This window comes from Chelmon rostratus, chromosome 15, assembly GCF_017976325.1.
Source record: "Chelmon rostratus isolate fCheRos1 chromosome 15, fCheRos1.pri, whole genome shotgun sequence".
Classification (NCBI taxonomy): Eukaryota; Metazoa; Chordata; class Actinopteri; order Chaetodontiformes; family Chaetodontidae; genus Chelmon; species Chelmon rostratus.
Window position 1 is genome coordinate 4,932,610 of NC_055672.1, and position 132,941 is coordinate 5,065,550.

Here is a 132,941-nt window from a genome sequence, read left to right on the forward strand (position 1 = left end):
GAGGCAGAGTCATCCCCAACTCTTGCTCCACTGACTCCATCCACTGCTGCAACTGACTTTTGCTTTCCTGAAAGCTGGTCCACTGAGCCACTGTCCACTCCAGACGACTGTGGACAGTAATGACATTTTATAAGAAACGAAGAAGTGCATTTAAACCTTGATTATGAACTATGGTGTTATCAGCTCTGCCTGACTGTTTTCCCAGGGCACAGAGGATGACACATATCCTACCTGTGGCAACTCATGGAAGTCATCAACATATTGGCCCAGGCATCCTTCAGGCTCTGTAGCTGGGAACAAATGACCTCCTGCCCTTCCATTCTGTTGTGCTTCAGGACCTGTTCTCCTTTTCCTACAGTCATGTTGAGCTTCACCTCACCTTCACCTTTCATTAGCAGGATATCCTGCATAAAGATGAAGATCATTTTGTGTTTCAAAATGTATCCAGAAAACAACCCAAAGATCCAAGAACAATATTTTTGGATCAGGGCATCATTCACTGACCTGCACGAGACCTAGTCTTTTCTCCAGAGTCTCCTTATTGCCAACTGTGCTGTTGAGTGATACCAGGCGGTCCTGGACTCCGTTAAGCCAGCCCCAAGTAGCCTGCAAAGTCTCTTCAAATGCCTGTTGCTCCTGTAAAGTGAGCTGGCAGCAGCGCAGCCTCTCTCTCACACGCCTCAGTAGAGCCTGGTGCTGTGACTGCAGCTGAGCTGATACCCTTGTCTCACTACCATCGCCTCGCCCACCTTCATTCAGTGCCTGGCCCTCCTGACATAAGCGCTCAAATGAATCCCTGCATGGAAGGAAGCAAAATGTTTAAATAAGCTAAAAAGAGTATTTTGATGTCTTTGGGCACAATTATTAGAGATTCTTTTGGGGACACTTGGAGACAGTGAAAAAACATCCATTTTTCTTTTCTAGGTAAATAAACAGACTTGAGGCAGATTCAGCACCTTTCTTTGAGAACCTCCTGCTGATATTCCTCCACTTGTTCGAGTACAGCCTTTTCAGGACCACGCTGCTTGGCTTCGAGCAGATCTGTGGTCATCCTCTTTTCCATGTGCTCCAACCACCACCTGAGCTTCTTGAGGCGACCCTCAAACCTACAAAGAATTTACAATGCAATGTTGATAAATGGCTGGCTTACAAAGTGCTTTCCGGAACTGGTTTGCGCGAGTCTCTTACCCCTTCATGAGAGATGCACTGTCTTCCAGGATTTGTTGGTTCTGTCTGCACTGCTCCACAAAGCTGTCCCAGTCCTGCTGGATGGAGGACAGGTGCTGCTGGACTTGCCCTGCACTGGCTTTGGGAAGATGGAGTAGGAGCTTCTCTCCTTCCTCACAGACCTGAGTAAGACGTACCTCACCCTCCTCCACACGATCCATGGCACCCTGACAAACAACCCACATCACTTTTAGCTTTGTATTTGTAACTCCCTGTCCCAGATAAGAGCACATTCCACATTCTACTCTCATCTCCATCAAAGACTACAATTTACTGAATCCAGCTATTCAGTTCAGTATCAGTTTTACCTTCAGTTTCTGCAGTTTGCGTTCCACAATTTGAGTGTCTCCAGATCGGTCAGAGCATTCTTTCACTATCTCCCTCTGTTCTGAAAGCCAACGGTGGAACTCCTGAACTAGATCTGAGGAGGCATGTGGAAAAGAGAATTAATATCTGGTGTAGATTCAAACAGAATCAATTTTTTTTTCTTGGTAAAGCAGAGCAAAGTTACTGGCATTGATCACAAGGCATGGCTAAAAAAAAAATTTAGGCTTCACAAAGTACATTTGGTCACAGAAACAGGAGGACAGTTTTATGTTTTGCAGAATTTATTAATTGAACACGTGAGAACCTCAGCATTACAATAGTGTGACATACTGTATAAGATATTACATCACTCTGTTATACTACACATTATATTCAGATTTGTTTTTTGGATTTCTCACCATTGAACTGCTGTTGAAGACAGTTCTGCAGTGATGCCAGCGTCCTGGCAGAAAGCTGGTTCACAGACTCATAAGTCTTGATGAGGTCAGTGAGAGCTGAACCCAAACCAGCCAGCTCCTCCGAGGGATATTTTCTGCACAGGGTGTTGAGGCTCTCCCTGGTAGAGTCAATACTCCCCTGCTGATTCTGTAGCTCTTTCTGGAGGTCCTTTAAAACATGTTCAACAACGTGGATTAGATTAACTTTGTTACATTGCCATTACTGTCTCTTATAAGAAAAGAGGGGTTTCCTAACTGAAACACCAACAAGTCACAAACCAGTGACAGTGGCAAGAGCACTTAGTATCTCAAAGACAAGTTTACACAATGCACACATTTTGAATCAAGCTTCCTCATCCCACCTTTGCAAGAGTTGCACATTACTATGTCATTGTAAATTAGGCTGCACCTTCACTCTGCAGATGTCCTCAGGATCTGATCCAGTGGGAGACGAAACAAGGGAATCCTCCATACTTTTTAGCCATGCAGACATCTGTAAGATGTAGTCTTCCAGCTGCTTCCTTTGGAAAGTGAAGTCCATGAGGTTTCCCCTGGCCTGCTCATGTAGCTTCTGAACTGTGTTGATCTTTTTACGAAGGTCATTCTCCAGAACCTGATGAAAGCAGCATACATTCAATATAATATATACTGTATAAATACAGTATAACCATTAATAAAAACAAAACACACAAGATTATAATTCTCTTTTTTACCTGTAATTTTGCAGGGGTCTCTTGACTTTGACTGCACTTTTTCAGCTCTGATACTTTGCTCTGCAGGGTTTCTAGTTTCTGCTCCTTCTTGCCCATTTCTGCCTGTGGATGTACAAAATGAGAAAAGCATGTAGTACATCCCCTCTCAGTTGCTTTGTTTTGTTTTGAGATACTGTATACTGTGGTTGTGGCTGCAGTGCGTGTGTGTGTGTGTGTGTGTGTGTGTGTCAGACAGTTCGATTGTATTAGCTGTATCTTTGGTGTCTCTGACAAGAAAGGGTAAAGGTATTATAATATTATATATATATATTTTACTATGTCATCAGAAATCATACCTGTAACACAGAGAGCCTTCCCGACACCTTCTGACTGTCATTGAGGTTGTTCAGGCTCTCATTTAGTTCAATCACACAGCTGCTTGTCCAGCTCTCAATGTCCTCGTTGATTTTACGCACATCTTCCCACAGTGCCAAACTCTGGTTCAGTCGATCAATGTTATCATCGATCTTCTCAGACACCTGAGAAGTGGATTAAATCAGATACGAATACTTACTTTTTGTGTGTGCGTCTGGCACTGAACTTTCAAGGTTTATATTCAGTTGCACAGCTAGCACAACATAATATAGATTACACAGCTCTGCAGTACAGTTGTGTTTTGCTGGTTTTGCTTGTTAATGTTTTTAGACCAAATTGTTAACATAAACTGTACTTGGCAATTAAATGTATTCTTATTGTGATTTTGCGAGATGTTAAAGAATAAAACATCACACCTAATCTTTCCTGCCTGAGAACTGTACTGGCCATCTATGTGTCAAAAACTTTCAAGTGCACATCTGACCGCAGTCTTTTGTACTTGTATGGACAGGCAATGCTTTATCAAATTTGACAAGAGGAAATGTAGTATAAACCATGTCTGTAAATATTTTAACCAACCTCAATACCAATATTTTATGTTTTTATTCTCATTAACAAATCCCATTAAAAAATAAAGCCAGCAATGAATTGACCCTATGAACAGCTATTGCTTGTGTAGACAAAGCCTATTATAACGTATTCCTCTGTGTCTCCCCTGTTGTTCAAAAACTATTGAAAGCATTTCATTGAAACATTAAATCAACATATCATGACAGAAGCAACTTCTGAAGTCAGACTTACGTCCAGCCACTGATCAACAAGTGTCTCCATATCCTTTTTCATCATTTGAGCATCACAGTCAGGGATCTTCTTCAGTTCAATCACCAGTTGTTTTCCTTTACTGGAAAACTGGTCCAGTTCATGTTGCTTGCTAGCCATCTCTACCTTTACTGCCTCATGCTACAAATGGAGAAAAGACAGCAAACCTTTTAAGCATTCTGATGAACAATCATAAAAGCATAAATGCAAAATACCTTTTCCTATTTTTATAGATTTGTGTAATTAACAGTTTAATTACAAGAAAAAGAGCTGAGGCACATCTATAAAAAGACTAAAAACAATTTCTCCTGACCTTAGTTAGTGCCCTCCTGGTTTCCTCGTGGTCCTTCAGAACAGAACTTATCTCAACCAGAGGTTCAGTGTTCTCAATGATGCTGCCAAGGGAGGTTTTCAGGATTTGGTATTCTCTCATAAGATCAGCAAGGACATTGCACTGCTCCTGTCTAAGAAAGAGAAAACATATTACCCATAGCCCAAGATTATATGTAAATTAACATTAAACAGAACATGCAAAAAATAGACAATACACTCGATAACAGAGAAAATAAATGTGAAAAAAAGAAAAAAGCCAACAAGACAGTTACGAGTTAATGTATCACATCATAGAAGTGCTGTAATATTTTAGAATGGCATCATTTCGGTATCTGCAATAAACTAAACATGCAACCCACAGAGGTCAGTGTAATTGTATTGTAATTGTATTTTCCTGCCAAAAAAGACTTTCTAATCCTTTCTTTAGTGTATGTGAGAACAAAGTACTACCACAGAGAGTTCAAATTTTTAAAAGCTGGTTTTTGACTCATTTATATATGCAACAATGACAAAAAATGAAAAGAAAAAAAGAAAACACCTATGCATCAACTCTTTCTCCAAGTTTTTTGGAGTGTTGCATTTCAGTATTGATTAGTAGCCTTTGTTTTCAGTATTGTCTGGCTTTTACCATGCACCTTTTGACAATACAAGAGTCATGGGCATGGAGAACCCCCTTCCACTGCTTCAGTACCTCTCTGTGATGAGCCTCTTGGTGTCCTCCCATGTGGTCTCCAGCAGACTGATTTCCCTCAGTACCTCCCCAGCTAACTCAGCATCTCTCTGGGCCAGCTGGTTGCCCTTATCCCTCAGCCACTGCTCCTCATGCTGGTGTGACTGTAGCTCATCTTCCATCTGATTAAAGAACCTTAGCCTGACAAACAGAGGGATAATTGCACCACTAACTCAACTTTTGACCAAATATAGACATGATCTGATTACACTCTTGTAATGCTTTACCTCTGCTGTAGAGCATGTAGGCTGGGCTCTTTGAAGCTCTGGTGGTCGGCTTTTTCTTCAATGTCCTCCACAGCTTTGAGCAGCTGTTCTTTCCGCTGTCTAAATGAGGTCCAGAGAGCTCCCAGGGCCTCTGCTTCACTCTGCTTAGTACCAAGCAAGTTCCTCACTGCATCCAGCTCAGCACTGAGGGAATCAGACAGCATGCGGCATGACTTACGGGAACCCTTGTCAGCACCAATGTGGAGATGGCTTTTACAGAGACTGCTGTCCAAATTGACGGCTAGTGTCTCGAGCTGGCTGATGTCTGGCACAATAGTGGCAAGCTCCTGCTGCAGCTCCTCTACTTTTCCCCGGTCCCAGCTCCCAGCACTCTCCACAGTCTGCTTCAGACCCCGCAAGACTCCTGCAGCCACACTGTGGGTCTGCAGAAAAGCCTCTAGCCTTTCAAGGCACTCTAGCTGAAGCTCAGCAATGTGCTGGGCCTCCAGGTAGGGTTGCAGACAGCTGTCTGCTCTGCTGCGGAGAAGCTGTGCATCACTAGGCTCACAGAACTGACAGAGCTTCTCAGTCTGCTGCTCCAAGCTCTGTCTCACACCAGACTGCTTCTGTAAGGCCACCTGGGTCTCCTGTCAAAGGCGAAAATAGAGGATCAGTCGTTGCTCCGAAGCCCACCGCTATTCATGTGTCAACTGACTAAGTGGCGGTGGAAGGAGCAGCATCCTGCATGCAGATGAACAATGACTCTGTGTGGTTCTTACCTTTACTTGTATGGTGGCAGACTGCAGGTTGCTGGTGTTGATTTCAGAAGCTGAGTGCAGATTTGAGAGCATGGTCTCACTCCACTGCGAGAATCTGAGTAGGGCCTGGTCAAACTGCTCCACCAGCGAGAGGTGGCTCTGAAGCTCTTTGATTCTGGGGGACAAAATGGTAACATAGTGAGGCAAATCAGTAAGACAAGAAATGCTTTGACTAGTAGTTCTACTGTGTACTACTCAGTATTTCATTACATGCACTTCTTCAGACACAAGCAGGTGTATGTGTGACCTATGAAGAAAATTGCAATACAGAAAAAAATGTGTATTAGATCTTACCTTTTAGGAATGACTTCATTTTGAACATGCAATCTCCTCTGCAGGGTCTCCAGCTCATCTTTCAGCTGCCTCACTCTCTCTTCTGGCGCGGTCGGACACAAGGACGTCCCCAAAGATGTCAATTCAACATGAGCAGGCTGAAGGGACTGGACCTCGGAGTGTAAGGCCTGCAAGAAAAACACACTTTTATTACAAACTCAATATATTTTCTCTTTTAAAGTTACTATTGTATTAATGTGTATATGTGTGTGTACTATTTATTCATCATATTGTGGAGGTAAAAGTCTGTTCACATCGTAACAAATGTGGACAAAAATCTGATCCCCTCCAAGGACTACTTGATTTTAGCTATTCGTTCATCTATTTATTTGCAAAATATTTCAGGTGTAACGCTTGGTTTTAGATGTATTTTGGAGAACTATGAGAGTATGCAAGTATGTATTATACCTGCAAATCTTGTAGCTCAGTGCGGAGCTTGGTTTTATCAGCTGACAGACACTGACTCTCTGGTTTGGATGCAGATTCACTCCTCTCCAAGGAGGAAACAAAGTTTGAATGCTGTTTCTCATACCTGAAACAAATCAGTAGAAACATTGGTCTCTCAAAGAGTAAAAATTATTCAGTTTAAACTGTTGGCTGTACTTTACTGCAGTTGGAGAAATGTGTTATTGTATCTATCTGTCCAGGACAAACCAGTGATCCAATTTAACCATTAACATTGCTTTTATTTATAATAAGATTATAAATTATAGCTCCTACTTTTGCCAAAGGGAAAGCAGGTTTTCCAAAGAGGTCTGTTTGTCCTTTGCCTCCTGTATGTTTTGGTCATAGCTGATGTTTAGCTCTGTCACAGTTTTCCCTGCTTCCTCTTTTTCACTGAGTCTTCGCGCACCAGCTGCCAGGGACAGCAAGGTTCCCTTCAGCTTTTCCAGCTGCTGGTAGACATCCTGGGGAACAAGAACACAAGACAGTGACCTACACAGCATTACCTGTAATCTGGAAGACTAGCACTGAAAAGAACAGTCGTGTAGCATTGTATAATTTTTTTTTTATCAATAGATAAAAATACCATGTGGTTTTGAAGAGCTTTGTAAGTCTCTGATGAGGAGGTACAGGATTTGATAGGATGCTCCAGTTTTGTGTGTAGCTCACTGAGAGATGCTTGCACCTTGGAGAGAATAAAGAACAAAACTAACTGTATGCCCATATCTTCCCTAAACACTCTCTGTACACTGTAACGATAATTCAAAAGTATCAATAAGCCATTGTACCTCTTCGAGGCTAATTTTGAACTTCTGTTGATGAGAGGAGCTTTCCTCCAGCTGTCCATCAAGGTGTTGTACACTCTCCTTGAGCTCCTCCCAGTACCTGCCAATTTGAGTCAGACGGGCCTTGATGCGAGCTGCCTCCCCTGAAGATACAAACTGGGCTAGTGCCTGGGAATCTGCTTCCAGCTGAGAAGGAACCTCAGCACGCTCCTGAAGCTCTGCACCAACAACCTGGATGCAAAACAATAAAAACTTGCAGTTATATGGCTCTGCCAACCAGTCAAATTGCAGTTTGCATCCACATCTGCAAAGGCTAATATAATATAGTGAAGACTCTGAAGGAAGTGAATATAAGGTATTAAATGTTTTTTTTTTTTTTTTTTTTTTGTCAAATGGAGGTTATCATTATATTGACATGTATGATCTCAGTGAATTATTTCCAGTGAGAAACATACTGTCTTCACTCAGACAAGGATCCACTCTAAAACATCAATGCATACATCTTCAACCCAGCAGCACAAAAGATCTATACAATCACTCCAGTGTCAAGGTGGCCACCCAAGATTAGTGTCACCAATTCAGTATCAGACCAAATGTGAATATGGTCACAATCTCTGCTTCTGTTCCTGAGTTGGCCGGAAAAGTGTTTTTGCAGAACATTATGATGTCACAGTGAAGCTGAGCTTTGACCTTTTGGATATAAAATGTCATCACTTTATCATTTTATCTGATGAAACACTTACGTGAAATTTTGGATTCTTAAGTTACGGCCAAAAATGTGTTTTGTGAGGTCACAGTGACTTTTGACTACCAAAATCAAATCAGTTCATCATTGAGTCCAAATGGACATCTGCGTCATTTTTGAAGGCGTTCCTGAGATATCACGTTCACGAGAATGGGACAGATGTGAGATCACAGTGACAGACATTCCGGACCACCCAAGAACATAAAGCTTCTAGCCACAGCTGTCACAGAGTCATAAAAATCAAGCGACTGAGATAATCACTGACTCTTCTGTTGGGCATTGGGGAGCAGTGATTAGTGTGGTATTGAGGTTGGTGGCGAATAACAGTGCGTGGGTCGGTGCCTATTATTGAAGTTACCCAAAATGGTGGCCATTTACAACGCAAATCACTTCGAGAATACATAAAAAACATATAATTGGTGTATGTTTCACTGAATAGAGAAAATAACGTAATTATCAAAAATGCCTGAGTACTTTTATACAGGTTTACTAAAGAATTACAACTCATCCTAAGAGCAAAAATGCATCTCACTAGCATGTCGCAACAGCTTCAGCACAGACTTCATGAACAGTTACTACTCTCCATTTGTGAAGAAGACAGAGGATTCATGTGGGTGTCCAAACCAGACAGTGCTGTGGTAAAGAAGGCCTGTATTGTTGCTTTCTAACACCAATGGCTTAAGACAGCCATATTGATTGGCTAAGATTACTGTTTGACATAGTGTAAGAGGGTTGTAGATTTATAACACACAATACTGTACCTTTACTGCGTTGATCTGTTGCTCGAGAGGCAAAGTAGAAGATTTCAGTACATCCAGCTGCTTTTCCTTGTCAGATATCCACAATGAAAAGGTTTCAAAACCAGCTCCAAACTGATCCCACTGAGTTTTCATTTCTTCTAGAGTCTTGACACTGTGAAACCAGGGTATAAATGGCTTAGTAGTAGTTGCAAATAAACCTTGACAATCGCGTAAGATACAGAGTACTAGATAATTGGGTTTACTTCATCTGAGTCCTTGAGATTGTGTCTAATTTAGCACACAAATCTTCTAATTTAATATAGTAATTACTATCAATTACATGCTACTATGTCAATTTTGATGTATTGCTCTTTGTGACAACCTCTGCTCATCTGGCACGGTATCATATCAGGCTAAAAACACGACAGATCACTTAGACAGCTAAAACATTAAAAGCAATAACACTGATATCGAAATCTTACTCTTTTTTGAGCCCAGCCTCTACTTTGTCCACCTGCTCACTGAGGGAACGAGCTTGTTGCAAAAGCAGAGTCTTGTTCTTTGGGCCAAGCTGGATTTCTGTTGCTCTCTTCAGCAAAGTGTTCATATGTGAGGCCTCTGCTTCACACTGCTTCAACAACACCTGTTTACAAAATAAAAAATATTGGTAACGTTTTCCATTTAGCTGCTATACTTCCAGTTGCAAAAACATGTGTTAACTACTCACTCTGGCCTGGTCAAGCTCAACAGCCAGGCTCTCTGGGCTGCTGAAGTTCAGATCTCGCTCCATTGTTGACCGTGCCTTGTTAACAAACTCGTGCACTGCCTCCTGCTGGCTGTCAAACTCCTGCCAAGCTGCCAGTGTGACCTGGGGGTGATCAGTGATATCAAATCAAGATTATTCATATGACACTTTAACTATAAAACACACACACTGCACATCCAAAAGGGATAGAAGAGACTAATAATGATCTATGTTTCTCAAATGCAATGCTGTTTGGCAGCAAACCTGGATATTGCCTATACTGAACCCTCTGACTATCAATGTCACTTCAATGTATTATAGAAGTTACAGCAGGAAGAAAATCATTTTCTAATGGCAGTTATCCCAGATCAAGACTACTATCAAAAGAACACATTGACATATGATAGATGATGCATCAATCCAGCTCAAACCACCTCATTAAGTATGCAGTGTGTTTGGCTTTTTCAGCAGGGGTGATGAGTCAGCACACTGACAGCGGTAGTACAGCTTATATTCTGCAAGCGCCTCGCCCCAGTGGTGCTGCAGCAGTGGTTCTGCCGCAGAGCCTGGAGCATCAGGTTTAAGGGTGCGCACCTTACCGAGAATCTTTTTTTCTTTTCTTTTTTTTTACATGAATCCATAGTGCATACTAACACAGCACAGCCCAACAAGTTTCCATTTAACAGCCCCTACCTCCATCCTGTCTACATTATATGAAAGCACCATCAAGGGTGTGATGACTGACTCACTGCACCACTATCTTCTAAGGGAACTGTAAAGCCTCAGAGGGCAAGTACTTCTAGCAGAAACATCAATCAGACCTGTCTACCCTCCATTCAGGACAATTTTCCACAAATGCTGCATCTCCAAAGTTTACTGCATTAACAGGAGTCCCTCTCCTCCTTCTTATGGCCAAGCTCTTTTCACTTCAAAACAATGTCCTTTACTTACTTGACTTCATTATTTAATAGCAAGGGACAACACACATTAACTAACATCAATATGATGTAAATGTGTCTGAGCTAGTCAAATTGAAATTTTCAATTACAGTCCCTGGGCAGGTTGAGGTTATACACTATAAGAAACACATACAACAAGGATACAGCATAAATGAAAGGAAGCCTGGTAAAACCTGTTGCAGAAGAGACACATACAAGCACATATGACAATTATAGCAGATGTGAAATAAACAGTGTTTTGGTGAAAGTCAACTTTACCCTTCAGAAGACAAGAGCAGAGGCACTATATTTTATATTGTTGTATTTAGAGAATGAGGAAATTCTAAATGTTGCTATTCAATGACTAAATTGATCACGAGACGAGATGTGTCAGGATTCAGCTCAGAGGCTGACAGTGATTGACTGATCACATGGTATGTTCACTTCACAGTAATTAATTCTCGAAGCACATTGTAAAAAAGACATGACCGTCTGAGTTTTTGGAAGTTAGGAAAAGTGAAATGAAAGTGAAAACAAAAAGTTAGCCAACATCTCAGCTTTTCATCAATATTAATAAATTTCTAGGGCAAAACCCTTTCTGTTCATGACATTTTATAGCAAAACTATAAAATGTCATGAACAGCCTATGACTATAGCAAAATCATCCTTCATTCTATATTTGTCGTTGCTGGTTCTTATCCAATGCAACCGTGTTGTTTTAATCCACTGTGACATGTTATTCACTAACGGTGTCCCAAAAGCTTCCCAACTCACTGCCCGAGTAACATTGCTCACCTCAAGACTTTGCTCCTGCGAATCCATATTCTGCTCCATTTTGCTGAGTGTGTTCTCTAAACTCTGCAGGTCCTGCTGCAGGGTCTCTCCCAAACCCTCCTCAGCCTGGAGCTGCTGGCCTCTGGTGATCAGCTGCTGGACATCCTTCCTCTTCAGCTTTAGGCGTTTTGACAGTTGCTATGAGACACATTAAAAGTGTCAATCAATTGAAATGAATGTACAGTTAAACCTATAAGTCAACTCCGCCTTCAAAATAATCAAAATAAAAAAGTCAACCCAATTATATAATCTATTTATGAATGTCTGACAGCACCTGGTGAATGAGAAGTAGTTGCTGGGCTTCTCTAACAGTTGGACAGTCCAGTACTTTGGTGACCTCAGCCTGAGCCTCTTTCTGCCCCTGTATGAGATCATCCAAAGTAGTTTGTACCTCTTCCCTGAACTGCACACAATCCCCAATAGCCAGCACCATCTTCTCAGCCTGGAAGATATAACAGAGAATATACAGTGTGAGAACAAAACATGACAAATTGATGTTAATCTAATGATGATGCCCTAAAATGAGCAATGACCTGCTCCATTTGAGTATAGATTATTGTAATAGTTTTTTATCTGTATGTGCCTTGAATAAGGTTAAAATGCTTAATAGATTCCCAGAATGGATAGGATGCACCTACCTCTACGAGAGAAGCAAGAAGACCCTTAAAATCAGTGGAGAGCTTGCTCAGTGCACTTCCTTGCCTCTGGGCATCGCTGTCAGCGGCAATATCAATAAGTACAGCCATACGGGCTTTCAGCCAGCCAAGATTCCCCTCCTGTAGCTCTGCATCATTCCTCAGCTCCTGCACACAACAAAAGAGATACAGCCCATGTGGTCATAAGAGTCGCCAGACGTGAAGTATTTTTACACTCTTTTCTGCTCAGCATTGACACTGACAAGTCAGTAGCACATCACAAGTGACACATCATAGTAGAGGCGAGGAGAAGACTGTCAGTGGAAAGCTGGGCTGTGGGTTATATGGACTGACTCACCGTGATGGTAGCCTTCACCTGGCCATACTTTCTGGGGTCACTGGCTCTGTTTCTCAGCAGCCTCAGTTGGCTTTCCTTAGATATAAGCCAGCAGGACAGTTCAGCGTACCTGTTTCACACAGCAAGGGGAAAACTTCACTTCAAATTCAAGCAGAATGGCTTGTGAAAGAAAATATTGCCTTCCTCCACAGTCAGCGCTGTTTTTATTAGAGGCCCACTGTTTTAGTGCGATATGCCATATCTCAAATTAACAATTATTGACAATGTGGGGAATTTCCAACTTTTTCACATGATTACACATACTAATAAAATAATTACAAAATCATATTAGTGTTTAAAAATATCATTTTTTTTCTACTGACATCTGCAGTACCTACATTCAAATACTAAGGAGCTACAAGGGTTTGCTGTTGCTAATGTTCCCCTCTCCAAGATTACATTATGTGGTGACCACAAAAAGTGTGAACAGACTCCTTTGTGTTGCCTGTGTTTACTTTATCTGCAGTCTGTGATGACAATGACGACAACATGGAGCAGAAGAAAGAATCAGAACCATGTGCATCGCTAACCTTGTTGTCACGCTAACTCTGTCTCTCCTTATCTCAAAGGAATGAAAGAATTTAAACAGGATTACTTTGGGTATGTGACAAATGCAGGACACTGCCTAGGTCATGAGCAACACAATCACTTCTATTGTTGCAACAGTGCTACAGTATTCAAAGGGTTAAAGCCTATGCTGGACTTCAACTCAGTCCTTATGCAGCATGTATGTACAATGTAACCACTGCAACCCCTTGAGTGCATTAAAAGAGGACTTCACCAAAATCAGTAGTGACTGCACCTTGCATTGTACTCCTTCCATTTATCTGGGTGCTGCATTAGCTTCTGATGGGTATTCTCGATTTCCTCTTGGACCTCAGAGAAGTCCTTTCTTGCTGATTCCAGGGTCTGGTGGACAGGGTCACCCTCAGGGAGCTTTTGACAAAGTTCTTCCATCAGCTGCAGCCTTTTCTCACAGATGGACTGCGGACCCTTTTCTCTAAAGAAGGCCTAAAGGAAAAAAACGCGATAATTTAATTGTGTTAGAAGGGAACACCATGAACAAAGGGGAGCATAGATTTTACTCCTGTTAATCTTGAAGCAAGTGTGCTAGTGCCTTACAAACACTACAGAAAAATTTAACATGTATATGTATGTGAATGCCAACAAAACACTGCTGACTAAGGATGGTATTGGCTCAATACTAGAAGAGCCTCACTTCTGTTGGATCAAGTTAATCAAAATCTTCTCACGCCACTACACAGCAGTGAATCTGCACTGAATTATTACACTGTGTTAATCAATACATGAATCTCAGCCAGCTGGCCAGCCACTTTGTGCTCACCCTGTGCTCCTTGATGAGTCTCTCGCTCCCCATGCTAGCCAGGTGTCGGTTCTCCCTGGTCACTTCTGCCTGGCACTCCTGCAGCAACACCATCAGCTTGCTCCTCTCTACCTCCACTTTAAGATTCAGGAGGTGAAAGGGGGCATCTGTCTGAATATCCTGCGAAATGAGAAATATTGTATATGTTGTACAAACAGATTCAGAGCAATCCGTGCAGATGTTTAAAGGTGCCATGCAAATTCTTGTTTAGTTGTATTAGTAAAGAAAAAAAAAGAGACTGCCAATATACATTTTTAGAAATCACTAATACTAATTACTATAAGTTTACAACTTAAATGTGCATTTCAGTACGATTCAGAAGAAATATAGTCGGCTGCTAAGCTTTGACCCAAAGTGTGGGTATTTGACGACTTGAGAATGAGACTCAACAGTTATCTGCAATGACCTGTGATTGGACAAAGTCTCCCATCACGGGCTAGATTTTCTAAAGCCTGAAAACAGAGTAGGGAGGTGGTGCAGAAGTCAAGAGTCTCTCAGATCATTTGAAGTATAAAATGCTGAAATGTTATTCTGGAATTTGTGTCCAGTGACACCAAAAATAAAATGCCTACCACAGTTTAAAGTCATAAATGCGAGGCTGCAATACAAACAGATTAAACAGTATGCCATAGCTAAAGAAGCTCTGTAAGAGGTCGGGACTGAGTTAAAAGCATAGCAAGGACAATATCCAATTACAAATATATTGTTATATGACAACTAAATACAAATCACATATTAGTATAGTACTTGCCTCCCGTTCTGCAGGAGATCAAACTACATGTGTAAAACGAAAGCTACGCTAATTATTAAATAATAACCATTAATCTCGTCAACAAAACATACATTTGTACAACATATATATATAATTTTACCTGGAGCTGTGTTCTTGCACGTGAAAAATTACACTAGTCAAGGCACTAACCTTCCAGTGTTTGTGCAGCTTCCTGACGGTTTCCTGTAGCGACTGCTGCTCCTGCTCTGGCAAAATGTCCGTGAGCTCATCACAAGCCTTGAGGAATGTATTTAGAACCCGCTGATCCAGCTGACCAAAGAAATCCTATAAAAAATCAAGACCTCATCATGTCTCACACTTTGTACAGGATAGGTCATGTTGTATTTACATGCGTCATTCTTATTCACTGTTCCAGTTACATCTATTATCGCATTTTTTCTGTTGCAATGTTTCATGCATGCAAGATAAACTCTATTCACAGCTATATTTGAAATCATCAACCTAAAAATGAGGATGTTTTGGGTGCACCATCAGCAAAATTTAAGCGTACTCAGACAATACACAAACTGTGACGTAACCATGACGGTTAAACTGTACTGTCCTGAATCTTGCATAAGCCCTTTTTTCTTACTGTGTGCTTCTTGAGCAGCTCCTCTGGGTTGCCTCTCTCTGTCAGACAGGTCTGTGCCATTTTAAGAACCTTCTCCAGCTCCACCCGTGACTCATCAAACCTCTTCATGAGGCTGCTGTTGGCCTCCACATGCTTCCGCCATTCTGTAGATTCCTTAATCATGGCCTAAACACACAAACAAGTATTCTTTAAATGTTGAAGCACTTCGAAAAGCTGAGAAAAATGAAATAGTCCTTGAGGTTCACTTTACCTGCGAGGACGCCTGCAAGTCTGCTACTCTTTTCTGCAGAAGGCTCATGTCCATGTGCTGGAGGGTTTTACTGCTGTTCATTATTTTCTGGATGGTCTGGTGGTTTCTCTCTATCACTGTCAAACACTTCTTACAACTATGTGTGAAGGTCACCAGCTCCTGCAGTATTCGGTGACAAGGCAGGGTGTTAGCCATTTATTCATATCTTGAGGTTATGCTTTTCAGTCTAAAACACGGTTCTCCAATAGAGGACAAATGACATTGGGTATTATAAGTAATTTCTTTCTCTACATATACAGAAAGTCATTCAATTAAACTGTCGTTACCTGGCATTTCTGTTTAAAGTCTACCGGTCCCTCAGAGTCGGTGGTGCTGGTGATATGGCTGGCCTTCTCCAGAGCCTGGTAGAAGCCTGTGATGTTCTTCTCCATTTCTTCCAGTGGAGGTAATAGAGACTGAGACTCCCTCAGCAAAGGCAAACATCTCTCCCTTACCTACAGTGATTGGAGGAAAGCATGCTGATGATATGTTCTTAAATCAACAACATCGAAAAGTGAACATTTTTTTCAGGGAAGATTTGTCTGTCTTTTTTTTCTTTTTCATTATAGATCACAGCACTGTGTGTTGCTAATTACTTTCATTGTATTTATGTTGTAAATATAGCAGTATTCATTAAATTAACAAAATATCAACTTCTAGAGAGCATCTAGATTGCGACTAGAAAACAATGTCCTGATGCATCTTTTTAGAAGATGTGCCGCCTCAAGAGTTTGCTGTCAAAGATGGACTCTGATGGGTGCATACCACCACACACTCACACGACAACTGTTAGTCAGATGGTGCATCAGGTAAACTTAGCTTAGATTATCTATTTTTGCTTACTTTTGTAAATTTCTCTTTGGAGATTAATAAAGTATCTATCTATCTATCTATCTATCTATCTATCTATCTACTTTTATGTAAAAAACCACCCTAGTTTAGTCCATATCTTCTAGTATGCTGCATACATGAAAAAAAAAGTCCAAAATCTTTGGATACATAAGTATTGATTTCTCATGACATCAGGATGAAATCATAATTGCTGGCAAAAGTTATTAGGACCTTCAGTACAAACTAGCATCACTTGCTTTGAAAAACACAGCAGTTTAACTATAATCAACACACACATATATAGACAGACACACTCATAAAAAGAGAAAGAAGAGTGGATGACATATTATATAATGACATGCACAGACCTTGCTCAGCTGCTCTTTGATTGAGGCCATCACAGCCATCATCTGTGAAACTTCTTCCTGTGGAGTGTCTTTGGTCAACAGCTGAGCAGTACGGCTTGCTGCCTTACAGGCGGCTTCCATGGCTGGCACTTTGTGCTTGATTTCCTACAGTAAGTTGGGAAATACGGCACAGTGACTTTTTCGAAAAGGAAAAAGATCTTGAAAAATCGGTCTAAAACGAAGAAAAAGATGAGCATATCTGCTATTTACCTCAACATCTTGGACAAAGGCTCTGACATTCAGGAAAGATACTTGGACAGGAGCATTCATCTTCTCATTGGTTGCATCCATGAACATTTTCAAGGTATTAATCCCATCTTGGTAGTCTTGCCTCAGTTTATCTACTTCGTCTGCTCTTGCATACTGCCAATCAAACAGAGGAAGACAGTAAATGTATATTTTTTTTCATTTTTAAACTTTAACTGATGAGACAGAAGATATAATTGTATAATTTTTTCATTGCATTTTATTTACATGTTTGACTTTGACAAACAGCTCCCTCCATCTGCCATTGAGAAGGAGAAGCTGCTGCTTCAGATCTCGTGAGACTGTTTCATCACAGGTCTCAATAAGGAAGTTCCCAGCATCGTTCATGTCCATGTGCTGCTGCATCCAGTGAGAGAGGTTTCTGAAGAAATCCTAGAAGAGAGGAAAACAAAACCATTAATGTTTATTACAGTAGACACACACCCTCCAGCCAATCACAGTCTTAAATGCTTTGTGAACATTTTACATTACAGTTAAGGAGCAGAAATATAAGATATAATAATACTATCAATCATCACTATTATCTGTAAGTGTACTTACACGTTTGGCATTCTCTGACTGATTGAGCATCTGCTCAGCATCCTCTAGCCAGGCCTGCAGAGCTGCCACTGTGCTGCTGTACTTCTCCCAGTTAGAGATCACCTCCTCCAGCATGCTGCGAACGCTCCGCACCTCCAAAGCCAGGTTCTTCCACTGAGCTGTGGCATCACTGAGGAATTTACTTATCCCCTCTGCCTCATCAACTGGAAGTAAAATATGGAATTAGTTCAGTTTAGTTCAAGCCAAGATGAGTATCAATTGCACAGGTGTAAAAAATGGCATTTGATTATGTCTACTGATTATTTGGCCATTTGGTTGATGCAGCAGTATGTTAGGTCAGAAGGATTGTGCTAAAACAGCATTCCAACTAATGCAACTGTTATTACTTTGTCATGCATAATGCAATATCATGATTTTTTTTCAGGCTTACTGGTTAAAAGTATGTTAGAAAAGAAAAGTGCAGCCCCACATTTACAGAAACAAACAGCTCATGAGACAGGCAAAATTAAGGTTTTAAAGATTGTCAGACTGTTTTTGGACTTACCTTTGTTACAGGTCTTAGACCCTGTAACATGAAATCAATAGTAAAACTGTTTACCATGAGCCCATACACATTTATATTTATATATATGTAATATATATATAAATAACAAACAAAGTGGTGATAAAACAGAAAAGAGTCTTACTTGAACTGTCAGACTTTACATAAACTTCTGCAGATTGCTTGAGGGCTGTGAAGATTATCTCATACTGTTCAAAAAACCTGTGGCCTTCAACAAAAGTCTGGAATGGAAAGACAAACATGACAATACAGGTTAAATACTTTGATAGACACAGTGGCATTCAAATACTGCAACTACAACACCAATAATTTCCACTTACAAGATAGGTTTGCAACAGGAGTTCAACAGAGTCCCGTCTGCCATATTTAATGATCCAGGACTTGAGCTTCGACTCCGCCAACATAAGAAATGCCATCAGTCGATACTTCATTTCCCAGAATTCCAGTTTAATCAAGTGAGCGTGTGATGATGTAGACACAAAATTGAACCTGCAAATGAAAGAGATGTTCAATAATTGTTTATATTTTGCTTTGATTTTATAAGAGGCACAGAGGAGGAAGCACAGAAAATATTTCAGTTAATTACAAACAGGCCTGGTGAACATCAAGTTGATGTGGATATTCAGCTAAATATTATTTTTACACGAAACTGTACATAACATTACCTCACGAGACAGGTCTTACCGTTCAGCCATATCTTGGAGCTGCTCAGGTGGGACGGGAACCCCATTCACTGATCTGTCCCTGTGGATCTGGTGAAAGGTTTGCCTGTGCGATTCCAAGTTTTTTAATACCTCCTGCAAAATGTAATCACAAATAATCCACAATGGCCTTCCTGTGTACAGTACATGCATAAAACACTATGGCACTTAAACTTAGAGGTCTGCTGTGTTACCTTATGCTGCTCTAGTTTTCTGTGCAGAACATTGGCTGTCTCTTCATGAGCATGTTGGATGGGAATGTCCTCTCTCAGAGCCATCTCTGCCCTGTGAAGCCAGGCTCCAATCACTCCCAGAGGACCAGGCAGGGACTTGTCCAGATGGATATGCCAGTCCAGCAGCTGCAATTGACATCCATTAAAAAAACCCACTCCACCAAAGCAAGATCCCACCATAGAGGAGGCTATGCTGATCACAACATTTCAACATGTTCACAAGCATTCACACTACAAAAGAGTTTTATGCCAGTCTAGACAAGCTGAGGATGACCAGAGAAGCAGACTGCCCAATGAACAAAACCTCCTCTGTTCCCGTCTCCTCCCCTCTGAACAAACTCTTTATTCAAATGCTTGCACCCCACTGAACTTTCACTGGCAGCCAGTGAAGAGAGGCCTGAGTCCTGAGTTGTGTTTCTCTCATTATGATAACCTTCACTATGGTAATGCAATGTTCAAGCAAAGAAAAGCATAATGAAAAATAGCAAATGGACAATCTATTATTTATTATCAGGTTTTGTTTAATTTACTGTAAGTATGATAGATTATCATAATTAATCCTGTTTTCCTTGTGGTTTGACTATAAATTATTCATGTTGTGCAAAAGAATGCAGTATAATTACCCTGGCAGACACTCGGTCCCAGGCCTGTTTGACCAGAGCTTGGTCCACGGACAGCTTGCCATCTCTGTGCACTGGCTGAAGCAGCGGGTCTGTCTGCTTTTTCTTCATTTCATACTGTACACGGAAGCTCTTGAATGCCTGCAAAAAATAAAAAGGGATAAAATGAGAAAGATGTGGTGAGGGCTGATAAATGTCTGTTATGTAACAATGCTCTTTGTCTTTCCAGGCCTGACTCACCTGATATTTGTCAGTGAGGTTTCCCTCTGCTCCCTGAGCCCGGAGCACATCTCTCTCCAGCTGATCTAGAAACACCTTCAGCTCTCTCAGCATCTTCCGCTCCTCTCTCTGTCACAATCAAGAATATTCAGCTCAGACTCACAGGAACAGACTGACTTTAATTGTTTGTTTGTTTGTTTGTTTTTCAGATCAGCATGCCAATATGTTGAGCAACTCACACCAAACTGACATTCCAGAAACACCTCATCAATTCAGATTAAAGAGAAAAAACACACAGTTAAGGACTACAAAATAGAGTTAAGGCTACACAAGGCTACACAAAGCCAACCTCTACAGTTTGGCACAGGTTAGTTTTAGAAGTCATGGTAGAGGGAAAGGGGTATATTCAAACCTCTGATTTAGTCTGTTAATTTAGTGAAACATACCTCAAGCATTTGCTCTATGTCTTGGGGACCAAACTATCCAGGAAAGCAGCAAGGCACACAAAGAGATGCAAACACACCAGATGCATTAGATGCATTATTGAAAAGAAGCAAAGAGGATGGGAAATGGGATGAGGGCGAAGAGGGAATATACTCCAAACAGAAAACATGCAGTGCTATGACCTAACTCTCACCTGGAGTACTGGCACTGACAGTGCAAAAGTTGGAATTGAGCCAAGAAGCAGCTTAATGTGCACAAAAACAAAATAATAATGGAAATGATGATGATGGAAAACAGAATTGTGATGATTACAGTATAAAATCCTGATTCCAAAAAGGTTGGGGCGCTGTGTTAAACATAAATAAAACAGAATGTAATAACTTGCTTTTTACAAATATCTGTTTATTCTGAAGTCGATGCAGCAACACGTTTCAAACAAGTTGGGACAGGAGCAGCAAAAGACTGGAAAAGTAGTGGAATGCTCCAGAAACACCTGTCTACAGGTACACAGGTTGATAAGTAACAGATGATAGTATCATGATTGGTGATGAAAGGAGCATCCTGGAAAGGCTCAGTCATTCACAAGCAGGGATGGAGCGAGGTTCACCACTTTGTGAACACATGACACACATTCATCTCAATGAAGGATGTTACTACATGGGTTCGGGAACACTTCGTGAAGCCGTTGTTGAGCACAGCTCGTTTGCATTCTGCTTTTATTCACACACTGTGCCAACTTGTTTGGAATCAGGGTTGTATTACTACTGTGTTCATGCTACGATTATTTTGATTCGTGTGATATATGTGACAAATGTGACAAAATGACAAATGTGGAAAAATTGCAGCACAGGTTTACAACAGTTAAGCTCAGCAGCAGTTAAAGCATCTTTTGATCAAACATATGCTGCTGTTGTGATCTCTGCATGTGGACATTATCTATGATTGATGATATACAAGGTGATTCTTGTGGATGGCAACAATACATACATATAATAATATTACAGATAATGGAGTTAAATATCTATTCTAAGAGAGTATTTAGCAGTAACACGATAATATTTCTTCTCCAGCCGCACGTATCACTCCTTCATATAAACTTAATATATTGTTTTAAACAAAGTACCTCATCTTGCTGTCCATCAGTCTCAGAGTGGTGGGGGTTTGGGTAGTGCTTGAGAAACTGAGCCACATATGTCATGATGGATTTCTCATCTGGCTTGTCTACATCCACATCTACAGAGCAACACAAACATTATCTGATGCACATCCGATGAAACTTTACACTGAAAATTAGCTGATGTAAACATAGGCAGCAGGCCTGTAAAAATCATGTCGGTATTTAACTTAAGACATGATCTCATTCCTGTAGAACTAAAGATGACACAGCCATTACATTTGGTATGAAATCAATATGATATTCTAAAAAAAAACACATTTTACATCCTCAAGAGGATAAATCTCCTCAGGCTGACAGCTAATTATATATGTCTAGTTTCATCTCCATCCTTGGCCTGATGTTTCTTGAAATTAGGGTCAAGCTCTCGTAAAAGCAGAGACATTTCAGTGCAGCTCTTTATGTAATAAAGCATCACGACTCTGCTAGTGAAGACAAAACTGCAGAGCCACTGCAGACTGCTTCTCTTCCACAGACTCTAAAACTAAGACACACATGTAAACTCAGAATTTTAAATCTTCTGGTGGGTTTCACTGATCTTTTCAGCAGAAAGTTTATCAAAAACATTCATGCAGAGTGCAATGTCAGGGTAACGCAATTCCATTAATGTAATAAATATGGCATATTTGCTGATTTATGTCTAAAATACTGGCAAACTTTAAAAGGCTTCACTATTCAATGGTAGCTTGTCTGAATAGTCTACTACACTGGAATCTTTAGTGCAAACAGCGGAAAGGTCTCAGGCACCTTCTGGATCCAGCAGACGGGGAATACCCAGTTCATTTTCTGCAAGTGCAAAGGCTTCCTCCAAATTCTCCCTGTTGCTCCTCCTCCGCACCACCTCCATGTCCACCAGGTCTGGCCTGATGGCATGCACCACCGACTGGAATGCAACACCATCACGCCAACTGGGACCAAAGTCCTTCACCTCAATTCCATGATACCTGAAAAACACCAGCATAACTACTTACTGTATCTTATACAGTACATATAAAATGTATTTACATCCACATTTACAATATATTGCAACATGTCATTTGAAAGTGACATACTTGGCTGCTGTGCACTGCACCCATCTGAGCAGGGCCTTCTTGGCATTGCCCTGAAATTTGTTAACCACCTTTCTCTTCATGGGAGGGCTTCCTGTTTCAGAGCTGGGTATACTCTCCACAGAAGAGTTGCTGTTAGACAGGGCCTGGAGGGCTGGCAGGTTGCTGGTTAACTCCTCAATCTAATTGAAGAACAAGAACGTCAGGAACCATATAACCATAGTAACATGAAAAGCAAATGGCAGTATTTCTCGGCCTCCACGTGGATCTGCAGCTTTATGCAAAAAATACACCATGGTTCCAAACCTTTTTTCTTAACCTGCCCCCTTTCTATTATTAATTAAACTGACGACCCCATACATACATTCATATTATATTCAATGCATAACAATACCAGTACAGAGCAAGTGATAAACAGCTCAGTTAACCCAGATAGTGAACGCAATGACTGCAGGATGTTTGTGTAATATGGGCAATTCGGTAGAATTTTGATCAGATGATTTCCTGTGAATCTTGTATCGTTACTATCTAAACAATTCTGTTTGTATTATGCATTTTTTCTATTTCTAACAATTAAACATACTTAATAGGCTAACTGTGTACTTTTCCAATGCAGAAGGAAGCTTTTTAGCATAGGGTGAAAGCTCTGCGGCTGTAGCTTGTGTTCAGGTATTCACCATGCCCCTATCCTCTGAGATTTTAGTTTATATATCAAAAAATTATCTAAACACTAAAAATAACAATTACTTCCCACAAACGAAAGAAAGGCTGCAATACAGGCCTACTGTATATTCTTAAAAATCATTAAAATTAAGAAGGCTTGCAACGCCCAGGTAAGATTTGGTGATCCCTAGTGGGGGTTGGGACCATCATCAAGACAACAATTTACATAGCATCAAAACACTGAGCCACTAGTTTTATTCGTAGTGCCAGTTTTATTCGTAGGGCATCAACTCACCTTGAAGTGAACACAGTTATTAAACTCTGATCTCTCAGAGTTTAATAACTGAATGAAGTATTACCTGGAAGTAGAGGATAATGGTCCATATCAACCCAAGGACAATTGATGGTCGTCCATCTGCGATGTCGGTGGCATGAATGTTAACAAGTTTGATCTAAACAAAAGCAAAGCAGAGGATTATTCAGGAAAGAAAGTCGCATGCAGACAGTCTTGTAGTGAGATTTTTTTGCATTTTTGTCCACAGATGCCCGTTGGGTTTCATTCTCTCCAAAAGAATACTGCAAGCTTTTTTTTTGCTCAAAGTCATCAAAGTCAGGTCTTTGATGCAGGTAAGTACTTTAATATAGCCAGACCAGAAAGCCAGAAACAGCCACAAGGAGTGAAGGAGAAGAAACAAAAGAAAAGACAATTGTGTTCAACCAGGTAGTAAAGGAAAAGCAGTTACCACAGCATTGCAAACCTTGCACTGGAAAACTGCCACAATCTGCCATGTTTACATCTCTATATTTTGAGTAGCTCAGAATTGTAGGGAGCCACACAGTAACCAGCGTTTGAGTCAAAATGCATCAAAATGCATGTCACAAGAAAAGCATAATGACTACATTTCAAGACACAGAATGGCTGTATCCAAGCATTGCTTAGTACACATCGTGCATCAAATGAAAATAATGCATACAGTATAGGATCACACAGGGCGTTTAATGGCGACTGACCGGAGATCCTCGATACACAGACTGAAGGCACACATGATGGGAGAGAGATCACAACAATGTAAGTCTCAGTCCTCAGGGAACTCAGATAAAAGTGGGACACAGGCTCCATAGAGCCAAGGGATTTAGAGATGGGTTATGTAATCAAGAAGTCCTGTTTCTATCTGCTGTGTCTCTGAACATAGTGCGTGTAGTACAGCAAGAGACACCTTACGTGGACTAATAAATTCTAAACAACATCTTTTTCCAATCGATCTCTTAACCATATCCCGAACTTCTTTAAGAAATGTCACTGTTTATTTCTAGTGTGCTATTTAGTTGTGGAAAAAATGGCATTTAAAAGAGGAAACTGCTGTTAGGACTGAACGCTTACCTTTCTGCCTTCAAGGAATTTGAGCGCAGTGCCGATGTTGGAAACCCAGTGGATCCTCTTCAGCTGGCGGCCTTGCTCACGTGGCTTAAGACAGAGAGGGCAGAAAGTGAAAATCAAGCTTGCCAAGAAGGCTATACCATACAAAGCTGAGAAAATCTTCATTCATCCATCTGCTGACTTGAAACATGGTAAGAAATGAACCACAGAAGAAAAGAAATTACTGCTGTACCAACCACTCACTTTGGTTGGAAAAACCATTATGATAGTTGCACAGTAAGACAGTGAAAGTGGCGTGGGAGTAGGATTTTAGCAGGACTTTTCTTACATAAATGAACTGGTGAGAGCTGTAAGAGAAAAAGTATAATCCTGTGCTCTAAAGCATGAGCTACAACCAGCTTCAATGACATCTGTCCATGTTAAAATTTTTTTGGCTGATATGAACCGGCAGGGGTGCACTCTTGAAAGCATTAAGTGAAAGCATCAGGCAGTGCTCACCATGACGTGCAACTGACTCACTTGCCAAGTAACACACAAGTGTGTGTGTGTGTGTGTGTGTGTGTGTGTGTGTGTGTGTGTGTGTGTGTGTGTGTGTGTGTGTGTGTGTGTGTGTGTGTAAAAGCAAGAAACAGTGAGATACAGACACCGGTAAGCCAACAGCTTCTCACAGTGGGGAGGCTCAGATCTAAATTAGGGCCATGCAGTTTGTGTGCAGTGATCCAACGCTTAACGTGAGCAACAACAATTTTATCCAAACTTAGATTCACAATCTTTATTTAGGTTTTGGTTGCATCCTGACTCAACTGCGTTGTCACTGCCGAAGTTGAGTAAGTATTCATATAATTTTAGGAAATTGTTTATGCATTTGACTGAGTGGATTTCTATGAGTTTACAGTGTTTAGAAGGATATATTAACCATTTCAGACTGAATATATATTTAAACAACATTTAAAGGTCCAGTGTGTGACATCTAGTGGTGAGGTTGCAGACTGCAACCAAAAAAATACCCCTCACTTTATACAAAAACAAGAAAAATGTGAGAGGCACTCTTAAAAGCCAGTGTTTGGTTTGTCCATTCTGGACTACTGTAGCTACTGCAACACAGCATACTCCATGGAAGGCGACCTGCTGCCTCTGTGCATATAAAGAGCTTATTCTTAAGTAACGAAGACACAACGATTCTTATTGTCAGGTGATTATATACTAAGGAAAACATAATTATGAATATTCTATTACATTTCTGCCAACTGATCCTCCTAAATCCTACTGAAGCTTTAAGGACTGAATAATTTATTTTGTGAATTATGTTAAGTAAATCGGTTGCATTCACCTTCACCTCCTATAACAAAGCAGATAACTATCGGGCAATATCCTTACTGCAAGGTGCGGAGAAATGGCTTTGAAAAGTATTTCATTGCTTTAAACTAAATATAAACAGCACGGCCCAGAATTGTGTTAAGTGTTAAACTCTGCCTTAAAATGCTGTGACTCAGCAGTTAATGTAAGTGATGTAGGGGAGTAGAGTGTAGCAGATTTCTCGTTTTACACCATGAAATAAATGGGACCACGAGGCATTATATAATGTAGGGAAAGCACACATACAAGTACAAGCTGACTTGTTGTGATGTGAAGGTGCCTTGATTTACATATTAATTATGTGAAATGGATATCACACAGGCTGGCTCTTTGCCTTTAGTAAATCCACACTTCATCAAAGGTATGAGTCAGGCCCAACATGTCTTTGCAGTTCATGTTTAAATCCTGTGCAAAAATAATCCAGAAGTGCTACTTACTAGTCTTTGGCCAGACAGCACCTCCAGCAAAGCCAAGAGTTTCACCCCATCTTTGATGTCCTCAAAAAGGTCGTTAACCTCTAGTGGTGGTTTATACTGGAAGAGAGAAAACACAGCGTTAACAACACTGATAACTAATCATTTCAACAAATGCAACTTTGAACTTAGAAATTAATCAGACTTGAGAACCAACATATTCATAGAACCAGTCATGTTGCATCTTTAATCCTATATTGCAAAAGGATATTGGTATTCTAAGCCATTAGCAGGGATGAAGAGAAACCAAATGCTGTTTGTGAGAAACAGGCTTGTTAGCAACAACCACAGAGCCTCCCTGCAGCTGAAAAGATGGTGCCTTTTCCTCAGCAGTGGCTTGGTGCCCAGCCCTGAGGCGATGGTACTCATTTAACCCTAGTTGGGTACTGTCTCTTGATATCATATCCACACATTTACAGAGCTGTACAATCTCCAAGATGAATGACAGTGTTATAAAGTGCTGCGTTTACTTGCTGTACAAGTAAATGAAACAGATGTGTATTCATTCGGCAGAGGGAAGCATTAATTAAAAGGCAAGCTCAACATGGGAATTCTTTGTTTGGCACCATATACAGGTCATTTCACAACTCAACATATTCCATGACAGGATGCAGTTGGCTGCCTATCTGGGGCAAAGCAGTGTGAAGAGGCAAGCGTCTGTCCTGTTATTCTATTATTCTGTGTATGCACACTTCTCTCCTTCCTGTGACTAAAGTACAGTAAAAGAATCAATATATAAATAATAATGTTTAGTTGTTAGATATTTCTATGAACAATACTGGAGTTGTCAAGTAAATATACCATTCGACTACAAGAATCTATAACTATTCCTTGATGCTAGTGGTAATAAAACAATAAAACAAAAAATAATTTTCCAATTACACTGCTACTATGTACAGGGATGCAAAAATAGCTTCTGAAATTTGGGTCTCCTTCCCACCCTGGAAAATTAATTCACTGAGCAAGAGAGTCACATGAGACCTAACAGTGGGAAAACTGTGAAAATCACTGGAAAGGTGTTCTAGTAATACAATATCAGAGGAAGCGGACACAAAGGCGGAAGGGAAAGTGTGACAACTGGAGGAAGTTCAAGCTTAGATAACAGACACTTTCACCCATAAAAAAGAGATTCCATTGAGGCTAATACTCATCATTAAATCACACACAAAACTATTGCAAATTATTGCAAGAAACTGTTTGTGCACTGATGAGTCATTGTAAACTTTCTGTTAAATAAGCCAATCTTGCTCATACAGCAGCTGAAGAGAGTGTCAATATGACTGAGCTCTTCCATGATGTGGCTGATGCCACATTAGTCCTATTGGTATGCACAACGAGTGAGCTTGAGCGCAGTGCATGAATAATGAAGAATAGACCAACAGAGGGTCTCTGCGTTGGCCCGCCACATAACTGAGATTCTTCTAAAGTTTTAGAAGCCACGCTTTGAACTAATGTGGGCAGATCAGGCTCAACAAAAGACCCCTCTAAACTAAATCTCTTTGCCAGGTTCCAGACTTAAACCCTGTAGCTGTGTCCGACTAGTTGAACATTCTGCTGTGTCATCAATGATGACAGTTACAGAGAGATCACTCACTACTTACTCTGAATTCTAAACAATTCTTCAGGAAATAGTAAAATTCTGATATTTTATAGTCCTGAGATTCACTTAATTCAGCGTGCATAATCTAATATCGTTTGTTATTTTAGGGTCACAGTGTGACACAGCATGTGTTGTTGTGCACTCCTTATAATTTACATGCATGAGCCTTAGAAGCAGACAACTGCCTGCAGGGAACTGTCCTCACCCTCTTGCTCTCCATCTGCACACCTCATCACTGTCCCTGCCAATCCTATCCATAAATAGACACACTCACATGAATAACAAAACACCCACATACACACCATACCTACACACTCACACACAGCGGACACCACAGACACCTAACACATAGCAAATACATACCCCACACACTAGTTTCTGAATAATTCCATTATACCTCCTACATGTCCTCATAAACACAGTCTACTAGTGGGACAAGAGCTCAAAAAAGGATAAATGCCCCTAATGAGCTTCTTTAAAACAGAAGATGCCTCTGAGCTCTGTCATGTCCATGTCATCTTTCCTGCAAAGCAACAAGCAGCATGACCTTTTAACAGGTTCTCCTCTCGGGAAAACAGAAGAATCACAGGCATACTATACAGAGGGTGTGTTCCTTTCCTCCATTAGAGCCAGCAAACTGTAACTATGAACAAACCCTGTTCCATTAAACATGATTCAGTTTTAAATGGTTACAAAATAAGGTAAATTATGTCATTATTTAAAGTTAACTGGATAAATTCAATAATCTTGTTTAGCATTGTTATGGGCCATTATTGTTGCAATGCAAAGCTCATCTTGCAGTCAGCTCCGTCCATGCGTGTGATTGGTCAGTAGCCTGAAATACCACTGACCAAAGAGAAGCCACATTATCATGACGAGCAATAAAACACCACGAGTCTCACGAGCTTATAAAATCTCCAAATCCTGTCAAGTGATTTATGATGCAGCGTAGAACATGGATGGAAATTCACACTTACCTTTGCCAAATGAGAATTGATCCATTTTGTGAAGGTTCTCTTCTGCACTGCCTCTTGCTCATCTGAAAATTAAAGAAACAAACAGCATGTCAGTTCATGATAGACACCACATACTCTGGGTTGACTTTGAGCCTAAGCCTCATACGTCAGACCAGAGGAGCTGGTGATATCCGTGGAGGACACACAACCAAATGGGAAGAATGCATGCGGCAGGGCTTAATGACCAGGGATTACAGATTTTTTCTTGCAAAGAAGTGGCTGTTAAGTGATTCTACATATGGATATGGTTGACTTTATAGCTACCACAGACACATAAAACGCATAAAATATTAATCCCCAACTATGACTTTTCATTAGTCATACCCTTTGAAGGACTCATCAGGTCAGAATCCTACTTCATCCAATCTCATGCTACATAATTTTACACTGCTTCAGGGATATTACAGCTGGCCTGTACGGAACATGTTACAAAGTATGACTTCTGCAATGGTTAGATATGTGCAGTGTGAATAACATAAGCCAGTGCTAGTATAAAAGATGCTCCTGCGAAGTCCTCTCAAAAATAGGTCATATGAGGAGATTAGAGAATGAGTAGACAGAAATTTTCTGCCAAGCCACCTCTGTGTTCAGTAATAACATGCGTGACTGTTTGGGCCACCCCCAGCCTCTTTTGTGTTCTATTAATATATTCAGCCACAATGCCTCATGCATTATGCAGCATGTATAACAAAACAACTGATTTCTTTGCCATAGTGGTGCTGCTGTTTCGTCGAGGACCGGTTTCTATCACCCTGTCACGCATGCCGATAGGTTAGTGCTGCACACTGCACAGAGTGGCCATTTTTAAACATCCACCCTTAGAGATATATAGACAGCGGTCACGTGCTTAAGGAAGCAATGCGAACACTATACAGGGAGCAAAGACGCTATGTTGACCCACAGGCAAATGCTTCATCACTGATGCACAGGGGATGCCCACTGAAGCATAGCACACACATGCAGATGCACACATAAACACACACACAGACACAACACACGTACAGCTGTTTGTGGAGCATTATACGGTTACTAGTTCGTGTAGCAGGCAATCAACTACAAACCATTAGCATATGTTATTTTTCTCTATCCCAGATTAGCTACACATGTGTACACAGATGAGAGATGAAGGGCGCTGCTGCCCTACTTACCACGTAAATACTGAAAAAATCCAGTCACCAGATTTAAAGAAGTCTTCCTGACAGATACATCCTTAAAGTGAGCCATTCTACAACCCACTCTCCTGCTCTCTCCCTTTGCCTTTCATGAGTTCCACGGCACATATATGTATTTGTGAGAATAAGATCCACAGTGGAAAAACTGGCATAAAAACACACAGCAGTCCTTTTCCTTTTCTTTCCAGCAGGAAGCAAAACAGATCTGGCTGCCCGGTTTCCCCGATGAAAGCAAAAGCTGCTGGAGGCTGTGATGAAAACGTCCCCTCCTCCCTGACACTCTCACACACATACACACTGACACGCACGCACACACACAGACACACACACACACAGACGGCAGAGGCGAAAACTCTAACAGAAAGGGTCATTTACAATCCCGTCCGTCCACCTTCCTGTGTTTTTCCCATCCAGAGGAGCCATAGCTGTGTGGATGTGCACAGCCCCCGCTGCACTGCCTCGCTGTACCATCGTACCGTCTCAGGCTGGAGAGAGATCAGCTAGAAGCATGGCTCCACCAATCAGCATGCGTGAGGTGGTGATGTCACAGCCCTGGCAGCATTATCCAGATTTATGTGTGTGTATATGTGTGTGTGGGGGGCCTGTATTTGCCTCTCAGACTTGTCTAATCTTCTGTGAGACTGACACAGTTAAAAAAAACACTACAGTAAAGTGTCCAAGGCAATCATGAAACAAATCCCTTTGATTTTTTTTTTTGTTGGTTTTGTTTTGTGAAAATTTTGGCTGTAAAATCAAATGAAGTCCCTGTAGGCTTATTGATTAAACAGCCCAGAACAAAATTAAAAGACTGCTACACAAAGCTCAGCGTGGTGCAACAAATCTTAATAATTAATGCTGAGGCTGAATGACATCTACCACCTGCTCTCTCTCACTGTCAATGCTATTGTGACGACAAAGCAGACACACCCACCCCGGGATTCCCACTGCACACACAGTATCATGTAAAAGCTCTACGGCACATCCATTTTTGTCCTGTAAGACCTAGCAGAACCACTTCAGCTTTGACCAGTATGTTTTTCTGCTAGACTACTACTCCACTCCTTTGAATATAACATACAATACTGAATAATTAGGGTACTTGTTAGTTTATCATCTCCTGCAGAAAAATCCCTTTATTCTTTCAAGACCACCAGCATACTAAAAGCTTTTCTGACATACTAAAAATAGTCCTCAGCTTGTGATTCTATTATTACTGCTCTGTAGACTGCTGGTGGAACTGGCCCAGAAAAGCTATTTGGGTGAAATAGATTTTTTTTCTCTTTTATGTCAAAACAGCAAAAGGTTAGAAGTAGCAGCATTAAAATATGTTGACAGCTGCATGCACTGACAACAATGAGCTTTTAGAAATACTACATTTAAATTACTCACATTTATTTGCTACTAGAAAAGTCTCAAACAAAAAAAAGGTTAGGTACTCAAACTGGTATGTCAATGAGTACAAATTAAAAATAAAAATATTAACTTAACTGTAATGAAATAATTGGAAAATTTTAGAGCGTTTGTTCAACCCGCCAACATCGACCCTCATGGACATAACACATTTTATTGGCTTATTAACACAAGCAGAGCAGTAGCTGGTAAAAGGCTATCATAAAAATCTTTGCTTTGCTTCTCTGTTTAGAGTAGTAAATATCCTTAAAACTATTACATTGCCAGATAGGTCAAACCCAGGAAAAATATGTAACATTATGAAACACAGCTCAATGAGAGATGTAAAAAAGGGTGGACTCTATAATAAGGCTATCTTATAAAGATGAGCTTTTAGTAGCTGCTTAAAAAGATTCAGAGCCTTACATGTAATCAACAGGATTTTGTCCTTTATTCTGAATTTTACAGGAGGCCAATTGAGGGAAGCAAGGCCAGGGGTAATGTGAATCGCCCTCTGCTGCAAAGGAAGTCATGTGTTTTTGTTTCCATCAGAGCCGACCAGGATAAATATCATCGTAAATGCTTCATTACTAGTGCTTACTAGTTTCTGATACTCCGTGCTGCAGACACAAAAAAAAAAAAGAGCACACAAAAAAGCAAACTTGTAAATGATAACTTGAAGATTTCCTGATATTCCAGCTGCTTAGTCTCAAATCCAGCTATTAAGGAGCTGTCCAGAGTTCTGAACTCATCCACACGGTCCACTTTTTTGTAGTGAGATGTACATATGTAGGTCAGGTCTAGATATGCAAAGTCTGACAAGCATGAAATCCTTATAGAAAACAGCTCCCCATCATTGAGTGATTATGTCTTAGTCAACTGATTTAATTAAGCCTGATGTAGTACTAGCAGCTAAGTGGCAATTAAAAGTGGATAGCCCAGCAACAAACACCACACGGAGCATCAAACCACTGAAGCATCTGCAATTCACATGAGTAATGGAGTACTTAAGGTGATCTTAGGACAGATGATACCTTTGGCAATACCGCACTGTAGGTGCTTGGATTCATCAGCTGGTGTTGATCAACTGGGACCACTGTAAAAGCCCACTCACTCTGTTGTTGTTCCATTTAGTCGACAGCAGCCCTACTTTAGCTTCGCCAGGACAGCAACAATCAGGCGAGACAAGAAATTACTCTGTAGCTGTTCATTCAGAGATGCTTGACACTGAGTATTTATCACTTGCTGAAAGGTTTTCTGGTCATCAAAACAATATGACAATACTGTAATCTAATGTTCAAAAACAAAGATAACAAATTAAAGCAGTATTCCAAAAGTATTCAAAATGTCTAAGGCAGCTTGGCTTAGTGCGAATAGGGAATTAGGCTCTCTGTTCATGAGATCATATCAGTGTGATGGCTGTGTGTCTCTGGCAGCTGTTACTGACACTGTAGAGTAGGAGCATCTCTTACAGCTGACAACATGCACGCTTGTCTTTCATGTACTTGTTTTTACTCCAACTCTGATGTAACTACTCCACCCCCTCGGTGAAACAATGGGTGTGCTCCACCACAGTGGTTCTTAGTGTTTTAGCTTGTGACCTTTTACAACAAAGCTGCAATCCTGTGTTACTGGCTGAATATTCACTGTAGGAAGGCGTTTCACCAAAAAGAATGATTTTAAGGGCTGAAATAAATAGTAGTAGTTTCAGTTATTTTCCAAGTAGAAAATAATGTTGATTTTATTCATCACACTATGAGACGTCACCAAAAAGCCTCCGCCAGCTGTGTTTCTTCATATCCTGTTTGACACGCAGTCCCAACAAGAGTGAAACCCACAAGAAACCCACAAGTGGCCAGACGTAATGAGAGCAACTTGCTTGTCATGCACACCCCAACAGGAAAGTGGCAGTTATAAATTTTACCCCGAAGGCATTTAAGGTCGCAGGGTGTTGCTAAGCAATGCTCTTATCACTGAAATCAAGCAGGCATACACAACTATAGCATGATGACAGAAACATGCTGAAGGTGTTTTCCCTAAGATGGTTGTTCAAAAGTTCAGGAGGTTTCTTCACAAATTTCCTTTTAATACTCAATATAGACAACTACACTCAACACTAGCAAGATAGTGTGTATTCAAAAAACAACATATCTGCTGGTGTCAATAATTCATCCAACCAGATCGACCGTTGCTCAAGCCAAAGTGTGTCTGAAGTAACCCTCTCTGCAGGATACCTTTAATGACAGGAAGCTGTGTGTGATTACCAGCAACAAAAAAAAAGGCCAGACTACCTTGCTGCATCTACAGAGCACCTAAAACAACTGGCACCATAATGCCTTCCAGATGTGACCTGACACTAAATTTCACTTCCTGACATGAAACAGGCAACAGCAACCGGCACTTTGCATTGCAGATCATGCCATTTGTGCACTGTTCAGGGGAATTTCCTAGACACCGTATTAAAGGCACCTAATTTTACTGATTTTGTATGGATGCTCAGAAAGATACATTTAAAAATGACATCTCTGTGTGTTTCTCTTATTATCTTAAAATTATATATCGAATTCTGCTCGTTTTTTTCAGCAGCAGCTGAAAAGAGGTTTAGTTTCTGTTTGTTACTCGCAAAATATAACTACTCAGACAGACTTTCATACAGTATGCTGTGATTTACTCTGATCAAACCTATATAGTTCTTTCTGTCAGGGCATAACACCCGACTTGCAGCTGTTCTCTGTCATGACACATTTCACTGTCTTTGTGCTAGAATATAAATTGATAACAGCCAACTGAAAATAGCTTTGCAGTGCACATGAAATCAAGCCTCTCTAGAGCAGGAACTGGGCAGTATTGGCAAAACCACAGTTGCTGTGGTAACAAGCCAGAATTTGCTGGTATACTGTACATGTAGAAATACATCTAAACAGAACCGAAACAGATGCCAGAATCGACTAGACTTGTGTAGTGATGGTAGTGGCCTAATGCCCTTGTAACAAAAGGGGGACTTCAACAAAGAGAGACTCCTGCCATCGATCTATTCTCTTACCAAGGGCAGAAAAGGTGTCAGGTTTTAGTCTCGTTCAGTGCATTGTCTGTGCATTCATGAAGCCACAGTTGTTGTGACTTAGTATCCCATGTCAGGACTCAGACCAGATTAAATGTTCTCGATGATCCCTTGCCTGCCTCAAAAAGAAAGAATGAAATTAAGCTAACATTTAACCCGAGACTCAGATGAAAACTAATTTTCTCAGAAGCGATCAAACAAAGGGTAATGATGAGCCTATTTCTGGAAAAAATCATATGTGTCCAGGAGGCATTGACTTGATACTTCTTGCATAATGACATGATGTGAAAATGCATGCCTCTTTGCAACAAACTTGTTTTACTAATCTCTACAGAACATCTTATTAAAAGAAGTGAAGACAAACAGATCAGAGGAGAGCTCTGAGCCATGCGTTGAGATCAGCAGTTACACAGTATTTGCTGAATGAAACCAATCCAGTTCCTCTAAATAACTTCTTAATTAGCCTATCTAGGCCGCCATACAATGTAGTACGCCCTTTTGTGGTGTGGTCACAAGATGTCACAGGAAATTAACATTAATTTTCTTATTATTCCAAATAAGATTATGCACTATCTTGGAAAAATATAGCTGCTGACAAAAGAGACTATGTTACGTTAACTCAAATTACCAAAATTATGTAAAATGTAATTGTATTATGCACTCAAATGCTATAAATGCTCTAGAACAGCCAAGTTCAGTTTAAAAAAAAAACTGTCATTGAATTTTATGTGCATGTTATCAATCTTTCAGTCCTTTCCAGCAACACAGAATGCAGAGGGACAAAAAACGAGGTACACAAGGACCTAATAGCACAATCCTAGTAAGCAATAAGAGAAATAGTTTAGTGTTTTCAAACTGTATGCCTAAATACTCCTATGTGAGTAAGTGTGTGTGTGGGTGTGTGTGTAAGCATGTGTATATGAGCATCCTGCCTTGCAAAAGCTGGCAAACTTCAGATGGGCATGCAGCCCAGTCATTGAATCAGCACAATATTACTGTGCAGCAGTGCAGGAGGAGGGAATGTTTTGTCCGTAAGCCAGCTAAGCAAAAGAATGACACTTACCCTGCAGTTTTTGCATCACATTAGCAATGTCCACAGACGCTCGACCAAGGTGCCTTGGAGAGGCCATGTCGTCTCGCCGCAGCTTTAATGGAAAGGTGGGTCACTGATGCTGCGAGCAGAAGATCCTTCAAAACTGTCCTGAGTGGGACATCCCCTCTGGCCCTCCCTCTCTCTGCTCCTCTCTCCCTCTCTTTCTAATTTCACTGCAGGACCAGGTCCAATTGAATCTCAGGTTTCATGCAGGGACAAGCAGGTTTACTGTCCAATAGAAGCACTTCTTCCATTCACTGCCTGCAAAAGAGATGTATGTTAAGAGGGTTCCACATGAGGCCACAAGTATTGGCAAGCAATTATTTTACTACACCAGTTTGTTGTATTAACTTATCAAAGGTTTATAGGCCTCCTTTTCTGGTTAATGTGTTAAAAGTCTATATTGAGGCCGCCCTAGGGAACTCAGCTATTTGTAACTTTGTACCTTCGAAGAGAAAGTCTAAGACTCACTCATGAGTTTCTTGCATCTTTCCTCAATCACTTAAGACTACCACCATCTGCATGTGACTGTTTTAATTTCTATTTTATGCTTTCACATTACTTAATTGAATTCCATTCAACTGCTTCAGGTTCTGGGTCCTGCTGCTGTGCATGCTGGCTCACACGATATGTTATTTGCAGCGCTTTTCCTCCTGTGACAAAATGACAAAAGTCTGATCCTCTTATGCTCTCAAAGACTACAAAGAACAGGCAAATTACACTATTTAAGACTATAAATGATCACATTTCCTGTGCAAATAAATTCATTGCTTCATTCATTCATTCAATCAATCATCTGACTTGAGCTCTCTATTGGCGCCAAGAAGAAATTAACAGGAAGACACAAATATAGACGTAGAGCTACGCATGGATGACAAAAATGAACAGACATAAACAAAAAGCTGTTATAAAGAGGCAAACAGCTGGACAACAACCATGCATAATATACAAGTTAAATAGTTAGTGACTATCTATGTCAAAATGCAGTACTTCTTGTTTTTTTTTATACATTAGCACTTTAAGGACAGTGAAAAAGGAAGTTAAATAGGAGAGAGTGGAAATGTCATAATTAGCCCAAATAAACGTCAACGTTAGCTAGCTGGGCGCAACCGTTTGCCTCCAGCGATTTCACCTCATTTACGCCGGCACATATATCATCACAAAGTTAACATTTAACCAGAATTTATCAGACGAAGTTGGATACCTGTGTTTTGAATGGCGTGGAAGCATGAGCGTAACTGTTATCAGCGCCAGCTCAACTGCGAGAGGAAGTTACCTGAACAGCTCAAACTCGAAGAAGAGCTAGTTTGAGAGCGTCATCGCTCACAAAAATAAACGTCCACGCTTTGGTAAACAGGAGCCTAACAACCGACGGGCAAACATTAAAGTTTATCTTACCATCTCACTGCAGAGCGTGATAACTTCACGAAGGAAGTGTCTGTGTGTGTTTCCTTGTTGCCAATGGTAACGGTGGAAATTAAACATGGTTGCGTGAAGTTTGTGACCACAAAAAAGAAAAGAAGAAGAAGAAGAAGAAGAAGAAGAAGAAGAAGAAGAAGAAGAAGAAGAAATAGAGGAGCCGCGGCGGCGGCAACAAGCTGCGCAAAGTGGAGGAGGAGGGCTCGGGGAATGTGTGGTCCGGGTCCTGTCCTGCTCATTTTTAGGGACAAAGGGGTTCATTCTGTGGCTGAGCAGAGAGGAATTCCGGGTGCCCCTGCGTGACTTGAGGCACATTACTGAGGGTTTGTCGTGACACTTACAGATAGTAGTGTGCAATAGTAATATCCTAAAATGATGACTGGATGCTAACAGAGGAGACTTAGAGGCACATAAAAAAGCTTTACCACGTTCAAATAAGGTACACTTTATATAGGATTTATAAGATGTGAATAATGGCTTTACTAATAGTTTGTCAATGATTTACGAATACTTTATTTATCAGGTATAAGCCATTAATGAGAACATATTTTGGAGAGTCTCCTCCTCCAGCATTACATTTTCTTTGTCTTTTTTTGCTCGGTTTAATCGAATTGAATCAATATGCAATACATTTCTTAAGGAATTAATTAAGGGTCATATGTTTCTTTCCGTTTTGAAACACAGGCCAGTAGGTCTGTAGTTATAAATGTAAGCTTTTGATAAAGGGTTTCTCGTTTTCTAATATGCAAAAGACAGTCAGTAAAGTGTAATAATAAATACCAACAAAAAATGTTGGGAGGTTATTCTCAAGATATCAAAATTAGTTTGAAATTGTGATTTTTTTGCAGCCTTTATTTGTTTATGTACTTTTTACATGGCGCTGATACTCCTGTTTTCAGCAGATAACAGACAAGTAAGATACAACACTTATTGCACAAATTCCACATTAGCAGTATGAAATCTGTAATATTTGAGGGGAAAACAAGGATTCAGTGTGGGCAGCAGACTCACAGCAGACTTGAAGTTAATCCTCTGTTCCTGTCTAAAAACCTGTGGTAGAGACCTTTACAGACGAGCACGTGAAAGCACACAGCACTGAATAACTTCCAGGTTATTATAGAAAACCAAGAAGTTTTACTGAGAACTACATTAACTTCCTTGTTAGTTTCAAACAAACCTGATGTATAAAACTCAAATGTGACTAACTGTAAGTTTCAAAGCTGCTAGCCCACACTTGAATTGTGAGTTAGAAAACTTAAATAACCCAACTGAAATGCAACCCAGTTAAGTCTGCAGCTGGATCGATAGAGCATAAACCTCCTGGCTGATGTGTCATGCTCTTATGCAGGACTGACTGTGACAGTGCTCACAGCTGCAGTTTCCCCAAATGAATCTTCATTGAAAGTGCTTCAGCGCCACCTGCTGGACTTTGTCATCACATGAACATCTTAACTAAATTTCCTCATATAGAACCCCTCTCTATGGCCTGTTTCTTCTGAATTTGTTGAGAGGTCAATAATGGAAAAGAGCTTATGTTTATGAAGATGTATAACTATTTGATTAGTTTATGGAAAAGGAATAGTTGTATTTTGCATCAGCTGTTGAGTTGCAGTAGGCTGGTTTGTGGAAACGTCAGGCCAGAGACTCTGAGGGCCGAAGTGAAGTGGGAACAGTGCAACAATTGAAGGAAATCCCCACAGAGACTGTGAGCTTGATAGCTTGTAGATGGTTAAGTTTTCATACTTGAGCTTATCCAGAACCTTGTTAGCACACTTGGAAACACTGCCAACACCTTTTACGTCAGAAGTGAGGTTGAATTTTTAATGGTTATGATTTCTCTTCATTTAAACACACAGTATCAACAACCTGTGTATAGCAACAAAAAAAAAATCTTAAGGAGCAAGAGAACACAATAAACATGCCTTTACTCAAGCCAATAAAGCCATTGTTGAGAAGTATTGATCCTAAGGAAATGATGCAAAAGGAAACAACCCTGTTTCCCAGTGTTATGTCCCACACAGATAAGCAATGCACTTGCTAATTTTAAAGCCAGAGAGGGAAGGAAGCATGACAGCAAAGTTTCCGCCAAACACTGCAGAGGAAAAAAGGCAAAAAGCCTGTCTTGGAAAAAGATTAGTGTTCGTCTGTCTGCTCGCAGTCAGTGTGGAGTCTAACATCAGCATATGGTGGAATTATGGCACATAATGAAACACATCCCTTTTTGGAGATACTAAAATCATTTAATCTCGGTGAGTGTATCTGTGTTTGTTTCTTGTGAAGATCGAGGAAGCATTTCCCAAAGCTTCTTGTCAGAGTAACATGTATTATTGTAAAATGCAGACATAATAGTTCTTCAATTGATACAACAACTTCTGTTTTCTCTTAAAACTCTGTTTTGCCTCTGAAACTGGCCTCCCCAAGACTTCTGACACTCATTATTTTCAGACTGATGTCTCTGCATTTTGAAAATCGACAAATGAGTTCTGCATAAGCAAGTTTAGGTCGAAAATATATTAAATTGAAATGATAAAATACACCATCCTGTCAAAACAGTTTGTATGACTCACATATTTGGAACAAATTTCCAGAAAACCACTTACTTACTCTTTCAAATCATAGCTTAAAACCCTCCTGTTTGATTGCTATTAAGTTAAATTTGAAGCTTTTCATTTATATTCATCATTGCACTGTAACCTTTTCTCCCCCTGTGACTTCTGTTTTACGCTGTTTAGCAATTTTTTTATTTTCTATTTAATTTTCTTATCAAAAAATCCTTTTTTTCTTTTGATATCTTTCTATTTACGTAAAGCCTTGTTGTAAAAAGGTGAACATAAACATGTCTTGACCAACTTTTCGTGCCGAAATCAGGAAACTTTTATGGTCATTGTCCATTCACAGTACAGTACGACAACATTTCAGCAACAACGTGTCAATCGAATGATAAAAAGTTATTTTTTTTATGCCTCAAACCAACGATCTTGCCAGTTTGTGCTTCAACTCAGTGATACATAGACAGCAAACCCACACGCAGGTATGATGTAAGATTTTATATAACATTGTGCCCAGTATAGCAGCGTCCAGCAATAAAAAATCAATAGACAGAACAAAACTCCCTGAAACAAATCTGCCACTTATGAGATCTACTTCAGCTGATGCAACTGCTCCTTCTCTATGCTAATAACATTTTGTTTCTAACTTGAAATGCAGCTGAATCCTGGGAAATAACCTCCCCCATTTTTAGAACGACACAGTGCATCCTGCCTCACATTCTACTAAACATTTCCAACCTTTATTTTGATCCCTCAGTACTTCCCCTTTTCTGACAGTCCGCATTGATATTTTTTTCCTTTGCAGGCGATATGATTCTCGCCTTCTGTTTATCTGTGCTTGTGGGCCTGCTGCTGGGTGCTTTGGTCTACGTCCTTTTGACCTGGGCATCCAGGCGCACAGCCACCGCCAGGATCACCAGGCGCTCTAAAAAGAGATCTGGCACTTCACAAGCAAACAACCCCATGAGCAGCCAGCTGGGCCTCTACAGAAGCACTTTTCTCAGCGTCTACAGGCAGCCCTCTCTGGAGCCGGTGGGCCCTCTGGGGAGTAAGCCTGCCGTAGAGGCCTCCACCTTTCGCCCACTGCCCAAGAGAAACAGGGCCGGCCTGGACATGGGCGAGGACACTCAGGTCACCACACCTGAGGACACGGCAGCTTCAAAGTCATCGGACTCAGCATGCCTCGTGCCAAACAAGAGACATTCCTTCTGGTTGGGCAGCAATGGACTTAAGGGTTTCCTGCCCTCGCAGACACCCCCTCCTGCATACGACAGTGTCATCCACGCCTTTGAAGAGACTTGCACATGAATCTGTCTTCATAAATACCACAACAACTGAAAAAGGAGAACATTGTGGGATTGGACGGGACTTTTCTGCCTGTGTTGCGCTCTTAATGAGCGTTTCCTGCCTATTGAGGGACAAGAACTTCTGTGACACTTTTCAGTCTAAAGCAGCGTTTCCTTAACTGCATCTCTGTTAATCGATTAGTGTTTTATCTATAGAATGTCACAAAATAAGTCTTGTTCTGTCCAAAACCCAACGTATTCAATGTACAATGATATAAAATAGAGGCAAGCAGTAAAAATGCTAATGCTGCAGAAGATGGAACAAGCAAGCGTTTGGCATTTTTTCATGAAAAATTACTCAAACGATTAATCGACTAATTATTGCAGCTCTAATACAGTTGTTTGTGACCATTGCCGAGCATCTCATGAGCCATGATGTAGTCCACCAGTAATGAGAGGCTGGTGGTAAAGAGAGTCTGACGGTGGATTTCACTCTGATGACATGAAGCTGAGGGAAACACTGTGTGCTAGATAGTTATATTATCCAGTATCACAATAAAGATTTAATCATGATTTTAATCCAGTTCTTGTGGCTTTGTGTAAAAAAAGAAGAAGCAGAAATCAGTTTATTTATATAACATGAGTTAATCTAATGTCATAGGCTACTTATGTGAAATGGAGGAAAGTTATTGGGCAATCAGCTATCTAATTAATAATAATTAACACTCTGGCAGGAAGGTAGGACAGCCGGTCAACACATTAAGGTCTTGTGTCAAGAATGTCTCTTCAACTTGCTGTGCAAAGATGGGGTGCGCCGTGTGAGGTTGCCATTATGAAAGAAACCCCCTTTTGAGGTGCAGCAATAATTCCGATACTGATTACAGTAGCCGGTGGACCAGACTCGATGTGAAAATGAAGAGATTTTTGCTTAAACTGTACATACTTATCTCCAGTGATTTTTGACAGGCCTATTAGCTCTACTGGTGCTGTCTTTTTAGCCGGAATTGAAGTTCGGGGTCCATTTTCCGTGCTACCTGCCTCATGGCAACCCGCTTTAAAGCCACAACCCCGAAGTGCGCCAGCGGAAAAGCGCCTGGCAACACGACCGCACTGTGCGCCGACTGCCTCCGGATTAACGTTGTCACAGTCGTGTCAGGTACGTACAGCTGCATCATCTTTGTCCATATAACCTCTCTGATGAGAGCATTTCTTCATCCTCCACCGCTGCCCATTGCTCTCGTCAGCAGTGTTTAATTCGGACTGCTGCATGCGGTCAGATGCGCTACAAGCCGCGTTTGAATGAAAGATGGAATTGATGGAATATGTAATATAGTGAGAGACCTTCACAGAGACGGTGATCCATCTTTTTTACTTCGACTTTAATTGGATGCTGTTAATCTACATTCTTCAAAGCAAGAGGCAAACTGTTTTTAACCGCTGTTTTATTGAAATCTTGCTGTTTTATCCTTATTATCTGCATTGGAATAGGTTAATGGTGTGTTTTTTCAGGTGGAAATTGGAATATAAGAGTTCACATCCTTGCCTGGCTGCTCCGGTGTTTGACGTAAAATAGGAAGAAAGGACAGTATCAGTACCCATGGAGACTGCCTAGTGCACTGATCTCCAATGCAGTGTTGCTGTTGCATAGAGACTGAGAAAACTGTGAATTTCAAGGTTGATGCACTGAATGACAACGCGGCTATTTTAAGCAAGAGCCCCCTCTCTCTAGCTCTCCCTTACATTATCTTACTTGTTGAATGAAGCTGGTTTTATTCGCCTTTTTCTTCTTCATTACAACAGGATTACACAACTCTCCAGAGCCACACGAGGAAGGCATGGGGTGGGCCACTGCCATCAAAGAACCCTCACACCATCTCACGGACAACTCTGAAGTGCAGAGCTGCTCGATTTAAGTGAATGCAGGGCTGGACAGTATCTGGCTGTATGATGCATTTCACTTCCCCTTAGATTTTGTTGCAAGCACGAAGAGCAGAGCAGCCATTACCCTTCAGTGCATCCTCTGAATGGAAATATGGACACCTTCAATGGAGGAATTTTGACTCAACATGCCCAGGAACTATGAGGTATGTCGAATTTCAGTCATATTAGACACTAATCTTGCAGCCATTGGCCATTTTCTAAAATATTGCTGTACAATCTACTTCCCAGTGTGCCGGCCAGTATAAACTCATTCTGTGCAGCAAAATATCATTCAGATTCACAAAAGGTGATTTTAAATTGTAGAGGAGATCCCACAGTTTCCAAAGATACCAAGTAAGTCATGCTAATATTTGTGAAATGTGTTACACAAGACATGAAGAATGTATTTTATGGAATTGTGCAGCTGAAACATGGAGTCCTGGGTTTGGCCATTTTACTCAGTGTAATCATGATGTAGCTGCAATGAAGAGATGAAACAGTGAGACAGAGAATATGACATTTTAACGACCATAAAACTCCTAAAGCTGTATGTTAAAGGGTTAAGTGTAAGTGGACAAACCCTTACAGTCAGTACTTTGGCCACACCTGATTTTAAGGTGCACACAATTACCAGTCGCTTCTTTTTAGTAGCATATTGGCTCCTTTTCAGTCATTATTATTAATGCCTTATTCTGGGGTTTGGATAACAGTTTTTGAGATTGTAATTCACGTGTAACAACTTCCCTACTTACCATCAATTAGCAGTAATTAGGAGGTTATTGAGGAAAAAGTCTTATTAGTTAATGGTTAATGTCTTAGTAGTTGTAGAATATGATAATTCAGAATAAGGCATTTATAAGTGCTTTTTAGTGACTAATAAAGAGTCAATATGCTTCTAATATGCATGCTGATAAACAGCTAGCTAATGGTGAATATGTGTGTACTATTTTTGTTGGGAAATTCACCTTTTTTCCACTGTAAAATATACATGTGAGCCCTTTAGGACAGTCCAGGAAGTCCAGTCTCAGTAGATTTTGGACAAGGTTGGAAATGGGTGCGCTCAGTCGCGGCTGTAACTAACCTAAGTGAACAAAGCCAGCACTGGGGAAACCGACTTTAAAATGTTGCCAACAATCTGAAAAGTTCTCCAAATAGAATATCCAGAATAATTCAGTAATGTGGTTTGTGAATGGTTTGCGAATCTGTACCGTGGACTGTTTAAATTAGATTCAGTCAGTGATCTGCACAAATAGAAGACAGACTGTAGGTATGATGTCATCTGGAGCCGCTCCATACACAGTGAATAATAGAACAACAGCTAGAACACTATGAGCAGCAGCCATGGTGATTGCACTGCTTTAAGGGCACATTTAGTGATTCACTGCTGCGAGCTCTGTCCACTCAAAAGGAAGCTCATTTGGATGGAGCATCTTAAACTTGTTTCAGCCACAAATTTGATGCCTGTGAAGTAGCTCAGTAAGGTGACACCAACTGGTGTGGGCACTGTAGGTGTTGCCTATGTTTTATATGTGATTGATGGGTCTTCTTTTATGGTGGGGTGTTCTGTAACTGTTACACCTTTAGGCAGCAGAGTTTTAATGTTAAAGCCCTTCACCTGATCAATTTCATTCGTCTTAATGAGCCTTGTCTTGCTAACCTGTGTATGGAAAGCTATACGTTTCATTTATTGACAAAACAGTCTCACCACAAGGTTCATTTAGTGGCTGAGAGTTTGTCTACATGGAATTGTAGATGTTTCTGTCTCTTTTTTTGCATTTTAAAGGCTTTTTGTTGCTAAAATAGCTGAACATGAAAGTTCCCTCTTGACCTTGGACACAGAATAATCTCACCACAGCCAAAAAATGAACTTTCAATCCCAGCTTTTTCATGGTTTGCTTTACTGCACATCTCGTAAAACTTGTCCGCATTGTTGGCGCTAATGGATTCCCTGAGTAACCACAACCCAGCTTCCTGATGACCATTTCCACAGTACACCACCCAAAATGTCCTGAACATCAACAGAAGCCTGGTTTAAGTAAATGTGTGCTCTCAGAGGGACACAAACTGATAATGCGCATTGATTCTGGCTTTATGATGAGATGAAAAAGTTGTGCATTGAAGCTTCAACTTGCCTCTTCCTCTGCTTTACCAGCCTGGTCACTCAGTAGGGATGTTGGCTGCCGTGGAACATGGTCCCATCCTCTGCAGCGACTCCAACATCCTCTGCCTTTCGTGGAAAGGCCGGGTCCCCAAGAGCGAAAAAGACAAGCCGGTGTGCCGGAGACGGTACTATGAGGAGGGCTGGCTCGCCACAGGGAACGGGAGAGGAGTTGTTGGCGTGACGTTTACATCGAGTCACTGCAGGAGGGACAGAACTACACCTCAGAGAATCAATTTTAACCTGCGAGGACACAACAGCGAGGTGTGGTCTTTACTATACCACTATAACTTTTCTTTCATTCCATCATTTTTCAAGTAAGTAAGTACTTTAATTGTTGCTGCAGCAAAGAGTGCTCCAGGTAGGCTGAATCAAGAGTTCAGCGTATCAATAACTGTAGAGCAAACAAAGGTAAAATAGAAATACGGCTAACAATTGCAACTATTTAATACAAAACTGGAAACATAATGGAAAGTATGCAATAGTCTGGCATACCATGGACACAAAGGCGCATTTACGTGCTGAGAAAAAAAATATGCATGCAATATTAAAATGTGGTGTAGAAAATATGCACTAAACGATATTTATTTGCTTCTGTTGTATGCAGTATAAATCAGCTGAGAAAAATAAGACACAAAGAAAAGAAATTAATTCAGAGCATATGTAGATGAGTAAAATACGCAAAACATCCACTGTAATACGTTCTGTCTTGGCATTCTTTTAGCTCATCAAATACATCCAATTGGTAGCTTCAGATAACATCAGTGTTATGTCTGTATATTCTCTGCATGCTGACTTTCCTTCCAACTGCAGTGGACAAAAATACTTTTTTAAGCATTGTGCTCGCGCTGTGTATTAATCATGAATGCTTCTCTGTGTGGAAGGCCACCTGTGTTGGCAAAAAATAGTAATAGTGCTCTCGGGCGTTTGCAGGTTGTCTTGGTGCGTTGGAATGAACCCTTTCAGAAGCTCGCCACCTGTGATATGGAAGGAGGTATTTTTGTATGGATCCAGTATGAAGGAAGATGGTCTGTAGAATTAGTGAACGACAGAGGAGCACAGGTAGACACTTCTCCTGCTATCTCCTAACATTATACACATAAGATTATACAGGACATCTGATGTAGAACTGATGACAGAGCAAGCACTAAAGCTGTATTTTGATGGCCGTGTCCTGAAAATGTCTTGAAGGTGATCATATCTTTCCTCCAGGTGAGTGACTTCACTTGGTCGCACGATGGCACTCAAGCGCTCATCGCGTACCGGGATGGCTTCGTGCTGGTCGGCTCGGTCAGCGGACAAAGACACTGGTCCTCCGAGATTAACCTGGAGAGTCAAATCACCTGTGGCATCTGGACTCCCGATGATCAACAGGTGCACGTTGTCTTTTTGCATTGTTGAAAGTTTATTTCTGTCATCAAACATTAAAAAAAGCTGTCTTTAGTAAGAAAAATTACATCTGGGGTGAAGTAATGTCCTCTGGCTTCAAGTGCTATGTTGTATAATGTGTTTTTTTTAGAGCACTTTCTGCCAAGTAGAGCATTTTCAAACATTTCGTCTCTAAAAGTTTAATGCACAATGCCCCCTCAGGTCTTGTTTGGTACGGCAGACGGTCAGGTGATAGTGATGGACTGTCACGGACGAATGCTTGCCCACGTTCTCTTACACGAGTCCGATGGGATCGTGAGCATGTCCTGGAACTGCCCCGACTTCCTGGTCGAGGACAGCACAGAGAGCGACACAGACTCCGATGACAATATTCTGCCTTTAGGTACAAACTCCCACTGCTCGTATGACAGCTTGTTGCCTTCTGTTGGCCGCGGAAAGCTGATGTACTTACTTTGCTTTGCTCCTCCAAGTGCGCAGAGTCAAGCCTCTGTTGACCGTCACCTTCTTATCAGGAGACATCAGTTTAATGAACAACTACGATGACCTCTCTCCTGCTGTAATTCGCTCAGGGCTGAAAGGTACAAAAATCCGTGTTCCACTGTGACATTTAAAAGTACATTCAATGCTCATTTGACCCATTACACATGAGGCGTTTGCACCCCTTCCGTCCACAGACGTTGAGGCGCAGTGGTGCTCGCAGGGAGACCTCCTGGCTGTGGCCGGCATGGAGAGACACGGGCTTCCCGCCGAGTCGGCCTGCGCGTCCATCATGAGGAACGCCCTTGTTAAGTTCTATAATGTCCAAGGAGAACACATCTACACCTTGGAAACACCGGCACAGGTTAGTCCCATATGCGCTGAGGGATACAGGAAAACAAATGGATAAAATATTTAATAACCAAAAGACCTTCAGTTTTTTTTTAAGCATTAAAATATTATATTAATTTATCTAATTTGTGTCAATTAAACTGGACTGCAAGGCAATGAGAAGTCAGTCTTTCTTTGAGAAACCTGACTCATTATTTGTATGTTATGCCTATTAATTAAAAATTAAATTGTAATGTGACCACAAAAAGTAGATAATACATATATTGTTTATCATGCACTATATTTCTCAGCGCTGGAACAGCTTTAACATTGTCATTGTTAGAGGCCTGGGTCCCATTTGAGTCACTGCTACTTAAAATACACTTGTGGCACTGCAGTGAGAAACAATGGTAAAAAGGTCCTTCAGATGTTAACCTTTCCAAAAGAGTCTTCAGGCTTTATTCAGAACAGTTTTGCCGAGACGGAGAGTTGCACTTTGCAGTGTGTGCGTGTTTTTCAGTCACTAATCGGTGATTCATTTCTACTGCACTTTTCAAAACAAAAGCACTTCACAGTTAAGCGCTTGAATATAACGGGTAAATAATAGCAGAACAGATAAAGAAATGAGAGAAATGAGTGCAACAACTGACTGAAAATTGAGAATCCCGTAGATAGATAGGGTACTTCATAGTCTCAAAGGGAAACTGCAGCATTAAAGCAGCAACTACACATGAACAAATTACAAGATAGAGTAAATTAAATCTAAAGATAAAAAGTACAATAAGATAAACAAACCCCCTGAGAACTCTAACTGTAATATGTACTGATTATATATTATACAATGATAGTAACAGACTGTAATATCAATGGATATCGAATATTGATATTGCCTAAACGTATATACAGTAAGGTGCAGAACTGTTCTTCAATGTATTAACTGTGCACTTAATAATAACAGTATGTGAATTTTACACTGTAAATGCAATGTATAAAGGTTGTTATTTTGAGCATCTCAAGTGCAAATGAAAGATTAACAGCAGTCATGTAAGAGATGTGATGAAGTGTCCTTGTTATGAGTGAGCGAATGCTTCACTGCCAGTGTTAATTGTGGACTGCTGTAGAAATTGATGGTGGATAACTGTTTTGCAGAGGCCCATCACCACCATCTGTTGGGGTCACAGAGACTCTCGTCTGTTCCTTGCATGTGGACCGGCACTGTACGTGGTGCGCGTGGAGCACAGGGTGGCCAGCCTCCAACTTTTATGCCAGCAGGGCATCGCCAGCGCCCTGCGAGAGGAGAAAGACGTGGGCAAGCTGAACATGCCCTCGCTGCTCTGCTCTTATGTCACCACTGCTTTCATTCCCACCATCAAGGTGCATTGATCCTTAATGAATTGCTGTGCAGAAACAGTCGTAAGGCAGCTTCTTTTGCACTGTGATAATGCAAAACTGCTGACTGAAACATGTTTTTGCGTTTGAGCGTCCAGCAGTTATACAGCCCTTTCCTCTCTTTGTTCTAGCCCCCAATCCCTGACCCCAACAACATCCGTGACTTTGTCAGCTATCCCACAGCTGGGAATGAGAGGCTCCACTGCACCATGAAGAGGGCAGAGGACAGCCCTGAGGCAGGCGGACCCTGCTACACTCTGTACCTGGAATATTTAGGAGGGCTGGTGCCTATTCTCAAAGGAAGGCGCATCAGTAAACTGCGGCCCGAGTTCGTCATCATGGATCCGAAAACGGACAGCAAAGCAGGTGGGCTTTTGACTATATAGAATATGGTCAGTGTCAGTGGCTCCGGCTGTCGCCTCCTTGGCAGCGTCTGACTCCGCCAAACTTCCTGCTAATCCAAAAAAGGGTAAAGAGGTGGAGCGTGGGTGGAGGTATGAAGTCTGGTTGCTGAAATCTAGCAGCTAGCTAGCACTCAGAGCAACCATGCTTGTAATTTTGCAGAACTTAACTTAATATGATTTAAATGAGTGAGTTCAATTCAGAAAGTTGTGTCATGAACGAGGACGTTAACTATAGAGACCAAAACCATTTTTGTACCATTTTGTAAGCATGTTTATTTTTGCTGTGAATTTGGCCATATGGGGGTCTATGGGGAGTGACTCGCTTTTGGTGCCAGTAGACAAAAAATTAAATCACCTCTAAATATGACTAATTAACATGTTGTATCTTGTGTGTTTAGTCTGTCCACAAACAGAAATGTAAAAAACGACAAGCTGGCGGAGCTGCCATGACAACAAGATTCAGATTCAGGAAAACTTTATTGATCCCCACAGGGAAATTGCATAACAAGAGAGGGATTTCAATGCAGAAATACTCTTAGACACTAGAAAATGTTTTACATATTTGACAGACACCAAGAGACACGTCTTGATAAATGCAGTTTTGTATCTGTGTGCGTTTAATTTTGGACAGAGCCATGCTAGCTGTTCCCCCTGCTTCTCACTAATTGGCTGCTAGCTGTAGCTGTAATATCTAATGGACAGACATTAGAGTGTTATCTGTCTTTTCATCTAACTAATGGCAAAAAAAGTGGCTATTTTAATTGACTTGGCGTATTTCCCAGAATGTTCTTTAAAATGGATTATGAGCCTTGAAATACTGATGAAGCGAGCAGCTGAAGAAAAAAACAGCAGACTTAGCAGATGGGCCAAAAGGTCAGAAATGTTTGTTCTTTGTCATCTTGAAATGAAAATCTGCACCTGCTTCATTTCTTTAAACTTGTGCTCTGTTTTAAAATGCTTTGCATATTCATGTGGTGTGCCATCATTCACCTTGAGTCAGAACAAATGCAGACTCTGGTGATGACTGCTCATCTCTGATGTAACATAGTCTGAGGCTTGCTACGGGAATATCGTGTACTATGACCTGGCTGCTCTCGGGTTGCATGTAGCCTGTGGTCCCACCAAAAGTTTACTAATGTTCTTTTTGCAGGGTTAGTTTAATGCCATGTTAGTACATATGAGGAGTCAGTTCAAACTGGCCTTTTCATTCTGTTTTGTTTTTTCCAGAGGAGGTGTGTGTTAATCCCATGATCTCATACACTGACAGCTGCAACTGCTCTGACTCCAGTGACATTGAGTTAAGCGATGAGTGGGTCGGGAAGAAGTCACCAAAGTTATCCCGAGGAAACAGGTCACCCAAACTCTACATGTCAGAAATTACATAAATGAGCTCCTTTTTTCCACAAGCTACGCAGGCCTGAGCCACAGAGCGTTTGCAGATACTTTTTGTAGCCTTTGTTTCACCGTGCTAACCGAGTTCATGACTGGAATTAATCACAAAAACTGAAAATGTCACGTTTCAAAAAGATCATTTACCCTTTTATTTCAAAGGATGAACATGGAATTGAGAAAATCTCCCAAACTGTCACGCGCCAATCAGGAAGGCCAACGGTCGCCACGGTTACCAACAAAGAAGCCTCCAGTTCGCTCTCCCAGTCTGACACGGCGAGAGTTCTCAATGGATGGGATCACTGAGGTATGAATCTGCATTAACCACTAATGGTCCTGTAGCACTGGCATTTGTCTTTAAATGATGAATCTGGGAAAAAAAGGGAAATACTGTTTGTACTCAAATTATCTCACCTAGAATGTTCCTCTATTTGTAACTTCTTTAACATCAAAAACAAAAGAAATGGAAAGAAAAACATTCTATTATATTAATGCAATTTTCTGTCTTACTACCTGATGTATCACACCTGTAGGCCGCTCCTATGTCATTTCTTTGTCGCTCTCGTTTTTATTTCCATATCTTCTCCCTCAAAGCACAACTACCTCGCTCAAGTCACATCCAACATTTGGGGGACAAAATTCAAAATTGTTGGCCTCGCCTCTTTCCTCCCCGCCAATCTCGGTGCAGGTAAATGTCCCAAAAGCAAGTCATAAGCATCATGTTGACCCTTCCGCTGAATTTAACAGTCACCATGACTTTCTTCTGTGTTTCAGTGATCTATAAGACAAGTTTGCTTCATCTGCAGCCGAGACAGATGACGATCTACCTTCCAGAAGTGCGAAAGATTTCTCATGACTTTATGAGCCTGCCTGTGTTTAACCCCAATGTGTTCAGTGAGGATGAGGATGACTTACCAGGTGTGTATGAATTAATTAAAGCATAATGTTATCAGTTCAGAACATTAAGTTAATTGCATTCAGTTTTAATGCACCTGACTCAGTTTTTGCATGTATCTCTCCTCTCTCCTTTTTTTTTTTTTGAAGTAATGGGGCCTTCTGGAGTGGCAGGAGAAAATCCTCCCTGTACAGTCAACATTCCCATTGCTCCCATCCACAGTCCAGCTCAGGCCATGTCTCCAACTCAGAGTATTGGCCTGGTCCAGTCTCTTCTGGCCAATCAGAATATTCAGCTTGATGTCCTGACCAACCCTACAGCCACTGCAGCAGCTGCAGCTGCAGCTGCAGCAGCTTCTGTCCCTGTTAGTGATCACGGGCAGGATGCAGTTGCAACACCGTACCCAGTGCCAACTCGGTACTCAAACCCTGGTCAGGTGATTTTCAACGGGCTGGAGATGGGTCCTCTTCTTCCTGGTACTCTTCCTCCCCCACCTCCACCTCACCATCTCCCACCGCAGCCTCACCCGCAGCGCTCTCATTCACAGCAGCCTCGCCAACAGCAGTCCAAGCAGTCACAACAAATGCAGACACAGCAGCAGCAGAAAATTCATCATCATCAACAACAGCAGCAACAGCAGCAGCAGCAGCAGGTGCAGCAGCAGCAGCACCATCATCAGTCCCAATCACAGCAGCAACAACAGCAGCAATTACAGCAGCAACATCAACAGCTACAGCAGCTTCACCACCAGCAGGCGCTCCATCAACAGCAGCAGCAACATCAACAACACCAGGTGCAGCAGCACCAACAAATACCACAAAATCAACAGCAGGTGACTCCCCAACAATTTCAGCAGCATCAAATCCAGCAGCAGCAGCAGCAGATGCAGCTGCAGCATGAGCAGATGCAGCAGCAGCAGCAGCAGATGCAGCAGCAACAGCAGCAAATCCGGCAACAGATCCAGGAGATGAGGCAGCAGCAGCAGCAGCTCCAGCAGCAGCACCAGCAGATCCAGCAACAACATCAGCAGATGCAGAGGCAGCACCAACAAATGCAGCAGCAGCTGAAGATGCAGATGACGCTGCCTCCTCCTCCAACTGGCTATCCAACCATTTCTTTACAACAGATTCATCTCCTGCCTCAGATTCTTCCTCCTACCACTGAGCCTGGCCTCAGCAGGGGGGAGCATGGGCACACTCTCAAGCCAAGTCTGCCGCGGACTTTGCCTCCCTTCACTGACATGGATGGATCTGTGGAGATCCAGATGAGGAAGGTTAACCCTCCTCCTCCATACCCAGGCACCGTAGTGTCTGCAGCTGCAGCTACGGCCGCCACTGCGCCTCAAACTCTTGTCACAAACTGTGACAGCCCAAGCGTCCTGGCACCAGACCCCTGCCTCAAGAAGGATGAATTTTTGCTTCACCCTGTCACTTTGCAGTACCCAACGCCTCTGGGGTACGAAAGGATCACGACCTTTGACAGCAGTGGCAACGTGGAGGAGGTTTGTCGGCCACGCAGGCGCCTCATCCGCAATCAAAATGCATACGCTGTCCATGGCTCCGCCACGCTCAAAGTCACTTCCTCTGAGAATAAAAAAATTCAGCTTCCCTACAGCTCAGCAACATTGAGTCGTCTCTCTGTCCCTCGATACTCAATACCTAGCGGGGACCCTCCTCCTTACCCCGATCCAGCCAATCAAGTAAATTCCACACTTCCTCCTCCCCAGAGAATTGATAGCAGTCTGATTCATGCCACTCTGCGTCGTGACCGCAGGGATGTGGGACTGAAAGTGCCACAGATGATGGAAAGCTCAAGAACCCTTCCCTCCAAGGCTAAAATAAACAGTGCACTAGCACTTACCTACCAGCAGAGGGTGCCCACTGCATTGTACACATGCACACAGTGCAGCAGCAACAGCAGCAGCACCAGCGTCAGTGTCAGTGGTGGCGGAACTACAAGTAGTGGCATTGCAGGTGGGACGGTGGTGAGGCAGGACTTCCCACCAGGGAAAGGAGCACATCACAGCACCATTATTGTGCACTCCAAAGGTGCCTCACCCCTGGCCTCTCAGTCATCTTACAGTCTGCTGGGTGCTGTTGATAACAGCAGGGACAGAACGGTGTATGTAAACTCTGCCTTTACCGAAGATGAGACTTTAAATCAGCAGTGTCACCTCGAAAAATCCGTACGTCAGCTGACTCTTGGCGACGTCAGCTTGACAGTTAAACGCCCTCCGCCTTACCAGTGGGACGCCTCCACCACAGAGGAGTTCTGGCTCACCCCAGAACAAACCATGTTAGGTCCTCCACCAGGACCTCACAAACCACCTCCTCTCATCATCGGTCAAGCTCAGCACTTGGACATGACTCAGCTACCGTTTGTCCTCACGACTAAACCTCCAACCAGTCCGAGCACGAGCACACTCACTTTCCCATCAGGTTACCAGATATCCCTCTCGCCTTTTCCTCCAGGTGTGGCTCACAGCGGCCCTCCTCTTCAGACCTTACAGAACCCTCCACCACAGTGCTCTCCAAACGAAGTGGTTGCTTCAGTCCCTTTTGCTCAGCAGGACTCCAACTTGGTCTTGCCACCTGGCTATCCTCCAAATCTAGCTAACTTGGCCTGCTGCCAGCTCCCTCCAATGTATCCAGGAGCCAGCTCATGTGCCGGACTTCAGCTGCACCCTGTCAACCTTCACCCCTGGAACCCTTACCCCTGTCCCCCGCCCATGCAAGACCCTCCAGCACCTCCCCTCCCTACCAAAACTCATCAGATTTTAGAGAAGCCAATTCTATCACCACCTCCTCCTACTGCACCACCTCCACCGCCCCCTCTCCCTCCTCCTCCCCCACCTACTGAGCTGCCACCCTCCAAAAGTGCCACAGAGGATCTAGCAGAGTCTGCCAACAACTTTCCAGAGCCATCTTCCCTGAATGAAAGCCCTGTGCCACAGGAGTCAGAGCGCTTCAACAAGAAAAGCCGCAAAAGACTGGACAGCAGAGCCGAGGAGGCCAACATGCCGACCGTCTCTGAGGGCAAATCCAGAAAGGAAGGGCGCGCGCTCTCCGACTTCAACACTCTCATTTCCAGCCCAAGACTTGGCAGCAGAGAGAAGAAGAAACCCAAGGGCCAAAGAGAGCAGCTCAATAAAACAAAGAAGATGAGCAGGACCACAAATGAGTTCCAGGACAGCTCGGAGAGTGAGCCGGAGCTGTTCATTAGCGGCGATGAGCTCATGAACCAGAACCAGAGTAGTAAGAAGAGCTGGAAGAACAAGCGCAGCATGCGCATGGCGAGTGAGCTGGAGGAGATAAAGTGCCGCAAGGCAAATGAAAGAGAGGACCGTAGTCTGGGAAGCCAAGGATTTGTCTACGTTATGGCCAATAAGCAGCCACTGTGGAACGAAGCCACCCAAGTCTACCAGCTTGACTTTGGAGGACGAGTCACGCAGGAGTCAGCAAAGAACTTTCAAATTGAGCTGGATGGTAGACAGGTAGTGTGATAAGAGCTGATCAGTTAATCCATCTTTTTGTTGATGCGTGCAAAATGCAAATGTAAATGCAAGCTATTTTTACTCTCAAATATTCATTGTTTCCAGATTTTCAAATGTAATGATTGGCTTTAATCTGTAATGAAAATAATTGTTGGAAAAAGTTGTTGATATGTTGGTTATTACATGCTTTCTTCCTCTTTTCTTTCATTTGTAGGTGATGCAGTTTGGGCGAATTGACGGGAATGCCTATATCTTGGATTTCCAGTATCCTTTCTCAGCTGTGCAGGCATTCGCTGTGGCCTTGGCCAATGTCACTCAAAGGCTGAAGTGAAGTGGCTCTTTTGTGCTGCTGTAGACGAATTCGAAGAAAGAAGCCACAATGGCCTCACAGTCCAGCGTGTGAGCCTATAGCTGGGAAAATGTCGATGTGGTGGGGGCTCATTTTTTTAAAGAGGAGATAAATATACAAGTTGGTCTTGCACGTGCAGATTATTTACAGTCTGTTGAAGGCGAGGTCAGTCTAGGTCAGTGGTTATGGAGGCTAAACTAGTTCCTCCACCATTTCTAGTTCATATGTTGAATGTACTCAAGTTAATTTTATTTATTATTCAGATGTTATTTAGTGAAGTAACATAAATCATCAACCTTGCCTGGATAAACACAAGGTAAACTAAGTACATGCTGGATTGGATTTTAAAAGCAGTTTTGGTTTAGTACGAAATGTGGTGCCAAAGACTTCCCTCTCTAAATAATGGCTAATTCAATTAATACATATTTCATAAATGTTTATAATGACTGGTTGACTACATTATGAGGTATAATGGCATTCAAAATTGCCAATAAATTCTGACCAAGCCATACCATGTCTGATATGAACACTGCACTATTTTAATGCAGTTGTAAGTACATAGATAAGATTTTATCATGAATATGAAGCTGATTGTTCTTGGGTACCTTTAGTCATCATTCAAACCCCATTTGTTCCAGAGAATGATTGGATTTTTAGTCAGTTTCATTTGTTGAATGTCCTCTACATTACGTTCAGACTGCTGAACATGCAATCGAAGGATGTATTAATTCTGTAACTGCGACATGAAGAGTTGAGCACATAGTTTGTATTTTTTCTACTCATGATACTTCTATGAAGTGGTGCAATGAACATAAGCATAAATGCAAATCACATTCTTTTGGCCACAGTAGAGTAAATCATTATTCAGCCGTTAAGATCTGACATTTTTCATTTTTTCATGTGTAAATTTACACTTTTTTTTGCTTTTTTTCCCCTAAAAAACTCCTCTCAATGGTCACTTGTGGTCAACAGTAACTTAATGTGTACCAAATACAGCCAAGTAGCCAAATGCATTTGGCTGACAGGAAGCTAGTGGGGAAGATGGTAGAAAATGGTCCCATCCCCACAAAGAAAGACCTGCATAAACACTGAGGTCCTCTCCGTGAATCTCTAACTTGGTTGGCTCTGTGTTGTTTTCAGTGAGTGTTTATGATGCTACTACATCAGTAGTTTGCCTCGTTGGAAATCAGTGCTGCTTTAGATAGATAGAGCTTGTGTGCAATAATGCTACTACATAGACCTGATGTTGTACCTGCAAAAAGAAAATACAAAGCTGCTTGCACTGTGTATTTAGGAAATGACTTAACATCATTAAATGCTTAGAAAATTGTGCTTATATGTTGCTAATTTCAGTAATTTTGTATTTCACCTTTGCTTTAACATGGTACCAAGAGTTATTTTGATGTTACACTTGTAGAAAAAAAAGAGTGAGAGCAAAAAAACTTGCAACATATTAAGTTGTTAAGATTAACCGTTAGTAGGAGTGAATTTCATGTAGATTTGGTGCTAATGTATAAAGAAACAAATGTGGAAATGTCTGGACATGTGTCATTTGCTAATAGAGGGTTATTTTAAAGTATATGAATAGAGTATTTTGAGAGAGGTTACAGGAAATTGAGTGCAGAGAGTTTCCATCTAACAGCTTTTTATTTAATGCTGCTTCAGAGACTTCAGCGACAGCGTGCGCCAGTTATCAGCAATGCTGCTGAATGAATAGTTGGTTGCCTGATTTTTTTTTCTCTTACTTTGTGAAGGAAACAAATATGATATGACCATAGGTTTACATGGACCTATAGGCTGGCCAAAATCTAATAAAAACACATTGTTCCAAATGTTTTTGCTGTTATGTTTAATTTCCAGTTTGGCTCTTTCACCCCTGTTGCAAAGTTATTGATCCTGGGAGCCCACACCATATATAATTAGTATTATTAGTATATACTATGTAAGTATGACGTAAATTAACCACTTATTTAATAATATTGACAGTTTGACACTTGAAGGCTGTTCTCACATCCATTGATGAAAGTATGCATTTTCTCTGAAAGTCTGATTAAGCTTATTTATGACATTACAGAATGTGGAAGCCAGTCCTGGTCCAATATTCATTGTCCACAAGCATGACATGGAAACCTGAAGCCTCCAGTGCACGTAGACCGAGACTGGACTTTACAGTGAGGTCGGATATATCTTATGTCCAACAGTGTAACTTGTGAAATGAAATATACTGGCGTATTCATATTTTCTGGAATTGGGAAAAGCCATTTCAGTCACACAGTAGACAGTTTTTATGTACCCCTTAATACATGTTTGGAGGTGATATTTGATTTTCATTTGATTATTTTTATAGATATTAAATTAATCTCTTGTCAAATTTGCAAACATAAGTGGTAATTTGTAGTCATGATTAGTGTTGTGTAATATAAAACATGTGTTTCCTAAACCATTATTATTTCATTAAAACTCCCATACCAATGAAAACCATATCATTATGATAAAAAACCCATAGAAAACTAATGATAATACTGAGATATTGATACTGATGCTAACAATAGTATAGATAATTGTAATTTCAGGTGAATTAATGTTGGTCTATTATATCAAAACTGCAGCATACATTTTGTTGAGGACATGTCTGTAAAAATCTCTCTGGTCCTCTGGGTTCTTTTAATGAAGCAATAGGAGAAGATGTTGAGTCCAAAAAATCAGTTTTATTCTAACTTCAATAGAATGTGCAAGGTTACAGAGCTCTGGGTTTCGACTTAACCTTTCCCTGATCCACAACAGAGTTGGGTCAGTTCATGAAGTCTGACACACTACCTCTCCCTGACCCAGTTTTTTATAGACAGAACATGAGGAAATGCTGAAACAGTCGTCTGCTCCTCCTTGTTGCCGTCGGGCGCTCTCTCTCCTCTGCTTGGTCATCTTCGAGAATCCAACGTCACCAGCCCAGCAACCTGTTTGCAAGGACAAATCTAGAGAGACAACCTTATCCCTGACGCCAACCTGTTCTATCTTAAGTCAAGGGCCCCAAGATGTCTCCCATGCCAGCTGCTATCTGCTGCTATCTCAAAACCTCCTGTTCTAGGTCACACTGGCCTTAGATATATTTTGCACACACAGAATCACTCCTCATCTAAATCACTTCTATGAATAATAAAGGAAAAACTTAACCAGGAGAAGTAGAATTTCTGTTGATTATTCAGTCACACAATGCATCAGCAGAAAATATTAATAAGATCAACATATCAGGATCCAACTATGATAAGCATATGCATGTACTCTAACTATTAGCAGAATATATGTGTGTAATCAAACATATCAAAGTATAGGAATATGACCCAAATATCCATCAATTTATTACATAAATGTAATATATTGGGAGGATCCCGCTGTCCCTCTCACACAGGCGTTGCTTTCACTTTCTCAGCCTCTGAGCATCTAGATTCAAGGTAGGTAGTTTCAAGAAGTCGCCCCATGCAGTATAATCCAAAATTGAGTTTGTATTTATAGTATTGATTCTTGATTGTTTCTCTTGACAGACTGTGTCTACCAGATATATAATGATGCTCCTTCATATCTGATGATGATGATGAATATCATTCATTCATCATCAATATCATCATTTTCTTATTGAATAATAAGAAAAGTGTGGCTTGTTGTATTTTGGTTCCTTACAGCTCACATGCAGGGCAAATAATCCCAAATGTGCAAAGAATGAAGATACACAGTAATAGTGAAAGCAAAATAAAAGCAAATTAGTCTGCAAATTAAAGGTTAGTTACTAACATTACAATCAAAAACAGAAAACAGGCTTAACAAAAGAACATGCCTTAATTCAAACTACAGAAATAACTCAAATTTTAAATCATCCATTAAATCATAAAAATTGGCGTATTTAGCTTGTGTATTTAGTGTTAGTGCTGATTTGCATAAGATGCGTTCCGGTGCTTTTATTTTGAAAGCCGTAGAAAGGAAGCCGTGCTGTGCGCGTGTTTTGGCGCTTGGCGCTTGAGGAAATGCTCGCGGTGAGCGTGTCGCTGTCTCGCGGTCGCGCGGAGTCAACACTGTGCGGACAGTTTGGAGCTGACTGACAGTTTGTGGTCGAAGTTGTTTGGAGCCGTCTTCTCCTCTGTGTGTCGGTATGTGACCGTGTGACTTTCTGCCCGGTACCGGTAGCTGGCTCCGAAACCACTGAAAATAAAAAGATGGATCCGCACGTTGATCTTCAGCAAACAGGTTGGTATATATATATTTTTAACTGTGTGTTCAATCTCATGTCAATTCATGGCAGCGAATTAGCTTGTTTTAAATGAATCAACCATTTGCGTTTGAACGCGATTGACTGCGTCTTGAACTTTATGCCATTTACGTTCAAACGCTGTCGAGTCTCATTATCCCAATTTCTGTTCCTGTAGTTCTTTCGTTTCCGTTTTTTTTTCGTAACAGATAACAGCGCTCCAGAGGAGGCAACAGATCCTCCCCCGAAGATGACGAGACAGCATATTCTCACCTTAGTGTCAATCGCATCTGTCAACTTCAGTTCAATGATCTGCTACTCAATATTAGGCCCGTTTTTCCCCAATGAGGTGAGCTAACACAAGCCCACAGCAGAGGGTACACATGAGGTGTTCAGGTGCACGAGTGTAGGGTACGCATGAGGTGTTCAGGTGCACGAGTGTAGGGTACGCATGAGATGTTCAGGTGCACGAGTGTAGGGTACACATGAGGTGTTGAGGTACAAGAATGTAGGGTTCACATGAGGTGTTGAGGTACAAGAGTGTAGGCTACACATGAGGTGTTCAGGTACAAGAGTGAAGGGGTTTGGCTTCCACTTAAAGCACCCCACTTTTTATTTAGAGGTGTTTTTGTTATATATACAACTGCTAAAAGAAAACAAGCATCGAGGGTCCATCTGTGCCAGAAGTGTGTTGATGTATAATTTTTTGAGAACCGACACCACATATCCCTCCTCCCCCTCCTCACTGTTTACACGTATACTTGCTGTTGAACGTCATTGCTGTGTAAACTGAGTTTGTCTTGCGCCCCTAAAGTTCAGTTTGTGCCAAAATATTGTTCTTGATTTGTAACCTGCGTTTTAAACTGAGCATTTTAATGTAGGTTCAGCTCCACAGCCCGCTTCTGTGTGTATTTACAAAGACGGACCTTTAATGCTGGGAAAAGATGTAAAACAACAGATGATAACTGTCCAATAATTAGTTTGATGATTAATGAATATATGGAGGTGCAGATAGCTACAAACGCTTTTAGCTCTTAGCCTTGAGAGTAGTGAAAGACAGTGAAAAAGGTGGTCAAGCGTCCCCATCCTGTGCATAGAGCCCTTCATTTGAAGGTCATTGTAAAGCTCACAGATCAGCCAGCAATCAGCAGCTCCCTTTAACATCTCGACACTGGCATCCTCTCAGTGGAATGAGTGAGCTATCATGCGCTCGCCTCCCTGGAGGCCAGTGAATGACTGGCTCTGTTGTACTTATTGGACAGAAGGTCTCAGGTAGGATCAGCTGACATCATGTGTGATAAGTGCAAAGGTCAAGGCACAGTGGAGCAATGCATATGGCAACGTATCAATACATACACATGAATGCTTTAAATGTGTGGATGTTTCTACACAGGCAGTGAAGAAGGGAGCCAGTCAGACTATCATTGGTCTCATATTTGGCTGCTATGCTATCTTCAATTTAATTGGTTCGTTGATACTGGGAAAATATGTAAGTATGTGGCATTATTCCTCATCAGCTCATGCTGTCTGAAGTGTGACTTGCTGCGCAGTAACTTCCTCTCTTTTTGCCGTTGCATTAGATCACCCAAATAGGTGCAAAGTTTATGCTGGTGATGGGGCTATTTGTGTCGTCAGGCTGCACCATTCTGTTTGGGTAAGTGTGTTTGGGTGCTGCACGCCACTGTGTGCCACGCAAATAGATTTTGTGCAGTTGTAACTCGCATTTCAATTCAGTACTTGCAGCATATTTTCAGAGCCTTTGCAAGCACCCAGGGAGCAACTCTGATGCTGAATTAAAGTTCCAATAGAATTTGTCACAAAAAAGCAGATATGCTCACTTAAAAAGGCTTTTCTTTCTCACTGTTTTCATTTAGCAGACGTTGAACTTTTAGGTGTTTGGCTGCACATCAGTTAAGTCTTTAAAGAATAAGGCTGTTATAAGACTATTGTCTGTGAGGTCAAAGCCTGATACAACTTATTTCTCCGAGCCACAGAGCTCGATCGTTGTGCAAAAACACATCAAAGAGCCACGCTGTTGCCCTGGGTGACATGTTCCTACAATACACTCTGCAAGCCCTGCTGCTGTGAATACTCACTACTGCAGAGCACCGTGTGTGTAGTAATCTGCAAATGAAAACAGTGCCCCCTTTTATTCCTGTTTGCTAAAAACTACAGTGTCCATTATTGTTTTTGCACATGTATCTCTTCATTAGGAAGGAATGGAATTGGGGCTGAGAGCCACAGACAGGCTGGGAAAGTTAGTATTGAGAGACAGACTAACGCAGACATTGCTGCCCTTTTCATGGGATTTGTTGACAGTAGGAAGAATATAAAATGACACCAGCCTCACCTTTAAGATAACGGTGAAAAAAAACTGTATGTAATCTGGCAAATTGTATGACTGCAGGTCCATAACCTGACAGAACGTGCACAGTATTGTATTGAACTTGTACATGGCTCTTAGTGAATTTATTGTTATTCTTTATTTGAACATGGATAAATGTGGATTTGTGATCTAACTACGTTGAGACCAAGCTACCAGCCCATTCGGCCTGTTTCAGTTTCATTCCTATTTGACGTGAACTGACTGTTTTTGTTTACTTTTCTTGCAGATTACTCAACCGGGTTCCCGCCGGACAGCCTTTCATTGTTCTGTGCTTCATCGTGAGGTCCATCGACGCAGTGGGCTTCGCGGCTGCGATGAACTCCTCATTTGCCATAGCAGCAAAAGTATTCCCAAACAATCTGGCAACTGTTATGGTGAGCGCAGACACGTCTCGTGCAAGGGGCATGTTGTTTAAACATTAGAATCACGAGCAAACAAAAAAAGCATTATAGTTTGGGTTGTTTTGTGTGTCCCAAGCCTCCGAGTGCCATGGGAAGTATGTTAGTACGTATTTATAGCACTGTTTGTGTACATGCATATTTCAATGTGCTGCCATTCTCTCTCTTTAGGGCAGCTTGGAGCTTTTCACAGGACTTGGTCTTATTCTGGGTCCACCGGTCGGAGGGTGGTTCTACCAGTCATTTGGATATGAAGTCCCATTTATGATTCTTGGATGTTTCCTGCTTATCATGGTTCCTTTCAACATATACGTCTTGCCGTCCATCGGTAGCAATTCAGCGATTTCAGCATATGATTTGTTCATTTTCGTTCAGTCTTTCTTTCCCTGATTGTAACTGTGAGCTAAAGTGACTTTGGTGCTTTTGTCCACTCAGAGGCAAATCCCTCGAAGGACTCATTCTTCCGTCTTCTCACCAACGTGAAAATAGTCCTGCTCTGCTACATGACATTCACCCTTAGTGCGGGTCTGGCCTTCTTGGATGCCACGCTGTCCCTGTTTGCTATGGAGACGGTAATTTCCTTTCTTCTGATAAAGTCAACTTTCTCCAGAAAAAACGTCATTGTTCTTTGCGCGAATACATTTTTTTGTCCCCTCTCTGCTGTGTCTAGTTTGGTCTCTCAGCTGGCTACGTGGGAATCATCATGCTTGGTTTGTCTTTACCGTACTGCCTGGGGTCCCCGCTGCTCGGGTTCGTTACTGATAAATATCCCGTGAGTATGAAAGCAAAAGTGGATTATTCTTTCAGAATAGCACGTTTGTCATTTTGAACGTGTTCATCAGTCCATCAGGAGCTGGTTCATGGTGATCGGAGGAATCGCCACGGGGACTGGCTTCTGCATGCTTGGTCCCGTCCCTTTCCTTCACATCCCGAGGTGAGCCCCACTTTTTGGAGATTCGCTCATTCGCTTTCTTCCTGGGAGTTGGTGAAGGATTTTGTGGCGTCCAGCAGTGAGGTTGCAGATTGCAGCCAGCTGAATGCCGCTCGCCTCACCCTCCCCCAAGGTGGCTGCTAAAAACATGAAAAATGCAAAAGGTCCTCAGGAGGGCCAGTGTTTGGTTTGTCCGTTCTGGGCTACTGTATAAACATGGTGGTGCAACATAGCGGACTCTCCTTTAATATCGAGCTACAGCCTGTTAGCTTAGCTTAGCGCAAAGACTGGAAACAGGGGGAAACAGTTAGCCTGGCTCTGTGTTGAGGTACCAAAATCTCCGCCCGGGTCAGAAATGGTTGACACACGTAGCCCCGAGTAAAACCACTAAGTCAACTGACTAAACACACAAGATATAACTGATTAGTGTGTTTTAGAGTTGCCTTTGCGCTAAGCTAAGATAAGTAGCTGCCGGCTGTGCTGTCATGTTTAATGGCCAAACATAAGAGTGAGTGAGTCATTTAACTCCTGACAATAATATACATATTTCCCAAAATGTCAAATCATGGCTTTAACTACAGACTACAGTATATGAACTAAGGAAAGATAAGATTAGATAAGATAAGATAAGAATTTATTAACTCCCAGCTGGGGAAATATGGGTGTTCCAGGCAGCAGGTAATAGCAGTTGGAAAAAAATAACAGAATAGAGAAATACAAAATACTGTACTTTTAGCATTTACATTTTACATTCATCATAAGATAAATATTGCTGTTGTCGGCTTATGAAATACCCAACTTCTTCACTATAAATGCTGTTGTTTTTAATATTCCGAGTATTAACGTATATTTGTTTCTGCTGTGTGTGTGTCTGCTCGTGTAGTCAGCTGTGGCTGATGATCCTCATGCTTGCTGTAATTGGGTTTTCTCTGGGCATGACTGCAATCCCGACATTCCCTGAGATCATCACATGTGCATAGTGAGTGGCTTCACACGTTGTGCCCCAACATTCGTGCCCTGCGGTGTGTTTTTATATGCATCATGCAAGGTGAACACACGCTATTTTCCTATTTGTAGTGAGCAAGGATACGAAGAGGGACTGAGCACTCTTGGAATGGTGTCTGGACTGTTCGGGGCAGTTTGGTCCATGGGGTGAGTCCTGCTGGATCCATCATCCAAACGCCTTTTGCTTTTCTTAATATATATCTGAGTGAAAAGAGACGTGAAATATCTGAAAATGAAATCAGTTGATGTGGTTTATAATGTTTCAATCTGTATTTTAAAGTGGAAACGTTTCTTTTTTTTTTTTTCTAAAGGATGTTTTATGGCCCAGTGGTGGGGGGTGTTATCACGCAGCATCTGAGCTTCAGGTGGGCAGCTGCAGTCCAGGGCAGCCTGCCGTTTCTTGGTGTAAGTATCAGCTTGCCCAGCGTTCAGGTATCTGCATGACGAAGCTGTAAAAATCTCATGGGCGCCCTGACTTGCTGGCAGATTTGCGTTTTTTTATTTTCTTCTTGTGATGTGACAGATCCCATTTTACGGTTGATGGCTCCATCATCCAGAATAAATGATTAGGTGCTCAGCCTTGTGCTATATACAGAGGTTGCACGGCTGATTCTCAGGGCTTGAAATATTGCCAGTGTGACAGAGGCAGCGACAGATTGTGAAAACTGTATCTTTTTTTTTTTTTTGCTCAAAGTATTTTTATTGGCATATTAAATTTATACAGAATGACACTTCAAAGACAGAACTGCATGAATACAATATACAGACAACAGAGCCCCATCCCTACAAACAATATTACTGTACCATTAAGTAATTAAGTAATGATCTTCTTAAGAATTACTTATACATACAAATAGAAAAATAGATGTTTATAGAAATCAAAAATAAGCAAATGAGAAAAAATTAATAAATCATTAAAATAAAATAAATAAGATAGCAATCGAGATTAACAAAATAATATTCGAGTATCCAAAAAAATAATAAAAGAAAGGAAAGGAATTTAAATTAAATAAGTGGGCTATTGATTATATACATATAGGATCAATTTTATAAATTTTAAGTGTTAGCGTTATCTATTTTTCCTATGTATGTCAAAAAACGTTGCCATACAGCATAAAATTTTCAAGCACACCCTCTCGTGGAATAGCAAATTTTCTCTAATACTAAGTGATGTAGGAGGTCTTTAATCAACGTTCTAAAGGTTGGTGGAAACTTCTCCTTCCACTTGACGAGTATAAGTCGTCTGGCTAGAAGGGATGTGAAGGCTGAAAGCTGTATCTTTACTTGGCATTTATTTAAGGATGGAGAAATGGGATTTCAAGCCTGTCGATCATTCAGGGGTTAAACGCACCATGAAGACTGATAGAGAGAGAAGCGTGTCATTCTCGTTTCTCAGCAGTTACACACATGAAACTCAATGGCCGCTCTGTCCTCAGGCCTTTCTCCTGGCTGTGTGCTATCTCTATCAACGCTCAGGACAACAAAGGTAATCATTAACTTCAATATTTACACGCCTCATATATCTACATGCACAGTGTGTTACACCTGAGGTAATTTAGGTTTTGTTTGTGCAGTTTCCAAGAACACGCTGGGTGCAGCACTCACTTTTGAATTGTGTGTGTGTGTGTGTGTGTGAATTTAAGCGTTCGAGAAAGAAGTCCGCAAACGGATGAAAGCACTCCTCTCCTGATTGAGTGAAGCCTCAGCAACACGTGGAAGGACGCCGCAGAGCACAGGACAGGATCTCAGTGTTTCCAGCCTCCAAGTTACACAAGTTTTTTAAATTGTTAATTGCCTTTTAATATGTTTGAATGATACATTTTTTGGATGTTTGGGTTGGTTTGGAGAAAATGATTTTTACTTGAGTCGTGGCAACATTTTTTTTGCTTGTATTTTCATGTGATCAGATTATGTTTTTATCAATGTTTTAGTGTTCTTAGTGGGTACTACCTGACGACCTGAACACAAAGCAGGACAGCTGCGTTGCTGATTTTAAATAGGTACATTAGGATTTAAATAGATTGTGTCATACTGTGCAGCAACTCTCAGGTTGCAGTTTTGATGAATGTAACATGAATGACTATAGTCAACCACTGGAAATCAAAGTCCAGATCCCAAACTAAATGTGCCTTTTGTTCTGCTGTATTAACAATCTCATTTTTCTACATCACATGAGTTGGATTTCATGTTGACGTGTCACACGTTGAAGCTGCCGACCGCACTCACAGTAACATGAAGGAAATAAGCATGTTAAGCGGTACGTTTGTATAGTTCATAGCAAACCTCTTATATAGTATAATTCAGTTTAGCCAAGAACGAGTCACATTTCACTGTGGTTGATCTTTCTCTTTTCTGAACAAGATTTTTGCTCTGACAGTAAATATATAGCATAAAGCACTTAATTAACTCTGTCCATATTCAAGTGCACTGCCTCCATTTTATTTGACAGACTAAACTAATCCAATGAAACATCGGCTATATTCTCAGATAATTTCCATGTGTTTCACACTAAAAACTAATCAATCAATAATCCTGGAAGGAGACTTAAATGTCCACAAGTTAGATACACAATCATCAAGCCAATGCTAATGAATGTCAGACATAAATGTTATTGTACAGGTAATTCCACTTGATTGGCTCAAATAATTATTTTAAATAATTTTTAATTATAGTAGAATTTGCAATGAGCAGAATACTTTTATCATCATATTAGCATCGTTTCACAAATAGCCCATAATAGTGCATCAATTACATCAAAAGTGTGACTTGCATTTGATTAATAAAAACACTTTACAAAACATTTGAAAAAAAACTTTTAATCTGTTAGAGGCTAATAGAACTACAATATTACAGAAATGTTTCCTATATCATCTGTAAAAATGTACACAATGTTCAGTTTATGCTTAGGTCAATAAATATGTAAAACAACGTAAACCCCTGGATTTGTACAGTTCTTCATGTTTTGTTTTTAATTAACAAATTGTAACATTTCATTGGTCGATCTGTATTAAATAAAATACAGAATATGACCATACTGACTTTTCTCATATAAAAACATAAACAGTAAAAATACAACGCACCAGCAAGATTTATTGTTATTACAAAAATAGATTTCATGTGGAAAAAAGAGTAAAGAGTTGAAAACAATCGTGTGTCCATGAGTTTATGTATCAGGCTCGAAGGCACTGTTAGTCCGGCCTGTCGGCCTCTTTGGGAGAGGCCTGTCCGCTGATGTGCCTCTCCTCCTGGTGCTCGTCGACTCTGAAGCATCCGCGTCTGAAAATGTGGCTTGAGAAGAAGGTGCAGGGACTCCTGGCTTTTTCACCTTCTTTTTCCTTCTAGCTCTGTGGGAAAACCATAGTTCACAATCAGTATTCACTATTTCTAAACCATAATATAACATGTGGGTCATAAACCTGTGTCATCTTGGTTTTCCTAAAGAAAAGCAACACCTGTGAGAGGATTTAAGCAAAGTGAGCCATTTACCTGACATCAGTCAGCTCAGGTTCGGTGTCAGAAAGGGTCGGCTCGGACAGAAACCTGAGCTCCCCGGAAGAACTAATTGCAGCAGATACCTTGGAAAAGGGAGGAAGGAGGAAAAAATACCATGACAACCAGAAGAAAGGCAGGAAAAGACTTTGTAACACACAGATGATGGAAGATTTTTTGATGCACCAAAAAGTATCCAGTAAATGATACTCCTCCCAAAGTCTTAGCTGTGACTAGCAGCTCTGTAGCTCGCTCTGTTGGTCAGTCAGCTGGTCTACTAAAATTTCCCCACATTTGGTGGTGATTAAGGTGTGTGATTATGTTCATGCCGACTGGCTAACAGTGGGAGCAGCCTACGACAAAAAGGCCAAAACTTCCAAGTAGATACACAGACATTGACAGAATTTTGTGAAAAAGGTTGGCCATGAGCTGAAGGGCAGCTGATTAACCGTTCATGCCAGGTGAGGTTGTGTGTGATTGTGAATGCATAAACACGTGGGTGCATGCACGCATGTGGTAGCAGCTATTGGAAATTTGCACATGTTTGTTGTATGTTGACTACAGCTGCAGTTCCTCCTAAAGGTGCCAACAGCAAACTTCTTAAAGCCACCTTTCAACCCCCAGAGGGCCTGAAACGTGGCTTTTGATGATCAAAAGAAAGATTAAAGTGAAGGATCATTTTACCAAACAGAATCAGAGGCACCATGGACACAAGAGAAAGAAAACCAGCATCTGGAGAGTGGATGTATACTCCACCTTAAAGCCACACCCTTCGACTCCTCTTAGCCCACATTCTATTCTGTCTCCTTACCCTGGTTGGTGTTGACCTCTCAGCAGCCCCCTCAGACAGGGCTGTGTGTGCAGCTGCAGACTGAGTCACCTCGTCACTGAAATCTCCTGCAAGATAAAATAACTGAGCATCTTGCACCTCACTTGGACGTTTTATGTACATATAACTCATCAGGTGTCTACCACAAGATTTTATAATCCACTTACTCTGATCTGCTACATAAGAAGCAAGAAAATATCCCTGCTGCCCATTGTTCAGACGACCAAACCACCAGTTGTCATTGTCTTTGTACAGCACTTGGATGACATCACCGCGGCGTACGGTCAGTTCATCTGATCGATTAGCTCTGTAGTCGTAGAGCGAGACGACCTAGAAGAGGAACACAAAGGGTGGAGGGATTGCATATGAGAGGGGGAAGGTTGCATGTGGCTGAGCTCACAGCTATGGTGGATACTTACTACTTGCTGCACGGGAGCAGAGTCTGTTTCCACATTGATACCTGAGGAAATGTGGTCAGGAAGGGTCTGATGGAGAAAAAGAACATTACTTGATATTTTTGAATACAGTAAATGAGGAAATATACTTAAAAACTGTTAACAGCCTCACCGACTGCAGCCTGAAAGATGAAGCTCCTTTTACCCGCCGACCGACTGGACTGAACCCGCCTGTAATGATAAGAAAACAACAGACAGCATGCATAAATATGCATAAACCGAGATCTCTACAGACACAAGTGAAAACCACGAGCAGTCCATCTTTGTCTGTCTATGGCGTACATGCTTGAGGAGACTTTATGCAACAATGCTTCCAGCATTTGTTCACAGTCACCACATGCTATACTTTTCATTGTGCAGTTATAATCTTCGAAAATATTTGATCTCAAATTATCTTAGAGCCGCAGTAAAACCATTCATTGGTTATAGACACATAACAGTGTGATTAACTGTACAAGGCACTCACGGTTTTGGGTGCTCAGAGCTGCCTGGGGGATAAGCTGCTCCGCCAGGGAACCAGACAGCTGCAGCTTGGAGTGCGGCGACAGGAGAGACGGAGGTGGTAACGGAGCATTTAATCCTGTCTGAAAAGAAAAAGCTGGACTTTAGTTGCACAGCAATTTGTTTCACTTCGAAATAGCAGTAACTTAAGAACTGCTTACTATTTCATGTACATCTGCTCAGGCTTCCTAATGCAATTTTCTGGTCAGTTACCTTATTCTGGGGGTTAGGTTATTAAGACTGTGATTCATGTACATTAACCTCTTTCTTACTTTTTGTCAGTAAGCAGTAATTAGGAGGTTATTGAGGGAAAACTCTTAGCTAATGGCCTAGGCATTAATAAGTGCTTTATAATGACTAATAAAGAGCCTGTATGCTACTAATAAGGATGCTAATAAGCAACTAGTTAATGGTGAATATGTAAGTATGTATTGTGATGTAAAGTGTTTCCCAAAATTTGAGTTAATCATTAAAAACACACTATAACTTTACAGACTTATTTTTTCCTTCCTTAGCGTTGGAGAGGAAACCCAAAAACAAACAGGGTCAGACAGATTAGAGGAAAAGAACAATGTTGGCATGAAGGGCCCAACAGGTTACAACACCATCTATGACCTGAATAACGACCCCTTTAGCACACAAAGGTGTGTGTAAGGAGTACGGATCAAAAACTCACTGTGCCAGAATCTGATGTCAAACTCCTCCCTGTGTGAGAAGCCCCCATTTTATCTGCAAACCACACACACAACAGACAGATCATTTCAGTCTAAATAAAAAGAGACAGCACGCTTGCACAACACAGGTTAGTCCAGATGGAACACGCCACAGCATGTTCGTTCTATCAACTGTACAACAGAAAAAACACATACAGTACCATGCTCATAAATGTATCCAGACGTTGAAGACCTCTGATGTGGTTCCTGAAAATGGTTTGAAAGGGTTAGATTTGGTGTGCACAGACTTTCATTATTTGTATATACAATGCACTTATTTTAAAGTAATAGAGTATTTACAAGTACGGAGTCCAGTTGCTCCTTCACACACTGCATTTTCAATGCGAGTCTTGTTGCTTGAGCAAACTGGTCTATGGCTGAAGCAGTAGATGTGTCCTGTAACGCTGGGGGGTCAGGAGTGTGTCTGATGGTTTTGGTGTCTGCAGAAGCTGATCTGCTCGTGGCTGACGCTGCTTTCATGTTGTGCACCTCCAGCTGGGACACTGTGTGATGCAGCACAACACAGTCTTAGCTTACTTTGTATTTAAATGAAGAAGTGAGCACAGTTGATGGGAGATTCTGGGGCTGGATCAACGGGAAAAAAAGGCACTTGTCAGGTGTTTTCACAAACCTTTGCGATCGTACAGGTACACATGCACAGGCTGACTCTGACCGAAGGCACAGAAAGCAACCATGTTTTCATGAGGGTGGAATGCCACGCCGTGGAGAGCGGTGGGGTAACAGAGCTCGGAGTAGACTGCAACTTGGTCACCTGAGAAGATAAAACGGGTGACAGCTGGAGCCACTGTGCAGAATACTGTTAAGAACCAACTGGCTTCGTTATTACAGAAAAACAAACATGATCCTCACCTGTGTCGGTATTCCAGACATACGCCATCCCATCCTCGCTACCGGAGAAGACGAAGTTCCCACATGGCGTGAAAGTGCTGTAGATCCTCTCTCTGTAGTTTGTGGCTCCAGTGTATTTCTTCACAGCCAGGCTGAAAGGGCCGAGTGAATAGTTGAAAAGTTATAAATGGATATTTGGATGGGTTCACTGTTTTCTGTAATTACGGATAATACTAAAGTATATATAATAAAGTTTTGTTTTGGCTGATTTACATTCTCAAGTCCATCATCCTCAGGACGCTGTCTTTGGCATGGATGAGCAGGCACCGCCCGTTTGGATGGAGCTGCAGCATGTTGATGGGGATACCGTTGAGGTCACTTTCATTAATTTTCTGCAGAGAAAACATGCCGAATTTCACATTTCATTTCTACTGCACAGCTGCTGGAGTGTGCTCGCCAATGATCTAATCTGACATATCAAAAGTGTACAGTCCTGTACCTTTTCTACACACCAGCGATGACATGGCGGGCGCTGCTTGCTGTCACTGACAGAAGTTTTCCACACAATGATGAGGCCTGTATTGTCTGCAGAGAACATTCTCCTTCCTAATTCCAACAAAAGGAACATCAGCTGTAAGAGGGGACAAGTACAATCTTCTTCATTTGCATTACATAACAAGACAATCTGCACATTTCATAAACAGAGCAGCTCAACCAAAACTTTCTGTAGCATGTTTCAAGGAGTGTCTGTGAATGAGAGGCAGCAATTTATGATCATGAGATAAACTTTAGTATATATGGCTTAGTACTGGGGGACATCTCAGGCCCTCGGAAGCAGATAGAGTCCATTGTAAATGGACTTTGGATTATGATTATGAATCGTATAATACAAAACAAAAAGCAACAGCAACTATCAGGTAAATATTGAAGCCAGGACAAAAATAAACCCATTGACAAATTTCTTATCATTCAATATTTCTTATAGACAGTGGATCTGCTTTATTGTCAAGGTGTCACTGAAGCCCTACTTCATGTAGCAGTCTTCATAAGCACAATAACTCACTCGAAGTCATATGAGGGGAAATAAATAGTTGATACACAGTAATTATTCATCTTGTGCTGGGTAGCCGGTGGCTGTGGACCTGTGGACTGTGGTCTGAGCATGCACTGGGTGAGAGGTACACACCATGTGATAGGGTTTATACACTTAAAGACACGAATACCACAATACCTTCAGAGTCAAAACAAACTGTGTTGATGAAACTGCTGTGACCCTCAAACTCCTGCAGCAGCTGACCGTTCACATCCTCGACATCAAGCCTCCACACCCGTACCAGAGAGTCGTAGCCCCCCGTCACCACCAGGTTCTGGGCTGTGGGATGGTACTGAGCACAGTACACAAAGGATGGATGAGGGAGTACCTTCTGGGCCGTTCCCAGTAGCCTCTCCACGTTCCACTCTCTGAGGGAAGGGAGCAAGAAAAACTGAATAATGCAAACACTTTTTTTAAGGCAAAGAATGTGTGCTCTTTAAATAAGACTCATGAGTCAGACTATGACCACATTAGCCCCAAACATGCTGTGTCACTGGTAATATAACGACATAGTGAGCTGCTCACCACAAGGAGTACTTACTCCACCTAGAGGTGCTACAAAAAATTGCTGTTGCAGCAATTCTTTCACCAGCAGGGACACCACATAGACGGCTGTTCATTCACTGCTAATCTGTTCTTTTTTTAGGTAACAAACAGAAACGTACCTGACAGTTCCATCAGAGGAGGCAGACAAAAGGCTCCGATCGTCTCTGGACCAGCAGAGATCATACACTATTTTCAGGTGTCCACTGAAGGCTGCCAAAACCTTGCCAGAGGGAATCTCATACACTGAAAATGTACATTAATAGGTTATTTTTTTTTATGTATTTTTCCTTTTTTTTTTGTATATGCTTGGCATCTCCTCCTGAGTTCATCTCCAGAGCTGTTCATGACTACTGTGTGTAAACAGCGAGTTAATTAGCTGAAGAGCTGCTGAGGTGTCAGGAGGAGCGTTCAGCAGGGGGAGTTTTACACATACAAGGTGTTGCTTACCTACAACAGGGAACGCATCTCTGTCAGCACATGCAGCAGCCAGTATTGTCCCAGCATGAGAGAAGAGCACTGTGAAACAGCCCATCTGACCACCACGGAATGACAGCATGGGCTTGTTAGGAATCCGACAGACCTTCAACAGAAACACACTGCTAATAGTCGTGTGGTCAACCATGTTTCAAGGATAGGTTCACATTTGTTCTAGTCTGTGTCTTCTTTATATTTCCCCATCTAAACCATATCATGGTGCATGCAGGTTAAAAAAACCCACAACAGTGATTTGTAATTCTACTGATCAAAGAATGTTATTATAGCCAGAAAATAAAAATATTCTCTTCACATCTGTTGTATCAAATAAAATTAGTATTCCACCAACCTGTCCAGGCAGCCTGCTCCATCTCAAGGCTGGCGGCTTGCTGTCCAGTGGCTGTGTCAGGCTTCTCTTAGTGACCTCATTCTGTAGTTCGCTGTAGGAGGTGCTGCCCCTCTCCTCCTGCAGCGCCATCATAGACCGAATACTGGGGTCCACCTGCAGAACAAAAACCATCTAAGTTAGACCATATGAATGATTTAACCTGTTGCTTGATTTCAGCTTCAAACCAAAATAACTGAAACAACATTGCCTACAGATTTACTAATATGTAACATGTCAAATATAATAGAACTGTGTGACAGAAGTATTCATTATAAAGATAAACAAGAAATAATTATTAGCAGCTATAAAGTAGCAACTAACTTACATGCTCAGGAAGTTTAATGCCTTTCACCGTAACATAAAGGGTGGATGCGTATTTGTTTCGGGGGTACTTCCTCCACCACTCGACCACCTCGATTGCTTTAGGCTGTCTCTTTGCCCGAGGTGGAGGACAGAAGAGCTGGAGGCGAAGCTTACTGTCGATGTTCAGCACACCATTCGTACCGACAAGCTAAATGATGAAAATGTGAAATTAGTATTGAAAAGAACAAATTTTCTCTCTAAACTTTTCTTCATAAATGACCAGACCAGGCAGAGTACCTTGAGGAATGCCCACGCAATCTTTCTGAATCCGCCCTCATGCTTGTTAACATCAACGTTTGCTCTTGCTTCTTCCATGGTTATGAAGTCCAGGATCTTAACAAAACATTTAAACAAAAACAGTTACTGACAGCTACATTGGAATTGGCCAAATATGTCTAAATGTACTGTCTCTTACTTCAAAGAAGAGTAAAACTTCAGGGCCTTCATCATTTTGTTGAACAAAGTAACCAAAGCGCTCATTGAAGATGATCTGTTCCTGCCACTCAGGGATGATTGACTTGTTCTTCTTGAAGTCAAAAGGTTGAGTCATGATGGGGAGAATGTGGTCAACGTTCTCTTGCTCATAAAATGAGGACACTGGACGATGGCTATGAGAAACAACACAAAGACGTTTAATTTTCAAGCAAATACATAAAAATACTAAAACTGAAGCCATACAGTTGGTATGGTCCAAACGTTACAATTAAGTCTCCAAAACAATGCCAATGTGAAAACACAATTTAACATTGATCACTGAAATGCTATGATGTAAGTGTCTGATAGTGTCTGTTCTCACCAGTCCTCTTTCTTCACATACTGTCCAGTGATTTCATCCACAACATGGATCTTCACCATGGGGTGTGAGATCAGCAGGTTGTTCTTCAGGCGATCTGTTCTGTGGATGTACACTCCCAGCACGAGGCTATCGTCAAATGTCGGTTGCTGTGGTACTTCTGCCTCAGTTTCACCCTCTTCTTGGACAACTGAAAATGGGAAATTAAAAATCATGAAAGTCATCATCATATGTTGTACCGACTTCTTAATGGAACTTTGCAAATGATTTCCTGATTATATCCACTCACCGTGTTTTTTCTTCTTCTTTTTCTTCTTTCCCTTGGTTTCTGTTTCATTTTCCACATCAGCATCCTGGTCAGCATCTTCATCTTTATCTCTGCTGGACCAAAAAGTATTAGTCAAGTATCATTCATATTAAAAAATAAATAAATCTATATCATATTAGTAGATATACACACCCTACTTCCGACTGTACAGATTTCAGCTTTTTCTTTTTCTTCTTTCCAACATCATTATTCAGTGAAACATTTTGGGAGACAACACTCTCGTCCTCAGTCTTGACTCTTGTCTTCTTTAAAGTCCTCTCCTCCTCCCGTGCAATCTGCTGCTGGTATTCATGCAGCAGCTTGTCCTCTTTGTCCTCCACCTCACTCTCTGCCTTGGCCTCTGTAGCTCCTCTGCTTTTCCCCTTCTTACTTTTTCGCTTTGGTTCCTTTTCACCACCTCCATCATCCGGCTCCAAAGCTATCTCAGACTTGGAAGCATCAGCATCCTCCTGGATGTAACTTGAGGTGTCCTCAGGCACAGGGAGGGAGGGAAGCTCCCTCTTACTTTTCCTCTTGATTTTGGAAGTCTGACTCTCCTCTTGGTTTCTGCTGTTGTTGATATTAGCCTTTTCCACCGTTTCCCTCTCTCTTCGCTTATTCTTGGTGTAGCGAGGGCTGCCCTGTTCGGGCTGATATGTGTTCTGGAGGATGGTCTCATCATCTTCCGTGTCCTTCTCAAGGTTGAGATTCTTTTTTAGATTCTGAAGCTAAAAGAAAAAGGAGGAATGAAGCGCAAAACAATGTCAGCATGTAAATATTTCATCACTAAACTATCAAATCTTTAAACTTAGATTTGATTTTCTTCACAACTGAAGGAAAAACTGCACATGTTAGAGCACACACCACAATGGTCTCCTGCGTCTCAGTGTTTTTCTTCTTCGTCTTTTTCTTCTCTGATTCAGTGTATTTCTTGAACACTTCGTTGAATCTTTCCCGGGTCTTTGCCCGATCTTCACTCTCACCTGTAAAAAGGTTACACTATCATTAACATGCACATTGGATATGAGCTGGCTACAATGTAATCCATTAGTACTATGTGATCAAAGTGGCATGTTGCTGTGGTAAAGGGTAAATATTGTTAATTATTGTACTTCTGTACAATTTTGAGGTACTTGTCTTTCCCTTTCATTTCTACTCCACCACATACCAGATTTAAATAAGTTTTTTTTACTTCACTACTTTTATTTATATACATACAAAACAAGATCAATAAGTAAACAAATGATGTATTTTAATAGATTAAACTACCATAGAGCACATAAAACAGTTGAAATTAACCCCACCTCCATCAGCTACGGCAATAATTGCTGCTTAAACAATAATAATCCACTCATATGAATAGATTGAGTATTAAAATACTATATTCTGCATTTAAGAACTTAGACTTCTGACACCTCAAGTATATTTTGCTGATAACTTACTTTATTACTAATTTAACTTAATACAGTTGAATTTTTATCGCAAGAATCCTACCTGTAAAAGGGTATTTTTACACTGTAGCATTACTACTTTTATAGAGGAAAAGATCGGAGTATTTCTTCTACGACTGGTGTGTTGAAGGGACCGCAGGACACTCACCTGCTGGCATTCTCAGGCACCGTAATGTCTCTCATTCTGAGTGCAAAGGGAGAGTGATCCAGGGAGGAAGGTTGCCATCCTAAAATATCAAAACAGGCATAAGGCTAACACGACACAACAAAATCTCTGCTGGATCAAACTTCGCTGGATTGTAATATGCGCGATTAGTTTAGCTAACCGTTAAGTGTTTCACGCAAGTTTGGCAATTTGGATGAAAACACTGGAACAAAACCGCAACGTATTTTATGTGATATCTGCTTAGCTGAGGCTGAAGCAATCTTGGGAAAAAGCAATCTTTGTGAGAAGCTAAGTAACGTTAGCTGCGTTTGTTAGCTTGCTAAGTGCTAACGTCAGCTAACACAAGTGCCACTGTTAACTTACTACGCCTGGCACTGTAAGATTTACTTTTTTCCTCAAGCAGTCAGAGCTTCAAAATAAGCCAAATTCCACACCAACGTATTTAAAGGCTGGAAAGGAGTTAGCTAAGGGTAGCTGCGTGTATCTACCCTGCAGTGATTGCGCTGTCCTCCAACTTCACCAGCAACGCTTAGTCGGTTACCAAGTCAACCACAACAAGGGTGAACATGAGGGCGGAGCGTGGCGCCATGTTTGTGACGCACTGACGAAAACAACAAATACACCAATGAACTTTGAAAACAGAAGAATCGAAATTACGTAACTACTACGTAGCGTACGTACGTACAAATATTATTTACACTTTGGTTTTTTTTGCAATTAAAAAAAACACTACCCAATTGTGAGACAATACAAAACAGTTAATAAAATACAATACAATCACACATAATGTAGAGGAGGCTGTAACCCACAAAGGAAGAGCATAAATGTACAATTATAACACCGATAAAATGTTGTAAAACTATGAAATATACAATTAATATAGGTACATATTTTTCACAAACATAGATACATCAATTTCTTTTGTGTAAAGCAACCCAACATAAAGTGATCAAGTCCACTTGAGCGACCAACATTTAAATATTGTAAAATACATGTAGAATTCTACACTTTAAATAGAGGCCAGCTGTTAAACCAACTTACCTTGGTTTCATTTTAAACCCTGCATTCCGGACTTTTGTCATTTAATTAGAGTTGTACAAATGGTCTAAACAACGTAATGCACTGTAGCGATGACCTTACAGTCACGTGACGTTCCAGGAGGCGTGTCTGTGCAGGTTGAGAGAAGCGGGCAGGCAGGTGCAGTTCCTCGCTCGTGAGGATGTAGTCATGGCCTCTGGATTTTGTGAGAACTGCATCCAACTGCTCAGAGAGTTTGCTGCTCATTTGAGGAAGGTTTGCAAAGAGTTTGAGGAAAAAATAAGAGACGTCTTCAGAGAACTTGGTCTGTGCACCTGCTGCTGGAGTACACCTGAGAGGAGTTTCCTGAGGAGGACCTATCAAGAGTTAAATTCTTTACACCTCCTGCGTGGTAGGAGCATTGTAGCTGTTCATTTTCTTTGTTGTACAGACATGTGGACGGGAAACACACTTCTACAGACTCTACCTGTCTCTTTTATTTGTGAGACCAAGTTTACAGCTGATATAGATGTGTTATTTAAATCTAGAAGATCAGTGTCTTTGTAATTAAAGAATTTCTAAGTTTGGGAATATTCATCCTTGTTCATCTCTTTTTTCTCTTAGATGCTGAAACTAAACTACTCGATCAGGGAAGTCTACAGGCGCTGAGCAGACTTGCAACCTCAGAAAACACTGATCTGCAAAGGACTGCAGCCATGTATTATTTACATCTGAGTCATCATTGTGAGTAAAGGAGTCAGACAGATTTTTATGTTGCTTCTGACAGTCTTCACGATAGCAATGACTTGCAGATCAGTGGCTCATGAAATGAAACTATTGTTTGCTCTTCAGGTTTCTCATATCAGCCATTGTAGAGATAAGCTCCCTAACGGGTACGACCAGTATCATGCAAATTTTCAACTGTACTTTTTTTCCAGCATTGGCAGATCATTTCCAACATGTGTGGGCTGTAGTGTTATTATAAGGAAAACAGCAAATTAACTTTACTTTGAAATCCCACAGTATGATATCCTTTATTCTAATTAACTGGCAGCTGCAGGAGAAGTGGCTCCTATAAAGTCACTGTATTACTTTCAGTTCAGTTTTCTCGTCAGATCATCGTATCGATAAGATAAGTACAGGTTATGCTCGTTAGTGTGCAAATGTGTACGCACATACTGTATTTTGCATATACACAGCAGCTGACAGATTCCAGTGTTTACTTGGTTGAGGTTAATACAACTGTAGGAAGCCTCTTGTTGGATTTGAATTTAAAGCCAACCACCAGTCACATATGTAATGTCATATTGTGACGCTGATAGCTACGTTTATTTATTTACGTTGTTTTCAACTTGTACATCATCCTTATTCTAAAAATACTTTCGCCATCAAGAAATGTAACAAACTTATAAAATTCTGCTTTTCAACCGCAATAATAGTTGTCTTTTTATAAATAATTTCTTTCCCTTTCTAACTGCGTTACAGTGAAATCTCCCTTACCAGATGCCTTCATGGAGCCAGTCATGGCCTTACTTTTATCAGCTGACCTGGATGTGCAAAAGACCATCTCGCTCTCCTTGGTAAATCTGTTAGTAAAGAATTATGGTAAGAGATAAGAACCACCAAGTATTTCCATTTGTTCTTTCACAATCCAAACTCCGCCTTTGCATTTAAAGTGTTTTAACAGGTCAAATCAATAATGTCGCACAGATTCCACCTGACCCCACCAAGTATGTGTGGGTCAGAGAGTCATAATTACTGTCCATTGTGAAATCTGATTTCAGTGTGCAAAGAGTTGGTGATTGAAATGGGGATGCTGGTGCCCATACTGGAGCTGTTCCAGTCTGGTGATGCCACAGCTCAGTGTCACTCATGTGCCTGCGTCACCATGCTGGCCTGCTCAGGTCTGCGCCGACAAGTTTTGTTTTGTTATCATCTTGACAGTACATAATTTACATTTGGTGAATTTTTTTAAGGACTGCAGAAGAAACAATAGAAATAATGTATCGAAAACATAGCAAGCAATAATACATTTGAGTGTTGCCAATTTGACCTGCTCGTGTGGTGCAACAGTAGGCTTTGTCAATGTGAGTGTTTTTGTTTTTCTATTGTATTTCTGTGACAATAGCATTATATTGTATATGTAAAACTATATACTGCCACATATGCTGTATAAGCTTGTCAGTAATAATAATAATAGTGACATGACATACATACATATTGTAGATCTGTCTAGATCAGCTGAGCGTATATTTGGAGGTTTTCCTTTCTTTTCATACAGAATTAAACAGGGAAGCTGTCTTAGTGGATGGAATCATACCACTGTTGGCTTTAGCAAGATCCTACGATCCACAGGTGCAACAGAACGCAACATGGGCTCTGTTACATCTCACACAGTCGGGTTGGATCATTTCCTTTAAATCTCAGTGTTCACATATTTTTCAGAAAACCAGATTCTGCTGTGGTCATGTTCCTTCCAATGTGTTGCTTTGCTCGGATATAACATAGAAACTTCATCCAAATCTTTTCCAGATTGTTCAACCAGGATCTTATGTCAGGCAGGAGCCATCCCTGTGCTGGTGCTTCTGCTGCAGTCGTCAGATTCAGTGCTTCAGTTTTACAGCTGCACCGCCCTGTGTAACATCGCTGCTGTCCCGGAGCACCACCCACAGTTGCTTGGCATTGGGGGTCATTTTTTGTTAAAGTCTCTTCTGACCCTCGTGTCTTCCTCTGTGCGTAAGGTAAATGGGACCTTTGGCTGACAGATGAATTTGAAGGTAAATCAGCAACAGTATTCAGTAAACATGTTTTTAACCTTTTTCAGAATTCAACCCAAGCCTGCAGATGCCTACAAACTCTCTCAAAGAATGGTAATTATAAACAATGAAGCAAGAAATTAACACCGAACCCAAAGCAGGTGCTGTTTGTGATTTTTCTGTGTAGTTCTGATCCAGGAGCAGCTGATGGAGCTGGACTGTGTGTTGCCTCTGAAAGCGCTGTTGAAAACCTCTTCTCCTGAGTCAGCCGTGACACTACTGTGTGCCCTGTCTGCACACCCACCGAACAATGTACGATGTCCTACACAAATTGTTCACTATCTGTGGTGTATTACAGCTGTGAAGTGGCTGAGAAGTGTTTATTAATCTACTGGGACTTTCTATTTTATTTGCACAAGTAATCACTGAGCAACTGCAGATTAGAGGCAATTATTCTGTTTAAATCCCAGTATTGATGATATGTCTGTGGTTTGATTCCAGGACGTCCTGGTGAGTGAAGGACTGCTGGATGAAATCGGTCAGCTGCTTCATCGTCACAGATCCAGCTCTGTTATAATCACACAAAGCTGCAAGATAATCACTGACCTGCAAAGCTCCTGCATGAGTCAGCAGGTACACCAAGGCTGCAAGTTATGATTTCACGTCACATGTGTGTAGTAAATGCATGATTTGTTGGTGTATGGTGCCTGAGATAGATAAAGTCAGGTTGAATCTTATCATCATCTAGGCCGTGATGGAGAGCCCGTGTCTATCAGGGCTCCTCCAGGCCCTCGTGTCTCCCGCCCTATCAGGTGAGACCTTGCTGCATGTGACATCCTGCTTGCATCACCTGATGACCTGGGGTAAGATACCTGGAAATGTTGCTGCTCAAATATATACTGTTCTGCTGATCCTTTTTGGTATGAATAATTTTCATAATCCTCCACCATTTCAGATCCACTCAAGTCTAACTTGTCGGTGACAGTAACATCAGAGCAAGTTTCAAGGCTAGTGACGTTGGCAGGACAAACACAAAATCCTCAGTTGTCGTACAACAGCGCAGCCATCATCTGCAAACTAGACATGACTGGTAATGTTATGTGCAAGTATTATTTGCTGATAAAAAAAAAACCATCAAATACTTAGTCTGGTTTATATTCTGCATGTTAAATATTGTTATCTTCTGTGTGTTTTCACTGTATTAACACAGGCGAGGTGGTCCAGCTGCTGAGACCTCACTACGTTACCATGTTGGACTACCTGTTAGCATTTCTCCAAAAGAAAGATGTTAAATTCCAGCAGCTTGGCATAGTTACCATATTGAACCTCAAGAAAGGTTTGTATTCATTGTCCACCTGCGGATTTATCATAGCAAAAGTAAAGTGATGAGGCATTGTAATTCAGAAGTTCTTGGCTACTTTGTGCTGTCTTCCTCGGTAGATGCAGAGTTTTCATCCCTGTTGGCTGGTAGTGAGTTGGAGGTTCAGCTCAGGACGGTGCATGTGCAGACGGAGGAAACCAGGCGGCTCCTGCAAATGATTCAGCCCCTGTCCCCATCTTCTGTTCACCCTTGATTTTGTCAGTACAGAAGGATGAAGGATGTGCCCAGTGTAGACTGCAGGAAGCGTTTACATTCATTCACAGTACGGACAAGCAGCATTTTTATATTGTGTTTTAATGTGTTTATTTTACATTATGGTTCTTATGTGTTTATTTTACATCAGAGTTTTTATGTTTACTCTCAACAAATGAAGTGAAAAACAAGGCAGGGATGCGGCATAGTATCAACTTTAATTAAATATGGCATATATTTGAGTTTTTAACAGCTTAACAAGTGACAGGTATCAGCAATACATAAACTATAAGATCAAATGATGATCAGATACATTTGTTTTTATATGCTTTTATTATAATAAACTCACCTAACCTCTACGCCTCAAACGTTGCTTTGCAAAGTGATTGCGCAATAATCAAACAAAGCTGTCAGTGCAATAAACGCTTTGTGCATTGTATTCTCTAAAACAACACCCACAAAACTGAAGCAAACTCTTTGGAAACTAAGTTCCTTAGCAGCTTTGAAATATGTGATTGCTATACTTCACAAACTCAAAGGGTAAGATAGGAATTCATGGAGGAAGTGAACTTTCACCAGCAACCTAAACTCTTGTGTTCTTAGCGCGAACAGCCACTAAAGCTAGTCTAATTCCACAGCGACACAACTGAGGAAGGAAAAGTGCTTCGATTGCAAGAAAATGTCAGGAATAAGCAAAAAGCATATGGCTAACATGTGTTGTGATTGTTAGAATGGCTATTCCTAGTATTTCACAGAGGCAGCTCTATCCAGGAAACTATCAGTACCACTGTCTACATCTACTGTTTTTTTTGGATAGTCATTGTTAGTTCAGAAGCCAGCTGTATTGAAGAAATTAATAACTTGCCCATTATTTGTGCCACCAGTTACACACGGAAAAGTGACTGAATGCTGACGCCCTCAGTGAGAGGCAAGGCTGTAGTTTTACATGCTGTTTCACAAGAGGCAGCACAATGGCTGTTCCTGTGTTTCGCAGGGAAATCACTGCTCTCCAACAAAGTCTTTGAACGTCTGCCCACTCTGCAGGTTCTCAGATGACCTCTGAAGTGTTGCACAACAGGGAGACAAAAAAAAGATATCAAATAAAATGGTTCAGAGCAGCTGAAGAGATGAGTACAACATTTGTGATGCATTTTTAGAGTTTTCATTATGAAATACTGTGTTTACAGGAAAAGGAGAGGCAGCTGAGATTTGCAAGCTCCCATCTTATTAATGTAACGTTCTGACCTGAAAGGTCTTCGTCAGGCAAAACCCGACCTTCTTGCTTCGAACGCTGTCAGGTTTTGCCTGACAAAGACATGGTTGGTGCTTGGATTTAATTTCCCACCCTGAGGACAAGCGCTCTGAAGTGATGTGACGGTCGTGTCTCACCTGCTCGTTGGTGGGTCTGGATTTCCTCCAGGCCTGTGAGAGTCCTCAGAGACCTGCGTTCTTTGAAGGCCACAACAGGTACCATGTCCTCCTCATTATTCAGCCCCAGCTGTGAGGTCTTAGTCCCCCCTGGCAGCTTGACGGCATTCTCTATAGTGCCATTGTGCACAGGCTCTGTGTTCTCCTTTGGTTGGGTTTCATTTGTCAAGGTCCTCACTGGTACAGATTTCTGTAAAAAAGCATTACCAATTTAGTCAAGGACAAGCTGTTTGGCTTTTAGAAGCAGAGCTGGTTGGTCATTAGTGGATGCTGGATGTGCGTCATCAGAGCCCAGGGGCAATGTTTTCAGAAACTACACAACAGTAAACCTCACCGTATCTGGAGAATCTGTCCTTCTGGTTCTCCGCATGATCTCCTCAAGTCGCTGGAAAAAGAAAGCAGCTTTGTGAAAACATTCGGTTCCTTAAGTAAGACAGAACTTTTTATTTTAATTTAATGATTTAACTTAATCAAATGTTTTCAGATATCACCTTTTTTCTTGCTTGGCGTGCTGCCTCCTCTTTCTGTGCGAGTATTTCTCGCTCTTGTTTGATCTGCTCTGCTTTTGCCCTCTCTTTGGCTTGTTCCTCCTCTCTCTATATAAGACAAAACCACACAAAACAGGAAAACAGTGATGGTCCTTTAAAAATAAATGAGTAAAAAACAAATAAACGTATCCACAAGGACACCTGTAGGCAGATGTGGTTCCTTTTGCACTGAGGAATGTTTGTGTTTCCAACCTGTTTTTGCAAAAGGGCAGCTTCCCTCATAGCCTGAGCTCTTTCTTCCTCAGCTCGTCTCTGCTCCTCTTCCTCCCTTCTCCTCTTCTCCTCTATGAGACGCTGAGCCTCGGCCTGCTGTCGTGCTCGCTCCTCTGCCCTCCTGCGCTCCAGTTCTTCACGACACCGCCTGGACATGTCATAAATTGTAATACAACCGTCTTAACGACCTGCCACTACAGAGTTTCCGTCTCGTAGGTGGACATGCTTGTTACCTTTCGGCCTCCTCTCTTTGCAGACGCTCCTGCTCCTCTCTCTCCCGTTGTAGTCGGGCCTCTCTCCTCTTTTCAGCCAGGAGGCGTGAGGCCTCCTCTGGGTCTGTGGTCCCGGCCGAAGGCCTGCACGGGATTTCAGGAGGCTGTGGAGCTGGACGAGTAGGCTCTTGGGGAAGACCTGAAGAGAAATAACTTCAATATATATCTGAAACACGTTAAGTACCGCTTAAAATACTGCGCTTTTTAAGCATTTCTCTAGCTTACTTCCATCTCCTGCTGTTCTGGTTATAGCTTCTGTCTTTGTGTCGGGCAGGTTCGAACATGGAGCCTCTGGTGGATTTTCATTCCTCATTTTCTCTTTCTGACCTTCAGCTGATGTCCTGACAGGCCTTGAGTTACCAGGAGAGAGGGCAGAACTACAAATGGCAGCATCTTCCTCAGGGACCGAGGGGAGCTCGAGCTGCAGCGGGGTTGAGTGTCTGCTGATTGATCTTCGGGGGGTCCTTTAAGATCCAGTTGAGAGCAGATGTACCACTTTGTTCAGATTACTGTTACTATGTCATGCATGTGCAGTGGACAAACATTTCACCTACCGTTCAGGTGAGGGAGAAGCTGTCCTGCTTTTTGTAACTGCGGCTGGTTTGACCGCGGTCTTGACGGCAGGTGATCTAGTATTTAACCCAGTGGTTGAGCTCTTCTTTGTCGTGTCTTTCTGTCTTGCTGATCTAGTCTAAACAGAAAAGAAAAATGATGAGTTATTAGAATTCATCTTTTATATAATCTATCCCCTTTCAGCCAAAAAATGTGTCTGAAAAAGGAAAGGCAGAAAAAAACGAGACAGCTAGGTGATTCCAAAAATAATAATTGATACAAACACTAATATTCAGCAGCAAAGCACGTTTGTGAGGAGCAGCTAGGATTACCTGTGCCAGACTGGTGCTTCTATGCTGGCTGTTGTTGGGACTGGGGGAGGCAGACGGCCTCTTCTGGACTGAACCAGAGTGTTGCTGGGGCTTGTGAGGGGTGGTAGTAGTGGTGGTGGTGGTGGTAGTCATGGAGTGAAATGAAACTGCACGGCGACAAATATGGACAACTGAACCAGTGATTTGTGACATAATGATGGGAAATTAAAGGAAATATGGACAAATGGTGGAAACAGAGATGGAAACGTGAAGCAATATGTAAACGGAGAGGAAAACAAGCAGCGTCAGTAATCAAAGTGCCTGGACAGGTTAGTTGAAGTATTATCCACAAACCACTGGCATTGCATTGCTCTAATATCAAAGCAAATGGGTGCATTCGGTTAACATGAGCGAGAGTACCTTCTCCTCCTGACTGACAACCAGCACTCTTGCTCCTGGCCAGATAAGAGCATGTGGGGGTAAGCAGGCGACTGACCAAGTTCTTCTCCCATGTTGTCAGTGGTGAGCGACGTGGAACTAGCGTATTGATCAGTATAAAGTTTTAAGTGCAGCAAAAAACAGAAGATAAGGCACTCCGAGAATTGTTGTGTTAAGATATGTTAACAGATACTGTTAAGAATGGTGTTGTGAGTTTAAAAAGGTCATGTTAAAAGAGAGAGAAGAAAAGAAAGAGCAGTCATCTCTACTCACCGTTCTTGGAGAGTTTCCTTCCTCTGGAGTTTTGACTGAGGTTCTGCTGGGCCCTTTGGCTCTTCTCCAGTGTCTTACGCACTGCAGATTCATAACGCTCCTTTATTCAGGAAAACAAGCTTCAGTGTTGGTGTTACTCAGTCCAGAGCTGTGAAAGCATCAGCCCAACTAACAACAAAAGTTCTCTGATTTCCGCCGTCAGAACTCACTTTCTCCTCCTTCAGCCTCTGCTTGCGCTTCTCTTCCACAGCGGCTCGCCTCCTCTCCTCTTTGAGCCTCTGCTCCAGGAGTTTCTTCTTGCGCTGCTGCAGTTGTTGCTCATAGTATTGCAAAGCCCGCTGCTCCCGCTCCGCCCTGCTCAGCTCCCGAGAGGCTGAGGAAATATAGTTAGGCAATATAAATAGATTAATAAGCCGTGTATGTTAATCTTGGAAGAAATTGAGGACTAACGAAATTGAGGAGCATTAACAGTGTCCTGTGAATTATACCATCGTAGAAACTCTCATACCAAGCAACTTCTGGTGCTCTTCTCTTCTTTCCTGTGCTGCCCTCAGCCTCTCATCAACATTTGGTCCACTGGCCACTAGAACAGCAAAATAATACTTCATAGTGATGCCACAAATGACATGAAGGGCAACTACTAGTTATATGGTATGTTAAAAACAAAATCAGAGCTGTCTGTAACAGAAAGCCATGCAGAAAGTCATCGTCCAATACAGGGTGAGTGTGAGAGCTGTATCAAACCTGCATTTGGCCGTGGCAAGGCTGTGTTGCAGATTTGGGCAGGCTTGTTGACAGAGCAGGCTGTTTTCCTTGTCTGTGAATTTTGTTTGGGTTTGTCTAAAAGTGAGGAAAAAACATTATGTTACTTAGTAAAAGAAATAGCAATACCTCTGACCTGTTCAAGGTTTTATTCTCAATATTCTCGTAACATTTGGATTTTCTATTATATGTAACTTACAGGATTCTAGTCCTAAACAGAGATTTTAGTACGCAAACAGATGATGTGAAGGGGCTGTTGCACGTAAACCGAAAAACAAACCAGCTTGAAAAATCCATCCCTAATAGTAGCTGTTACAGACTGGGATGGCCTGAGGGTCATCTGCAAACAAAACAGCCATTATAAACAGCCTACGTATAAGAGGCGAGGAGAACATGTTAGCACCTGACCAGTCCTCAGGAAGATGACTGAAACAGCCAAAGAAAAAAGGCACAAGCACAAGACTATATATGTGTATAATTAAGCACCAGACAGAAAAAAAATCACATGTATGTCTTCCTTTAGGGTTAAGCAATATCAGGATGCTGATTATTCTATGTGTATTATATAATCTGGGTTCACAGATGCCCCCTGATTTCCTCATGTTCATGGTAGCCATGCTCAATTAAAAAATGTTAAATGATTTCTCAGTGGGAATGTACAATCTATATATTATATTAATGCGTCATCTGTATGGACAGATGATCCTGTATTTAGGATCTACAGTCATGTTGGCTTTGCTTCAACAAAAGGCTTGTTTTGATCAGATACTATACAAATCCTTCTTAGACAAGAGCATGGGTAAAAGCTACTGACCTCCTGTTCTCTCAGATCCATTCCTCTTCCTTTGGTTCTCGATGGTACGTGTAGAAAGTGGTCCCTGCGATGGAGGGACGACACTCTGTTTCTTCTGCACAGCCATGCTAGGTATTGAGCCTGGCATACCAACGCTCTCACTCAAAACCCCCCTCCTTTCTCTCCTCCTCCTTTTCCTCCTCCTCCTTTGAATTTCTATTTCAAGATGCCTTCGGGTCCTCGCCTTCCAAGTGCGCTGTGCAAGGCACTGCCCTTTGCATCAGCTGCTTGTCCATCTGTGCCTCACAAACCAGCAGAGAAAAAAAGCATGAAACAAAGCATCCAGTTATACCCCGAGCCTATGGGTTAGAGATCAATTAAAGGCAGGTTATCCACAGAGGAAAATTACTCCTGGCTCTTTTAAGGTTAGGGAAGTATGGAGAGATTCTGATCCTGAATGAGTCTCATCTATAAAAAGGCTACTCTCCCTTTAAAGATCTCACCCTTGTGAGCTGCTCTGCTTTACTTTCAAGATAATATAGCTGTGTCACTTTAATTCCCCCACCACACTGCCTGCTTGCTGGATGGAAGTGGCCAAAGGGATGCAGCGTTTCCTGGAAACAGAAAAAAAAAAAAAAGGAAGCAAAGCCTGTTCTCATGAATAATTACCATGACAACGGTGGTATAATGTTCACCGACATACATTGCTTGGACATTAACTCTCTGATGGAGTCAGTGTCCTCAATAGATCAGGCAAAAAAAAAAAAAAGAGTTTTTTTTTATACCCATGATTCCTCCTGGATGAATGAAACGGTATGACCACTAGATGGTGGTCTTTCTTTCCAGAGAACAAGTGATGTTTGAGGATTAATATCACTGTTGCATAAACGTGTATGTTGCATTTGACAGTAGATGTTTATGGTTGCTCTAATTCTGCCGAAAACTCTTGGATCTACAGAAATGGATCATAATCTATTAAATCATTATATATTGATAGTGTCGCTGTAAGAACCACATATTTCTAAAAAGTGAACTTTTTGATCTTACAAAAACTTTATTTTCAAGTGAATCCAAGAGTGCTTTTAAATAGTAGATTCAGTATAAGAAGTAGGAGAACTTTCTCAGCCACTAAAGAACAGTTTATCAGAGAAATTTAAATTTAGAATCACCAAATTTAGCGAGCACGGGTATGACAAACTGTAATCTGTGAAGTAACTAATAATATAATAAGTGTCACACAAATGTAACATAGTGCAGTAAAAGTACAGCATCTTCTGCTGAAATGTAGCGTAGCAAAAGTTTTTTGAAACGGAAATACTCAAGTAAGGCACAATTCCTTATAGGATTTGAAAATGTATCGTTAAATTAATCTTAGTCAGATTACACCACTGAACGTTGGCCCAGGAGGATCTAACATTAATTAGCTGACTTTACCGCCATCCAGTCTGCAGCGATGGTGCCTGTAAACTAAAACAAACAGTATGTGGGTACATTTTATGAGATACATTAGCTCGCTATCCTTAGCCACATTAAAACACTACAGTTTGTAGCTTTAATGTTTGTTTTTTCCCGTGATGTTTTGTTAACAAAATCCACGCGCGCCGGACTACTAACGACAACAGCTAACCACTGGTTGATATCAGCTAATTAAGCTAACTGCTACACTACAAGGTTGACACAGATTTTTCTGGAGTCTAACTCATTATCACAGACTATCAGCAGCTTCTGTACAAGTCAGATGCTAAATTATGGCACGTTAGCTCGCTATCGTTAGCCACATTAAAACACTACAGTTTGTAGCTTTAATGTTTGTTTTTTCCTGTGATGTTTTGTTAACAAAATCCACGCGCGCCGGACTACTAACGACAACAGCTAACCACTGGTCACATATAATTGATATGAGCTAATTAAGCTAACTGCTACACTACAAGGTTGACACAGATTTTTCTGGAGTCTAACTCATTATCACAGACTATCAGCAGCTTCTGTCCAAGTCAGATGCTAAATTATGGCACGATAAATAACTTCGGCAACCGAAGAAGTTACTTTAGCGCTAGTCGCAGCCATAGCTAGCACTTGACCAGTCTGTAGGGCTAGCTTATGTTAGAGAATACAGGTCAATTTCCATTGCCTTCCAGCTAACATTGCCTTCCAGCTAATTTATTATTGTTATAATGATAATTGCCTATAATCTGAAATACAGTTGAATCAATGGAAAAAAATGAGAAATAAGTTAGCGCAACCTCCAGCAATGATGCACCTGTGGCCACCAGATGGTGCTTCCATTCATGACTGTGGCCGCAACTGGTAGTTCCCGTAAGGTAAGTATACTAAGAGTAGGTAACATTATACCGTATATATTGACTGTGTTTTTACTAGCGGCTGGCCGATCCATGGTCATCATAATGGCATTGGATTAAAGAGTAGATGTATGTTACTGAATAAGCACTGTCTTGTAATATGCTGCTACGATAATAGCGTTGAAATTGAGCGACAAATAGGTTTAACCGTTTTAGTCCATTTAAGTAACAATGATTTGTTGATATAGAAGACATTACAAACAAGAATAAAGAGACCGATCATTCACGTTTTGGGCAGTTAATTTTAAGTAAGTGTCTGGGGTCATTTGAGGTCAGATCCACCTGGGCCCTACGTGCTTGCTGCCGAGTACAGTGCCTCCCATACCAACAAAAACAATGCCCTCTGGCTGTGTTTCACTGATGAAGCTTGCCAATATCCCCCATCCGAGAGTCTGAAATGTGTCATAAGGATACACTACACCACAGTCAGGTGGTGTGCCCATGGAGTCACTGGAGCACAAACAAGATGGTGATAACCAGCCTACAACCAACAGCCAAAAAAGGCCTTTGGACACTGGACTGACATCGGATAAGATTGCACAGTTGGTATCAAGTCATTCTGTGGCTCACCCTAGACGGCATTGTCAAAGGTGTCAATTTAAGGGCTTGGTTGCTTCTGCATGCATGTTCATTAGTGTTTCCTAATTATTCATCCAAATTCCAAATAATAGCTTTTTTTTTTTACTGAACAGATGATAGTTGTTTGTGTTTTTTAAAGATGACTACTAAGAGAATCTCTAATGTACAGTAATGTTAATTGTTTATGTAATAATTGTTTTTTAATCAAGTTAAATACTTTTTGTTGTGTTATCAGACCAGAAAAGTCAACCATAGTAGATTGTTTTGGTGGCTGACGTCAGCTTCAAAGTGTTTAACAGTGCATTTGATGACAACACCCATCAGAGAACGAGGTTAGTATATTAGACTACAGGGGCAGCCAGTAACTTTGCACGATTGGTGACATGGTTACCGGCCATCCTGGAGAAACTAGGACATCTCCTAGCCGTTATTGAATCATGTAATTAAGGGCAGAATCCCTCAACAGAGTGGTCAGGTTGGAGTCACTGAGAGTATCACAGACAGGTAAGGAGGCAGGAAGAGGATGCACCTGTTACAGTTCTAGGTAGAGACATGAGACAAGGAAAGTAGTTGCATAAAGTTAAGCATGATGTTTTGTTTAATACACATCTGCTAAATATCGGTTTATATACTGTATCTATCCTTGAGCACAGAATGCTATCATTTCCCAAAGTCAGTAAAACATAAAGATATGTACCCAATTTGATAATAATGTTCATGTGTTTCCCTGTTATTCACTCTGAACAAAAAATATTTCTTTTGTTGTGAACAGTGATACCTTCACATAATGAGGATACCACATGCAACACTGACTCGAGCGCTTAAATAATTTAGAGACTTGTTTCATCGGATACCAGCAACTTTAGACTTTGACGTATGGCTTACAGACTGGCTGCATGTGTAATTGATGAGACGATGAGTTGTACTTCAGCATTCAAGTTGCATTGAATAGAAGTTGCTAAAGCATGCCTCAACTCAGTGAAATAATGCAACATAATCAGTGCTTTTAACACGGCTCTTTTCAGTTAGTGGGAATCACATCATACCACGTTTTCCTTATTTGATCCTTATTCATTCAAGTAAATAGCTACATGCTATTTAGCACATATGTCATTCAAAACTGATGTCAGTTTTTAACCCTCAAGGCTCAAACCTGAATGAAGTGGAAACACAAGGCATTGCAAATAGGATTTGACACCAGTTGGTGATTCCATGACAAAAGACAGTGTGTCTGCACCAAGGCCCATTTTGGAGCAGCATCCTATTAAAGATTAAAAGGGAGCATTCTTCCAACTAGGCTGGGCTGACATTTTGTTTACTTCCATGAAATTCTATCACCAGTGACATGGCAATATGCTGATTACCTCATCCTTACACATTTTGAGGCTTTTTCAGTGAAGCACTGTTTTGATATTGTAATTGCAGATAGCTGCACAGTGCCAGATTATTGTTGTGAATATAACCTGCGCAAGCCACAAAAGGCACTATGTTATACTTTTTGAGTATTCATTACTTTAGTTAGAATGAGGCTTTTTTTAATTCCTTTATACGGAAATGATGTACAATTACAATTCATCAGTTGGACTAATTCAATGGCCTGTTGGCCCAAATGCAAATGTCACTGCTTGGCTTTTCAGCAACCATCTGAGTATATGATTTAGGATTCAGGAAATAATATAAATAATACTTTCTTTTGCTTTGTGCACAGCCTATGTGGATTGGCAGACTGCTAATTGTGACGTCTCTCAGCAGACCCTAGTTATAGTTACCAGTCTCAGGTTCTACACTCATGCACTATTCATTGGTGTATCACATCACTCCTGCTCAACTTCAGACTTGGACAAACCCAATTCTTTTCTGTACAACTTTGTTGCCTTATTGCTACTGCTGTGTAAATGTCTAAAATGTTTATGTAGTGTTGCCTCCATCTCAGAGAAAAAACAAGAAGCTGCTGTTTTCCCTTGAAGGAAACATCTTGGAGCTACTCAGAGGAGGGAGACTAGAGCATCATTTTCTTGTATGGTATGTATTATAACATGATATTATTTGATCCTCTACATCATGTTAAGCAAAGGTCAGATTTAACAAGCAACACATTGGCATTTCTCCATCAGTGTTTTGCAGAATGCTTGAAAGACAGTTTTTTTTAGACTGATTTTTGTTCTGCTAAGTTGCCGAGCATGTTTTTTTCATTTGGATACTGCAGAAATATTTTGCATTCTAGGCCTGTTGCAGTTGTTTTTGCTTGCATGATTTTTGGTGATTCTATACTTTGTGAGTTTTTCTGTGCAACACGCAGCTCATATGGGTGTTTCATTATATTGCAGAGCTCCTGGTTTTGACAAAGCTTCAAGCATTGTGAAATATAATTATATTATGGCACACAGTTTTGATGTGTTCCACTTTGTTTTAGGTTTTTGACTGTTACAACTCTGAAAATATAAAGAAAATATTAAAAAATGTAAACCCATTTAGCAAATGAGTGTCAGCCCTTCATTAAAGGCTGTAGGTCATTTATGTGTATCTTTGAAAATGCCCGTCTTCGAAATAATTAGCATGCTTGATCACATCAAGAAATGACTATTTTTTTTTAGATTAAAACTGTGCAAAGGGCACTTTGCTGATTAATTACAGCAGATTAATTATTTTAAGTGTATTATTTTTCACAGTGCATGTGAAATGTATCCTCTTTAATTGATGTATTAAGGTCAGCTGATTTGAATAATTGAAAGGCCCTTTTGAAGGCTAAACCAGGGTGTGGTGGCACACAGGCACCCCTCTTAAAATGACAGCATACATGCTGTACTTTAGTCCTGTCATGACACTGACATACTTGTCCTCTTAAGTCATATGTTTTGGATTAGAATAAATATACAGTACATTCAATGTTTTAGACACTGTTTCATAATTGAGGTGATATTCAGTTGCTCTCTGACTTGATAGCAGTTAGTTCTTGGCTTCCTTCTCACATCTGTTGTAGTTTTACTCGCCTGTTTTTAAGGTTTTGTGACTTTTCAGACAGAAGCAGTGTGGCTCTGGCTGCAGAACATGCATAGAATATGCGATTAACACGCACAAAACAGTAGTTCGCTTAATTGTTTTTACTGAATTAAAAGTGGGTGATAATACAGATGTGTAAGTAATTGCGTTTATGCCAATGTTTTCTTCCTAAAGCTGCAAAGTTATTGTCTATGAAATAGTGAATCTCTTAAATTTTCTTTCACAGGGCACACAAAGAATTGTTTTGAACCATGAAGCGCAGTAAGCACCGTGGACACAAGGAGGAGAGAAACGGAGGTATCAGTAGCTTAGATGGATGATGGATGATGAGGTCAAATAAGATAGGAAATCCTGTCTGACATTACAAACTGCTATTGGTTTACAGCTACTTTCAGCCTGCTTCAGGCCACTAAAGAACATTTCGTCAAACCAAAGTGCCAAAGATTTCTTGAAAAATGCAAATGCAGCACTTACTTTCCGTACTTTGAGCTCGTTTTTTTCCTTTTTTTTCTTTTTTGACCTTTATTAAGCGGTAGACTAAAATGCATTCAGCATTAGTGCAAGTACTCCACCCTCTTCCTGCTTTTAAATGTTGGTAAATGTATGGTCATTTTTCACTTGTCATACCTTTTCACTGACTATTATAAAAAAAAATCCCAGGATGACTTGTGGAATACAATAACACACAATAAAACAGCGTTTGAGCAACACTGGTGGTGAAAAAATGCACGAGCTTTTGCACTCACCATGTTTAAGTACAGCAGCTGTGCTTTTAGTACAAGTTGCAGTTATTTTGTGTTTTTCATGTGATCCCCAGATGAGCCGGCTATTCTGGAGACAGAGAACCTGGATCGTCAGGGCATGTTCATGGGAGGAGGCCCTGATCCCGACACCGTCTCACTGGCCTCCGTCACAGCCGTCACCACTAATGTATCAAATAAGAGGCAAGCGAGGTTCTGTTGTGCATACGGCTGCCTTTTGACAATCTGTATTGCTCTTAATAGTTATTCTGTTATTCTGTCTGAAGATTCTTCATAGCGTGTGATACCTCATTGTCTTGCAGATCAAAGCCAGACATCAAGATGGAGCCCAGTTCTGGAAGACCAGTCGATTACCAAGTAAGAGATATCTAACCCATCACTTTTTTGGCCCAATTCTTTAATTTTTCAGTTTGTCAGTCAGTCTGTCTTACTTGATAATTTGATTTCAGGTCAGTGTGACTGTGATTGAAGCCAGGCAGCTGGTGGGACTGAACATGGATCCAATGGTCTGTGTGGAAATTGGAGAAGATAAGAAGTACACCTCAATGAAGGAATCAACCAACTGCCCATACTACAATGAAGTCAGTCACTACAACATCTAATATCTATATTAATTTCTGTCAGGGAAAAAGCTCATTATATATCTAAAAACAGGGTTGAAGCTCACAATATTGCCAGTAACTCTTTTCTCTTTCCAGTATTTTGTGTTCGACTTCCACGTCCCTCCTGATGTAATGTTCGACAAAATCCTGAAGTTGTCCGTGAGTTGTTTAAGTCATAGCAGTGTAAATTATTATCAATTCATATGATTCCTCATTTAGACAAGACAGCTTTTTTTTAATATTGCAACGTTTGTTTCCCTGAACCAACCCATCAGGTAATTCACTCCAAAAATCTTCTGCGTAGTGGAACACTGGTTGGAACTTTCAAACTGGATGTTGGCACAATCTACTTCCAGCCTGGTAAAGAATCAATGAAAGTCAGCGTTGCTATTATGGATTGATAATACGGATATTTGAATGAATGTGTCTTCTTCTTTGTGTTGCAGAACATCAGTTTTACCACAAGTGGGCTTTGTTGTCTGACCCTGATGACATCTCAGCAGGCTGTAAAGGCTACATTAAGTGTGATATAGCCGTTGTGGCCAAAGGAGACACTATAAAGACTCCACATAAGGCTAATGAATCAGATGAAGATGACATAGAGGGGTAATTAAATTGCACAAAATTCTTGATTCTTCTAGAAATACAAAATGTTAAGAAGGACTCTGGATAGACTTCAAATAGTGATCACTGAGCTGTTTGAAGAATTTGACAAAGTTTAAGAAACATTTGTGTTATGGAGTATAATGACTTTTGATTTAAGCATTTAAACTTAATGCAGAAACAAATTTTTTTGGTCTGCTCCGATGTTAACTTGTTTTCTCATTACACCCTATCCCATGTCTGTTTCAGCAATCTTTTATTGCCAGAGGGGGTGCCTGCAGAGCGACAGTGGGCTCGTTATTATCTGAAGATCTACAGAGCCGAGGGACTCCCCAGAATGAACACCAGCATCATGGCCAACGTCAAAAAGGCCTTCATAGGAGAAAATAAGGACCTGGTTGATCCCTATGTCCAGGTCCAGTTTGCTGGGCAGAAGGTAATTAATACTACAGATCCCAAACATTCATTGGCATTTTTGTTGGATGTGTTTCAGCTCAGCCGGGTCAAAATATAAATTACAGTGACAGCATAATCCCTGGGCTGATCCACATAGTCTTATGATTGTAATGTGTGATTACAGGGGAAAACATCAGTTCAGAAGAGCTGCTATGAGCCTATCTGGAATGAGCAAGTTGTTTTCACTGAGATGTTTCCACCACTGTGCAAGCGCATGAAGATCCAGATCCGCGACTCAGATAAAGTGAATGATGTTGCTATAGGAACACACTTCCTGGACCTACGGAAGATTTCCAATGATGGGGACAAAGGTGATATATCATTTGCTCTTTCAAGTTCCTGAATTTGTGCAACATTGTTTTGACCTGGACAGAAGCTTTTGGGGCTATACATGGAAGCAACTTCCAGGCTAATTGTTATCTCATTTATCTGCAGAAGATTTGATTTGGATGTAGATTCAGATTTTTTTAAATATTTTATTTCGTTTTCAGTTTCACAAAGACTAAATATATTGACAGGACATACAAAACAGTGCAAAGAAAATACAACACCAAGTGGAACACACACAGAACGAAAGGCTGCCAGACAGTTTACAAAATAACATAAATAGTCTCAGGAATGTTGTTACGATATTAACGTCTTGGCAGCAAAGTAAAGAAATTTAAATAAATGAATCAAATTAATCATCACACCTAATCATGTAGCCAGGCAGGTCAGAGCCAAGAAAGGTCCTTCTTCATCTTTCCATTTCTATGATAGATAACATCAGAGCTAATGCACAAAGCAAGATGGAGTGGTGTACTTCCAAGTTCCATCCACCATTGCTAGGTGTACTGCAGTCTGCATGTCATACAGCTGCTTAAAAGTCTCTGCAGATCATCCCACAATGGCATCCATAATTTGCTCATTATCAAATGCAAATTATATTTATTCTTTATCTCTCAGGCTTTCTTCCCACGCTGGGACCTGCCTGGGTTAACATGTACGGCTCCACTCGTACCTACACCCTGATGGACGAATACCAGGAGTTAAACGAAGGGCTCGGAGAAGGAGTGTCCTTCAGGGCCCGTCTGCTCATCAGCCTGGGTGTGGAGATCTTGGACCCCTCCTCGCCTGACATTACCAGCTCCACAGAGGTGCAGCTGGAGGGAGTACCCAACATCTCAGAGGTGGGTCCCTGCTTGGATGGGCAGCCATGCAGAGGAAGCCAATTGTTTCTCCTGCTGACAGGTCATTGTGCTGTGGTTATTGTGAATTATTAATTATCTTTATTTAGCCCACCTGGTGCATTATTAACATGCTGTTTGCATTCATGTGGCCTCTTTTTGTTGGTGGACAATGTAAGTCACACAGCAAATTCAATTGAGCACAGTGGGGCCGTAATCCCAAATCATCAGGGATCCCGCCCCACTGTCTGTCCACATCTTGTATCACAGGGCTGTCACAACCACTACATTACTGTACATGTGTCAAAAGTATCTTGTTTAGTTTCTTACTTTTATTTCATAAAGAAAAACTGAAGCAAATGAGACAGTGTTTACCCACATTTACTCACACTTATTTGTCTATTTCACAGAGTGCTACCGGGAAGGTTGAGGAGTTCTTCCTCTTTGGGTCCTTCCTGGAGGCCACAATGATTGACAGAAAGATTGGTGATAAGCCCATCAACTTTGAGGTCACCATAGGTATTTTCCATTATATACTCATCATCTATTTTTCCTAATGTCTCATTCTGAGACTGAAATTTAATCCTTAGACAATTTTCCTACTGCTAAACTGAAATTGTGTAAGAGGAGTCCCAACATGTAAATGTTTTACAATTTACCAGAAGTTATCAACATGATTGATGAGCAGTTTTGGATGCTTATCATCGTGAGTTTCAGCACATTTAAAGGTGTGACTAGTAACATAGCTGCTGTGCGCCAGGTTACTATGGGAACGAAATTGATGGGGTTGCCCAGCCAAAAACGAAGGGGAAGAAGGGGGGAGGAGATGGTGACGAGGAGGAAACTGAACTGATCCACAACTCCAGTGAGGAGGAGATGGACGATGATGGGGACCTGACTTCAGTGGCGACTACTCCTCCCATGAAACCTGTCATCACTGACCGGTCAGAGCAAACATATCATCTTCATAAGAGTGATGGTGCAAATAACAACAAATAACTAAGCTTATGCCCGGGCATCTTGTGTTGTGATTTTAAGTTTAAAGTAATTAAAATAGTCCTAAATAGTATTATGTAACTGTGCAGAATCTTACCAGATGTCTTTTGAGTTTTACATGACTGCATCTTTTTGGGCTCAATACCCCTCATTCAGCATCACAGTTTAACCAGCCAGGTTTTTATTTTTGCCATTTTGATGAAATGTATCCCTTGTTTACATCCGCAGAAACTACTTTCACCTGCCGTATTTTGAGAGGAAGCCATGTATCTACATAAAGAGTTGGTGGCAGGACCAGAGAAGGAGGCTGTACAATGCCAACATCATAGACAAGATTGCAGATAAACTGGCAAGTCATACACTTTACCAATAACTTGATGAGCATTGTATTAAAAATCTTTGCACATATTGTTAATTGGTGGTTGAATACGGTTTCTGAGGTTTGCTGAGTGAGCCTAAACATCTTCTGTTGCTACAGGAGGATGGACTGAATGATGTGCAAGAGATCATTAAGACAGAGAAAGCCTATCCTGAGCGCAGACTGAGAGGCGTCCTTGAGGAACTCAGCCAGGGCTGCAGGTCTGTAGTCACAAACTTAAACTAAACATTGTAAAAACTAGCTGTTTTGAACGCTAAATTTTATAGATTAATGCAGACTTTGACACTGACTGAGCTCCACTTCTTTCAGTCAGTTCCTTTCGTTGGCAAACAAGGACCAGAACCAGTCTGGCAAAACCAAACTTGACCGGGAGAGACTGAAGCTGTGCATGTCAGAAGTGGTATGTCCGCTAAAGTCGAGCTATGTTTTTTTTTCTTCCACTTGCCGATTGTTAATATTTGTACCGTCTTGCTAAATGCTGTGCTTTCGCTGGGTTTAGGAGGCCATCGGGCAGCAAGGTAAAGCCATGAGGTCACAGGTGAAGAAAAGCACAGTGAGAGATAAAATCAAGCTGGCTCAGAACTTCCTCACAAAGCTGCGCTTCCTGGCTGATGAAGTAAGATCTACAACATCATGCCTGCTTTTTACAAACTTGCTTGTTTCTTTGTGGTCATTTCATGTTTAACCTGAGCGTTCTTTCTTGCTGCAGCCTCAACACAGCGTTCCTGATGTTTTCATATGGATGATAAGCAATGGGAAGCGCATTGCTTATGCTCGTGTTCCTTCCAAAGACATCCTTTATTCCAGTATAGAGGAGGAGACAGGGAAGGACTGTGGCAAAGTCAAGACACTCTTCCTGAGGGTGGGTTCAAATATAGATAGTAAAATAATCAAATCTGCTATGTCTTTTAAAGTTTCCTTTCTGCTCCTTCTGTGCTGTTTTGCCATGATTAAATTATGTGTTTTTTCCCCCCTCATTACTTAAGATTCCTGGTAAGAAAGGTTTTGGGCCTGCTGGATGGACAGTCCAGTCCAAGATAGAGATTTATCTGTGGCTGGGCCTGAATAGACAACGCAAAGACTACCTGAGCGGCCTGCCAAATGGATTTGAGGAAAATAAGTTATCCAAAGGACCTGGTCTGCCATGCTCACCTCCTATCAGCCTCACCTACATGAGTAAGACCACCCACCAATTCAGCATATCTTCCATACTAACTTCAAGTTCACAGTCTGAAATAAAGGCTTTACTAATAAAATTATATACCCATGATTTAAAAAAGAATTTTACAATATGTTAATTAGCTCATCGATTGACAAAGCAGTGATATTTTAGATCCTTTGTCCACCATGTTTTAGAAATATAGAATTAAGATCATTCTGATATAATCTTTATTCTGGACTTATTGATACATGAGTGTCTTTATCTGTCTACAGTGAAACAGATCTTCCAGCTGAGGGTCCACATGTACCAAGCTCGCAGCCTGTTTGCTGCTGATAGCACAGGTCTGTCTGATCCCTTTGCAAGAGTCTTCTTCTCGACACAAAGCCAGGTCACTGAGGTGAGCACACTCATAAAGCTTTTTAAGAAGTCAGGCTAAGATTTGATTCATTGCATAGCAGATCCTGCATATTTAACTAATGTTTTCTCCAGGTGCTGGCTGAGACCCTGTGCCCGACATGGGACCAGCTGCTGGTCTTTGAGAATGTGGAGTTGTTTGGAGAGGCCACTGAACTGAGAGACGACCCTCCTATTATCGTCATTGAAATCTATGATCAAGACACAGTGGTAAGGGTTTTGAAATCGAGACGCCTGTCTGTTTCCATTTGTGTCAATGTGAGCAAACAGCCTGCTTTCACACAGCTCGAATTTCCAGATAACAAGCGTCCATCCTTATCATCCTAATAATTTAAGAGTCTGCCTGTCTTTCACTTGAAATGCAAAACTAAACACGTCAGTTGATGAGTATAAAATCAGTGTGTGATATGCTGTAAATAATGGCTGATTTGACTGAATGAATATTTGAGATGTAACACTTTTCTTAGTCTCAGTAGCGACCTGAATTATATTTGAAAGAATGCTTTTGCTGACTGACAATTCTATATTTGCTCCTGGCAATAACACCATTCTTTTGGATGACCCTGTGGATAAGTAGAGTGTGGATTCTGATGGCTTGATACTGTAGAAGCACTGTAATGTGTGCGGAGTAGATTGTATTGAAAGGCATGCAAGAGGAATAAGATATGTCCACGAGGATAGATGGACCCTTCTTGATCAGCTTATACCTGTTGCATTCCTTTAAGTGAAATTTTGTGCTTTTTCTATGTGGCCAGCAGAGGATTTGGACTCTTCATAACCACTAACTGCAAAGGAGATTTAATGTTATGTGTTTTTTAAAAAAGCATTAAGTAATCATTCAGTGATCATTTGACATGTAAATACACATCTGTTTTGCAGTTCACTGGTTATTTTAGGTATGCTGCTTTTGTTTACTTTTATCTTTAATGTTTTTTTATGTAGTCTTGACTAGAAACATGTGCATCTCAAGCCATGTTTCTTCCTGCTCATAGGACAAATCAAGTAATTAATGATCACACCAAAAGCAACCTTGTAATATGAACTGATGGATTGTATACGGTAGGCTAAAAAGACCATTCTTTCAAATATTCCAACCGTAATTCATGTCTTATGGTGAGGTATATTTTAGGTTTCATTTACCAATGTGCTTCCAGGGCAAAGCTGACTTCATGGGCAGAACATTTGCCAAACCTGTGGTCAAGATGGCGGACGAGCACTACGGTCCACCACGCTTCCCTCCCCAGCTGGAGTACTATCAGATCTACCGCGGGAACTGCAGCGCGGGAGAAATGCTAGCAGCGTTTGAACTGCTGCAGGTTAGGCTGTCAGATCCAGAGGCTGCTGTTTGTCGGACTAAAGTTGTCAGATCATATTGAAAAACAAATTATTCATTGCATCATCTGTTAGATTGGCCCCAATGGGAAAGCTGACCTGCCGCCCATAGACGGCCCCACAGATATGGACCGCGGCCCGATCCTGCCTGTACCACTGGGGATCAGACCAGTGCTCAGCAAATACAGGATTGAGGTATTTATTAGCAGCTAAATTTTGTTTGAGTAAGAAAAGGAAAGTGAAACAACAGTAAACCCCCTTGTCCCTCAGGTTTTGTTCTGGGGCTTGAGGGACCTGAAGAGGGTGAATCTGGCCCAGGTGGATCGGCCTCGTGTGGACATTGAATGCGCTGGAAAGGGAGTACAGTCTGCCCTCATCCCCAACTACAAGAAAAACCCCAACTTCAGCGCCCTTGTCAAGTGGTTTGAAGTGGTATTTTATCATTTAAATTACTCCATTAATATTTAATAGTTCATATTTATATTCCAAGCAAATTGGAAAAGAAGGATTGAATGTATTGCTTACATTCAAAAACAAATTCCTTCAAAATGTATCTCATCAAATTAATTCTGGCTTTTCTGTGTCAGGATTTGCCTGAGAATGAGTTGCTTCACCCGCCGCTGAACATCCGAGTGGTGGACTGCAGGGCTTTTGGCCGCTACACTCTGGTTGGCTCCAATGCCGTCACCAGCCTGCGGAAGTTCATCTACAGATCAACAGACAAGCAGGCCAACAACTGGTCCACTACAGGTATACAGTAAAACCCGGAGACACATTTCACCGTCACATTATTGTGACTTAGGAACAACACACAGTCATCCAAACTGAAAAGTGACAAGCCCAGGGGCACGAGGTTTCAGGACTCAGAATGCAAACCACAGACAACTCAGCGAGGTTTCAAAATAAAGGAAATTTATTAACTCAAAGCGCTCAGGATAAATGACAAAATGCAAACTAAGTAATGTAACAAAGTACAACAGAAAACGCTAAGGATAAATTTGACTAGATAAAGAACAAAACTATCAAAGGCTCAAAGATGGCTCGATAACAAAGTAGCAAACAAAAGGTAGAAGACTGGACTAATCACTAAAGCTAGATACAAAGTAGCAAACAAAAGACTCAAGGTTGGACTGATAACTAGACTTACAGGGACACAGAAGACAAGGATCATGGAACGCTAGATAGCAAGGCAAATACAGGACAAGGCACGAGACAATCTGGCACAGGACAAAGGGAGACGCAGGCTATATATACACGAGGTAACAATGAACAGGTGGAGACAATTAGGGCGGGGTAGACAATCAGACAGGCGGGAAACACACCGGGAAGTCAAGGGCCTGAAACTAGAGGAGAGTTAGGTTTCACAATAAAACAGGAAGTGCAAGACAACAAAACAACAATTACACATTAACACATCTGATGAGACATGACAAAAAGATAAATTACTATATGTGTTTGCCTGTATCTGTTTATTTTTCAGAAGAAATTATTGTTGTCAACATGGAAACTGAGCCTGGTTTTAAGAAGATGGACACTGTGGTCAAACTAGACTCTGTAAGTTTCAATAATAAGTCTAGTAATTAAGACACAGCGTTTGTTTAGAACATTTCAGATAATGAGTCTGAAAGATATTTTGTAATTGCACAGAAGAATATTGTCACGTTGCTTGACATTGTGCCATCTGGTTTCCTACCTAGTGCTCTGATGCTGTGGTCAAAGTTGAGGTAGGCAAAATGTTTTGCATTTAATTAATTAAATTTGGTAGTTTTATGCTTCAGCAAGAAACCCTGAAGCTTTACTGACAACATGTGTAATGCATCTTTTGTAAAAAGGATGACGATAAGGATGGAAAGGGGAAAAAGAGGAAGAGGAAGAAGGGCGATGAGATTGAAGAGGAGGAACTTGATGAGAGCATGTTGGACTGGTGGTCCAAGTATTTTGCCTCCATTGAAACTTTGACAGAGGTGAGTAACAGGAAGACACCGTAACCATTCTGGGTCTTGAGTCAACTTAGATCTTAACCTACTGCTAGTATGTTGGGAGAAGTTTGTTTGTTTTGGGGTTTTTTTTTTGGTCTTGATAAATCCAGTTGAGATATCTCCTTCTGTTCCTGCAGGCGCTCAAGGCTCAAGAAGCTGCTCTGTCAGATTCAGAGGACAAAGACGACATGGACATTGCAGATGGTGGAGGTAAAACCAGATAACTAGACTTCTGTTTTGTTTATGTCACCAGTTTCAAAGTTTTATGTAATGCAGAAACTTTCATGTACTTCTGTGTCAGCCTTAAACAAAATACTAGCTACGAGTACTCCTTGTCTTATTGTGGCGGAGGAACAAATATGTGATGTTTTAAGTGCCATTTAAGATTATAAAACAGAGGGAAAACTACAAAAACACACTCAGATGCTTTCTTTGTTGTTATACATATTCATCTTTTTACTAACTCTGATTGTTGTCTCCTTCTACAGTGCAGTAGTGAACCTCTTAGATCCTCGTAGCCCAAGAATGCCTCCATGTAGATGCTGACATGAATCCAAATTTCCATGCGTGGGACCAATCGCTTTTTCTCTCCCTTAAATGCATATTAGTCGTATGCTTACCATGAAAGTTGTCAATGAAAAATGACAGTGAATCAAAAAAACACAGGCAATGCAATTTAATAACATGATGAGCATTTATTTTAGTGATATACAATAATGCATTTGAAACATATTTGATTCTTTGCCAACCAGGTTGCACAGAATCAACTATTTATATACACTGGTGCATATTAGTGCAACTTTTTTTAGTGCACTTTTCATACATGACTTGACTGTGGAACCAGTCAAGTTGTGAGCTTGTCTTTAATGAGCTTTGCAGAGACTGCACTGCCTGGAGGATCCTGTCACACCACCAAGTATCCCTACTGAACTGTATACTTGACTAGTGTGCAATTCAATGGTATGCTTGTTGTGTACAGCAACTACTGATTTTGGCAACTTTCATGTGGAATTCATGTCTCGAGTGCTCTGCTCCTCCACCCCCCGCCCCGCTCCCCCCTCTTCGTTCCGTCCTCACTGCTAACCTGTACTCAGATATCAAACCTGATGACTCTCCTGTGAAAGGCACCAAGAAAGGAAAAGGGAAGAAGGAAAAGAAGAAGTTGGCAGATCCGTTCGAGAAGAAAAAGCCGAGGCTGGATGAGCTGAAGGTAATTTTGTTCATTGCATATATATATGCTTGTTGGTTGTACATGACAAGATGGTGCAGATTGAAGTGTCGCCTGGAAAAAGTGTGAAATGCTTAGAAAAAGAGGATCATTCAGAACTGAATTTAGGTTTTGATCATTTTTGTGTTCTCAAACAAGGTTTACCCAAAGGAACTGGAGAAAGAATTTGACAACTTTGAGGACTGGCTCCACAGTTTCAACCTGTTCAGGGGAAAAGGTGGCGATGATGACGACCAAAACGTGACTGATGAGGACAGAATTGTTGGAAAATTCAAAGTAAGAAGAGAACATTATTCTTTCCTTAGTTATATCAGTTGTATGTAACATTTGCCATTTATTGAAAGCTTGTCGTAGATTTTGTTTCGCTAACATAAGACAGTTGCAGAAAGTGCGGAATGCTTTACATGTTATGTAGCAATTTTTAGGTTTTCCAATATTTTATTTTGCAATATAACCGTTAATTTGTGTAACTGCCTCCCGTCAGGGCTCACTGTGCATGTACAAAGTGTCGGATGACATGCCCAGAGACATGAGCTTTGACTCCAACATGGGAATGTTCCAGAACATTCCTCACAACGATCCCATTAATGTCCTCGTCCGCATCTATGTTATCAGGGTACGTGTTCTGAATTTTCCCGCATTTTTAGTGAGTGCTGTGTCTCAGGAGATGATTCTTAAGTTCTCCTATTTTTTGGCAGGCAACTGATCTGCATCCAGCTGACATCAATGGGAAAGCTGATCCATACATTGCAATCAGACTGGGAAAGACGGAGATCAAAGACAAAGAGAACTACATCTCAAAACAGCTGAACCCTTTGTTTGGCAAGTAAGTAGAAGCATTTTACTTCTGATCAAAGTGTCACTAGTTATATGACGTTTCAAAAATATGCATTAAACCTGACAATGCCCTGTTTCTCATCAGATCCTTTGACGTGGAGGCCACATTCCCAATGGATTCCACACTCACTGTCTCAATCTATGACTGGGACCTGGTGGGAACTGATGATCTGATTGGAGAAACCAAAATTGATCTTGAGAACCGTTTTTACAGCAAACACAGAGCCACATGTGGTGTCGCATGTAACTACGCCATGTAAGAGCCTGAGCCCATGTAGTAACATCCTTTATACAATCATGTGTTCACAAAGCAATGAACCTCGCTCCATCCTTCCTCTGAACCACTGAGCCTTTCCAGGATGCTCCTTTCACACCAAATCATGATACTATCACCTGTTACCAATCAACCTGTTTACCTGTGGAATGTTCCAAACAGGTGTTTTTTGGAGCGTTCCACAACTTTTGAAGTTTTTGTTGCTCCTGTTCCAACTTGTTTGAAACGTGTTGCTTCATCAAATTCAGAATAAGCCGATATTTACAAAAATCAATGAAGCTGATGAGGTCTAACATTAAATATATTGTCTATGTGCTTTTTTCAAATGAGTATATGTCAAAGTAAATTAGCAAATGATTTTATATATCATAGATATTTTATCAAAGATTTACCTTATTTAATGCATTGTTTTTCATGTAAGTGCAACTGCGTTTGCTCTTTTCTCTAGTCACGGTTACAATGTGTGGCGGGACCCAATGAAGCCCACACAAATCCTGGCTAAGCTGTGTAAGGACGGCAAGCTGGATGGGCCCCACTACGGCCCGGGAGGAAGAGTGAAGGTGGAGAACCGTGTCTTCATGGCACCGACTGAGATAGAGGATGAAAATGGTATGTGTTCATTTCCCTCAAACCATTTTGGATGGAGCTAACTGCCTGAATAATATTAATCCACGTGGTTTGCTTGATGTTTCTCAGGTTTAAAGAAGCAGACAGATGAACATCTGGCACTGACCGTGTTGAAGCACTGGGAGGAAATCCCACGGGTCGGCTGCAAACTTATCCCAGAACACGTGGAAACCAGACCACTGCTCCACCCTGACAAAGCAGGGATTGAACAAGTATGTTGTTCAGTGTACTCGTGCTGCCTCACCTCCATCCAACACACCTTTTAATCATCACTCTTTGTACTATTAGGTTTTATTTGCATACGTAAAGCCCGTATTTCCTTGTGTTTACTTGCTTTTAGGGGCGAATTGAGATGTGGGTGGATATGTTCCCTAAGGACATGACTGCACCTGGCCCCGCCCTTGACATTTCACCAAGGAAACCAAAGAAGTATGTGCTCTGTATACAATATATAATCCAACAGCTATTTATCTGAATAAATGTTAAGGTTTAATTATTGATTATTGATGAGTGTTTGATCATATGTCTTGTATTGTAACTTGTGTCCAGGTTCGAATTGAGGGTGATCGTCTGGAACACAGATGAGGTCGTTCTGGAGGATGATGATATCTTCACTGGCGAGAAATCGAGTGACATATTTGTGCGAGGGTAATTTTTAGCTTTATATATTTTTGGATGGTCTTTTTGGTCATTTATCTTTATCTTTTCATTTCATTTGTGGGCCCAACTAGAACAAGATAAATTAATAATACATGGACACATAAAATGATTTGATTCTGATTACAGTTACAACAGTTATTTTAAAAAATGCTTTTTTTGTTTAAGATTGTGAATCTGTCTGCCGCCTTTTCCTGTAACAGCTGGTTGAAAGGGCAGCAGGAGGACAAGCAGGACACAGATGTCCACTACCACTCCATCACAGGGGAGGGCAACTTCAACTGGCGCTTCGTCTACCCCTTCGACTACCTCATGGCTGAAGAGAAGATCGTAATCTCAAAAAAAGAGTCCATGTTTGCCTGGGACGAGACTGAATACAAGATCCCAGCTCGCCTTAATCTGCAAGTGTGGGACGCTGACCATTTCTCTGCAGATGACTTCTTAGGTGCAGTGGACAATCATTTATAACAACCATGGGCATCATGAATCACTGTTAATGCCACAGAATTAAAACAGATGTTGCTTATGGGGTAACTTGGGAGCTTTGTTGGCTAAATAGCACCTTTAAAGACTGGATTTGTCTTTCTAATTGGACAGCTGTTTTGTGCACTTTACAATATATCCCATCACAGTGTTTTGTGCTTTATTCCACCGCGCCTATTACATTAATTAATATCTCTTTATAGGTGCAATTGAGCTGGACTTGAACCGTTTTCCACGTGGTGCAAAGACTGCCAAGCAGTGCACCATTGAGATGGTGACAAATGAAGCAGAGATGCCCATGGTCTCCATCTTCAAACAGAAGAGGATCAAAGGCTGGTGGCCATTTGTGGCCAGAAATGAAGAGGACGAGTTTGAACTCACGGTAGGTCAAAGTAAAAAGTCACCCCAAATGTTGCTCATGACTGCAAAAACTTAAATTCCTCTCCTGGCATTGATTAAAGCCCTGAAAACGCATCATGAAACATTCACAGCTTACATATTGGCTTAGACGTAGCTCTACACCTTCGCCTCCGTGTAGTGTGCAGGGATATAAGCAGTCCCCGCCTTTATCTCCACCCTTTTGTTGCTCGCCTGCAGCTTCAACTCTGATTCTCAAACACACAAACCTCATTGGCTCGTACTTGCTGTGTCTCCAGGATAAATGGGTGGAACAGTATCTGACTTTAGTATTAGTTTTATGTCTAAAGGCGACTGCAGGCTACAATTTGGCTCTCAGATTTTCAGATCCTTCAATTACACATGAAGGCTCGCCATTTCTCCGTTTGCAACTTTGGCCCAAAACAGAAAACATCCCTGCCATCGTTTTGAAAATAGAGAAACTTGCAACATATTGATATATGGCTCCATCCTGGAAGCTGACAGGATTTGTTATTTAGGTATGTTATATATGTAATCCTGAATCTTTGTTTATGTTCAACCATGGTGTTGTTTTCACTCACGATGTCCTATAGCATATGAACAACACGAATGTGATGCATATGAATGTGTTAACAAGATTAAAAACATGATTTTCATTGGAAGGGGTCTTTAAAATATTAAGTTGGCTGAATGTATCAAGAGTTGGACAATAGCTTAAACCCTCGTTTTGGCTAACATTGGGATTTTTTTTGGTTTTTTTTTGTCCTTTTAGGGAAAAGTGGAGGCAGAGCTGCACCTTCTGACAGGAGAGGAAGCAGAGAGAAGCCCGGTTGGTGAAGGGCGCAATGAACCAGAGCCACTGGAGAAACCCAAGTATGACGGATGTTCTGTTATCACCCCACATTTGAATTACTGAACACTCTTTATCTGTTTTTCTCATTTACGTTATTTGTTCTATGGTTTGGCTGCTTTTCACCCTCGCTATGAACACACAGACACACAAATGCATACATGTCGTACAGCTGCTACAAGTCCAGCTTGACTAGAAAAGGTTCAACTCCAATAAATGGTCTAATGCGAAACAGACCAGAAACAACAAAATAAATCCTATGATAAATAAAATCATAGTAAATAAATGCATAAATCAGTCATAAACAAAAAAAAAACACGAATTCCCAAACAAACATAAAGCAAGCATTAACATATTTTTTAAACAATTATAAAACTACATAACAAAATAATAACCAAAATAAGCAATTTCTTGAAATGAGGAAAGACATTTGTACGTATTTATTTCAACCAAGTTCTGGACTTAAACCTACGATCTTTCTTTACATGGTAAGTTGCTATTTCTTCATATCTTTTGTGTATCTCTACCTAGAATCATCATTAAGTTTCCAAGTTCTCTGTAGATTGTAGATTGTTTCTCTGTCTTGCCTTTTGCTTTGTCCTCATATCAGTAACGTCAACTATACTTACATTTACATCTATCTTAGATAGAACGCAACATTAGATCCATAATGCTTAAAGTCTATACCACTGAACACCTGTGTTTTTGTCCTTCCAGCCGCCCAGACACCAGCCTTCTGTGGTTCCTCACTCCCTTCAAAGCCATAAAACACTTGGTCTGCAACCAGTACAAGTGGCTGGCCATCAAGATTGTCACTGCTCTCCTGCTGCTGGCCATGCTGGCTCTTTTCCTCTACAGCATGCCTGGTTACATGGTGAAGAAAATGCTGGGAGCTTGAGATGTTGCTCAGACACATCTGCAGAAGGTTCCAGCAGTTTTCTCTAACCAGATGGCTTCCGACCCTCTCGCTTCCTACGTTCTGCCTGCAGTTTCCCTTCAATCATAGCATTTTAAAAACTGAATAGAATCAGTGATAAAAATTTAAGTAGACCATGAGCCATCTTATGAGCCAAGAAGAAAAATAACAACAGCAAAATGCTTTGAGAATGCTTTCAGACAAGCAGATTCTCCTCAGTATAAAGTTATTTAATTGGTTATTACTGTACTGAGTCTCATCTATCAGGTGACAAAAAGTTTAATCTTTAAGATGCTCAATGTTAATGAACTTTTTTTTTTTTTCAACATTTTGTCACATTGTTAGTTGAGTATCAGCATCGGTGTAGCCACATAAATTGTGGTCAGACAACCTACTCTGAGGCATGTCTGAAAAGGAGCTCGAAGGTTTTCAGTGCACCAGTTCACCTTAGTGTTGAAGTGGAGGTAAAGATTAGATGCGGCCTAGTCGATCCGCTTTTCAGCCCACTGAATTGTCTATAGATCAAGGTGTTTATTTGAAGTAGTACATGCTTCTAAAATGCATTTGTGCATTCCAAAATCACAATATGCAGTGCTTTGATGACACAAACATCTACTGGGGGGAGTAAGAACTTCATTCGAGTTCAATCCCGGTTAATTCAGAGTGTACTTCACTTGATAACGAGATAATGAACAAGCAGCCACTCAAAGCAGCTACAGCAGAAGCTTGGAGCAAAATCCGCATGAAACCGACCGATTTAACCACTCCTGTAGTAACGCTCACTGTGTGTGAAATTAAATATAGTTCTCCATTGTGCTGATTTGGAGTTCTTACTTTTGAGTCGAGTTATTTTGTCAGTATTTTGGTTCAGTTTGCACTGATTTATTTGGGTTTACATGAATGTTCATTTGCATTGCTTATATGCAAAATTGGACAGAATTTTGTTAATAAGGTTGCAACAAAACCTCAAACATTTTCTAATTTCCAAGACGCTGCCGTCATTCCTCCTGTTCATACCGTGACTGTGAAATGATCCCAATGATGTGCAGTCCTGCAAAAATGCCTCTCAAAGATTAGTCAAAGTCGATATGAGGCTTCAGCAGCCTGAGTGACCAAATCAAGTGGGCGTCTTCCAAAGTTTGTGTTTTTAGTATGAAATTCATTCTTTTGCCAGACTAAACAGAATATTTGTTGGAAGATACTCATTTGATTTGTGTTCACTGTGACCTCATGTTTGCTTCAGCTAAATCGGTGTGGACAAGAGGAATAATTAGCTACAGTGACCCATACCGTTATAAATATATATATATGACCTTCTTTCCGGTCCAACTCCAACATAGCTGATACATACAATCTGTAATAACGATAATAGAGCTCAAACACCGTCTGTCATACGTGTTCTCTTCATCCAACTTCCACACCAAAAGGAATATGCTCCCTGGTGTGGAGGTAAGCAGGTCTTCTCTCAGGTTTTATCAGGGCTTTGTGGGAGCCTTCTTCTGTGTACATTATTTTAAATGTTTGCTGCCTTTGGCATTCAGTAACTCTATGTCTGTGCCCCACCAGCCGTCCAGATGTTGCCCTCCTCTGGTTCCTCATCCCTCTCAAAGCTGTGAAACACCTGGCGTGTGACCAGTACAGGTGGCTGACCATCAAGATTGTCACTGCTCTCCTGCTGCTGGCCATCTTGGGTCTTTTCCTGTACAACATGCCCGGTTACATGGTGAAGAAGATGATGGGAGTCTGAGTTAAAACCAGCGAGTGATAACTGTTTCAAAGGGTGTGCGTTCAGTAGTAATTAGAATTGTTTTGTGAAGGTTTTGCAATTTACCATTTGACAAAATAATAATTGATGTGGTCACATTTTATATTCAGGTGCACATATTTACCATCAACTCACTGCTTATTAGCATATTGACTCTTTATTAGTCATGATGAAGCACTTATTAATGCCGTATTCTGAGGGCTAGAGGGTTAGGTTATTAATCATGCACAACAACTTCCTTCGTTACTGTCAATAAGCATTAATTAGGAACTTATTGACGGAAAAGTCTTAGTTAATGAGCGAATAGTTGCAGAATATGGTCATGCAGAAAAAGGCATTAATAAGTGCTTTATAATGGCTAATAAAGAGTGAATATGCTACTGATAGGCATGCTAATAAGCAGCTAGTTAATGCTTACTATGTGTACCTTAATATAAAGTGCTACCATTGATGAATTATTAAAAGAGCACTCTTACTAGTTTACTTACTGAGAAGTTTTTTGGTTTCTTGAAATGTGATTTTATTTTTTCTCATCCATTGTTCATTGCTCATCTTTTAAAATTACAAGTTTTATTTGTTTAGAAAAGTGAGCATTTTAGCATAGTTGGTTTGTACTGGAGTTCATGTTTTCTTGCTTTTATCCTGTTTCCTGTGTCTATGTATGATATTTCAAACTTGTGCATAAATTGACCTCTGAACCATCCATTTTTCCAGTAGTCCTGTCGTCTGTGTATAAATGTCCTTCTTTGTGTGGTATGTATGAGTATGTATTATTATTTGAACTGTATGTATCATTTATATATCATCAATTCATATAATCACAGAGAAGCAAGCTTACTTATTTAGAAAACCTCCCAAGTAAAAGTAGTAAATAGAAACATGTGAAAAGGTTCCTTAAATATACACAACTGTTTCCTTTGTGGTGCCCTTGGCCTTTCTCCTTTTTTTTTTAGAAGTGTAAAGTTAAGTGCTAAGAAGCTTCAAAACAAACTTAGATGGATTATTTATGACCCTTGTTTCCATTCCACATTTACTTGAGTAAATTGTTTCATCACAATCTCAGTGAAAGGAAAATTGCTGTGTAAGAAGTTCTTAAAAAAACATACAAATTCATGTAAACTACACTGCTGTGAGGAAAGTGTGGAGTTAGAGAGAGGAAGTGATTATTACATCAGTATGTTGTTCCAGCACTGATGGATTTTTTTTTAATTTAGATTGTGAAATTTCTAACACTGTTTTGTCTCTGTGCCCCACCAGCCGTCCAGATATTGCCCTCCTCTGGTTCCTCATCCCTTTCAAAGCTGCAAAGCACCTGGTGTGTGACCAGTACAGGTGGCTGACCATCAAGATCGTCACCGCTCTCCTGCTGCTGGCCATCTTGGGTCTTTTCCTGTACAACATGCCCGGTTACATGGTGAAGAAGATGCTGGGGGCCTGAGATATCTGCTGGATTTTGCTATTTCACACACAAAGCAATCATTTCAGTTGTAATTTGCCCTTGTGTTCTCAAAAAGGATCATTTGCCACTTGACACAGGACAGCATCAAGTTGTAGATTATAAGCATTAGAATGGCTTCAACTCATTCTCATATTTACATGTAATCACTAAAATCCATCACTGTAATGTAGTGGTGCAAGTTTGTTATTATTTCACAATGATGGTTAGTTTTATCCTACTCAAATGGTTACTATTATTACTACTATTATTGCGGTTGTCGTGGTTGTTGCTGTTGTAAGACTGTCACCTTTGTGCTGATTTATTTTGAACTGAACAGTGTGCAGTATTTGATCTCGTCTGATTTGTCTTTTGAATTTGTGAATAAAGTGACAACTCCAAACGTTTGTAATCTTAACATCATCTGTCCGGTCATCTGTTCACAGGCAGGGTGGTGACAGCAGCTTTCATGTTTTAGGGCCTTAAACGCATGATGTTTATTGACAGCTGAGAAAAGAAGATCTCGGTCTTCATATGCGAACAAACAATAAGTAATTCTGGGGGGATGTTTTTGATAAAATGTAGCCCATGTACTGCTTATGTGCTGTTTGAGTTTCATACATTACACAGTGCTGAGATGGGGGATAGTTGTTTGAAGTGGTGAGCAGGCAAGGACTGACCTGATTGATTGAAATCTAATCAATACGGTGCAGTCAAGTGTAGCTGTAGTTGGAGAAGGTGGGAATCGAGATAATAAAGTGGAATGCAGAGAAAGCTACAAAAAGGTTGCCATTTTCTGAAGAACTAAAGATAAATTAATTGGAGGATGCGGGCATCGATCCCGCTACCTCTCGCATGCTAAGCGAGCGCTCTACCATTTGAGCTAATCCCCCTACGTCATCGCTTTCAAGACGTCGATATTCAGCGACATTACTAAACATAAATATAGTCAGGATTTTGTGTTAATTGATGTGTAATTGTTAGTTAATGTTTTCTAGAACTATGTAGTCCATTGTCCCCCCTCACAGCACATCCCAACACATTTGTGGTGCTGTGCTGCCATCTGCTGGTCCCAGAGGGGAAAAACAACATACTGCCGTTTTTCTACGTGCGTCCGAAAACTGCCGTTAATTCTCTCATGGTGATTAATGGTGATTCGACCGAGCAAGGGCGTAGCAATGAGTTTAACATTGGGGGGGCACGCATATCGGAAACGTGACAGATCCCTAAAAAGTTTTAAGCAGAAGTATGTCGAGTCGAGAATTAATTTCTCCACGTAAAATAATCGGTCCATCATTCTCCATTTGCAAGGACGGTGAAGCTCCGGTTGGGTCACTCACCGGTAGGTTCATCTTCGAGGCAAAGGAGTGGAAGTTTTGATACGTTAGACCAGAAGAACTTGCAGATCACAGCAGTACGTTAGAGGGTTAGGAATACGATTGATAAGCTGGAAATTTTTGTATGAAGTCAGTGACGCCGTGTAGAAATGCCATCTCGTTCGTAGGCTCTCCTTAAACATGTTTCCCTAACGTGGCAAATGACTTCGCAGTTTTTTCTGGATAAAAAGTACAGTTTCGTCGTTTACAGTTCCCTCAAAGTGCTCTTTCGTCGTTACCAGAGAGACTGGCAAAGAAAAAAAACAATAATTGGAGGATGCGGGCATCGATCCCGCTACCTCTCGCATGCTAAGCGAGCGCTCTACCATTTGAGCTAATCCCCCGTTAGCTCCCATAACAATGTGAGCTAACAAAAAAGGTCTATTCTCGCTGATTATTGGTGTGATAATCGGAGACTTTCTATTTGGATGGTTAGTGAAGTACAACGAATACGGTCTCAGTCTTTAGACGAACGTTTTTTGCAAGCGGAATACGCTTTGGACGAAATGCAATGCCACTGAAATCAAACCTGTTTGCTGACGCAACGTTTTCCAACGTAATTTTACAACGTTAGCTTAGCGTACAACTACAAAAACACTCACCGCTGCTGTTTATATTTTTGGTGAAGCTTACATAAAACCACTTCCAATATTTCTTGGCAGTCAGCTAAGTACTACATTCAATATTTGGCTGTTTTGGAACTAGAAAGTGGAAACATGGGACTCGAACCGGCGACTCCTCGGTGTCAACAAACCCGTTGAAACTCTGACCTGTATATAAAGAGAGGCGTTAGGCTCGTTCAGACCAGCTACCCTGCAGCTTTCCTTAAATTGAAACAGAGTATCAAGACATACACACACATTGTGGCATCACAAATACATTCTCACTCAAAATAAACCACTTCCATTTATTTCACAACTGTTTATTTATTCAAAACTCAAAAGATGAGTGTTTCGTAGATGTTTACATGGTCAATGAATGCAAGTTCCAGAGCAGACGACAGCCAGTTTTCAAAACAGAATAGCCGGGGAAGGACAAGGAGACTTCCTTGGTTTAACTGGATGCAAATGTTGACCAGTCGGCTGGTCTCTTTCTACTAACTTTCTTCCAAACTACAACTCATACGCCCTGGGCAACCCGTAACAGCAAATTAAAAGTGCAAACACAAGATTAGCAGGAAAAACATGATAAAAGCTGTCATGTCAAAATGCGTTTGTATTAATTCAGTGTCAGGCTCGCTTATATTTTAGAATAAAACATTAGAACTGCTACAATCTATAACCATGTTGTCAGTCTGCAGGTGGCTTTCCACCTCTAAATTTTAAACTTGTAGGCTTCTGCATGTCCGCCTAAAAGATACCACTGCAATTATCCAGGATCGTGCGACATCGGACAAAATCTCCACACAAAATACATACATATACAAAATATCACTCATTCACAGTCAATGTGTAACATTCTCATGCTCAGATATGTTGCTGATCAATAACGAATAATCGCACAGCACTGATCATATGCCTTGAGTCATTACACCGGAGAATTTCCTTCATTTTTTCTACATGCCACAAACCCACCATAACTGAAAAGCTTGATGCTGACTCAAGCACAAACCATAACTGAAAGAACACACACGGCCTCAGCTTTCAATTCATGTACAGTAGGTTTTGCACCAATTTTGCTACAGAAAGTTAATCTAAATGAAATATAAGTTAAATAAATAAGAAACTGTTATTAAAAAGTCACTTTTGTTACAGTTTTAGTTGCTCTGGGAGTGTCCTGATGGCACATTGGAGCAGCGTTGTTCTGTGCTCTAATAGAAGTATCACAGCACACCAAAGCCAAATAAATAACTCCATAAAGAGCAAAGACATTGTTCTCTCGGAAATCGCAATGTCGCTAATATTTACAGACTTAATATTCACTGTTTTGCCATAACAACCTCCATGCCAGGCTCGGTTCTGCCTTACTCATGCTGGAATAACTGGGATATGTGGTACGTTACTGTTACTGTGTAAGTGGAGGCAGGGAGGGAGGAGCAGCAAATGATGATGCAGACTAGTTGTGTACAGCATGTAGACGGCCAGAGGGCGGATGGGGGAAGGTTACGAACAGATATACATATGAGAAAGAAAGGAAACGACAGAGAGCGGGGATAATGGAGAGGACTCAGAGAGCGTGCAGAGTAGAAAACAAATGAGGGCAAAAAGAAAAGGAAAGGGAAGATGGAGACGTTGGAGGGGAGAGAAATGAAGCTTTCAGTATTCGTCCTGGTCCAGGTGAGCTTGTTCATCGAGGTCTTCATCCTCCGGAGGCGCAAAGCCTTCCTGAAACACAGAGGAAATAAAAAATATAACTCAGGTTTTTTTTTCATTTTCTGTTAACCATAACATTTTCCTGATCAATGGAGACCACAGAGATAAACAATGTCCTCACTGTTGTGGCTGTAAAATAGTGAATAAAAATTTTTTTGAGCATCACAAACCCCCTAAAATGCCTCTTTCAATATCAGAATCAGGAAATCTAGAAGAGAAGCACGATTAAATTATTTTATCCCATTCATGAGTGCGTGGAGCAAAACAGGAAGTCAGCCGGCTCGCTCAGCAGCAGCCTCGGACACACGTTCTCGGTCACATGTGAGTGTGAGGAACGTATGTGCCCGGTGAGGAACTGCCATAGGATTGAATGGGGTGCTTCTCCTGTCCTAGTCATCTGCGTTACAAACGTCTCAAAATCATTACAAATTTAAATGGGATTTTGAATTAGGTCTACGTTTTCCTTCAGCTGTGGAATCACTTCGACTCTGTATTAAGCCACTCTGGGTAAAGAACACGCAGGTTGAAGCGGTGCAGCGCAGCCTGTATTTGTCGCTGATAATGCGCAGGTACCTCTGTGGCGTAGAGAATGTTGATTATCCTGCTGAGGATGGGGTTGTTTTCACTCTCGTGTTCCTGGCAGATCAGCTCAATGTCCCGTAGCTTGCTGAAGTAGAAGTCCCTCTCCTTCTCTAGTCCGTCTACGGTCAACTTCAACTCCATCAGCTTCGGGAGGAAAGAGAAACAAACAGTGAGCGAGCGTGCATGTGAATGCACAGAGAATCCACAGACATGAGACAGGAAAGGGGTTAGATAAGAGTCGACCTGTTGATTTAGCTCCATGATCTCAGCATCACTGCCCCCGTTTCTAGACAAGGATGGATTCTTCCTCATAGCCGGAGTGTTGTGTTGGACCCTCTGTGGTGTTGGCATGTTTTTGGGAACTGTTGGAGACGTCCTCTGTGGTCCTGGGGAGACGATCAGAGATGTTCGTCACTTGATTTAAAAAGGATTTACCGTGTTGATATTGGCTTTGTAGCATTGTGGCGATGGGTATAGCACATTATAGAGAGCTGATGTGATCAGCTTATAGCATAATGTTGTGCCTTTGATATGCCATTTTTGTGAAAGGATTTGGAATTGTTTTTACAACAGAATAGAAAACACACAAATTTGGGTTGCCAGATTTAAAAAAAAAAACACGTATTAAATAAAAACTTACCAAATGCTTTGAAAGTGGCTGAATCAAAAAAGAAAAAAAAAAACCCTGCGTCCTGCCAAACCTCTATAAGTGCTTCAGCAGAGGTGTTTCAGATAAACTCAAAACATGCCAACACTCACGGTTTTGAAAACGAATGCAGTCACTTTTACAACCACACCGCTTGCCTGTGACTAAGTCACAAAGCAAGCTTATGCCACACTACAAGTCAAATTAGATGTTCGCCATGATTTTCAAGCAAAAAGCTTTCACAGAGACATAGCAAGGCGGCTCAGGCTGACGCTACTCTTGTTAGTACAATGAGACAAACTCTCATGTCGATCGGTGCAGCTTTCAGGGAGCGATGGAGCGGCAGCAGTGTTGCATCAGCTGCTCGATGCAGGACACCGAAGAAAAAAGTTGCATGTGATTCATCTGTAGGTCTCCCGGCGACACCGGTCGTGACCAATTGGAATTGGGAAAGCAAATTGCAGTTGGAGTTGCATGTTGCGGATTTCCAGGCCCGCTAATGCTGCATCCCAGGAGTCGCTGTGGTGAATACTACAATCCCACCAGTGACTCAGTCGTACCTACACAGCGTCATGTTGCTTGTGAATGCCGGGCAGTGAGATGGATCTAAGAAGACAGCAGTCATTCTGTGAATCGTGCTGCTCACACCACTTGCTTGCAGGGAGCGCTTTTGAGCCATCCAAAGCTCAGGAAGGCCGTGCAGCGAAAGCGAAACTGTTTTGGTTTACCTGGGTTTCTCTTTGGTTTGTGGATAAAGTGATCACCTGGGTTGGGGGCAGGGGCCACGTCCTGCCCCTGTCTGGCTAGTAAAGGGTCATACTCCTTCCCGTCGTAGTTGGCGTCGAAGAACTTCTTGAACCACTGCACGAATTCAAAGTTGTCCTGGAACTTCCCTTTTACGAGCTTTTCTACAGGAATAATCTGGAGGACGGAAACAGGAAATGCTTGAATAGCTCCATGTGACGTAGCAGGAAAATGAAACAATAAATCACCTCGATCAAAAATATATGTGAGATAAAAGTATTCTGACTTTGTCGACACTCATCCTCTTGAACGCCGCCTGAAGAACTTTGAAGTTGTGTATAAATTCGTGCTCCAGCTTGGCTTGAAATTTGACCTTCTTCAGAAGGATACAACCCGGAAACAACATGTCCATGAACTGGCAGTATGCCGCTCCTGGAAAGCACAGAGGCGCAACAATTAGCCTTTGCTGTCTTGCTCTTTTTTTTTTTTTTACACGTCGACCGCTATGGAATCAAAGCTTTAGCCTCACCTGAGCAGAGCTGTTCGATCTTCGTGTAGGTGAGATGCAAAGAATCGTTGACCCATGCCAGCATGTCATGTCGGCTGAGGTTGTCAATGGACACAGATGTGGCGTACACATTCACTGCCATCCCCTACCTGAAACAAACAGCACAAGAAGAGCGAAGGAGTCATTCAGGTGGACTTTGTTGTTTATCTGTCGGCCGACAGCTCGAAACCATGTCACCATCAATGCAACTTGGTTGGAAGTTAGTTCACAGGCCGAAGAACAGCACATCTCCACCAATCATATTTCAAACTGATTACTTGATCTGTCTTTGATTGGCCACTGTATGTAAACAAATACACATGACTGCACTTATACAATCAAGTGGGGCCTCCTCCCTTGACTAAACCAAGCAGCCCATCCACTGATCATCCCTGCAACCTTTACCCAACCTACCAGATATCTTAGAGGAATAGAAATGATAGCCGTCTCAGAAAATATCATGGTATCACATTATTATTATTATCAGTTTCAATGACCCTTAAAGGCACGAAAACAGTAGTGAAACCTGAACAAACACTTCATTATAATTTCACAAAACATTTTGCCCCATGTATTTAATATGCTAACACTAATACAGTAGAATTCGATAAATATTTCTTGTAACATTAACATAATAGAATTCAATAGTGTAAATAAGCAAATGTACATGGTATCATACCACAGTGCAACGTGAAACAGCTTTGATCAATGTGCAAACCCTAAATGCGCCTATAAAATGTCCCAAAATACTGAAGAAATGTCTTAAAATAACTTGTTTTGTCTGCTGAACAATCCAAAACCCAGAAATCATTAATTTACAATCACGCAAAACACAGAAAAACAGCAAATCCTCACAGAGAGAAGCTGGAACGAGGGATGTTTGCTATTTTTGACTCAGTTAACAGATAACTGATGATCAAAATAGTTGCTGATTAATTTTCTGTCCTCGCGTCGATTGATTGGCTGATTGTTTCAGCTCCGGACGTAATCGTGGACCTGCCTTATTGGACTAATTTTAATTGATTCATTTCTTGAGCTAACTGTTGGTGTCAGGTGTGCTACAGCAGCGTCAGATCCATCGATGGTCGATGCAAACTGTTGCAGGTATCTGTCAGTGTGTTGGAGGAATTCACTTTCTGGAGGATTCTACCATTACGTCCTGAGGGGTAGAGATTTTGGGCTGGGTCAGGAGCTGCTGCGGCTGCGGGCCTGCAAACCCACTGAGACCGGTGACACTGGCCTGTGGGAGACGTGCTTGAGTTTGGACTGTAAACACAACGCCTGACAAGCATCTTTAGTTTCAGTTTTAATCTACAGATGTGTTGTGAGCGTAATCCTCCCTAGATTAAACAGAAATACCCTGATGTTTGTGAGCAGCTTTACACATCTGGCAGCAGCAGCCTCCTCTGTGCTCACTTTGCCTGCCCGATAAACCCTCCCGCTGGTGTCATGTCAGGAGGGGGCCTGTGACACCTTCACATCCCCCGCAGTAAAAGTGCACATTAAACACAAGCAAGTCGTAAACGGCGAAATGATGATTATAAAGGTCACACACCGCCCTCTGTGTGTGTGTGTGTGTGTGTGTGTGTGTGTGCAGGTTGACAGCCAGAGAGTGCGTCCGCATTTCTCACTAATAACAACTGAATCACGCACACCTGCAACGTAAGCCGTGATTTTCTGGGATAACACTAACAATATTGTGCACGCACCTTCTGCAGCGTGCGCTACACCGGCGGTCTCCCACGGGGCTCGGCGAGCCTACAATTACACGTTAATGACTTACAACCATGTAACCAGCAATAAAACGCGTAATCAGACAAAACCACGAGTGCCCAGCTGCAATAACGAGCGCAGGGCTCGCAGTGCGCGTGATTTCTAATAAAAATGAAGGTTCTTCCCAGAGCGGCGCACCAAAGAGGAGTCAGTCTATTCTCCAAAAATCAGCCGGGCCTTTGACAAAGCTCCCATAATGACTGCAGCAAAAAAAAATCCAGCGTGCAAAACCCCGATATCAGGCGAGAACGAAACGGGCTGGGGGGGAGGCTGACGTTTCAAGCCTGAGAAGAGAACAATAAATGCGGCCGTGTGCGTTTCGGTTAAAAACCCGCAACGCGGCTTGCTGCTCCGCTAGCGGCCCCCCTCTACAGGCCTCCCGGAATACCTCAGGAGTGCCAGTGCACGGGAAATATCCCCGCTGCATGGGAATAAAACGCGGCGGCAGACACGCGCACAAAGGAAGGAATAAGCGCGCTCGGCGGAGGCTTCATGCGGTGATACTCACTGTATTCAGGAGCGTCTGTGTTGTTATCACGCTGGCAGTAACCCGTCTGTCAATGCCCGTTGCCGTCGTCGTTGTCAGACCCTGCTGGGTGCAGCGCTTGGTAACGGGCCGCCCTGTCTGGGGCTGCAACAATCCAGCTCCGACCGCGCATGCGCCCGGCTCCATGCTGTTAAAGGTTCATTATAAATAGGACTTTGGCCTGTTCCAGCTAAGAGACACATGATGTGTCTGGTTGGATTTTTAGGGCCTGCTGGTGAGGCTTCCGTGAGGTCAGACTACACCAAAACAATAATAATGCTTTATCTGCTGCAGGGTAAGAAATGTCAGCAACAGTGGTGGAAGAGGAATTCAGATCCTTCACTCAAGTAAAAGTGCAAATACAACACTATTATTTTCAATATCAGTTAATCCGGCAATTAGTTTCGCTATTAATCAGTTAAATTATGTTGCCTAAAACTGTGAAAATCCATCCATCCATCACAGATGCTTAAAGAAAGTGATGTTTTCAACAGCAGTCAGAATCAGAATCAGAATTGGCTTTATTGGCCAAGTTTGTGTAAACATACAAGGAATTTGACTCCGGTTTAAAAAAAAATAGAAAATTATGAATATATACAAAGAAGACCCCAAATACATTTAGTTTTCAATGACAGAAAAAGAAAATCCTCATATTGGACCAGCTGAGGTCAAAGAATAAGGGGAGTATTTGCTTGAAAAATTGCTTGAATTATTGTTTTTCAAATCAATCGCCAATTATATTCCTGTTGACCGACTCATTGATCGATCGACTGCCCGTTTCAGCTTGAGTCACAATGTGACAGCAAAGCTTTGACTAGTATCAAAAGTCAAAGAAACGTCTCCTGTGAGAGATGTAATTTACAGTTCGGTAGGTTAGTCCAGTGGTTCCCAATGTAGGGGTCTGGCCCCTCACAAGGGTCACGAGATAAATCTGAGGGGTTGTGAGATGATTAAATCAGCTGCTTCACAAATGTGTATATATTCTTTTGGCCCTCAAACAGTCATTTAACCAACATAAAACTTCTACATCTGAGGAAGCAGAGAAGGGAAATCAGTTACTGGTGAGTCTGTTAATAAGTCACAAAGATCTGAAATGTGACAACAGATCCCAACCAGAAGCTTGCTGTTCTGTTAGAGTTTAACAGTACCCAGCTATGGTTATAGAATAAATGCAGTGGAGTGAGAAGTATAATATTTCCCTCTGAGATGAAGTGAAGTAGCATGAAATGAAAGCAGGGTATGAGTGCAGCAATCAGACACAGGATCCAGCTGGAGATTTCATTGTGGTTTATTTGCACTCAAATCATGTGATAAAGAGCTGCAAGACGAAACAAGGGCTAAAAGGAACTCAGTGTGACGACACATTGTTCAGCACCAGTGTACGTTTGGGAGGGGGAAGACACGGCGAGATTTACCGGAGCTCCTAAAGATCAGACGTGAAAATAAACCGAACCGACGGGACTTTTACTGTGACGTGGTCTCCTGAACAGAACCGGGTCTCCAAACGTGATCGAAAAATCTTGTGCGCACCCCTGCTTTACACTGCAGTGTTGACAAAAATGTGACAAAATGACTGAGACGGTTATTCACAAGGGAAACTCTGCAACTAAAGACAAACAATAAAAATAGAGTAGTAGTGTCAGTGCTGAGCTCTCAGTGACGCGGAGGCATCTGATGCCCTGAACAAACGGCACTGACTGACCAACATGTCTGCTGTTTACCTTCTCTGTATGCTTCACAGTGGTGTGTTACAGTCAGAGGGACATTTGAAAACCTGCCGTTTCAGACCAGAGCGCATCAAAGCTGTAAAGAAACGACAGCGGTCGACATGCCGTGATCTGCACCGGCGGCGTGGGACGATGTGTTTGTGGGTGTCGGTGTTCTCAGGTGAGAAAAAGGCAAGTTTGGGTGAGACTTTTTGCTCTCTGTGGAAAATGGATGCTGCGACATCAGTGCTTCTTACAGTAGTTGTAGCTCTGCTACCATGCACAGTACACACAGCGTAGGTTCATTCACATTTGGTGGGGGTGGAACAGAAGTCTATTCTGCTATAAGGCTGTAAACATGATCTGAAACGCTAATCTGGCGACGACACTGAACGAAAACACCTCATTCTGACTTCAGCAAATAATTCTAACACACATTAGCATCGACGGGAAACACAAACACAAATAATAATGAAATATAAAAAATAAATAAAACAGACGCATTTAAAAGTTTAGCTTCCTTTCTTTCATGAGTTGGTCAACTGCAACCAGATTTTTCAGAAGTGACATATTTCCTGTCATGCCTTTGACACTCTTGCAACAATCCTTACATTTCATTCGCGACGGCTCGCAGTAAAAAGACATTTGTGACATTTGTGACATTAAATCATGTAAAAAGGCATCTAAATAGTACATGATACAAGTGCAAAATCGTATTTTACAGTGAGGTAACACAATCGCATCGTAAAAACCATGACTCACCTTCATACTCCTAAAACTATGAGTAACATATTCCCCCTAACATGATCCATCGGCCAAAGTAATTCACTTTTTTTTACTTGCTGCTTATATTTGGTTAACATTTGACTGAAATTTGGTAGCTACAACCACTTTGCAATACTTGATCCCATATTCCAGTTTTATTACGGCAATGTCACACTGTTTAATGTTTTACGGTCCTACGTAACTGTGCTGAGTTCAAAATAAAAACACGACTTCATTACCCCCCCACACACACATTCTAAACAAGTCATCTTGCTTGGCCATACGTTTCCCTCCGGTATCATTCTTCCGCTTCACGTGACGGCCGTCCCGCTGGTTACCAGATCCCGCTGGATCTCCCTCCAGGAGGAGCGAGGATCCTGGCCGAGGATCTCTTTGGAATGTTGTCATCGATCTGGGCTCCTGGAGGGGAGCATGTGCATGGGTTCAACAGTGGCACACACAAGGAGGTGCTGTTTCCTGGTCTATGTGCAGCTAAATCACATTTCCTTGTTTTGTAAAGGGTTTTCTAAGCAGCTTGTGTTCTGGATTTTAGTAATCCACCATACTCCAGATGACCCAACCAATTCTTCTCATACCATTAAGATGCTGCTCAAACTGTTCATTCCCCATCTCACCTAATTCCCTGTTAGCTCTCTACTGTCAAATCCTTATAATTAAATCATAATTAAAAATGCCCCAAAATTAAAAAGTGTACTAGGTGACTCGTATGTCTGATTAGGTATAAATGTGACTGATATAACTAAAAAGAGGCTGTGTTACCTTTATATATCTCGGTTCCAGCTACACATTTCCAAATCTGTCATATAAAAAGCTTGAAATACTGTGGAAACAAGTTTAATTGTCAACACTTCGTCCTCACTCAGGTGAAAAAGTAGTAAACAGTGTACTTCAGTGTATTACAAATATGATTGAAGTATAGAGAGTAGTGTAGAGTGACATATACTTTTAAAAAGTGTACTAAGTAGATGTCATTGAAGTTCTACTTAAATGTATTAAAAATGAATATACCAATTTTGCAGTACTTAAAGTGGTATTTCAAAGTACTTATAAAAGTGAACTTTATTGTAGGTGTATTATAAATTGTACTTAAGTGTACTTTTAAAACGTACTACATTACAAATACTTTTAATAGTAATAAAGTGTACTCATGAAAAACATACTTATTTTCAAGTCCTCTGAGAAAGACTATTAGCACGTTAAATTAAAGAGTACTTTAATTTCACTTCATTTTAAGTATATTTAAGTATATTTCCAGCACATTGGTGATATAATACAATTGTACTGCAAGTGTTTTTTGCTCATGAATTCTGATTCTCACTTAAAGTTTGCAAAAAAGTTTTGCCAATTTAGCAACTATTTACACTTCAAGTATACTCGAGTATTACTGAAGGAGTACTTTGAGTACACTTAAGTATATCTGATGGTTAAAAGTAGCACAAATCTTACTTCTTACAATCTTCAAAAAGAATAATTTAAATATAATGTTTTTTCACCTGGGTAAACAACTGATGCAGGCATCTACTGTGCCTACTGTAAACTGTACGGGGCCCACAAGAAGCACTGTGTCACAAATTTCTTTAAATATGGCGCCCTCATCAGGCACGTGTATGTCTTAAAGGTTGAAAAGGCAGAAAATACAGCAGCCTCTAAGTTTCAGCTACAGTAATGCAGTTATCAGTGTATGAAAGAATACCTGAGGTTTCAGGTGTGGAACGCAGCCTAAAAAAAACACTCCGCCTCACACCCATGGGATCATTATATGAAAAAACAATAGACATTTTCACTGATATCTGAGCGGAGCTGTTGATTCTTACCAGACAGGCTGAAGCTGGACTCGTGGAGGTCCCTAACGCCCCCGTGCCGGGTGCAGGGGCGCGTCGGGGTGTCCAGATCTGAAGCCCCGAAGTCCCGCTTTCCTGAGTTGGCCACGGCAACAACTTCACCTGTGTAGGGCTCCCGTTCAACCGCTTTCACAGCCTGGCACTGGTAGGTCAACATGCCAACACGCACGCACACATACATACAGTCAGGTTAATGATCACATTAGCACCAGCAGGGGTGAGTACTACAATATCCTTCTCAAGTACAGGTACTTTTTACGCGAAACAGCAAACGTATGTGGTCAGACTGACAGCTGGACTGTAAGATTCAGTATCAGGTGGACGTGTGATGACATGTAATTCATATTGACTGCAGGGGGAGCCCGGAGACTTAGTGTGCACACTCTTCTATTATATGAAGTCTGATGACAGCCAGGAAAATGTTTTATCCTGATGATTAATGAGTCTGTGGTGCAATAGTAGCACGTCTGACTCCAGATCAGAGGGTTGTGTGTTCAAATCACGGCAGGGTCAAAACATCTGTTTGCTGTTGTTGTTGATGTTTGTGAATTGGACCAATGATGGGAAATAGTTCATACAACAAGCAGATGAATAGGGCATCTTCGTACTTTTCTGGAAAATACGCAGTCTGTGCACTTGAAGCGCAGACAGTCCAAACAAGGAGAGGAAAGCAAGAAGGAAAAAGAGCAAGGAAGGAAACAAAGGAGGAAATAAAGACAATGAGAAGGCAACAAAAGAAGGGAGGAAATAAATAAGGGAGGAGAATGAGGAAATGAAACAAGAAAAGGAGGAAGATACAAGGGAAAGAAGGAAATGAAACACGGGAAACAAAACAGGAGGGAAAGATGGACACAAACAAGGAAAGAAGAGAAGGAAACAAGGATAATCAAACAATCAAATGCTGTGTTCCTCTGACTAATGTTAAGCTTCTCTATGTCGATACTTGATGTGCATTCCAGCTCAGGTTTGATTGATCCGCGTCTGTCCGATACCTTTTCCCTCTGAACCATCTTCTTGTAAAGGTAATCTGGGAAGGTTCTCAGGGGGCAGAACTTTCCAGAGCCCTCAGCACACGTGAAGATGCCATTTTCATAGACCAGACGGCCACGGCTGATGGTGACCAGGGGTACGCCGTGACAGCGGAGACCCTCGTACAGGTTCACATCTCCTCCCTGGACCTGGTTGTCCACAGAAATGGTCCTGCAGACAGAGACGTTAAAAAAACAAAAAGAGCGACCCAGTTACATCAGACAAAAACTCGATCGGCTTCAGAGAGTCGAGATAAAAGCTGCAGCGAGACAAGCCGATCGATAAATGGACGGATCGAGTTTCATACTTGGATCCCTCGGGGTCCCAGACCACCACGTCAGCATCTGCTCCTGGGATGATCCTCCCTTTCCTGGGGTAGAGGTTGTAGATCTTGGCAGCGTTCGAGCTTGTGACTGCTACAAAGCGATTCTCATCCATCTTCCCTCCGATCTGTGAATCACAACAAAGACACGACTAAAAATGTATTTGTAACCTGAAGGGTGACCTTAAAATCATGCACAGCAACATCTGAATGAAGCACCCAGTGCACCAAACGCAGGAGCGGATGTGCCTCCGCTGCTTGTATTTTATTTTTAAAAACTTCAAATCGATAACCACCAAACCAAAACAGGCGTCCTGTTTGTGGAAATTCTTTGACAGCTGAACAAAAGAGTGACACCTACCACTCCTTTCTCCCAGATGACGCTCATGCGGTCCTGAATGCCGGGAAGCCCGTGAGGGATCTTTGTGAAGTCGTCCTTGCCCATGGCTCTCTGTTTGATGGTGAAGGGACGGTGGTCGGACCCCACCACATTCAGAGTGTCACTGCAGCCAGACAGGGCAAGACGGAGGGTCACGTTTATTTACTGCAGTAACACTTATCATCCTATTACGCCTGATATGAGATTTTATGTTTTCCTCACTTTCCCAGCAGGCTCATCAGGAAATTGGGAGTACTGGGGTCCAGGCGGAGAGGAGGCACGGTAACGTGGGCGGCGGCGTGGGCCCAGTCCTGATGATAGTACTGCATGCCGTTCAGCACAGCGTGGGCTGTGGTCGTTTCACCGTGGACCACCTTACCTGTGATCAGAGAGTACAGCACGGAACAGTTCATCAAAATATTACTGGCCAAGTGCAATATCCAGATCACAGGAGCTGCAATTCTGTCACTTATAAATGAAGTATTGTGGTGCGACAGAGATGCTCTGGCCTACAAACTTACTCTCCAGACATATGGGAACATGCTAGTTTGGTACAGGCGCCGGCAAAAATGGCCATTTTTATTTTTTCAAGGAAAATTCTTAACTAGAAATCGCGAGAATTACTATTCCCACTGAAATCATGACTCGCAGTCCATGACTAATATGGATGCACACTATCTGAAATGATCAACTTTTACACAAACCTTTTGACATATCTCCAAAACACAGAGACAGAAATTAAACATTGATACTAAAATTCAGTATACGTGACAATTTGTGCCACACTAGTCTCCCAAAAAGCCTGAATATTTGCATAGTTCCAAAGGATGTGGGCGTGGTCCACCAGCGCTGCCTCCAGCAAGAACACTGAGTCTCAGTTGATTTGGATTTCAGGGGTTATAAAGAACCAGGTCAGTGAATTTGATGCAGCTGCTGGCACCTCCTCCGGACTTGCCTCTGTTTTTAAAAATGTATGCCACTTGCTTTGTGAAAATGGGAGCTGCAACAGGAAATAGGCCTCACCCTGCATCTTGGCCGTAGCCACCACGTCTCCTGCAGCCATACTGGACACACTGACAAGATAGATCGGGCAGTGGGCCTAACAGGAAACACACACACGGTGCAGTATGTAGTACAGAGAGACTGATCTGGTCTTTTCACCAGTGAATATTTGCGTTCGTGCTGCAGAGATGTCACTCACCCTGTTGCCGATGGTAATTGCCCTGTGGGTCGCCTCTGCTTCCAACTGTAAAGAAGCAGAAGACTCATAGCGAGATACAGAGATAGAGGCTGGATCCACTTAATTTCACAGATAATATTAATACTCCAGATGAGAGTGTGGATTTAATAAAAGTTTATTTCAGCTTGACAGGCGGAACCTGAGGTTAATCCTGACTCTCATACCTCTTCAGGCCTGCTGATTTCAATCCCCTCTGGGCCACTGATGCCCAGCTCCAGAGCTTCTTTTGCACCCTGGAAAGAGGCAAGATGATGCAATGAATTATGCATACAACAAATCAGTGCTGAACGCATTTGGGAAAAATTCAGCCGACCTATTAAATTACAGGGAAAGTTAATTCGATCATTTAATTTGTGTATATGAGAAGACATGTAACAGACAGACTGAATGAATGAGAAGCCAGTGAAGTGATTCTCCCTCACCTCTGCCACCAGTTCCCCGTTCTCAGCATGGACTCTTGCTATAGCGCCGATGTCCTTACAGTGCTGCAGAGCCTGGAAGAGCTCGCTGTCCCTCAGCATGAACATGTCCTTATAGGCCATGAACATCTGGAAGGAGTTCACTCCGTTCTCTCTCACCAGCTTCTCCATCTCGGCTCGCACCTGCAGGAAGGGAAAGCATGCATGAGCTCTCCATCTGAACCAAGTCCAGGTCTGAATGAGGGATCGCAGCATTTTTTGTACTTTTATCCTGGTTGCATGTTGCTTTTTTTGGTCATTGGGAATTGTAGAAAGTCCCTAACGGAGGTGCAGCAGAAGTAAGCAACAGTCTCTCTTTCCCCATTAAAATACATTGATTCTGAGAAAGATGAGATCACGTGGAGGCGGAGGCACAGTGTTGGAGTACCTTGGGTCCCCACCAAGTAACTCCCACGTGCAGGGCGTAGTCGCAGCACGTTTTGGAGTCCGCCGAGCTGCGGCACTTCTCGTAGGCTTCCAGCAAAGACTCATTCTTCTCTGGCAGAACGTGTCCGATCACCATTGTTGTTCCTCCGGCTAGAGCGGCCTAGAAGACATGCAGATCATTAGCTCTCACTTTACTTCAAATGTAGGCTGTAATTTTGAGATCAAATGTGTTTTTTTGTGTGTCACTTAGTTATTTGTGGTGATAATTCTGTTTTTGCATTGGGATCTCTATTGTCTTAGTTTTAATTGCCATTAAAGACTTAAATGAACGAGGTTAACTATAATAAACATTAAACTGAGGCATTAAGTGACGTTGAAGTAGAAGATATTGATTTATTAAGTCCATAAATACAGAAGCAATCTACTTATCAACACAACTCCCGCTCCAAACATAAAAGTAAAAGGTTCAGTTGCCGTTAATGGTTATCTTTATGGTTATTTGCATACAACCGGGGAAATATAAATCCTCTGGTAGTTAAAGCACAGGATTAACTGCCCCTCACGGTGAAATCAAGAGGCATTTAAAGCAGTAATTTCTTTACGGCGTCAGCACTTCTTACTTTTTATCATCAGAAAAACAGATTTAGATGTTTTAAAGTCGCACAAGTGTGTGTTTTGTGTATGAGTGCATGCTTCACCGAGCATCTGTCAGCTGACCCTAGAGAGTGGAGTAGTGTGTAGTGGGAGGGGGGCAAGGGGGGCGTGGGTCTGTGAACCATTGTCTCCAAGCACAATGGCGTGAGTGAAGAGGCTTTGCAGCAGTCTTTGCAGCAGCCCCCCGGTATCCATGGAAACAGGTACTGATCTGCATTTGTCTGGACTCGTTCTGGAGCACGGCGGCAGCGGAGCAGGCAGGGAGGGGCGAGGAGAGGGTGACGGGGAGAGGGATGAGGGGCGAGGATAGAGAACAGTGGTGAACAGTGTCTGTCACCAGCGCCTACCGCTTAGAGTCCGTCTAAGACAACCGGGCTTCTGGCGTCTCTCAGCCCCCATCAGTTCACAGTGCTACCGAGTGGTGAGTCATCACGGTTCCCCCCAAGCAGAGTGGGGCATCCCAGTCTAATCAGCAGCCATGATGACTCCGTTCCACACTTTCTGGCAGCCTCGCCGGCAGCAAAGTGCCAAATTATTTTTGCGTGGTGTTGGTGAAACACAGACTCTGCAACCTTTCGACTAATTTCATTATCTGTGAACCTGCTGATGATTTTCTTGAATGAGCAGTTCATCATTTTGTCTGTAAAATGTCAGAAAAGAGGGAAAGACGGTTGATTTAGCAGCAGCTAGCTCTTATATTTGAACGCCTCTTTGTCACTTTATGTGTTTTCCAGCGATTATCCTCCTTCTGGCTGCTGTTTGCCTGGCTTGCAGTTCTGAGGCAGGATGGTGATATCTGGCTCTCTGAGGAGCGTCCCAACAACCTACAGATTTGAGTCCAAGTCTTGAAATGTTTTTTGTTTTTGTCCAAAACTCAAAGATATTCAGTTTGCTATCACAGAAGAGGCACAAAGTCAGAAAATCTCCACATTTCAGAAGCTGGAACCAGAGAATCTTTGCTATTTTTGCTTAAAAATGACCCAAATGATGATCAAAATAGTGTCTAATTAATTTCCTGCCCATTCATTAATTGATTAATCAAGTAATTGTTATGGCTTGGCTGTAAGGACATCCAAAGTATGCAAATAACACATCCATCTTTAGTGTTTAAGCCGTCAGCATCATCTGCCTGGTTTGAATGACTTCTAACATGCTGTTTGCATCCATTTTAATGCTTTGTGATATTATTTTACTGTTGCAGCTTTAGTTTTATTTTCTAATCCCATCATTACTTAGTGAGAGAGGTTGTGTCTAAAACAAGCAGCATATTTGATGGCAAAAGATGAAGAAAGCTGTTTCGTTTCATCAAAATGGAATTAAAGCAGCATCGGTGACATCCTGGCTAAAATTAGCATCAGTGGAAAAAAGCTTTCATTGAAAACGAGACATTTGTGATCAGGAGCAGTATCAAAGTGAGGGGGATATCCAAGAGAGACACATTTAGCACAAACACTGCACTCAGTAGTTTGAGCTCCTTCTCGTTTCATGCTTCGACACAAAGTTTTGTTTCTGTCTACAATTAGGACGCCAGTCGCCCTACTTCCACTCCAAACCCTCTTTTCTTCTCCTTTTACCTTGGTGCCGCTGTAGTAGTCATCTGCCGTGGTGGCGTTCATGAAGGTCTCCTCCAGGTGCACGCTGGTGTCGATGCCCCCGGGGAGGACCAGCTTTCCCGAGGCGTCGATCACCTTGGCTCCACCGGGAATCATCAGCTCCTTCCCCACCTGCTGGATGATGCCGTTCTCGATGTAGACGTCGGCCTCCTGGGTGCAGTCGTCGTTCACCACCTTGCCGCCCTTTATCAGGATGCGCACCGTCGCTGAGCTGGAAGACATGGCTATAGCTCTGTAAGGAAGAGAGAGAAGGAGATTTACTGATGGGGTTTCAACTGCAAAAAGCACAAGTTACGGCAACTTTTTCTACAAGAAAGTTGAGAAAGCGAACATTTTACAGGGCCTCATTCTGACACAGTGCGGTGGCGGTGAGGAGAGTCAGTGCTGCTGCTCTGTGGCTGGACTGTCAGGCTGTGACTGACATCAGCTGCAGGACTGAGCGAGCTGTGTCAGTCGCCGCCTGTGGCCTGACGTCCCAGTGGACGGTGACGCAGCGGTGAGGGCAAAGAAGCCGAGTCCAGTTCTGGATCACAATAAGGCAGACGAGGGTCAATGAGGCCATTATTTTGAAAGGACTGAAGCTGCATAAAGCCACTCACAATGATGCTCACTCATTATGAGGCTATATAGAGAATCACAATGGCTGAAAAATAAGGATTAGGTACATTTTCTTCCACGACAGGCAAGCCAATCAGCTCTGCTCTACTTCTCTACTACAGTGCTTCTCAACCAGGGGTCCAGGGTTGGTGCCTCACAAAGGGCTGCGAGATGAATATAAGCAATCGCCAGATGATTATGGCAGTAAGTTATGGTATAAAAGCAAACTCTGGGAATGCTCTGCTGGAGAATCTTAATGTAAACACAACACCCCTAGTTTATTTCCAGCTGGGGAACTTTGTTGCATGTCACACACCCCCTCTTTCTACCCTGTTGTCTGTCTATCAGCTGTGAAGTAAAGGCCAAAATGCTCCAGAAATATCTTCCTCTACAAAAAAAAAGCATTTTATTTTTTGGCAACTTCTCTCTGCTTTGTGTTTTTTCTCTTGCCAAATGCTGAATAGTTTTACCCCTTCAGCAAGTTAAAAAGGTGAAATCACTGTTGGTGTTGAACTGTTCACAGCTCACACACGTGCATCCTGTGTGAGGGGGGGTCTCAGGTGCAGAAGGCCACTGAGGACA

The 132,941-nt window shown here is 41.5% G+C and overlaps 10 protein-coding genes and 2 non-coding genes across 20 annotated transcripts in view; 5 read left to right on the forward strand and 7 right to left on the reverse strand.

The window, feature by feature from the left end:
• The window catches only part of syne1b (spectrin repeat containing, nuclear envelope 1b), an 82,010-nt gene extending 46,128 nt beyond the window's left edge, over window positions 1-35,882 (reverse strand). Inside the window, exons 1-53 of the mRNA XM_041954159.1 lie at window positions 35,816-35,882; window positions 29,092-29,153; window positions 26,479-26,574; window positions 24,689-24,772; window positions 23,667-23,759; window positions 22,648-22,826; window positions 22,343-22,539; window positions 21,545-21,654; window positions 20,615-20,665; window positions 19,999-20,106; window positions 19,762-19,899; window positions 19,100-19,264; window positions 18,889-19,001; window positions 18,525-18,693; window positions 18,329-18,425; window positions 18,187-18,207; window positions 17,643-17,845; window positions 17,310-17,474; window positions 17,046-17,198; window positions 16,797-16,940; window positions 15,885-16,052; window positions 15,559-15,717; window positions 15,309-15,473; window positions 14,867-15,001; window positions 13,906-14,064; window positions 13,363-13,571; window positions 12,522-12,630; window positions 12,167-12,331; window positions 11,803-11,970; window positions 11,490-11,666; window positions 9,739-9,879; window positions 9,494-9,654; window positions 9,033-9,183; window positions 7,530-7,757; window positions 7,328-7,426; window positions 7,018-7,205; window positions 6,706-6,829; window positions 6,259-6,425; window positions 5,926-6,079; window positions 5,168-5,793; window positions 4,902-5,081; window positions 4,191-4,341; window positions 3,860-4,018; window positions 3,040-3,222; window positions 2,705-2,806; window positions 2,401-2,604; window positions 1,953-2,160; window positions 1,536-1,648; window positions 1,189-1,394; window positions 957-1,106; window positions 505-796; window positions 232-404; window positions 1-107 (exon numbers count right to left, since the gene is read on the reverse strand). The exon at window positions 1-107 is cut by the window's left edge and continues 203 nt beyond it. Coding sequence (XP_041810093.1) covers window positions 1-107; window positions 232-404; window positions 505-796; window positions 957-1,106; window positions 1,189-1,394; window positions 1,536-1,648; window positions 1,953-2,160; window positions 2,401-2,604; window positions 2,705-2,806; window positions 3,040-3,222; window positions 3,860-4,018; window positions 4,191-4,341; window positions 4,902-5,081; window positions 5,168-5,793; window positions 5,926-6,079; window positions 6,259-6,425; window positions 6,706-6,829; window positions 7,018-7,205; window positions 7,328-7,426; window positions 7,530-7,757; window positions 9,033-9,183; window positions 9,494-9,654; window positions 9,739-9,879; window positions 11,490-11,666; window positions 11,803-11,970; window positions 12,167-12,331; window positions 12,522-12,630; window positions 13,363-13,571; window positions 13,906-14,064; window positions 14,867-15,001; window positions 15,309-15,473; window positions 15,559-15,717; window positions 15,885-16,052; window positions 16,797-16,940; window positions 17,046-17,198; window positions 17,310-17,474; window positions 17,643-17,845; window positions 18,187-18,207; window positions 18,329-18,425; window positions 18,525-18,693; window positions 18,889-19,001; window positions 19,100-19,264; window positions 19,762-19,899; window positions 19,999-20,106; window positions 20,615-20,665; window positions 21,545-21,654; window positions 22,343-22,539; window positions 22,648-22,826; window positions 23,667-23,759; window positions 24,689-24,772; window positions 26,479-26,574; window positions 29,092-29,153; window positions 35,816-35,882 — 8,296 coding nt within the window. The remainder of the gene's footprint in view (window positions 108-231; window positions 405-504; window positions 797-956; window positions 1,107-1,188; window positions 1,395-1,535; window positions 1,649-1,952; window positions 2,161-2,400; window positions 2,605-2,704; window positions 2,807-3,039; window positions 3,223-3,859; window positions 4,019-4,190; window positions 4,342-4,901; window positions 5,082-5,167; window positions 5,794-5,925; window positions 6,080-6,258; window positions 6,426-6,705; window positions 6,830-7,017; window positions 7,206-7,327; window positions 7,427-7,529; window positions 7,758-9,032; window positions 9,184-9,493; window positions 9,655-9,738; window positions 9,880-11,489; window positions 11,667-11,802; window positions 11,971-12,166; window positions 12,332-12,521; window positions 12,631-13,362; window positions 13,572-13,905; window positions 14,065-14,866; window positions 15,002-15,308; window positions 15,474-15,558; window positions 15,718-15,884; window positions 16,053-16,796; window positions 16,941-17,045; window positions 17,199-17,309; window positions 17,475-17,642; window positions 17,846-18,186; window positions 18,208-18,328; window positions 18,426-18,524; window positions 18,694-18,888; window positions 19,002-19,099; window positions 19,265-19,761; window positions 19,900-19,998; window positions 20,107-20,614; window positions 20,666-21,544; window positions 21,655-22,342; window positions 22,540-22,647; window positions 22,827-23,666; window positions 23,760-24,688; window positions 24,773-26,478; window positions 26,575-29,091; window positions 29,154-35,815) is intronic.
• Window positions 35,883-39,385: 3,503 nt separating this feature from the next.
• On the forward strand, window positions 39,386-41,621 carry myct1b (myc target 1b). The gene is made up of 2 exons (XM_041954525.1): window positions 39,386-39,513; window positions 40,619-41,621. Exons 1-2 carry the CDS (start codon window positions 39,459-39,461, stop codon window positions 41,119-41,121), a joined length of 558 nt encoding a protein of 185 aa, XP_041810459.1. The 5' UTR covers window positions 39,386-39,458; the 3' UTR covers window positions 41,122-41,621.
• Window positions 41,622-45,189: 3,568 nt separating this feature from the next.
• On the forward strand, window positions 45,190-55,274 carry tulp4b (TUB like protein 4b). Of its 2 annotated transcripts, XM_041954284.1 has the most exons (16): window positions 45,190-45,441; window positions 46,111-46,239; window positions 46,390-46,551; window positions 46,768-46,975; window positions 47,037-47,144; window positions 47,241-47,407; window positions 48,523-48,747; window positions 48,894-49,128; window positions 50,394-50,535; window positions 50,718-50,862; window positions 51,150-51,243; window positions 51,330-51,473; window positions 51,600-52,014; window positions 52,660-53,378; window positions 53,457-54,943; window positions 55,158-55,274. In XM_041954284.1, the coding sequence occupies exons 1-16, from the start codon at window positions 45,190-45,192 to the stop codon at window positions 55,272-55,274; spliced, it is 4,749 nt and encodes a 1,582-aa protein (XP_041810218.1). The 2 variants fall into 2 exon arrangements, with proteins under 2 accessions (XP_041810218.1, XP_041810217.1); XM_041954283.1 differs by having other exon boundaries at window positions 51,600-51,996; window positions 52,630-54,943.
• Window positions 55,275-59,310: 4,036 nt separating this feature from the next.
• Window positions 59,311-67,205, forward strand: slc18b1 (solute carrier family 18 member B1). The gene is made up of 14 exons (XM_041953894.1): window positions 59,311-59,528; window positions 59,739-59,878; window positions 60,923-61,018; window positions 61,110-61,183; window positions 62,142-62,289; window positions 62,485-62,641; window positions 62,749-62,885; window positions 62,984-63,085; window positions 63,156-63,247; window positions 64,128-64,223; window positions 64,322-64,396; window positions 64,561-64,654; window positions 65,686-65,735; window positions 65,893-67,205. Exons 1-14 carry the CDS (start codon window positions 59,498-59,500, stop codon window positions 65,945-65,947), a joined length of 1,347 nt encoding a protein of 448 aa, XP_041809828.1. The 5' UTR covers window positions 59,311-59,497; the 3' UTR covers window positions 65,948-67,205.
• ahi1 (Abelson helper integration site 1) lies at window positions 66,985-77,738 on the reverse strand. Of its 4 annotated transcripts, none has more exons than XM_041953892.1 (27): window positions 77,708-77,738; window positions 76,649-76,727; window positions 75,914-76,032; window positions 75,203-75,777; window positions 75,032-75,120; window positions 74,746-74,932; window positions 74,365-74,557; window positions 74,187-74,282; window positions 73,912-74,097; window positions 73,548-73,700; window positions 73,172-73,304; window positions 72,844-72,967; window positions 72,317-72,546; window positions 71,585-71,691; window positions 71,359-71,477; window positions 71,107-71,237; window positions 70,868-71,008; window positions 70,537-70,739; window positions 70,398-70,443; window positions 70,200-70,252; window positions 69,489-69,606; window positions 69,135-69,193; window positions 68,987-69,052; window positions 68,735-68,897; window positions 68,550-68,635; window positions 67,736-67,824; window positions 66,985-67,593 (listed from the first exon to the last, which is right to left on the reverse strand). In XM_041953892.1, the coding sequence occupies exons 2-27, from the start codon at window positions 76,656-76,658 to the stop codon at window positions 67,413-67,415; spliced, it is 3,657 nt and encodes a 1,218-aa protein (XP_041809826.1). In that variant the 5' UTR covers window positions 76,659-76,727; window positions 77,708-77,738; the 3' UTR covers window positions 66,985-67,412. The 4 variants fall into 4 exon arrangements, with proteins under 4 accessions (XP_041809826.1, XP_041809823.1, XP_041809824.1 ...); XM_041953889.1 differs by lacking the exon at window positions 77,708-77,738 and adding an exon at window positions 77,155-77,210; XM_041953890.1 differs by lacking the exon at window positions 77,708-77,738 and adding an exon at window positions 76,827-76,905.
• A 115-nt stretch (window positions 77,739-77,853) lies between these two features.
• On the forward strand, window positions 77,854-82,371 carry LOC121618674 (vacuolar protein 8-like). Of its 3 annotated transcripts, XM_041954218.1 has the most exons (13): window positions 77,854-78,095; window positions 78,308-78,427; window positions 79,169-79,288; window positions 79,468-79,587; window positions 79,965-80,084; window positions 80,216-80,424; window positions 80,508-80,553; window positions 80,627-80,751; window positions 80,941-81,072; window positions 81,188-81,251; window positions 81,395-81,529; window positions 81,650-81,775; window positions 81,880-82,371. In XM_041954218.1, exons 1-13 carry the CDS (start codon window positions 77,894-77,896, stop codon window positions 82,011-82,013), a joined length of 1,653 nt encoding a protein of 550 aa, XP_041810152.1. In that variant the 5' UTR covers window positions 77,854-77,893; the 3' UTR covers window positions 82,014-82,371. The 3 variants fall into 3 exon arrangements, with proteins under 3 accessions (XP_041810152.1, XP_041810154.1, XP_041810155.1); XM_041954220.1 differs by lacking the exon at window positions 77,854-78,095 and having other exon boundaries at window positions 78,402-78,427; window positions 79,169-79,587; window positions 81,188-81,302; XM_041954221.1 differs by lacking the exons at window positions 77,854-78,095; window positions 78,308-78,427 and having other exon boundaries at window positions 79,169-79,263; window positions 81,188-81,302.
• Window positions 82,372-82,931: 560 nt separating this feature from the next.
• On the reverse strand, window positions 82,932-87,729 carry map7a (microtubule-associated protein 7a). The gene is made up of 15 exons (XM_041954547.1): window positions 87,624-87,729; window positions 86,792-86,887; window positions 86,556-86,630; window positions 86,257-86,420; window positions 86,048-86,147; window positions 85,757-85,873; window positions 85,358-85,503; window positions 85,028-85,164; window positions 84,699-84,937; window positions 84,435-84,612; window positions 84,181-84,349; window positions 83,932-84,036; window positions 83,775-83,825; window positions 83,402-83,630; window positions 82,932-83,071 (listed from the first exon to the last, which is right to left on the reverse strand). The coding sequence occupies exons 1-15, from the start codon at window positions 87,727-87,729 to the stop codon at window positions 83,061-83,063; spliced, it is 1,923 nt and encodes a 640-aa protein (XP_041810481.1). The 3' UTR covers window positions 82,932-83,060.
• Window positions 87,730-93,792: 6,063 nt separating this feature from the next.
• On the forward strand, window positions 93,793-109,623 carry LOC121618014 (otoferlin-like). 2 transcript variants are annotated; one of them, XM_041953249.1, is made up of 41 exons: window positions 93,793-93,838; window positions 94,359-94,485; window positions 94,605-94,659; window positions 94,752-94,883; window positions 95,001-95,063; window positions 95,180-95,264; window positions 95,351-95,510; window positions 95,757-95,943; window positions 96,088-96,274; window positions 96,909-97,132; window positions 97,540-97,648; window positions 97,890-98,073; window positions 98,354-98,474; window positions 98,604-98,704; window positions 98,814-98,904; window positions 99,004-99,120; window positions 99,214-99,366; window positions 99,491-99,680; window positions 99,939-100,063; window positions 100,156-100,290; window positions 101,235-101,396; window positions 101,488-101,607; window positions 101,683-101,844; window positions 102,000-102,162; window positions 102,893-102,966; window positions 103,110-103,136; window positions 103,245-103,376; window positions 103,529-103,601; window positions 104,486-104,601; window positions 104,758-104,895; window positions 105,104-105,235; window positions 105,318-105,445; window positions 105,542-105,712; window positions 106,179-106,339; window positions 106,427-106,569; window positions 106,698-106,786; window positions 106,907-107,005; window positions 107,218-107,459; window positions 107,701-107,879; window positions 108,648-108,748; window positions 109,443-109,623. In XM_041953249.1, the coding sequence occupies exons 1-41, from the start codon at window positions 93,793-93,795 to the stop codon at window positions 109,621-109,623; spliced, it is 5,385 nt and encodes a 1,794-aa protein (XP_041809183.1). The 2 variants fall into 2 exon arrangements, with proteins under 2 accessions (XP_041809183.1, XP_041809184.1); XM_041953250.1 differs by having other exon boundaries at window positions 102,896-102,966; window positions 103,529-103,595; window positions 104,516-104,601.
• Window positions 109,624-113,661: 4,038 nt separating this feature from the next.
• Window positions 113,662-113,734, reverse strand: trnaa-agc. The gene has a single exon. It is a non-coding gene; the product is annotated as a tRNA-Ala (tRNA).
• Window positions 113,735-114,488: 754 nt separating this feature from the next.
• trnaa-agc lies at window positions 114,489-114,561 on the reverse strand. Its single transcript has one exon. It is a non-coding gene; the product is annotated as a tRNA-Ala (tRNA).
• A 637-nt stretch (window positions 114,562-115,198) lies between these two features.
• On the reverse strand, window positions 115,199-121,435 carry mapre3a (microtubule-associated protein, RP/EB family, member 3a). 2 transcript variants are annotated; one of them, XM_041953903.1, is made up of 7 exons: window positions 121,330-121,435; window positions 119,031-119,158; window positions 118,788-118,933; window positions 118,522-118,678; window positions 117,355-117,497; window positions 117,103-117,255; window positions 115,199-116,541 (listed from the first exon to the last, which is right to left on the reverse strand). In XM_041953903.1, the coding sequence occupies exons 2-7, from the start codon at window positions 119,149-119,151 to the stop codon at window positions 116,473-116,475; spliced, it is 789 nt and encodes a 262-aa protein (XP_041809837.1). In that variant the 5' UTR covers window positions 119,152-119,158; window positions 121,330-121,435; the 3' UTR covers window positions 115,199-116,472. The 2 variants fall into 2 exon arrangements, with proteins under 2 accessions (XP_041809837.1, XP_041809836.1); XM_041953902.1 differs by having other exon boundaries at window positions 118,486-118,678.
• A 2,717-nt stretch (window positions 121,436-124,152) lies between these two features.
• On the reverse strand, window positions 124,153-131,990 carry dpysl5a (dihydropyrimidinase like 5a). Its single transcript, XM_041953545.1, has 12 exons — window positions 131,724-131,990; window positions 129,497-129,655; window positions 129,073-129,252; window positions 128,815-128,883; window positions 128,612-128,656; window positions 128,434-128,509; window positions 127,633-127,789; window positions 127,393-127,534; window positions 127,017-127,159; window positions 126,673-126,880; window positions 125,654-125,822; window positions 124,153-124,238 (listed from the first exon to the last, which is right to left on the reverse strand). The coding sequence occupies exons 1-12, from the start codon at window positions 131,982-131,984 to the stop codon at window positions 124,153-124,155; spliced, it is 1,695 nt and encodes a 564-aa protein (XP_041809479.1). The 5' UTR covers window positions 131,985-131,990.
• Window positions 131,991-132,941: the final 951 nt, after the last annotated feature.

Excerpts from the sequence above, each read along its gene's own strand:
- LOC121618014 (XM_041953249.1), top strand. The coding sequence starts at position 93,793 with ATGAAGCGCAGTAAGCACCGTGGACACAAGGAGGAGAGAAACGGAG. Across the intron at positions 106,340-106,426 it reads TGAGATAGAGGATGAAAATG|GTTTAAAGAAGCAGACAGAT; the intron begins GTATGTGTTCAT and ends GATGTTTCTCAG. Across the intron at positions 106,570-106,697 it reads ACAAAGCAGGGATTGAACAA|GGGCGAATTGAGATGTGGGT; the intron begins GTATGTTGTTCA and ends ACTTGCTTTTAG.
- LOC121618674 (XM_041954218.1), top strand. The coding sequence starts at position 77,894 with ATGGCCTCTGGATTTTGTGAGAACTGCATCCAACTGCTCAGAGAGTTT. Across the intron at positions 78,428-79,168 it reads TTTACATCTGAGTCATCATT|TGAAATCTCCCTTACCAGAT; the intron begins GTGAGTAAAGGA and ends ACTGCGTTACAG. Across the intron at positions 80,425-80,507 it reads TGTCTTCCTCTGTGCGTAAG|AATTCAACCCAAGCCTGCAG; the intron begins GTAAATGGGACC and ends AACCTTTTTCAG.
- slc18b1 (XM_041953894.1), top strand. The coding sequence starts at position 59,498 with ATGGATCCGCACGTTGATCTTCAGCAAACAG. Across the intron at positions 62,642-62,748 it reads ATACGTCTTGCCGTCCATCG|AGGCAAATCCCTCGAAGGAC; the intron begins GTAGCAATTCAG and ends TTGTCCACTCAG. Across the intron at positions 62,886-62,983 it reads CCCTGTTTGCTATGGAGACG|TTTGGTCTCTCAGCTGGCTA; the intron begins GTAATTTCCTTT and ends TGCTGTGTCTAG.
- dpysl5a (XM_041953545.1), bottom strand. The coding sequence starts at position 131,984 with ATGTCTTCCAGCTCAGCGACGGTGCGCATCCTGATAAAGGGCGGCAAG. Across the intron at positions 128,510-128,611 it reads CAATTACCATCGGCAACAGG|GCCCACTGCCCGATCTATCT; the intron begins GTGAGTGACATC and ends GTTTCCTGTTAG. Across the intron at positions 127,535-127,632 it reads CTGATGAGCCTGCTGGGAAA|TGACACTCTGAATGTGGTGG; the intron begins GTGAGGAAAACA and ends GTCTGGCTGCAG.
- mapre3a (XM_041953902.1), bottom strand. The coding sequence starts at position 119,151 with ATGGCAGTGAATGTGTACGCCACATCTGTGTCCATTGACAACCTCAGC. Across the intron at positions 118,679-118,787 it reads AGAGGATGAGTGTCGACAAA|ATTATTCCTGTAGAAAAGCT; the intron begins GTCAGAATACTT and ends TCCGTCCTCCAG. Across the intron at positions 117,498-118,485 it reads CAAACCAAAGAGAAACCCAG|GACCACAGAGGACGTCTCCA; the intron begins GTAAACCAAAAC and ends TCGTCTCCCCAG.
- myct1b (XM_041954525.1), top strand. The coding sequence starts at position 39,459 with ATGGCACATAATGAAACACATCCCTTTTTGGAGATACTAAAATCATTT. Across the intron at positions 39,514-40,618 it reads ACTAAAATCATTTAATCTCG|GCGATATGATTCTCGCCTTC; the intron begins GTGAGTGTATCT and ends TTTCCTTTGCAG.
- ahi1 (XM_041953892.1), bottom strand. Across the intron at positions 71,238-71,358 it reads AGGATGATGGACTTGAGAAT|CCTGGCTGTGAAGAAATACA; the intron begins GTAAATCAGCCA and ends CGGCCCTTTCAG. Across the intron at positions 67,825-68,549 it reads AGAGGTCAACACCAACCAGG|GTATCTGCTGCAATTAGTTC; the intron begins GTAAGGAGACAG and ends CCCTTTTCCAAG.
- map7a (XM_041954547.1), bottom strand. The coding sequence starts at position 87,729 with ATGGCTGTGCAGAAGAAACAGAGTGTCGTCCCTCCATCGCAGGGACCA. Across the intron at positions 85,874-86,047 it reads AAGGAAACTCTCCAAGAACG|TTCCACGTCGCTCACCACTG; the intron begins GTGAGTAGAGAT and ends TCAATACGCTAG. Across the intron at positions 83,631-83,774 it reads GGACAGATTCTCCAGATACG|AAATCTGTACCAGTGAGGAC; the intron begins GTGAGGTTTACT and ends GCTTTTTTACAG.
- tulp4b (XM_041954283.1), top strand. The coding sequence starts at position 45,190 with ATGTTGGCTGCCGTGGAACATGGTCCCATCCTCTGCAGCGACTCCAAC. Across the intron at positions 46,976-47,036 it reads CTCCCACTGCTCGTATGACA|TGCGCAGAGTCAAGCCTCTG; the intron begins GCTTGTTGCCTT and ends TGCTCCTCCAAG. Across the intron at positions 50,863-51,149 it reads CAATGGATGGGATCACTGAG|CACAACTACCTCGCTCAAGT; the intron begins GTATGAATCTGC and ends TCTCCCTCAAAG.